We start from the raw sequence: 103,554 nt of genomic DNA on the forward strand, positions 1-103,554 counted from the left end.
TACACGCCTCCCGCAAACCACCTTTCCACAATGATGACTGATGGTGGTGACTAAATGACAGAAGTAGCTAAGATTCAAAAGCTAGATTTTTGTTGCTAAAAGGTAAGATTTGCCCATTTAAGAATTATAATGCTTACATAACATGGGCTTTATGATATATAACCTGTTGTGAACACATTTCTTGAATAAAATGATAAAGAAAACAATTGATAAAAATCGCTGTGACACATATGTCACACCAGGCATATCAACTTAAAATGTTCATGAAAATTCGCTGTGACACATATGTCACAATGCGAACAATTATTATGATCTGCTCAGTTAATTTGTCTGATTCAATGATATTTAGTTAATATATTTTATATTGTTCAATTGTTCAAAGCATATTAAAACAAATAGTCATATTTCAATGTAGTACCCTGTAGTGCCATGTAGTAGTACCCTGTAGTGCCATGTAGTACCCTGTAGTGCCATGTAGTACCATGTAGTACCCTGTAGTGCCATGTAGTACCCTGTAGTGCCATGTAGTAGTACCCTGTAGTACCATGTAGTACCCTGTAGTGCCATGTAGTAGTACCCTGTAGTGCCATGTAGTACCCTGTAGTGCCATGTAGTACCATGTAGTACCCTGTAGTGCCATGTAGTACCATGTAGTACCCTGTAGTGCCATGTAGTACCATGTAGTGCCATGTAGTACCATGTAGTACCATGTAGTACCCTGTAGTGCCATGTAGTACCATGTAGTGCCATGTAGTACCATGTAGTACCATGTAGTACCCTGTAGTGCCATGTAGTACCATGTAGTACCCTGTAGTGCCATGTAGTACCCTGTAGTGCCATGTAGTACCATGTAGTACCCTGTAGTACCATGTAATACCCTGTAGTGCCATGTAGTACCCTGTAGTGCCATGTAGTACCATGTAGTACCCTGTAGTGCCATGTAGTACCATGTAGTACCCTGTAGTGCCATGTAGTACCCTGTAGTGCCATGTAGTACCATGTAGTACCCTGTAGTGCCATATAAAGCAAATCAAATCAAATCAAATTTATTTGTAAGGCCCGACAACACACGTTAATGTCCCCATGGGCCGGACACGTCTTCTTTAAACAAGTCAAGAAGAAACATACCCTGTACCCTGTACCCTGTAGTGCCATGTAGTACCCTGTAGTGCCATGTAGTACCCTGTAGTGCCATGTAGTACCCTATAGTACCATGTAGTACCCTGTAGTGCCATGTAGTTGAAAGATGGCGCCGCTACGACCGGCTGCCTGTCTGTGCGCTCCGTCGAGACTGTGCATACTTTTGTTAATATTTATAGTTTTAAGAGTTTTGTCTGTACCAACAGTAGGTGCATTTAATGTGTATGACCGTCAGTCACTTATAGACATTGGATTACGGGAAACTTACCGACTGGATTACTCTCTGGATCAGCTCTCTGAACCGCAACAATGGCCTGTTGAGATCTTGAGGACATCAGGACCGGATCTCGCCCCCAGGGACAAAGGACCCAGACGGCGAGGAAAGAGAGCTGGAGTCCGTAACAGGCTGAGAACCAGGCGGCACAGGACACCACTACCCAGTATATTGCTAGCCAATGTACAATCAATAGACAATAAACTAGACGACATCCGAGCAAGGATTCAATTCCAGAGAGACGTTAGGGACTGTAACGTTCTCTGCTTCATCGAGACGTGGCTGGCGCCAGAAGTCCCAGACCACGCTATTCAACCGGCCGATCACTTCTTCATTCACCGCAAGGATAGAACAGCAGAATCCGGCAAACAGCGTGGAGGTGGAATAGCCTTCATGTTGAACAACAATTGGAGCGATCCAGGCAACGTGAAGGAACTATCGAGCCACTGCTGCCCAGACCTGGAATATATAACCATCAAGTGTCGTCCTTTCTTCCTCCCGAGGGAGTTAACGGCGATCATCCTGATCGGAGTGTATATTCCACCGCAAGCCAGGAACAACGTCGCGCTCTCCAGACTCCACGACGAGGTAAATAGAATACAAGCGACGAACGTTAACGCCGCCATTTTGGTTCTGGGTGATTTCAATAGCGCCAATCTGAGAAAGGTATTACCTGACTTCTATCAGCATGTGACTTGCAACACCAGAGGCGGTAACATCCTAGATCACTGTTACACGCAATTTAAAGGTGGCTACAAGGCTCATTCTGATAGTGGCTTTGGTAAATCAGATCACGCGTCAATCTTTCTTTCACCAATGTACAAACAGAGAATCAAAAGTACTCCTGTAGTCTCGCGAGAGGTGCAGAAATGGGATTTGACGTCAGAGGAGACGCTCCGGTCTGCGTTTCACTGCAAAGACTGGAATGTGTTCCGCGACACAGATAACATTAATGTCTACACGGAAACAGTGCTGAACTATGTTTGTACTATGGTGGAAGAAACAATCCCCACTACCAAAATGAGAGTTTACCCAAATCAAAAACCCTGGGTAGACAAATCCGTCCGTGAAGCTCTGAGAGAGCGCACCAAAGCATACAACGACGGCCTAGTGGCAGGCAACATGAATGACCACAAGGTGGCGCGATACAACGTAAGGAGGACAGTGTCAGAGGCCAAACGGCGCTACAGGGATAAAATTGAACTCCAGTTTGAACAAGCTGACTCTAGAGCTATGTGGCAGGGGCTCAAAACGATGACAGACTACAAAGGCGCCTCCCTCAAACTGAACAGTGACATCTCCTTAGCAAATGACCTCAATACCTTCTATGCGAGGTTTGATGCTGGTAATAACAACACCAGCTCACAAGCCACGGCAATGGGGGGGGGGGGTCGGCTGCTGATGGAGGCGCAGTGTTCAGGGTAACAGAGCATGAGGTGAGGCGGACCTTTAAAAAAGTGAATATCAGGAAGGCAGCAGGTCCGGACGGCATCCCCGGCCGCGTCCTAAAAGTCTGTGCCGACCAACTGGCCCCAGTATTCACTGACATCTTCAACCTGTCCTTAGAACAGGCTGTCATCCCCACTTGCCTGAAGAAGTCCACTATTATCCCTGTACCCAAAAAATCCAAGCCTGCTTGCCTCAACGACTACCGCCCTGTAGCTCTCACCTCCATAGCCATGAAGTGCTTTGAGAAGCTAGTAAAGGGCCACATCTGCTCCTCCCTCCCCATCAACATGGACCCCCTGCAATTTGCATACCGCCCCAACAGGTCCACGGAGGACGCCATAGCCCATGTGCTGCACACAGCAGCATCACACCTGGACAAGAGGCAGGGGAACTATGTGAGAATGCTATTCATCGACTACAGCTCGGCATTCAATACCATAGTCCCCTCCATACTCATAGCCAAGCTCAGGGACCTGGGCTTGAACTATGACCTCTGCCAGTGGGTCTTGGACTTCCTGACTGGCAGACCCCAGGTGGTGAGAGCAGGCAACTGCACCTCCTCATCCATCACCCTCAACATAGGGGCCCCCCAGGGCTGTGTTCTGAGTCCCCTCCTCTACTCCCTGTACACACACGACTGTGTGGCTCAGCGGAGTAGCAATACAATCATCAAATTAGCTGACGACACAGTGGTGGTGGGCCTGATCTCTGCCAACGACGAGAGGGCCTACCTGGAAGAGGTCAAGGTCCTGGCGGGATGGTGCCAGGAAAACAGCCTCTCCCTGAACGTCAGCAAAACAAAGGAGATGATTGTGGACTTCAGGAGGTCGGGGGTCAAGGACTACAGCCCCCTCAGCATCGACGGGGCACCGGTTGAGAGAGTCAACAGCTTTAAGTACCTCGGAGCCCACATATCCGAGGACTTGACATGGACCACACACATTGACAGTGTTGTGAAGAAGGCACGACAACGCCTCTACTTCCTCAGGCGCCTAAGGAAGTTCCAAGTCAGTCAGAAGATCCTTAAGAACTTCTACTCATGTACAATAGAGAGCATCTTGACCGGCAACATCACCTCCTGGTTTGGGAATAGCACTGCACAAGACCGAAGCAGACTACAAAGAGTGACACGTTCAGCCGAACGCACAATTGGAGGGGGGCTCCCCACCCTCCAGAACATTTACAACAAGCGTTGCAAGGGCAAGGCTAAGAGAATCATTAAAGACTCCAGTCACCCGAACAACTGCCTCTTTGAACTGCTGCGGTCAGGCAAGCGATACCGGAGTCTCAAGGCGAGCACAGAAAGACTCAGAAGAAGCTTCTATCCCCAGGCCATCAGGCTGCTAAACGAACAATGAATGAACACTACACAACAACAACCACCATAGATCCTCCCCTACACAACAACAACCACCAAATGCACATAGCACACACATCCACACGCACACACTCACTTTAAACAAACACACTGTAGCACCCACTCCACACACTTTATAGCACACACCCACTTTAAACAAACACACTGTAGCACCCACTCCCCACACTTTATATTTATTGATGAAGGATTGCACTACAACTCGTACACCTTACTGTAAATTGTACCTCATCCCATTTCTGCTTTGCACTATATAGTACTGTACATTAGTACACTGCATAGTATTGTATATTATATGGTAACTCAGAACATTGTACATATGTCTATACCGAACACTGTGACCTCATTTTCTTCTTCTAAACTACATGTATACTATGTTATTTGATACTATCTTGTCTAGCACAGTCTCTGGAGCGTAACAGTAAGAAGCATTTTGTATGAAAGTATTCTGTACTTCTGTATGACAACTATTAAAGAAACTTGAAACTAGTACCATGTAGTACCATGTACCCTGTAGTACCATGTAGTACCCTTTAGTACCATGTAGTGCCATGTAGTACCATGTAGTATCCTGTAGTACCATGTAGTACCATGTAGTATGTATGTAGTGCCATGTAGTACCATGTAGTATCCTGTAGTACCATGTAGTGCCATGTAGTACCCTGTAGTACCATGTAGTGCCATGTAGTACCATGTAGTATCCTGTAGTACCATGTAGTACCATGTAGTATCCTGTAGTACCATGTAGTACCATGTAGTACCATGTAGTGCCATGTAGTACCATGTAGTATCCTGTAGTACCCTGTAGTGCCATGTAGTACCATGTAGTATCCTGTAGTACCCTGTAGTACCATGTAGTACCATGTAGTATCCTGTAGTACCATGTAGTACCATGTAGTGCCATGTAGTACCATGTAGTATCCTGTAGTACCCTGTAGTACCATGTAGTACCATGTAGTATCCTGTAGTACCATGTAGTACCATGTAGTGCAATACATGGGAATTAGGAATATGTTTAATGCTTAACGCCCAATGTGACATATATGTAACTTTTCAGATCTTTGCCATTAGGGGGCGCAATTTTGAAAATAAATTCAGAAATGTGTTCTTTGTAGTCTATTTAGTCAGTCTTATGCCCCTCATAATTTTCCTTGAAGTAGAAATGGGTGTGGGTTCTAATGGGTTAAAATGAAAGAAAAAAAAGAAGAAAAAAGTCTATCTCAAGGAGTTTTCCATAACTGAAGCGAAACGTCATCAACGACACCAACAGCAGCCAATTCACTTACTCAAGGCTTTGGGAGTAAACAGGTAATTAGACCTGAAGAGACCAGATAGGATCTGTTTTGACGGCATTGAGTATCTGACAGTATCTCTCAGTGTCGCTCAGCCGTGCCGGGCTGCTCAGGAACATGCCCATCAGATAAAAGAGAGCCTGTTGACGGGTGCAGCTGAAGGTTAGAACTATTATTACTCTGCCATTGTCATGCCTGCACTTCCCCGCGCTGAGAGGGACACGGTACATTGATTCACAAACGCAATAGAGAAGAGAGAAAAATAACTCCTCCTTGTTTGTCTGTCTCCTTCTTTCTTCAGGCCTCGAGGAGTGTGTCACCTGGATTAACAGGCTTTTCTGAGTCCTGAGATGTGAATCTGTTAGGAGGATGTTACGACATAGCTGCTGCCGGTGGCGGAGGAGTTGATTGTGATGCCTTATCTCCTCTTAATGGCGGTGATCCAATGGGCAACTTTTGGAGCAACATTGTTGGGCAGCGTTGGACAAGCAGACGTCTCAACTCTCTTGTACTGATTGCATTGCCCATCTCACTTTACTTGATCATGTTATATTACTTCATCATGTTACTACATAATAGAGATGTCCGATATTATCGGCCTACCGATATTGGCATTAAAATGTAATATCGGAAATGGTCGGTATCGCAAAAAGAAAAAAAAATTTATTTACCAAGGCAAGCTAGTAAGAACAAATTCTTATATACAAAAGCAGCCTGAACAAAAATCTAAATCCTTTTGAGGGAAGGGAGGGTGGGAGGCTGCAACAAAAAAAGAGATATGCAATGTTAGTTACCTGAAATTATTTCGTTTTTTGAGGGGGGGAACCCTGCATATATCGGTATCGGTTGATATCGGTATCGGAAATTAAGAGTTGGACAATATCGGTAAAAAAATGCCAATATTGTAGTGACTGTACATAATTCACAAGGAACTCGTTGGGAATGGTAGTTCCCCCCGGACGATTTATAGGGTGGCACTTCCTGCCACCGGCATTCTTATTTACTGTCGACACGACTACGTCGATTTGTTGTTACGCTGATGAATAAAGGAATTAGGTTTAACTTCGAGACACCGCCTCCGACTCCTTCTTCTCAGCGCTACACTGGTGACCCCGACATTAGTCTCGAAGAAGTTTCCGAGACGGAGAATACGACGAACATGGCAAACAACGCTGGTTTTCTCAGACTGCCTGAGTTTTGGGAGCAGTCGGCGGCCGCGTGGTTCGCCCAGGCGGAGGCGCAATTCGCCCTACGGGGAATCGTGGATGACGCCGCTCGATACTTCCACGTCGTCTCGAGTCTGAACAACGCTACGGCGGCGAGAACGGTAGGCTTCATTACCGCTCCGCCGGCCCGAGATAGATATGAGGCGTTTAAGACGCACCTACTCAGGATTTTTGAGTTGTCGCCGTCTGAGCGGGCCCGACGCTTGTTGGATATACGTGGCTTGGGAGACAGCAAGCCGTCGGCGCATATGGAGATGATGCTGAATCTACTGGGCGCCGAGCAGCCGAACTTTTTATTTAAAGAGCTGTTCCTCAGACATATGCCGCCACGGGTACAGACGGCGCTGGCCAATACAAACATTGTGGATCCCCGTGCTCTGGCAGAGGAGGCAGATCGGTTCTACCTGGCCACGCAGCACTTAGCCCCAGAGGTGCTGGCCCCGACACGGGCGCACATGCCCAGAGGGGGAGGGGCGAAGATGGAGAGGGGCGCCGCGGCCGACGGCAATAATGACACAGGCCTGTGTTATTTCCATGCACGCTTCGGCGCGAAAGCAACAAAGTGCCGCCCGCCTTGTACTTTTGTCAGGGCGGGAAACGCCAACACCTGCGCCCAGTAGCGGCCGTGAGCGCAGGTACGTCGAACAGGCTACTCTTCATTAAGGACACACTCTCTGGTCGAGAATTCCTCTGCGACACCGGAGCACAGAGGAGCGTCCTACCGGCGACGGTGGAGGACACCGCCGGCGGGGGGGGGGGTCCGCGACTGACGACCGCCAACGGTAACCCGATCCGCACCTACGGCACGAGGACCGTGGAGTTGTGTTTCGGGGGACAGCGGTTCACGTGGGAGTTTGTCACGGCCGACGTCTCGTTCTCACTACTCGGGGCGGATTTCCTCTGCGCACATGGGCTCCTCGTGGACGTGAGGCACGGCCGCCTGGTAGACGCCCAGACGTACGCTTCCTTGACTTGTGTGCGCAATGAAGTGGTATACAGCGGGCTGGCCAGCTCGCTCGCAGAAGGTGACGTGTACCAACGCCTACTGCGGGAGTTTCCCGGCTTGACACAGCCTACGTTCTCGGCCGCGACCACCAAACACGGGGTCGAGCATCACATAGAGACTCAAGGAGCTCCCGTGTACGCTAGGGCCCGCCGGCTCAACCCTGACAGACTAGCAGTCGCTAGGTCAGAGTTCGCCAACATGGAGAAGTTGGGGATTGTCCGACGCTCGGACAGCCCCTGGGCCTCGCCGCTGCACATCGTGCCCAAACCGGACGGGGGATGGAGACCGTGCGGGGACTACAGACGCCTCAACGATGCTACCAAGCCAGACCGCTACCCGGTCCCCCACATCCAGGACTTCTCAGGGCACCTGGCGGGTAAGCTGTTCTTTTCGAAAGTAGACCTGGTACGCGGTTACCACCAAGTGCCGGTACACCCCTTGGACGTCCCGAAGACGGCGGTGGTAACACCCTTCGGTCTATTTGAGTTCCTACGGATGCCGTTCGGACTGAAGAACGCGGCACAGTCTTTCCAGAGGCTAATGGACTCGACGCTCAGAGACATGCTGTTTATTTTTGTCTACCTGGACGACATCCTCGTCGCCAGCTCCTCGCCCGAAGAGCACCTGGAGCACCTACGATGCCTCTTTACGAGGCTGGGCCAAAACGGCCTAATCATCAACCCGGCTAAGTGTCAGTTCGGGTTGACCTCCATACGGTTCCTCGGACACCTCATCGACAGGAGGGGGGCCGCCCCCCTCCCGTCGAAAGTGGAGGCCGTTTCCGCTTTCCCACGACCCCCGACGGCCCGGGCGCTCAGGGAATTTCTCGGGATGGTGACGTTTTATCACCGGTTCATCCCCCGGGCGGCCCACACCATGCGGCCGCTTTACGAGGCGCTGAAGGACAAGTCCCCCAACCAGCCGGTCGACTGGACGGCCGAGAGGACGACAGCCTTCGCGGCCACCAAGGCGGCCCTGGCGGGTGCAGCCATGTTGGCTCACCCGTCACCGGGGGCCCCGGTCGCCATTACCACCGACGCGTCAGACTACGCGGTGGGCGCAGTGCATGAACAATACGTTGACGGCGCCTGGCAACCGCTGGCGTTTTTCAGCCGTCAACTGACCCCCAGGGAGCGCAAGTACAGCGCATTTGACAGAGAGCTCCTAGGTCTCTGGTTGGCGGTGCGCCATTTTCGTTTCATGCTGGAGGGCCGGGAGTTTACGGCCTTCGTCGACCACAAACCACTCACGTTCTCCATGTCCAAGGTGGCTGAACCGTGGTCCGCGCGACAACAGCGCCAACTCTCGTACATTTCCGAGTACACGACAGACATACGGCATATCGCCGGGAAAGCCAACGTGGTCGCAGACTGCCTATCCAGGGTCGTCATCGGAGCTGTGCAACTGGGCCTCGACTACGTCGCCATGGGCTCGGAACAGGCCTCCGACCACGACATCCAGGCCCTCAGGACAGCGGATACCAGTCTGCGCCTCAGAGACGTCGCGATTGGCGGCTCGGGCGCGTCCCTGCTCTGTGACCTCTCCACCGGGCAACCCCGGCCGCTGGTCCCTATAGGCTGGCGCAGGCGGGCTTTCGAGGCTGTGCACGACCTGTCTCACCCCGGTAGGAAGCCTTCGAGCAGGTTGGTGTCACAGAAGTTTGTGTGGCGAGGGCTCAAGAAAGACGTGATGGCCTGGGTCGACGCGTGTGTGTCCTGCCAACGGGCTAAAGTGCACCGACATACCAAGGCCCCGCTTGTGACATTCGTGGTTCCCGAGAGGAGATTCGACCACGTCAATGTTGACCTCGTGGGCCCGCTTCCTTCCTCTCACGGGTTTACCTACCTGTTCACTATGGTGGACAGGACCACCCGATGGCCGGAAGCCGTTCCCCTCGCCTCGACGTCTTCTTCCGACGTGGCCCGCGCCTTTATCAGCACGTGGATCGCACGTTTCGGGACCCCGTCTGACCTCTCCTCCGACCGGGGCTCGCAGTTCACCTCAGAGCTCTGGAACGCGGTCGCCAGCGGCCTGGGGGTTAAGCTGCACCGTACAACCGCGTACCACCCGCAGGCCAACGGGCTATACGAACGTTTCCACCGGTCCATGAAGGCGGCGCTGCGCGCAGGCCTGACGGACGGCAACTGGGTGGATAAGCTGCCGTGGGTCATGCTCGGACTTAGGAGCGCCCCCAAGGAAGACCTGCAGGCCTCGTCCGCGGAACTGTTATACGGCCAGACATTGCGCGTCCCGGGGGATTTCATTCCGGACGCGACAACCCCTTGGTCCGCGGCCAGCCAGCGTTCCACCCTGCGAGAAGCGGCTCAGACCTTCGCCCCGATTCCCACGTCGCAGCATGGTACCCCCGTTTCCCGGGTGCCGCGCAGCCTGCACACGGCGGAGTATGTTTTTGTTCGCCACGATGCGCACCGTGGGCCCCTACGCCCCCCTTACGATGGCCCGTTTAGGGTCCTGCGACACGGTAACAAGGACCTCATGGTCGACATGGGCGGTAGGACGGAGACCGTGTCAATAGACAGGATCAAGCCCGCTCACGTAGACGTTTCACAGCCTTTGGAGTTGGCCCTTCCCCCCCGCAGGGGTCGTCCGCCGTTGCCCCGGGTGCCACCGCCCACAGAGCCACCGGCGGCCTCACCGATGCCAGCGCCCCCGGGTGTCGGTGAGGGTACGGGCGCTTGCGACGCTTTCCCCTCTCCGCCCCCGGTTTTCCGCGCTCGCAGAGGCCGTTTCGTGCCCCCGGGTGTCGTGGACGGCGCGGGCGCTTATGCCACTCCGCCCTCCCCGCCCCCAGCTTTCCGCACACGCAGAGGCCGGGCAATTGTTCCCCCACGCCGGGGGGATTTTGACTATGGGTGAATTCTGGGGGGGCTTGTGTAGTGACTGTACATAATTCACAAGGAACTCGTTGGGAATGGTAGTTCCCCCCGGACGATTTATAGGGTGGCACTTCCTGCCACCGGCATTCTTATTTACTGTCGACACGACTACGTCGATTTGTTGTTACGCTGATGAATAAAGGAATTAGGTTTAACTTCGAGACACCGCCTCCGACTCCTTCTTCTCAGCGCTACAATATCGAACATCCCTAGTACATAACATTACTTTATCATGTTATATTACTTCATCATGTTACAATAACATACTTTATCATGCCCTTGTGTAAGGCACTGAACCCCAGAAATGGATGAGGACTGTGTGTGTGTGTGTGTGTGTGTGTGTGTGTGTGTGTGTGTGTGTGTGTGTGTGCGTGCGTGCGTGCGTGCGTGCGTGCGTGCGTGCGTGCGTGCGTGCGTGTAACTAGGAGGGATATGAGGACTGTGTACGTGTAAATAGGATGGATATGAGTACTGTGTGTAACAAGGAGGGATATGAGGACTGTGTGTATGTGTAACTAGGAGGGATACTGTATAAAGACTGTAACTAGGAGGGATATGAGGACTGTGTGTATGTGTAACTTGGAAGGATATACGGACGGTATATGTGTAACTAAGAGGGATATGAGGACTGTGTGTATGTGTATTACGTTACCATTGACTGAAGGAGTGCTCGTTGTCTTGTCAATGTAACAATGAGGAGACGGTAGCCAAAGTAACCAACAAAAGATATTTAATTTATATTTACCATGGTTTTGTAAAAAAGGAGTAACATAAAATAATGACAAACAAAACACAGAACTGTACAAACAGGATCAGCATCTCACACAGGGGAGAACAGAACAGTTATACACAAGGGGATGACGAGACAAGACACACCTGGGTTGATTGCAAATGGATACACCTGGGAGGGAAACGATAAGGACTACAAGACCAGGACAGAGAACTACAACTAGACATAACACATCACTGGGAACACCTGATCAGGGTACAAACACACCCCACACGTAACAATGTGTAACTACTAGGAGGGATATGAGGACTGTGTGTATGTGTAACTAGGAGGGATATGAGGACTGTGTATGTGTAACTAGGAGGGATATGAGGACTGTGTGTATGTGTAACTAGGAGGGATATGAGGACTATGTATGTGTAACTAGGAGGGATATGAGGACTGTGTGAATGTATGTATGTAACTAGGAGCGATATGAGGACTGTGTGTACATGTAACTAGGAGGGATATGAGGACTGTGTGTATGTGTAACTGTGGAGAGTCACAGCCACGTGACCCCGCAATCGCCATCTCGTCCCCCAGTACAGACGCTATTAAGACAATGGAAAATAACCGACCAGGATGACAGAGGCGGTGTTGAAGTGCCACAGACAACGAGTGACACTTTTTATAATGACATCCTGTTCTCTCTGTCACTTGTATGATGTAATATATTAAGCATTATAAAGGATTAAATATAACTATGTATTATAAGCTTGATAACAGGACGAGTAGGCCTCTGATATAACGGATGTCTTTTTGTATTCTTATATAACCTGTATAAATATATACACTATAAACTATACTACAGTTAATGGAATATGTACAGTCAGAATGGAAGGGGCCTCTTCGCCTCCTCGCTTACAGTTCTGTGAATGCCAGGAATGTGACCTTGGGAGACGGCTCCGAGCAAGAAGAGCACAGGAGCAGAGGAGAGAATCACTGTCTTACAGTTATGAGGCAGAGAACTTAGTTAGTTTACAAAGTAAACTAACTTAGTTTACTTTAAACTACAAAATACATACATGATGTGTGATCAATCAGTGTTTAAGTATATGAGTATTGAATTGTACATGTATATATATATGCTATATCTGTTTTCTGTAGAAATTGGACCATTGCAGACATGGTGACGTAATGGGGTTTTTCCCAAAAGAAGTGATCCGTTGCTTCCCCGGTTGCTGTGGCAACTAGAAGGGGAGGGGAGTTCATCCTTGCTGAATTGTGTGTTGATTGGCTGGTGGAGTAGACAGGAGCCAATGGCAGAGATACAAGTATGGGAAAGGAGGAGTGTGATTACGTACTATACACGTACTGTACACTGATTGGAACTGTGTACTGACCAAAAGGGTATGATCTTATGACGCGACGGACCTGTGTATAAAACACACAGGCCCAGTCTCAGCAGACAGATTTTCAAGCAGATTTTTCAGTTATTTTAAGCCAGGAAATGTCGAGCGGTAGAAGGGGCATGGCCTGGCAACTTTTGAGTAAACCTCCCTAGGAAGAATACTCTTTAGATTTTCCATTTTTTTTACTTCAGATACCATTCTTATAGCTACAGATACCGTTGAGCGTTGTATCGGAACGGGATCTGTATATTTTTCAGGGTGGCGTCCCCAGGACAAAACTCTGTCTTTTTTAGATGCTCTAAAATCTTTTAAATGACAGAGAGTTTTTGCTATACTAGAGAAGAGATGTTGTTTTGTTTTATAATTATTTTAACTGAATTGGACATTTCCAATACAGTCTCTTTTGTAAACTTGCTTTTTTCTAATTAAAATAACTTTGTTTAAATACTTCGTGGACTGCTTTCTATCCGCAATGGGCCACGATGCTGGCCGCGCCCTGCTTTCATCTGAGGTGACTATGATCTGGTATCCTGAAATACAGATTGAATCAATTGCTGGTTACTGCTTTTCAGCTAAAGTTATATAAAGGATATATATATACATATGGCAATGTTTGTTGTTTGCGGGTTCCGGTATCTCTGTGTTCGACGGGCTCTGTCAAGTTTGTGGGAAATTGATGATCTAGTCACTGCAGGACCGGATGATCGGTACCACGGACGGATGGGCCTTGTCGAATTGATAAGGGGTACTGGGGCATGCAAATAATGATTAATTGTTAGTACGCTAATATTACACTATTGGCAGTAGTAAAGCGTATTAAACGGTGAAGTAATATCACCAGACTTTCAGAGAAGCAGCATTACAGGCATTTCGTAAAATGATGATAATAATGATAATAATAATATTATTGTTATTATAGGCAATAAGAGTTCTCCCAGACATACATTCGGTTTATTACAAACAAAGAAGAGGTTAACAACTCTTCTATGCTTACATGTCATATCAACTGGATATAACTAAACTAGTGACTATAAAGTAAGCTTGACAGAAATAGTAATTGACCCGAGAACTTAGCGAGTTTAGCACCTCGCTGGGGGATATCGGGCGGCCAAAGGGTTATATCTCAAGTAAGTGACATGAGATAACTAGAGACATCCCATCGGCTCTCATCAGTAACTAGGAGGGATATGATGACTGTGTGTATGTGTAACTAGGAGGGATATGAGGACTGTATGTAACTAGGAGGGATATGAGGATGGTGTGTATGTAGGAGGGATATGAGGACTGAGTGTATGTGAAACTAGGAGGGATATGAGGACTGTGTGTATGTGTAACTATGAGGGATATGATGACTGTGTGTATGTGTAACTAGGAGGGATATGAGGACTGTATGTATGTGTAACTAGTATGAGGGATATGAGGACTGTGTGTACAGTATGTGTAACTAGGAGGGATATGAGGACTGCGTGTATGTGTAACTAGGAGGGATATGAGGACTGTGTGTATGTGTAACGAGGAGGGATATGAGGACTGTGTGTATGTGTAACTGGGAGGGGTGTAAAGTACTTGAGTAATTGTACTTCGTTACAATACTTAAGTACTGTTTTTGGGGAGACACATTGTGTACATTGACAATAAAGTAATCTTCTTAAAAGAAAAGCTGTCCTCACCTAAACACATGCCGGTGCGTGAACACACGTTGTGCCGTATCTCCATGCGGCCACAGCCTACGTGGTTGACAGCATACCACGTGTCATTTCAACACGTCCTCTGCTCCGGTGTTTACCTTCATCATCATCTCATTCTCAGGAGATCTGATTGAGATGTTTGGTGAACACCGTGGTCTCGGGGCCATCATGCCGCTCTCCAGGGTGCCCCACCGACGCTCTGGAGAACAAACAGATCTCCTCGACAGATGTGGGTGGGAAAACCAAACTTGACTACAAAGACGGCCTTTGTAAGTGCTCCAATATGCCGTGACTGCCTAACAAATTTGCCGGAGTTGATAAGGTGGGTTTTTAAGAGAGCCCTGATCTTTTGGACAACAAGGGGAAGATTCATAAACTTCCCCCGGGTAGACGGTGTAACTGGAGGCCTCATGTTATTCTCCCATCAGCAGATACTGTATGTGCCTTCATCGCATCCGACTTCACTGCTGATGGTTAACATTGATTGAGTTGCGTGCAGGTGAACGGTATGTGTGCTGGAGGTGCATACAACTGAGAGAGAGAGAGAGAGAGAGAGAGAGAGAGAGAGAGAGAGAGAGAGAGAGAGAGAGAGAGAGAGAGAGAAAATTGTGAAGGGAAATGTAAAGAATAAAAATAAAGAGAAAGAAATGAGAGAGCAAAATGTTATGGACATTTTAAGAAAAGAAAGGAAATTACAGGAAAGGAAATGACAGGAAAGGAAATTACAGGAAAGGAAACAAGAGAAAGGAAAGAAAGGAAGGAAAGGAAATTAAATTAAAGAAAGGAAGGAAAGGAAATGAAAGAAAGGAAGGAAGGAAAGAAAAAAAAGGAAAGAAAGGAAATTAAAGAAAGGAAAGGAAACAAAGGAAGAGAAACGGGAAGAAAGAGTGAGAGATAAAGATAGGTGGGAGGGAGGGGGAGAAAGAAAGAGAGAGAGAGAAAGAAAGGGCCATGATCTTTGCCCAAATTAAACAGATTGACCACCACCCAAAATCAAATTACACAAAACATTGGAAAACTGAAATTGAATCACAAACCAAAACTGAATGCTATAAGCAACTAAACAGAGACATCAAATTGGCAAATTACCTTGAACTCCCGGCATTAAAAGAAAGAAAAACACTTTCTAAATATAGTGTGTGTGATCATAAATTTTAAATAGAGAAAGGGAGACACTGTAAATCTTGGAAGCCAAGAGAACAAAAACTGTAATCATTGTGATATGCAGAAGGTAGAGACGGAGGCACATTTCCTATTATCCTGTAAAAATATCAGATTATTGAATGAAATAAGCCCTTGAAATAAATAAATAAACTATCTTTTGTTCTTGGAGAGCATGAACAATCCTTGCCTCCAGTGGCAAAGTTTGTGTTAGAATGCCACGATCTCAGAGAGAAGAACCTAGGAAAGGAATTCCTATTTCTTCCTATTTCATGCCAATAAAGCAACTTTGAATTTGAAAGAGAGAAAGACAGAGAGAGAGGTAAGGAGGGTGGAAGAGAGAAGGAGAGAGATAGAAGATAAGGAAAGAGAAGGAGAGAGAGAGAAAGAGAGAAAAGAGAGCGAGGGAGAAGAAAGAGAAAGTGAGAGAAAAAGAGGCGAGAGAGAGAAAAGAGGAGAGAGAGGAGAGAAAGAGAAAAGAGAAGAGAGAAAGTGAGCAAAAAAGAGTGAGAAAAAAAGAGAGGTGAGAGTGAGAGAGAGAAAAAGAGAGGGAGCGAGAGAGAAAGAGAGTAGGAGAGAAAGAGAGTAGGAGAGAAAGAGAGAGAGAGCAATCTGTGGTGATCTTCCAGCAGTCTTATCTCCAGGACAGAGACACAAAGTGGTGGGACAGTTTACTGCAGATACAGTGATTAGAGAAAAGGATAGACAGGGATATAGACTGGAGGACATGAGCGATGGGGCTTTTCATTGTACGCTTCAGATAAACAGCCGACTCGCGGAGCAGGGCAAAAACTAAACAAATTAGGGACACACAGTGGTACCACACAGAGCGTACGTGCCCAGGAGCACGTCAGACTTAAATAAAGACCCACACCGTGTTTATCTGATAGGAGAGTTTCTGATAGGAAAATAATTATGATCTTGTGTGATTCACATAAAGTACGTCCTTTAATTTAACTCTTTCAAATATTTGTATTTTATTGTTTTAAAATATTGTATGTAGAAATGTATTTTATATTTACTTTACCGATTTCCTCTCTGTGCATTCAGTAGAAAGCTATCCTGCTGCAAGCTAGCCTAGCTTATCACAAATAAATGGAAGCGGATACAGACCAGCTAGCCACTCCTGGAGTTTAAATCTAGGCTAGTGGTCCGTATCTGCTTCCATTCATTTGTGCTAAGCTAAGCTAGGCTAGCTTGCAGCCAAATAGCTTTCCACTGAACGCACAGAGAGGAAATTACTTGTCTGACTCTGGGGATGACGGTAAGTGCATTTCCCATAATGTTTGCATGCCCCTTTAAACAGAGCAAACAATCGCAATTGTGTTTTTGTGTGTGCGAGTGTGTGTGCGAGTGTGTGTGTGTGTGTGTGTGTGTGTGTGTGTGTGTGTGTGTGTGTGTGTGTGTGTGTGTGCGTGCGAGCTTCAGTCAAACAAATCACTCTTCAACAACATTTATTTGACTGGTAAAGAGCATAGATGTGTCATAACAACCCTCTCATTATTCACATACAGTGAGGAGAATAGAGGGTAGATGATGTAACTGGATGCCTCATGTTACAGCAGCCTCCTGTATTCTCCATCAACACAGACACCTTCATCACATCCCTCCTATTATGGTATGTGTGATAGGCATAGACATGTCCCCCTCGATATTGAGAAGAGGTACATTTATCCCCCTCAGAAAATATAGCTAATATGAAAGACAATCCCCTCCACAAGAGGTAAAAAAATTTAAAAAAAATTATTTAAAATAAGGATGTTAAAACATTTATATATCCTTCTTACCTGTAACTAGAATAGATATTTCAAAGCTATACAGAATGTCTGAGAGCCTTACTGCATTATATTATTATGAGGAAATGCAAGAAGGATTATTATACCAATTATTAGATACAAATAAAAAGGAATGTTAAAGGAATATGGGACATATTAAATAGTATTATTAGAAATAAACAAACCAACATATAGCTTACCCTGATTATTTTACAGAAAAGGACAGAGCAATTACTCTTAAAAATGAGGTAGTGGATGGAACCTTTTTGTTGATGTGGGACCAAAAAGCCAATGAAATAGGCAATACTGGAAAGAGTTTTGCGGTGGAAGATTGTGGAGAAAAAAACTCTGCTTCAATATCTTTGGGATCTGTAGAGAAAGAGGACATTATATGGTAAACAAATGCATGAATAAAACCTCCACAGATGGGGATGACATTGATATGTCTCTGGTAAAAAACAGTATTCAGGGAATTGTGGAGCCACTATCTCATATATTCAAGTTGTCATTCAAAATGGGAGCATTCCCTCAAAAAATTTAAATGGCAAAAGTTATACCATTATTTAAAGCTGGAGACAAGCATTTATTTACCGGTATCCCTGCTATCACAGTTCTCAAAGATACTCGAAAAACGATATGTTGCAAGATTAGACACTTCATTGAAAAACATAATCTCCTAATGGACAGCCAGTATGGTTTTAGAACAGCTAGATCTACCTCCATGGCATTAATGGAGCTTGTAGAGGAAATAACGGACTGTATAGAAAAAATATATATATGTATTAGGAATATTCATTGACCTAAAAAAAAGCTTTTTGATACAATAGATTGTGGCAGATATCCCCCCCCCCCTCTCATGGATATGTAAAGGACATGAGATATTATTGCCACGGAAGGAGTGGAAACAATTAGGTAGCTGATTAGTACTGATAGAACACACCTGTGCATCATTAGTTCACCCACATCTCACGAGCTCTTGAGTGGCTGAAAAGCTATACATTAGTAACAGGCAGCTATTTGTTCTGATGGGTCAGCATAAGTCACAATGCTTAAACATTACCTGTGGTGTCCCACAGGGGTCAGTATTGAGACCAGAATTGTTAATTTTATACATTGATATGTAAAATATCTGACATACTGAAACTTGTTGTCTTTGAGACGACACAAACATTTTATGTTCGGGGGATGACCTACAGCAGGTTTTAGAAGTGGCAAAGAAAGAAATGGACAAATTAAAAGGTTTGTTCAACACAAATAAATTATCACTCAATTAAATTTCTTTTTTAAAACGTCATAATATTTGGAAATTGTAAAATAAACACTGATCCTCAACTGGAAATTGATCATGTAAAAATTGAGAGTATATACAAACAAGGTTCTAGGGGTTTTAATAGACCACAAACAGCTGGAAACCCCATATAAAATATTTGTGTTGGTATACTGGGCAAGACTAGATATATCCTGAATCAGAAAACTCTATATACATTGTATTACACACTCATTGTACCATATCTATCATATTGTGTTGAAACTTGGGGAAATACTTACAAAAGAACTTACAAAAGATATACACACTGCAAAAAAGAGCTACGGATAGTACATCTCATGGTAGATATTTAGATCACACAAATAGTCTGTTTGTAAAGAGTCAAACATTGAAATTCATGGACTTAATCAAATAAAAAACTGCACAAATTATGTTTCTGGTAATAAAAAACAAATTACCAAGCAACATTAAAATAAAATTGCTTTAAAACAACATACAACTCTTAAAACCATGTGCATTGCAGTTTGTGGAGTATCACTCTGGAATGGTCTGGACGTGAGTACTAACCTGTGAGGGCTGGAGGAATCCTGCATGCAGCCCAACGAGGGGGCGTGCCATTTTTCTCCTTCACGCACCTGATGGGAGTTTGCGATCAGCTCGGGAGAGTACTAGTATTGCAGACTCCCCTCCACTCCTGGTCGGGTCGTTCTTGTTACTACCATCTACTGCCGCGTCTCCGGCGTGAGACGTCGTGCCACCCCTGTACATCACCACCTGTCGCCGTTTCCTGGAGTGGGACACCGTCTTCGCTCTCTATTACTCCACGGGAGGATCCCAGTGTTCCCACTCCAGATGTCCTGCCGGCTACTTCCCAACTCCCTCTACATGGACCCGTTCCTGGGGTGAGGCTCGCCATCGCTCTCTATTACTCCACGGGAGGATGCCCGTGTTCTCACCCCATTCCCCTTGGACCCCCTGGTTGCTGCGCTGCCCGTCGGCAGCATTCTGGTCGGGAGGATGCCCCGTGTTCAAGAAGAGTCCTGTGTACTTTTGCCCGTGTTTCTGGAAGATTTCCCGTGTACCTCTTTGCCTGTGTGCTAGAGGATTCCTGCCTGTGCACCCCTTAAAGGCACAGTGCCGCGTTTTTTGTGTTCATGGACTTTGGTGTTTTTTCCCCCTTTTAAAGGCTGAGTGCCGCTTTTTTGTATATAATAAATCATGCCCTTGTTTTGGCTAACTCTGATTACCTGTCTGTGTCGTGCTATTGGGGTCGCATTACAAACCATAACACAACCAATTTAAAGGCAGCTATAAACAAGCACTTGTGGACACATAAGAGAGAGGAGCTTGAGCAGTAATGTGACTGCCTAATATATATTTTTCTCATTTGTATATATTTTCTTATTATATTATAATGTAAAATATTGTAAGGAAGGGGCAGGGCTTGAGACTTCTTTTTATTTCTTTTATTTTACTTCCCCTTGTCCCTTCTCGAACACTTATGAACTTGAACTGTATGGAAATAGTCTTTGACTATTTACCTTTTTTGTTTTTTTAAACTTGTTTTATGTTTCTATGTTCGAGACAAATAAAAATCAAATCAAATATTTGTGTCAACTGGTGTTGTCTTTTCCTTGATTGATTGATTGAAAATTGTATTAACAGATTGCAGAATGGGTACAATACACACAATTGATGCAGACCAGAGAGACTTTTGTCTTGTTTACATCAGGGTCCCCCATTTTCAATTCATCATAACATATGACATACATGACATACCAGATTTACAAATACAGTACCGTTTGTGATCCAAAAAGAGTTTAAGAAAAAGAGTATATACATTTGACGAAGAAACTGTACATTGGAGGTGGGTGGGTAGGCGGGGTGGGGGTAACTGTACATTGGATTATCGACAACCTTACTTGGTTCCAAGAAGAGGGTCTCGTGTATTACTGGGTTAGGACATTTACTGTACATTGGAGGGGGTTGGGTTAGGACATTTACAAGGGCCAGTTTCGAATTGCAGTCTCCTGTAGGTGCTCCTTGAGAGTGGTTTTAAAAGTGGGTAGTGATTCACATTCCTTTACAGCTGTGGGTAGGGCGTTCCACATTGATGTGGCATAATTGCGATACGTGTTTAGTCCCTTATTTGAGCCGAATCTGGGTTTAACATGATTTGTGGAGCTCCCTCTGGTGTTGTGGTCGTGGTATTCACTGGCCTTTTGGAAGTATTTTGACATGTACATGGGTACCTTAGTCGTGTAGTGTATCTTGTAGACCAGGCCCATTGCAAGTTGCTGTACTCTGACAACCTAGGATGGCTTAGAGTAGACGACAAAGTGGGCAGGGGTGAGGTGGGTTCTAGGAGTAAGGTCAAGCAGTAGTCTGACCAGTTTGTTTTGTGATGTTTGTAATTTTGTTTTTAGCGCCTTTGAGGTGCTTTGGTACCATGAGGCGCAAGCATAGTCGTAGTACCCTTGAATGAGTGCTCCTGCCAGGGTATTCTTGTTTACCAGAGAGGAGATCCAGTACAAGAATCTAGTTCGTTGGTTGACTTTTTTTATTACATTGGATGCCATTTTGTCACAGGAAAGATTTGCCTCTAGGATGGAACCTAGGTATGTAATTTCATCTTTCCTTGTGACAATATTGTCACCCACTGCAACTGAGAAGCTGTCGGCCTTGCTGAGTTTGTTATTTGAACCGAAGAGAATGGACTCTATTTTACCCAGGTGTAATGATAGTTTGTTGTCAGCGAGCCAGGTGCAGATTTTGCCTAGTTCCGAGCTGAGGGTTTTTTCAACCTGTAACTTGTTCTTGTCAGAGACCAGCAGGGCTGAGTCGTCTGCAAACAGGAACAAGTTGCAGTCACAAGCTGACGACATGTCATTTGCATAAATTAGGAACAGTAGCAGTCCTAGTATGCTTCCTTGTGGAACACCACAGCTCACTGGGAGGGGGGAGGATAGGGTACCGTTTACCTCCACCATCTGTTCTCTCCCCTCCAGGTAGGATTCCATCCAGCTCACTGATAGACTATCAAAACCAATTGCTTTTAGCTTGTCAATCAGAATGGAGTGATTGACAGTGTCGAAGGCCTTTTGTATATGTCCAGCATGACCATGCCGCAGTATTTGCCAGCGTCCACCTCTTGTTTGATGTGGTCGTTCAAATAGAGAAGGCATGTGTCAGTGGAGTGGGATGTTCTGAAGTTCCGCGAGGTACTTTTTGACCTGTTCGTATACTATTTTTTCCATGACTTTCGAGATGGAGGTAAAAATAGAAACAGGGCGGTCTAATTGCCTGGGTCTAATTTGCTGCCATTTTTGTGCAGGGGGGTTACTCTCGCAATTTTGAAGACTTTGGGTACGTGTGACTGTTTTATGGAGAGGTTTATTATGTGTGCGATGATTGATTGATTGATTGATTGATTGATTGAAATGTTTATTAACAGATTGCAGAATGGGTACAGTACAGTACAGCTCAATACATACAATTGTTAAGGGGATGCAGACCAGAGAAAGACTTTCGTCTTGTTTACATCAGGGTCCCCCATTTTCAATTCATCATAACATATATGACACACACGACATACAGATAGACAGTACTGCTACATCTATACATTTATGACATACCAGATTTGCAAATACAGTACTGTTTGTGATACAAAAAGTGTCCAGAAAAAGAGTGTATATACATTTGACGTAGAAACTGTACATTGGAGGAGGTTGGGTAGGTGGGGTGGGGTTGGGTGGGTGGGGGGGCTGTACATTGGAGGTGGGGGGGGGGGGGGGGGTTGGGTAGGGGGGGGGGGGGACACACTGTACACTGTACATTGGAATACTGACAAAGCCATACTTGGTAATTTACTGTACAACTGTACGACTGATGACTGGGGTGATGGCGGCTGCTGAGTCTCTGAGGAATTTGGAGGGGATATTGTCATGGCCAGTGGCCTTGTTAGGTTGGAGGGCGCTCAGTTTTTTGAGTACCTCAGCTGTTGTTACCATTTCTAGTTTGAAATCGTCTTTGCAGACCCCTAGGTTATAGTAGTAGGCTATTAAAGCATTACATCACGCGCAGGAGTGGGTTGTGAGAATTAGACCATGCCTAGGGGTGGTCGTTAGACCCACGACTGCACGTGGTGTAATGGCTTTTATACAACTGGCGCATTCATCCAACCTTATTGCTATACAATAAACACACATTAATTGAAGATTTATTGAAAAAACCATCCTCAGAAAAAGTAGTTCCCAAAAAAAATAAAAGGGGAAGTTGCCTCCATGTGGAAGCAGCTCGGAAGTGCATCCAACTGTTCTCACTGTCTCTCAACTAAGACATCCAACAAACTAACACATCCAACTGTCTTTCAACTAGACATCCAACAAACTAACACACCAACTTTTGTTTTGTTTTGAACCTACTTTCTATAGAACTTCATTCTTAGATGCTTCTATAGAAAGTAGGTAAAACAAATTAAAAAAGTTTTCTTTGCCCTATATAGGGGGGGGGGGGACTTTTCTTTGGCCTATAAGAGGGGATTTTTTTTAAACCTGCGCTGTTTTAAGTGAGCGTGGATTATTGAATTGATTGATTGATTGATTGCTAATTTTATTACTGTCCGCCTTGTTTCCAACTGGTTAAGTTTAGGCACTCTTTCGAAGTCGCTCTCTTTCGAAGTTGGTTATGGTTAGAGTTTGGAATCAGGGCTGGTGGTCTATCGCCCTGCTCTAAAGACAAACTCTAACCTTAACAAACTTCGAAAGAGAGCGCCTTCGAAAGAGTGCCTAAACTTAACCAGTTGGAAACAAGGCGGACAGTAATAAAATTAGCAATCAATCAATCAGCTAATTTTATTACTGTCCGCCTTGTTTCCAACTGGTTAAGTTTAGGCACTCTTTCGAAGTCGCTCTCTTTCGAAGTTGGTTAAGGTTAGAGTTTGGAATCAGGGCTGGTGGTCTATCGCCCTGCTCTAAAGACAAACTCTAACCATAACCAACTTCGAAAGAGAGCGACTTCGAAAGAGTGCCTAAACTTAACCAGTTGGAAACAAGGCGGACAGTAATAAAATTTATTCAATAATCCACGCTCACTTAAAACAGCGCACCTCCCAGCTGCTTCTATAGAAAGATTATAATAATAATAATTTGCAATTAACCCATTCTCTGCCGGAGCTTATATTCATCCTTGTAGCCTCTCTGCCAGCACTATTTGTCTATGGAGATGTTCACCTTCTTTGCAGGGCTATAACTTTTTTAATTGTATTGCTAAATTGACATTACTATGGCCCATTCAACATCAATTATCTATCGTTCAGGATGTAGGAACGTTTAACTTTTTCATTCACACATTCATACTAAAATACCGTCCAGAGTATAAATGTTTTTATCGTTTTCTGCTGTATTTCATAGAACGTGAGATATAGCCATAAATGCATATATTAGATGATCAAATGCAGTTTGATACCGATCAACGTTATATTAAAAATTTCACATGTACATGATCCTAAACGTCATGACTGGTCATCTGCTGGTGACCGGAGGGGGGGGGGGGGGGGGGGGGGGGGTCGTTTATAATGCAATGACCGACGTTAAATGATTTATGTAGTATGGGTGATATATAGATCAGAGCAGTTTGTATGGTTAATAATAATCAAAAACGCTGAAACTCACGGCAGCTTCCTCGTAGCGATGGGGGATGATACTGGAGCAAAAAGATCGCTATTATGGGATGTTGATCTAGGTGATCCAGTTCCGGTTTGTATAATACTAATATACGTCCAATCATGTTGTTTATTGAGTTATGGCAACGGATCGATATGCACGGTGTCTGGATAGAGTCCCGCGAGCGACAGCGAGTGGCCGGACGGAATAGCGGACGGACTAAGCACTTCCGGCCACTTCCGGTTTTGGCAACTCGCCGATCGGCCACCAGGTGGCGGTATTGAAGCGTTGGAGAGTTGAGCGGAGATCTACAGCACCAGTCAAGACTCCGTGGGTGAAATGTGAATACCATGACAGAAATTTGAAATATTGATCTCAAAGACACTGTAAGACGTCATTGGCAGATTACGCATGGCGAGGAATGACGTGGTAACACGTCATTGGCGGGAGATGGGTTAATCAATCAATCAATTCGCGCGATTTTTATTTTGTTCCACAATGACTCATGACCCATCAATTACATCATCCAACATTGTTTGAGAAACTAACACATTCGCCGTGACAATCGTTTTTCATTTAGTCTTTATGACCCTATCACCATATCCTTTCGTAACATTTACTGTCCGGCGTGTCCGCCATCTTGCTTTCACTTCTAAAAACTTGCATGGCGGAGTGATAGTAATGCGGTTGTGGGCGGGTCCTGGGACCAAGAGCGTGGGGTTATTACAAATACCCTGTTTCAGCCAATCAGAATCGAGAAAAATGCATGCCGTTGTATAAAAGCCATTCTACCCCAAAATACCCTGAGTGGGAGGGTAGTTTATTTACCAGTGTTGTGGCTCTGTTTGTGAAGAACATTTTTAAGTAATTGGCCACATCCAGCTTGTCTGTGATGAGCGTGTTGCCCGTCTTTATGTTTATGTTTGAAAATCTGGTTTTAAGTTTTTTACTGCAGCCTAGTTGATTATTGAGTAATTTCCAAAGTTCACAGGGTTTATTTTTGTTTTCCTCAGTTTTGTCATTGATGAAATTCTTTTTTGCAGTTTTGATCATGGAGTTTACTTCATTTTCTTTACATAAATAAACACATGTCTACCATAAATTGATGCAAAAAAGTCACAAATTGGAGCAAATAAACACCAGAATGCAGGAAATGAAGTGTTTGACGCTCAAAATCCCCCCGCCCAAATGTGGAAACCAAACCTACACCCTGATCTCCCATATAAATTGAAAAAAAAAAGAAGCATGAAGCGGACGATGACTGCCACCTGCTGTGGGGGACGTTCCCATTTCTTCTGTTGGGTTTCTTTGCTTTGGGTCTACTGGGACCGGAAGTGCCGTACAATTTCAGTTGTAAGATGGACTTTGCCTAATAACACTGGTGAAGTATTAAAGAGATGGATGACTCTATAACTCATTCATTGTCCAAGACCTCAGTTAGTGTACTAGCAAAAAATAAATACACTGCAATTCCTCCCCATTTTGCTGATACTCAGTAACTTCAGCAGGCAAATCTTCTTAAGTCCAGTGGAAATATATATTGCTTTTGGTCTCTTAAAAAGGAGGAGGCACATATAGTTTCATTTCAAATCCGTTGTGGTGTGTAGAGCCGAAATGATGAAAATTTTATTGATGTCCAAATATGTATGGCCCTGACTGCATACAGCTTGGAACGTGCAAGACTTGGACAGTGGTTGTGGGAAGGCGATGGGTCTTGGCCGGTGCATGTATTTAACACTAAAACACTAGTAGAGCCGATACTTAACTAGTAAATCCACTGAGATGCTCTACGATTTAAGGATTGTCAGAATAGGAAGTATGACCGACTTATGACTTTTAGACGCCTTGATGTTAGTTCATCTCAATACTTAGCTCTTAGCTCAGCTATAAATAAAAATTAAATGTAGCTGACAAGTCTTGTTTTATATTGCTATTTTGATTAAAAAAAATGCAAAACCCACACAGAAAATAATAATCCTTTCAAATAAACAGATCAAATATATATATATAAATTTTTTCCCATCTAATGCTTCTTGTGGTTGTATTTTGTTTATATAGCTGTCAAATTGAGATTACAATTGTCTTCCTTTATATGAATAGTCATGTTATATTGTTGTTTTTATACATGAAGAGAAACAACATAACAAAAAAATATATATATATATTCTGAAAGTAAATAAATTTTTACAAAAAAAAATTGGTAAAGCTATATTGAAATCAGGAAGAAAACAGCATTGATCACTTGCATTTTTATTTCAGCTCCAGTGTTACATACTGTAGCAGCGATACCACAATTATTTAACATTTTGCATGGTCTTCATTCCAAACATCCTCATACTGTAGATGGCACTCATTATTCATTAATCATCCCAGTTCCCAGTCATTTATTTGTATGCAAGAGTCATAAAACATATTTACATAGTCAACATCAATAAGATGTACATTTTTCAATCTCCGTTAAAATATAAGCTTTTCATTTATCCATCGGGTTCACTCGACATTATATACAATGAAATGATCAATTAAGAGACAAAGTGTTGTAATTCGTCGTTATGAATCAAGTACAAATAAGGCCTCGGAATGTGATTGTGGATGGGATGAGGGGTACGGATAGCAGAAATAAATCACAATATGATTAACTGAAACAAACACATTTCTAAGATGACTTTTGAATAAAGGAATTTGAATGATCTAATGAAATAATTTCAGGCCGCAAAAGTCATAGAACATTAACTCAAATTGGCAAATCAAATAACTTCTAACCCTAATCAAATAACAGTATTCGTGTAAAGAAAACTGCCCTAGCACAACTTGGAAATACACTAAGTGAAGTGTAACAGATTATAAATGGAATCAAATACCCTTACTCTTTACTGGGTTTAGGAAAATCTTTGAGTCTGTTCCTGGGGTTCTCAAACTATTTTAGTCACTGTCAATTAGCCTACTGTAGTAGAGCCATTAGTGAATTCCAGGGAGTGGACCCAGGAATAGATTCTGTTGAACTGGGGTTTTGCATAGATATATTTTCAAAAAAACTTTAGCTTGTTATCAAGCATCTAAAAATGATGAGGGTTGTATTCTGTATTCCGCGATTCCAAATGTTATTTCATTTGAATGTATTTTTATCATTTAACACACATGAATTGTCGTCATTTTAAATGACAACCTGTTAGATTGCATTTCAAGCTTTTTCTCTCTCTCCAAAAATATGTCTTATGGTAAAACCCCATTCAACTGTTCCTGGGTCAGCTTCCGCATGTTCAGTCCATTACTACGACCAAGCTGCCAAAACCTGAGGCCTGCTCTTCCTGGAGTGATGTCACCTGGCAGAGTTCCACAGGGATAAGGCCGAGCTCTCAAGACAAAGAACACGTTGATAAGGTCCATGTCCCATTATCACAACAACCGCATTCAGGTTAAGAATTTGACAAATGCCCCTTTAACCACATGACGCCATGTTGCATGTTTTCCTGTATTTATCACAGGGCTGACCCAAATGCTTCAAAGATATTTAATCACTGCCATGGAAATTGATGCTTAAATCAAGGTTTGAATGCTTTTTTTGTTGTTGTGATTTTCTGACCACTCCTAAATAATGTGCCTACCTAAGAAATAGCTTCTAGTAATAATAATAACCCAACATTAACTTTGAAAATCAGTTCTCAACCTTCAGAAAGCCCATCTACCCCATAGCTTTCACCTACACCCCACATTGAACCTTGATGCGTACGAAGACTGAAGATTAGCTGATAATTGCTACTAAAGCTGTGAAGCCCCCAAAAAATGGTTATGGAGTTATGGGGTCAGCCCTAATGGATAGTAGACACATTCTGAGACAGGAAGGAGTAAGATGGAAGCTTGCAGGTTAATCTTATGTCTCTATTATTACTGGGTATAAAAACATAACATGCTTGTTGCGACCACGAATCACATACTACATGCACTTTTAAAAACCTTGGCTCAAATTATCAAAACATTTTTAGAGGAGAAAATGTACTCACAATTGACCTCTCTCAAGCCCTGCCCTCTTTCCTTGATCCTCCAATCACAACGGTTTAGGCAGGTCAATTGAGTACTAGCACGCAGCACATTCCAATTCTAAAACTGTAGAGAAGTCCGGGCAGAATCTCAAGCAAATTGAAGCGATTGTCTACATCAGACCGGCATTGTGTCATCGACGCTACACTGAGACTCGCCACGCCTCTTTGTTGGGGGGAAAACAACGTGTGTTTGTTCACAATCTACAAATTCAGGACAAAACAAACGCATGTCATGCCGAAGACAATCAAGTCCCAGGAATGGTAATTACGTCTTTAGTGTCAAGTCACCCGGAGATTCATGATCATATTATTAAAATGTTCAGGAGGGGAAATGGGTTGATCTGCTGCAGCTGAACGAGGAAACACAATAGAGAAAGACTGAAGACGGATCAAACCTCACTTTTAACAATAGCAGGAACGGTCGGTGGCGGTCAGTGTTCGACAAGCAAGCAAGCAACTTGAGATAACTTGATGCACTAGCAAAGTTACCGTCTCAAACATTGTAAACCTCCCGCCGACAGTTCCTATACAGGCCAAATACAATAGTGATCTACAGGAATGGCATCTTTGTGTCCAGCTAAAGTACCTGGATGAGCCGGTCTGATGTCTGCACCCATAAGATATAATGTATCAATGCTTCTTTAATGCACAGCAGCAGGCTAGAAGCCAATGCGTCACACGTATTGAAACATAATGCAGAGATAATCAGTTTATTCTCAGAAGCAAATGGGCCCATTACCTTTCGTATAAAATAAGGGGTGGGACTTCACCATAAAGACTTTCCAAATAGAAGACTATTATTAAAAAGAACGGATCTTGTGAATGTAAAGAAAAAAAGATATATATATATTTAAAGTATTTTGACTGGAAACTGGAAACATTATGGGACTAGAAGTACAGAGAGTTTTCACATTTCATAGCAGGTAGGCACCACCTACCCCTGGTCTTCAAAAACGACAGGTTAAAATAAAAACAAAAATAATAATAATTAAGCATAGAGTAAAATACATATCTTTGGGATTTTAACAATTAACCTACCTTACAATAACAATGAATCTATCTCTGAAGGGTCGAGTGAGTGTGCGACTGTTGCAATCGGACAAAACTATTTGGGCGTCAGTAGTAAAAGAAATGGGGGGGGGGGTGGAGAGAGTAAGCATTTAATTAAAGGCAAACAAACAAATATTGGAGCTCGGTGGTTTATAGCAATATCTGGAGGAATGTCTTGACTACTGAGTGGAAAATAGAGCGAAGAGGATGGGAAGAGAGAGAGAACACCGGAAATATTAAATTAAAACGAGACAGGAGAGGAAAAAAACAGACTAAAACCACAGGCTGCCAACCAGCTGATCTGATGGGCCGTCTACTGGTCCCATGGTCACACAGCGAAGCCCAGGTTCATTGGTCAACTGAAGGCGGAAGCCAATAACAGCACCGAGGAGGAGTCCGGCAACACACAAGCAAGATTCTTACACTTGGAACACACACTAGACAGCCTTCAGCGCAGGGAGCGAAATTAACTTTGACTCACCGGCCAGTGGCGGGTAGATGGGAAGAATCTACCCGCCAAGCATATTTCTTACCTGCCAAATTTTGTTTGATTAAAAAAATATATACATATATATTTTATATAAAAAAAAATTTAAATAAAATATATATTATATAATCATACTTGTAGTTGTATTATCTGCGAGACATCGCCACCACGCAATAAGTCAAAATGCTCGCTATCTGCAAACAGCTCCACTGTCTGTGTGTATACTTGAGTAGCCTCCAGCTCCAGCAAGGATTCTCCGGCCCTGCAGCTAGACCCTATATTCAGCTAGACCCTACATTCAGCATGCAAGGATTCTCCGGCGATGCAGCTGGACCCTATTGGTATAAGTTATAACGTTACGGTTCTTTTGTCAAATCACATTCAACATGCCCTCAGCTAGAATACGCATTCAATCAATGTTATAAGACATTGATATCAGGAGCTATCTGTAGCTACTGCTAGCCCGGTAGATAACGTTAAGACAATTTAGTTTACTGGGACAGATAGATCTAACGGGAGCTAGCTAACGGGAGCTAGCTAACGAGGGAACGGAGGTATTATGCACTCGAGTCGACTATTGCTGGAGCATTTGTTGATATCAGCAGCTAGCCAGCTAGATACCGTTAGACAATGCCTCGTCATGTATTAAACTAAAAGTGAATAGTTGACTGGGTCATTGTTTAAACAGTAACGGTAGCTCATGGAGGTCCGATCTCGGATCTAGACTAGAGCAGACTGCCCGCATATCGCAATGGTGGCGTTTCAGGAAGTAAACAAGCCAAATGAGAGCTTCCGATTGGTCATTTGCTTTCTTTCTCATAACACCAGTCACTTCACTCTACTGTGATTGGACCGTTGACTTGAGTGCAATGTGGGACTTGTAGTTTTTTAACAATCTCGCGGCGGAGAAAAAAAAAGACGAGAGAGGCTATAATCTGTACTCGCACAATCAAAATAAGAGTATCGTTATGAACTACATGTCTACACGCCACACGGCGGGCAGCCCTCTAAGTGTCAAGCGCCAAAGGTAAAAACTGAGCGCCCCTGGCGGGCGGCGGGCTTTAGTTTCGGTCCCTCAGCGGAACCCGTGCCTTTTAAAACGTTACGAGTAAAATCCACAACCTTTGAATGAATGCATAAAACAAGCAAAACAGTTCACTCGAAAAGCTAAATATTAAACAACAACCACAAATGCATCTGAATGCCGAGACAAGGCCACCCACCGCCTGAGGCCTTTAATGTTTGATCCATACTGTGACCTGCATAATAAGGCCCTTGGAACAAGACACTCAATATATATTTATGTATATAATGTATATAAAAGCTGCCTTTTCTTAGCAACATATTAGATTCTTTATATTACACTATCATTGTGCGTGATTCGAGAGCACTTTAGTACTGTGCTTAAACAAGGCAAATATTTAGACCGCTACGGTCTACACACTGAGAGAGGGTCTGCCAATCTCGCAGGAGACGACAAAAGAAAACGAGGAAATATGACTGTGTACTGTTGAGTAAAAAATTAAATCATAAAAACTGATATTGACCACAGGTTTGATGTTCAAGCGATTAAAAAAAAAAAAAAAGGAGAGACATCCAGTGGCATTGTGTCAGCCGCGTGGACATCTTGTAACACCACCACCCGACATGACAAAGAGGAAACGCAACAGGATCAAGTCATACATGCCGGTAAGTGATGTAGCCCATGGTTTCCCTTTGAGGAGACACTGTGACACGTCCTCCGTCAATGGGAATGTTAGGCCCTTTTTCTCAACATTCAACTGGAACCAATAATGGTTGGAGATTCCTTTCCTTTTCCTTTTCCATCAAGAACCACAGAAAAAAAAAAGAAAAAAAAAAGAAAAAATGTTGATGCAACCTTCCAACTTTTAAGAAGCACTTTGAAAGCGCAATCGTTCTGCGTTTACCGTGCAGCGAAACTGAGGAATGTTCAAACAGTTCTTTATAAATACGCCTAGGAAATAAAACAAGCAAACAGCCACGTCTTCCGCATCCATAAAATTCAAGCCTAGGAAAGCCAATAAAATAAATAAAATGTTCCCATATCAGAACTATAAACATATAAATGAAGCCAAACAATAACCATACATACAGTCACCACACAAAGAGCTTGGAGGAAAAAAATTAAAAGATGCCGAACAAAGATGGCATTTTCCTATTGTTCCTCTGGTTTAAGAATAGCGACCTCTGTTACATTTCCTGTTTGTGCAACACACACCACTCCCGTAAAGAGCCATGTGCTGTAGGTTGGTGAAATACATACATTGAATAGGTGAGAAGACGGTACAGAGAGCCACGCCCCCCGATCACAGTGACTTCCCTTTGAGACGATGAACGCCGCGAGGGTGTTGCTCAACAGCAGACAGACAGACGTGGCGATGATGAATGGAGTGAGAATGTTACTCAACAGCAGACACACACAAAGCCTCTGCCTCGGAGGCTCGTTGCATTGATTTCACAGGGGGTGGGGGGGGGGGGGGACTTGAGCTTCCAGTCCAGGTGTGGTCGGGTTCCCTTCCGACACTCCTCCCTCCCTTAAGAAGGGCCAGTTCGAGACTGTTGCTCCATCTGCCGCTTGGTCAGAAAGTACTTGAAGAACTCGTACACCGACCAGGCGATGGCGGTGGAGGGCATCTGGTATATAACCCGCGCCTGGACCCCCTTAAAGAAGGCTGCCGCGCCGCCGAGCCGGTACACCGTCCTGAAGGAGTTGGCCATCCCCGTGAGGTGGCCGCTGACGTGCACGGAGTTGAGCGCCACGTTCTCCTGCGTGTTCAGCAGGGTCTTGCAGACGTCCAGCGGGGTGGTGATGGCGGCAGACACGGCCCCGGCCACGGCCCCGGACACGATGTGGCTGCCCGGGTGGTAGTGTTTGTGGGGGTTCAGGCGCTCCTGCAGCAGCTCGTAGGTGATGAAGTGGACCGCCTGGAAGGGGATGTTCATGGTGAGCTGCGTGGTGTAGCTGCGGTAGAAGGCCCCGACGCCCTCGGCACGCGTCACCCTCTGCAGGCAGTCCCACAGGCCCTTGTACGGGGAGTTGTACATCTGCATCCTCTGCTTCACCACTGGGGCACGGCACAGAACAAAGGGCACAGTGTTACAAACAAACCCCTGATAAGAGATTCCTTTATGGAGGGGGGAGGGGAGGTACAGGTATGGGCAGGGTAATAGAAAGACAATAAATATAGGCAATACAATCTGAGAAAAGTAAACAGTATACACAAAGATACACTTACAAACCTGGTTCACACATACCAACTGATTGAGAAGATGGGTATGTGTGATTGGTGAACTTAGATTTTTTATATATTTGTATGTTGTATTGAGATGTATTGTTGTACTTTAAGTGAACATATATGCCTTGAAACATGATTGAGTAGATGGGTATGTGTGATTGGTGAACTTAGATATTTTATTATATAATATTTGTTTGTGTTATTGAGGTGTATTGTATTGTTTTATTGTATTGTATTGATTTTATTGTATTGTATTGATTGTGTGGACACCAGTAATAGTAGCCTATGCCTGTGGCAATGGCTAATGGAGATCCGAATAAACTAAACTAAACCAATACACACATCCACCTACAAACCAATACACACATCCACCTACAAACCAATACACACATCCACCTACAAACCAGTACACACATCCACCTACAAACCAATACACACATCCACCTACAAACCTGGTACACACATCCACCTACAAACCTGGGCCCTATTCCCCGTACCTGGTTCAACTAAGTCGATCAAAAGTCCCATTATCCAGATTCAATTAACCCGATGTTTGAATCCGGGCTTTCCCTGTTCCTCGAACGCTGATTCAGTCTCGTTAATTAGAACCAGACTTGATACTCAGGATAATTGCGCGCTGCCGCCTCACCTGAAAAGACAGCAGGTGTCGATCGCAGAAATCCTGATTTTCTAACGGCATTGATTGATTTAAAACTTTATTAACAGATTGCAGAATGGGTACAATACAGTACGGCTCAATAGCCTCGCAGACAAGTTAAATGCATATCTATAGGCATATTTTAAGTCCCTCATTACCCCAATCAATCAGATTATATTTATTTAAATGTGCCTGCTGGCAATAGGCTTAATGGAATGAATAATCGAATGAGATCTTGCTAGCGAAAATAATTATTTCAACTCTTTCAGAATAAGTATACAAAAACAAGCCCAAAGAGTATATCTAATTGATATGAATTAATAGATACTTATGATATCTGTACTGTATGCGCTTAGGTATCATGTAATATAATAAATACATCGTTCCTAAAGTCTTCAGGCCGCGACACCCTGAAATAACGGTGTCAGAGAGCCGCGACCCCCACTATTATAGAGGTGGTTGAAACATGCAAACGTTCACACGCACACATATGCATTGGAGGCTTTTAACACGCACAATAACTACACAAAATAACACAATAATCAAACAACCATAAAATGAATACATATAGCGTGTTTCATTTAGAAGGCTATAATGTTCAACTCACCTAATGAGATGGATGGGCATATGTCCAGTCTGGGTTTAATTTTGGAGACAGCAACTCGGAGATCATCCTCCACATTCATTCAGACGTGATCTGTACTTATTTTTTATATAAGTCAGTGGAGATAATGTTTTTTCGAATAGGTAGGTATAGCTGTGTGTATTCCCCCTCAATTGATATCTAGTCGGCATCGGAGGTGGGCAGCGAGCTGGGACGCATTCTCCATCAGAAACAAGCGCGCCTCATCCCGCAGCTCAAACAGCTGTCGTGCAGTATGTAGGAAATCCATAGTAGTTGGGGGCCTTAGGGCTATATGAGGCTAAGTTCGTGCAAATTTGTGCAAAAGCACCAAATTTGGCCCAGATGTAGCTCAGAGTATGTTCTAATGATTCAGCCAGGGCGCCCGAGCCAGCGACCACCGGGATCGCCCTGGTGGCCAAATCAATATGGCCGCCCTCCGAAAAAGGTTTCGGCTAAAACTTTTGAACCAAATGAGCTTCAAATAAAAACTTGGTGTCTATATTATGTTTCTTGGCCATTAGAAACACATTGGAATGCTTATATTTATAATTGGGTGTGTCTGGACCCCTAATTTGCATATTTCCAAGATGGCAGTTCCCAGAAAATGAGTTTTACCTTAACTTTTACGTTTCCGTTTCAATATTGACCCATTTCGCATTTGTGTCTTGATTATGAACCCCACACAACAAGATTCAAGCAACAGCTCCTCAAATATCTGCCTGAATGGAGTGAACACAAGAAAGGGAGGGACACATACATCACAAACAAGGAACAAGTGGCTAAGAGAGTAGCTAGAGGTCATGATTCCAAACAGATTGATCAGGATGAGGCGATTATGTTGATGAGGGCCGCCTTGGTTTTACACAAGTATTGCTTACAACCAGGCCACACATTTGACGGCTCCTTCCCATCGACGCTCTCCAGGTGGCTAAGCTGGTCACCAAGGCCATGGCCTCCACCTGCTCCCTTGAACCCTTACCCAGAGTCCTGGTCAAAGCTGGCCTACCTGACGTGTGCCCTACCATCGTGGGAATAATTAATTCCTCCCTGGAATCGGGCAGGGTACCCTCTAGCTTCAAGACAGCCTCAGTCAGGCCCATCCTGAAGAAGCCTGGTCTGGACCCAGGCTTGCAGCGCTCGTATCACTCGGTATCACGCTGTGATACCTCACTCACTGAGGCTGAAGTACGCGCAATCGCGCACGGAAATGTTCCCGCGTGTACGCGCAGTCACGCACACAAAAATCCGCTGTTCCCATTCGTTGTAACTAAGTACCGGCTCGGCGCGGCCACCGTTTTTTCCATAACAAAAGCACAGGTAGAGTAGGCTGACCAAACGTCCTCTTTTGCCCGGACATGTCCTCTTTTCACGCCCTGTCCGGGGCGTCCGGGGGGGGTTTATTAATTCATCGAAATGTCTGGGGTTTCACTGTTTTTCAGTTTCAGTTTCACGGCCCTTTGCGAGCATCTGAAGGCTCGGGGCTGCATTTTTCGCCGAACATATAAATTACCGAATAAAGCGCTATTCGTTGCCGTTCGAATGCCATCTGGATCGCCAAAATCCGTGCCTCGGTTCTCGAGTTACATGCCGATATGTCAGGCATGCGACTTTTTACATGGCATTATCCAACCGGACTCCCGGAGAAGCATGCAGCTGCAGAGCCGCAGAGCCAGCGGCGCTCTCTGGGCCGCGCGCTGACGGCCGCGCTGTGAGGCAATAGTATCCAGCTGCAGGACGAGAGCACCAACACTCTCAGGACCGCAACACTTTAAGACATAGATATAGGCATAGATATATATAGAACACTAGATAGCTTGCCCGCGCTGCCGGCCAATGGAGAGCGACGTCACTGAACCGCCGCCATCTTGCTCCAGTTAGCCTTGAGTGAGAGTGAGTGAGCTGCACAGACAAAAATACTCATAACTCGCTGAAATATTGACGGATTTACAAACGGTTTGGTTTATTACAAGCATTATTAACGTGGCTATGATTCAAGCGGTTTGTAAAAAAAAAACATCTTTTAAAAAAAAAATATATATAAGTATGCAGCAAAAAAAAATTAAAAAAAATATCTGTGCCAAAAAAACTGTGCATGCGCGCGCACGCGCGTGGAGCGTTTGACCTACTGTCAATTTGCCACTGCACCACTGTCTGGACCCATCTGACCTTGGGAATTACCGGCCGATCTCCAACCTTCCTCTCCTAAGCAAGATCCTGGAAGGAGCCGTGGCTGCCCAACCTGTCCAACCATGAGCTCTATGAACCCTTTCAATCCGGCTTCAGGAAACACCACAGCACCGAGACTGCCCTCACCAAGTTACCAACGACCTTCTCATTGCCACAGACTCCGGTCACATCAGCCTCCTCATCCTCCTGGATCTATCTGCAGCCTTTGACACGGTCTCCCATTCCATTCTCCTCAACCGCCTCTCTGACCACCTGGGTGTTACTGGGACTGCTCTCACCTGGTTCGAGTCCTACCTCACTGACCGAAAACAGTTCATCTCCATCTGCAACTCCACCTCCACCCCTGCCCCAGTCAACCAAGGTGTGCCGCAGGGCTCCGTTCTTGGTCCACTCCTCTTCACAATCTACATGCTCCCCCTTGGTCACATCATCTGGAAACATGGTCTCAATTTCTACTCCTACGCTGATGACACTCAGCTCTACATCAGCACCTCACCCTCCACTCCTCTCCCCCCACAGCACCTCGTCAACTGCCTCCTTGACATCAATGGCTGGATGTCATCCAATTTCCTGAAGTTAAATAGCAAGAAGACTGAGCTCATGGTTGTGGCCAAGCAGTCACTGCTTCGGAAGCAGGGCACGAAAATAAAATTTTTTACTCACCGGCCAGTGGCGGGTAGATGGGAAGAATCTACACGCCAAGCATATTTCTTACCTGCCAACTTTTTTTTGATTGAAAAAATTATTATTATTCTTTTATATAATTTTTTTTATAATAAAATATATATATTATAATCATACTTGTAGTTGTATTATCTGCGAGACATCGCCACCTCGCTGTCTGCAAACAGCTCCACTGTCTGTGTGTATACTCAAGTGGCCTCCAGCTCCAGCAAGGATTCTCCGACGCTGCAGCTGGTCCCCTAAACTCTACATTCAGCATGAAAGGATTCTCCTGCGCTGCAGCTGGACCCTATTCAGCAGCCCTCATGCGATGTAAGCCAGGGGCTCGAATACGCATGTTGTAGGACATTGATGTCAGGAGCCATCTGTAGCTACAGCTGGATGGCGTTGGGACAAGGCCTCTGAACTATTTAGTTTACTGGGACATTTCGTAGTGACTAGTGAGCTAACGTGGGCTAACATGAGCTACCTAGCCAACGGAGGTATTATGCACTGGACACTTGCTGGAGCAGTTGTTGATGTCGGGAGCTATCAGTAGCTAGCCGGCTGGATAACGTTACACAATGCCTCATGTATTAAACTAAAAGTGAATAGTTGACTGGGTCATTTTGTAACAGTAGCTAACATTAGCTCACGGAGGTCCCTCTGACTAGACTAACGTCAGTCACGGTGACTGTCCGAGGCTCTGTTTACATGCAGCAGCATACGGAAACAGGTGCGGGAGGGGTAGGAGCAGCAATGCACTGCGTGTCTGTGCTGAGACAGCAAGTGAGAAGTCCGCTCAGAATTGGATCATGATTTTCGGTTTTCACATGACTATTTGATTGCCCGCCACACGGCGGGCAGACCTCTCAGTGGGAGTCGCCAAACGTAAAAACGTATCACCAATGGCGCTTGGCGGGCTCTAGTTTCGCCCCCTGTTCGGAAGGTTGGAGATCTCCTCCTTGAAGTGGATGGCTGCCTAATCCACCCTTCCCCAGAAGTTCGCAACCTGGGCGTCATACTGGACTCCACCCTCTCCTTTCATTCCCACATAAAAACAATAACTTTTTTTCATCTCAGGAACATTTCTAGACTCTGGCCATCTCTCCCGACTCTGTAGCAGAGACTCTCATTCACGCTTTCGTCACCTCCCGTCTTGACTATGCAAACTCTGTCCTAATAGGGCTACCCAGCAATGCCCTTAACAGGTTACAATATGTGCAAAATTCTGCTGCCAGGGTTCTCACCGTCACCAAGTCCTGGCACCACTGGCTTTCAGTCAAGGCCTGCATCATTTTCAAGATCCTCCTCATCACCTACAAAGCCCTTCACTCCCTTGCCCCCCGGTACCTAGCCGACTTCCTACATCCCGCCCCGGAGGCTGCGGTCCTCTGACTCCGGTCTCCTCTCCATCCCCACCACCAACATGCGGACTGTTGGTCCCAGAGCCTTCTCTGTGGCCGCACCCACCCTCTGGAACTCTGAAACATCTGTAATGCTACATCCCTGCACTCCTTCAAATCCCAACTCAAATCTCACCTCTTCACCAAATTTGTAAATTACTCTGCCTGATTTCCCCTTTTTTCATTTTCTTTCTTTCCTTTTGATTATTATTTTGTTGTTACGTTGTTTCCTGTTCCCTCCCTTAGCTGCCCACTCCTGTTAAGCGCCTTGGGTCTCCTGAAAGGCGCTATATAAATTTAAGATATTATTATTATTATTAACTGTCTCACAACATCCGTTGCCGAACTCTTACGAGTGTTCAATGATATCGTCCTCCAGGGTCCAGCACTCCTCAAATTCTGTGCAGCTAATACAGAAGATGCCAACCTGAAACCGAGAACGAAAATAGCAAGTCTCATCACCCAATGTCAGAAGTACAATGCATATGGCGGCAAGACTGACGCAATACGTCACAGCAAGGACAGAGAAATGCCCTTAATTAACTTGAGTGTCTCACCGTGCAGACTGCAGAGCACCTCAGAACCTGCTGGAGCTCCCTGGCTTCTCTCCCTGAAGGCCTCACACAGGTTCTTCAAAGCCAAGTTACGAGGAGGATTTAACATTGAAGAGATTTCCCTACAAAGTGACAGCTCTTGTCTTCTCCGTCTGTCCAGTATTGTTGCAGACAGGCTTTACAGAAGCTGTGGCCACACGACAAGACAACAGGATCTGTATAGATGTGACGGCACACGGGACAAGACAGATCCACTTCACAATGAGACACCGCCATTTTGGAATTTAAAGGAACTAATCAATCAGCAATGAAATAATTTGAGCACCTGGTCCTAGACTACCTAAAAACCGTCATATCATCTCAACTAGATCCATATCAATTCGCATACCGTGCCAACAGGTCAGTAGAGGATGCCATTAGCCTAGTACTCCACCACACACTCCTACACCTAGAAACCCCCAACACATACGCACGCATCCTGTTTATCGATTTTAGTTCAGCCTTTAACACCATCTCACCCAACAAACTATTCTCCAAACTTCAGGACATGAACATCAACCCGGCCATAAACTACTGGATCCTTGACTTCCTCAACAAGAGAACCCAAAAAGTCAAGGTGAACAACCTCACATCCCACTCCCTGACACTCAGCACTGGTGCCCCACAGGGCTGCGTCCTTTCCCCCTGGCTCTTCTCCATCTACACCAACCAACTCATCTCCCTGGACAGCTCATTAAAAAAATTTAAATATGCAGACGACACCACCATCCTCGGCCTGATCACAGACAACGACGAGACCTCATACCGGCGAGAGGTGGACAGAGCAGCGAGATGGTGCTCCATCAACAACATCCTGCTCAACACCTCCAAAACTACAGTTCTGCACAAAAACTCCCCATTCAAAAACTTCAGCGCATCATTAACAAGGCCTCCAAAATCATAGGATGCGACCTTCCCTCCCTTGACTCCATCTTCACCTCCCGCACAACCACCCGCACCAGAAAATTGCTAAGGACCCCTCACACCCAGCACCCCCCCCCCCCCCCCCCCCCCGCTTCAAGTCCATCTTTTCAAAAACCACCCGCTTCAAGGACAGCTTCTTCCCTACCGCCATTCGGACCCTGAACTCCCTTGGCCCCCCTCTCCCCCTTCCGCCCCCACACTAACCAAGCTCCTGACCTGATGGACTAGATTCTTCCATGTGTTTATATTGTGCTGTGTCGTGCTGTGCTGTATTTATGTATTTATTGTGTCATGTTGTACTGTATTATGTATCCATTTGTATCTATGTTCCAGTTTCATGTATTGTAGAGCTATTACACTCTGTACCGATCAAGAATACCACCAACCTGGTTGTGTGGCAATAAAGGAATCTTGTATCAAATGAACAAACCAACATCAAAAGGCACAGGAGACGATGACACAGAACCAGAGGCAGGACTATTTCTGCTTCGACAAACAGATTGCTCTCACTGGTCTGTGGGCTCCTCCTTCATCTCAAAGGAAGTATCCTTGGGTGGCTCTAGCGCGTCCTGATCTTTTTTAATAATCAGTATGTCTCTGGGTAGATTGTCTCCTGGTAGTATAATTAAAGATTGAATAAATGAATACAATAATGATTTTGCCATACCTTGTGATCCTCCAAAGCTTCATCTATGGGGCAGCTGTTGTGGCTCTTGTGTTTTCTGGAGGACTGACACACCACACAGATGAGCTGGCGGTCATCCAGACAGAAGAGTTGGGAACCTTACTGGACTCATCTAGTAAAGCCTGCAGCATTCTCCTCCACTGCGGCTGCAAAAAGTCATGTAGAGGGCGCTGCAAATGCTTTAAAGCTGGAGTCCATTGCACCTCAATATGTTGCTGTGAGGGTGCCTGTACCAACAATGAGGGTTGAGACTACAGTGAGACAACAATAAGTAATCTGGTTGTGTGATTATGATATAAAAATCGTCACTTCTATCCACAATCACTCACACTGGTAAATAAAAAGGACTGAGCACATCCATCCCCATATACTTATATATATTTTTGTATCCACTTTTTCTCCTTATTCTTCTATTTTTCTCCCATCGCAATTTCGAGTTTCCAATTCTCCCATCCCCTGTCTTGAACGTTGCTCGACTATGCCCCCCACTGGTCGGTTGTAGGGAGGATAGAAGCCTTGCATCACGTGTCCCCTCCGGTACACGAGGAGGCAGCCTGTCACATCTTTTCACCTGCCAGCGCGGACTCTGTGGCGAGGTGTAACGCATGGGAGGCTCACACTACCCCCGCTATTTCCTGTCTCTGCTGTGCAGGCATCCCCCAACCGACCTGTAGGAGTCGCTGTCCACAACGTCCAATCCCCACCCATCGACCTCCACCCTCTAACTCTGCCAATGAGTTAGTATGACGGCTGGCCCAAGCCGGAGGCAATGCTGACATCCGGATTCGAGACCGGAGTCTCTTGCATTGGTGACGAGCGCAATCTCCGCTGCACCACCCAGCCGCACCTCCATAAACTTATATCTATAGACTGAGCACCTTGATGTGGTACAGTATGTGGATTGTCATTTTGGGCTAATGTGGGGTATGATTCTGTATTGTGTGGTATTTATTGTTGTTCTGTCATGTTTTCGCCTTTGTTGTTGTTGTTAACCCTGACAACCAATTGTTGTTTAGGTTTATTTGACATTATAAATATTGCCTGACAATAAACGTGTCTGATTCTGATTCTAATATAATTATATGTTATATAGAATTTCACTTTTATAGACAGAAAAAACAAAAGTTCTGGTAAAACTCACTTTCGGGTACTCGCCATCTTGGAAATGTGCAAATTAGGGGTCCAGACACACCCAATTGTAAAGATAAGCATTCCAATGTGTTTCTAATAGTCAAAAAACATAAAATAGACACCAAGTTTGTATTTCTAGTTAATTTGGTTCAAAAGATATAGCCAAGACCTTTTTCGGACAGCAGCCATATTGATTTGGCCACCAGGATGGCCCCGGGGGTCGCCGGCTCGGGCACCCTGGCTGAATCAATTGAGCATACTCTGGGCTACATCTGGGCCAAATTTGGTGCTTTTGCACAAATTTGCACGAAAATATTCCTAAGGCCCCCAACTATAGGCTGAATATAATTTATTATCAGCATTTTAGGTCTATTATTTTACATTTCAAAAGCATTTCTTTTACCAGTTTAATGTATTTTAATTAGGGATGCTCGATATTGGCTTTTTTACCGATACCGATATACCGATATTGTCCAACTCTTAATTTCCGATACCGATATCAACCGATACCGATATATGCAGGGTTTCCCCCCCCCCCCCCCCCCCCAAAAACGGAATAATTTCAGGTAATTAACATTACATATCTCTTGTCATGGAATTAACACAACATTATGCATACTTTTGACAATAAATAAAATCTGAATCTGTTCTTACTTGCTTGCCTGGGTAAATAAAGGTTAAATAAATGTAAAAAAAATAAATAAAAAATTATTTAAAACCGATACCGATATTTTCCGATTGAATGCCAATATCGGCCGATAATATCGGACATCCCTAATTTTAATTGTTTTTAATTATAGGCCTATTTCACACATTCTATGAAACCAATACATTCATCTCGCGAAAACATTATTCAGAATGGTATAATGGGATCACCTACGGGAGGCTGCAATTCAAAACTGGCCCCCGTAAAAATGTCCAAACACCCCCTCCCACTGTACAGTTTCCTCCCCCTCGTATATATATTTTCTGTTAGGATCTCTGTTTAACAGTACTGTATATTTGCATATCTTGTATGTCACAAATGTAACAGTACTGTATATCATGCATGTCATAAATGTCATGATATATATCTGTATGTTGTGTATGTCATAAATGTCATTATGAATTGAAAATGGGGGACCCTGATGTAAACAAGACGAAAGTCTTTCTCTGGGTCTGCATCCCCTTAACAATTGTGTGTATTGAGCCGTACTGTATTGTACCCCATTCTGCAATCTGTTAATAAAGTTTCCAATCAATCAATCAATCTCTGAGGAAGGGAGCTGCAATTTTTTTCCGAGGGAGTGGCCAGCTTATATCCAGCTAACTCAACTAAACCTGCTCTGGATCTGTTGCCATAGTGATTTAGACAATCACGCGTCGGGAACCGAAAGATTTGGCTTAAGTCAAGTTATCCTGAAAATTATCCGGCTAACTCAGTTAGGCAGGTACCCTAACCCTGGTACACACATCCACCTACAAACCAATACACACATCCACCTACAAACCGGTACACACCTCCACCTACAAACCAATACACACATCCACCTACAAACCAATACACATAAACCTACAAACCAATACACGCATCAACCTACAAAGAGATGTTGTTGCAGCTTCTGAACTGTCCCATTTCACTACATTACGTGACAACAGTATGTAAACAGAACACATATTGCTGGTGCCTGGAAGTGGGATAAATGCTAGTTAAGACTAGATGAGCAGTGTTGAAAATTGCCCCATTTAACCATTCGGTCCCCATTTCAGATGCAGTGAAGGTAGAGCTTCCCACGGTGAGGCTGTGACACCACACCACCGCAGAGTCCAGCTGATCACACATCACCGCTGATCACTATAGGTTGGGTTTGATACCGGTACCTGTGAATCGATATTGGTAGCCAACGGTACCTTTTTTCAGCACTTTAGTCTCTAAAAATGTAATCTACCTACCTCGGTTGTAAAAATAAATAAAAATTATTCAAACATCGAATTATTTATTATCATTATTTATTTAGAACAATATGTTAATATATATATAATATTGCAGCAAACGTTGTTACATAGTGTCATTTTATTTGGTTGTTTGTTTGATGTGTGTTTTAATTATTTCCCTTACCTCTGTGATGTATGCATCATCGGTCTCTTTTCTATATACCGTACTATTCGGACTATAAGCCGCGGCTTTTTCCCGCATTTTTCGACCCTGCGGCTTATATAACGGTGCGGCTTATATGTGGACAAAACCCGAAAATCGAAATATTGCTTTTTTTTACTGCATTGAAATGTTATTTATCTGTTCCCTTATTTACTTAATACAATTTGTAAATGAGTTAATTCTTGTTATTTGTCCGACAGTATTGTGTCCCAATGGGAGTCATTCTCTGTAGAGGTGGGAACTTAAAGCTCAATATAAGAACGGCCATGCACCACCACCCACAGAATCGAGAGAGCAATCAATCTGTCAATCCTTTCCGTGTCCGGGCCGGGTGAGGTTTCCCGTGTTGAGTCAAATTAAGCCGCAGGCTCCACTCCTTACATATGGTAATTAAACATTAAAACACATGCGGCTTATAGTCCATGGTACGAGCTCGGCAAGACGTCATGTAGGAGTCTCCGAGGCACCTTGTGCACACGTGTACAGATATTTTAGAAAAGGTACTATTATGTCTGTGTTGTGGTACGTTAACACATTGACGGCCACGAGTAATAGACGGACCCACTCTATACGGCCACCTTATCATAACAAATATTCATTGTGTGTGAGGCTGTTTGTAGAGCTAAATCTATACTTCAGTGGTCACCAACCCGTCGATCGCGATCGACTGGTCGATCTTTGAGACTGTCCCTGTAGATCTTTCCTGAAAATTTAAAATATATATTTTTTTTTAGATCTTACCCTGAGAGTCCACATTACAGTTCTACTTTTGTTTTGATGTGAAAAGTGATGCTGCACTTAGCACTGACTGAGAAAGTACACATACAGTTCTACTTTTGTTTTGATGTGAAAATGATGCTGCACTTAGCACTGACTGCACTTAGCACTGACTGAGAAAGTACACATTACAGTTCTACTTTTGTTTTGATGTGAAAAGTGATGCTGCACTTAGCACTGACTGAGAAAGTACACATTACAGTTCTACTTTATAAAATGCTAATTGTAAATATGTTTGTCAATGTTAATAATATGAGAAAGTCCACATTACAGTTCTACTTTTGTTCTGGTGTTAAAAGTGATGCTGCACTTAGCACTGACTGCACTTAGCACTGACTGAGAAAGTACACATTACAGTTCTACTTTATAAAATGCTAATTGTAAATATGTTTGTCAATGTTAATAATAGTAATTAGAATACAGGCAAATAAAAGTCATTTAGTTTAAAGTACAATCTTGGCTGTCTTTTTCTCTCAACGCTTCAATAGGTAGATCTTGCCTTCACCAAAAGAAACAAGTGATCTTGGGCTTAAAAAGGTTGGTGACCACTGCTTTATAGTATTGCCATCTGTCCATTCTCATTGTCAACTGACACCATAAACGTCCCTTCAAAATGGCTTAAAGAAATAATTTTTTCATCAATACGTTCCCATTTTATAGCGTCTTGAATATAAACATTATATGGGATTGGTCTGGTATATTTCCTGGAACGCTAGTTATAAGGCTAATAGCTAATAACGTTAAATCGAATGGCGTTTCGGCACTACAGAAGCTAGAGCTAAAAATCAAAATGCATATTGTCGGTATTCATGGTCCACCATGAATACATGAAAGGGGGGGTCGGGGGACGTTGTTTCTGATTATTGATTACCAATAACGGCGTTAGCCTCAGTAGCCACATTCGCTGATCGCCTGGTTGAGTATGAGAGCAAGGCCTGATTGGCCTGTAATTTACGTGAAAAAGATCTTACCGTGGGCCGGTTGGACTGCAAAAAGAATCTCCCAGTTATCGATCGCCATCTGGTAGATCGATATGTCCATTGGCTGATGATATATTCCTTTACTGCATAGTGAATTCGGCGTCGCAAAAGGTATTCCATGCTACATGCTACACGTATAGATTCAGCCTAGCAGGAAAGTCCATTCAAAGTCAAGAAAAATAAAAGACTGTTCTGCCACAGGGAACACTGCATTATCGAGACAGCGCCCCTACGAGGATCTGGCCGGTAATGCACTTTTCCGAATTCCAAGAGTAGGGTAAATCTGCAGTGCCGCTCGGTGACATTGAGTAGGTTATTAAAATGGAATAAAAGCCAAAACAACCTTGCCACGGACATGTCCGTGGTTGGCCCTCTACCGTTGGATCCGAAACACGGACATGTCCGTGGTTGGCCCCGAAACGGTTAACATCATGACCGATGCCCCTGTCCACACATATACGGATGTTTGAAAACAAAGTATATTCTCTGCTATCAGGACCATGGAGAGATCCCTGCAGCCTGCCATAAGGTCAGTTCATGTGTGCGTTTTTGGATTGAGGGGGTGAAAAATGCCCTTCCAGACCAGCTATGCTTCAGGGATAAAGAGGTATGTGGGACTAGGATTTTATGGCATTCGCCGTGAATTGCTTCACTAATTTGCGCGGTAAGTGAAAGTGACATAATCTCTTTAACTTTACACATAGCCAGTGTTATGGCTACAAACCGCAAGATCACCATTAATTTTGACTTGAATTGAAACAGCTTCCTAGATGATCTTACCTTCAGCTGGGTTCATGACAGCATCATGTAGAACAGTGGCCACGCTGCCTGCAATACCTGTTGGTAAACAGAACTCGTAAAGCAAGACGTGCACGAAAACATTGACTATGAGCAATAATCACGTAATGAGTAATAACTGGCTTGCAGATAAAAGATAAAAATACCAAAGCCAATATACGTACAGAACAATAATGATTAAATTCCCAGGTTATATACCCAGGGCTGTACACTGCGATGATATCGTCGCGAATTGCCCCTTTAATTGGCCGTTGCGATTGGTAAATATTATCTGGGGGCGGGCTTGCGAGTAGTGCTTTCAAGCCTTGGATTCGCATTTCACTCCTAAATTATCCAAGGCGTGTGATGACGCGATGACGTCACTCACGCGAGCTGAGCAGTGAGCACTCAGCAGGTATGATCAGCGGGAACAATCGACTGAGCACTCACTCTGATAGACTGGCTGACTGTCTGATTTAGCTATGAAGAAAAGTAAAGTTAGTATTGCTTCATATTTTCGACGCGTTCGACCTCCTATAGTGAGCTGAACTGAACTGAACTCAGACACACGGAGAGAGCTGCGGCGTCTGCTCCTCCTCCAGCCCTCTCGCAACCGTGGCTGTTGTAAACACTGGGACCTCGGTGAGCCTGCCAGCCGGCTAGCTACTGATAGCTATCAACAAATGCTCCAGTAAGTCTAGTAGTGCATGATAGCTTGCGTTAGCTTACTGTTCAAAACGAAACGTCCCATTAAACTAAATAGTTCAGATAGCTCCGTCCTGATATCAATGTCTTATAACACTGAGTCGATGCGTATTCGAGCTGAGGGCACGCTGAATATAGTCAATAGGGACCAGCTGCAGCGCCGGAGAATCCTCGCCGTAGCTGGAGGCTACAGTATAGGGCCCAGCTGCAGCTCCGGAGAATCCTGGCCGTAGCTGGAGGCTACTCAGTACGACTGGTTGCATATAGCGAGCATTTAGACTTGTTGCGTGGTGGCGATGTCTCGCAGATAATACAACTACAAGTATGATTATATAATATATATATTTTATTAAAAAATATATATATAAAATAATTTTTTTTTTTTTTTATAAATCAAAAACAATCGATATAAATAATGGTAAAATTGTTATTTAAAAATTTGCCCCTAAAAAATTTTTTTTGCCCCTAAATTTCTCATTTAGGGGCAAGTGTGCCCCTAGTGAAAAAGCTTAGCGTACAGCCCTGATACACCCCCCCCCCCTTAGCCTGACATCCAAGGAGTCACTTTGAGAATGAATGAACTGAATTGTGTTTGAAAGCTGGAAGGGAGACTGAATGCTACCGTTGGCTAAATGGCTGTTGCCTCCGTTGTGAATGACATTGCTGAGGGTGCGTTTGATGCGTTCATAGCAGGCGAAGTAGAGTGCATGGGCGGGTCCGGCCCCCACCATGGTTATGTTGAGGCCCCTCAGCGGTCTGAAGAACCCCTCCGTACGCATGATCCTCTTCAGGGCCTCGTACACACCGCTGTACTGGGCTTTAGGGTCAGGCTGGAGGCTCTGCATCCTCGTCTGGAAAGAAAAATAAAAGGGATTTGATCACACACAACATTTCTTCTGATTTTGTTAAGAAGATTATTTCACTTTTCATGTTGTCAGAAATCCTTTTTTTTTTAATGTCAATTCTCTGCTCATTTTATGCCCGTCTATAATTATGCCAATTTTATGCAAATTTTATGCCTATGTCTATTTTGTCTGTACATCACTGGTGTGAAGCACTTTGGGCTGAAATGCATATATGAAAGGTGCTATACAAATAAAGTTTATTCATATTATTGTTGTCAATGTACACAAATGTTGAAATCTTTAAAACATTTCTCTCCTAGTTACATACACAGTCCCCCACACATATCTCATCAGATAGGTCAGAGCGCAGGGTCGCTCGCAGTGCAGTGCGGGTTCAGTGCCTTGCACTTGGGCAGGATGGTGGGCACTGTGGATGTAATACCAGCCACCCTTCAGTCACCAGCTGGAATACCACCCACCCAACCACCTCCAATGTACGACTGACCAAGCCGGAGGTACCGCTGACAGTTGGATTCAATCCCAGAGTCTCTGCGGTGGCACCTTTATTTTTATTTTTTAAATACTTTTATTTCATTAATCCTTTATTTAGCCAGGAAGGTCCCATTGAGAGAAGAAGTCACAGTTCTCTGTCATTAAGTGCTCTTGGCAGCACTCTTGGTCCTCTCAGAGAAATGTCCCTCCCAGGCCTTGGGCAGCTTTTTGTTATACTCTACTATGCCAAGTTAACTGGCGCACAAAGCATGTTGTTAATGGAGCGGCTCGGGAGGTACAGCAGGCCAAGCCTATCTCCCTCAGCATCTTGCCATACGTTTCCTTCTGTTCAACAATAAAATATCCATTTAATTTCCGTCAAATACAGATTTAGGAGCTTGAGGGCTACAAAACCCACCAGTGCAGTCTATGTGCAGATTTCTTCCTGACATAAGTAGGCCTGATTGAGAGAATCTTGTAATCAGCCTAATGTCCCAACAGTTTAATCCTCTTTTACTCCTCTAGGAACCTCGTTATCCAAGTAGTTCTGCCTACTTAACTACTCAACGCTTTTCTCTCTTGATGAACGGCAACTTATCTCGATAATGTAGCAAGCAAAACAGAACAGGCAATTAACCAGAGGTGGAAAGTGACTAATTAGTTAGTTACGTCACTTTGATTTAAAAGTTATTTTTTAATAGCATCTTTTTTTTTAAGTAATTTTCTAGACATTACTCCAACTTGTGTTCAATTTCAGACAAGTACTTACATTCTAGTCATATCTGTACTTTTTAGACCTCCACAATTTACAAATGAATAAACTAAATAAAAAACTAGGACTGAACAATTAATCAATCGATTATTCTAAATCACAATACAGCCCTGGCTAGTGCAATATCCAAATCGCAGAAGGCTGCGTTATTTAACAGCAACATGTGTCAAAATACCATTCTAATATGTGTTATAAGGCTGTCACATTTCCCCCAATTTCAAGTTCGAACAAATACAAAGTAAAAGATAATTAGTTTGAACCAATTTTGAAAGTATAGCTCACGAAGGGAAGGGTCAGTCAATTTGAATAGAATACATTAAAAAAGAAAGAACCCAATCTACCAAAATACTGTACATTGTGTTCCATCTTGCTAGGGATTTTACCATTTGGGATTGGCAGAAGCTGTATGCGACAGATTACTAATCAGCACTAGGAGGAAACTAATTCACACACACCCTTTTGCGGCATGAGGCTGATTAGCAGAAGTGTGCGCAACGCTGATGAGAACCTCCCAGCTGTAGCACAAGTTACCAGCGATTGCCTTTAACAAAAAGATGACCCTCCCAAATGACCTAGTATAATTCACACACAATTCAAACATCAAGTCGTTATCTCAAGTGTTGGTGGTACCATCTGCTGCCATCGTGCCACTTCATGAAGGTATCACTATGTTCCTTGTACCAGCTGCTGGTCTGTGATGCTGTGTTAATGAGTGGGCAGGCATTTAACTCCAAGACTAAAATGACACCCCAGAATATCAATACGTGTGTGTGTATACCTGATGGATACTGAGGAGATAAATATTACTTCAAACCTCTCTGGTTTTATTTCAATTTTTAAGTCCAATTGAAAGGTTCTTAGAACGGCCTCTATACTCTGATCCAGTTTCACCTCTTCAGGCCTAAATCATGGTTTTGATCTGACCTGTCGGCAGCTGTTCCCTCGGAATGTCAAGGCTATAGGTAAGAGGACTCTAGCCCGTAGCAGAGCTCCATTTTATCACCTATATAACGGTATCGATTAGGGGTGGGAATCACCAGTTTCATCACGATACGATACGATATCGATTCTTTGGACAACGATACGATATTTTCCGATATCACAAAGTCTGCCACGATACGATTCGATTCAGGTGCCTGCGATCGATATGAGACGATATTATATGCCCATTTAATACAATCGGTAACATTTAAATCAACAAAAGAAAAGGCAATGGAAATATCATTTGACATTTTTATTTTTGAGCTCTTCCAGACATTTAAATGAAAAACAATCTATTGTTTTTAATACAAATAGACCTCCTGTTCACTGTTTTTGGTTCGTTTTTCGATATTAATATCCTATTCACTGTCACAGAGCTGTATTTTGGCTGGAAAAGGCATATTGGGAGTCCGAAGGTGCAGTACCGGCCAGATCCTGGTAGTGGCGCTGTCTCGAGAATGCAGTAACCCCCCTCCTTCCCAGTCCCCACTTCTCTCTCTGGGTTAGCTTGTTGTTAGCTTACGCTAACGTAACGTTAATTTAGATCTTTAACGCGACGTGGGCATAATGGAATGGCGAGGATTGCGGAATAAAAGAGCAGGGACATGTTTTGGGTCGCAGAATAGGCACACTAGCCTTGCTCTAGTGACGCTCTAGACGCTACTGCTGTGTGCTGTTGATCCGAGCCGAGCGGATACGACACTCCATGGGATTTTCAAAATAAGAGTATCGCAATATGAATCGATCTTTTTACGTTGCATCGATCCTATTTGATTATTGATAATAGATCGATATATCAATCTGGATCGATGTATCGTCCCACCCCTAGTATCGATGTGTGTTACCAATATTATTACCCGTTGATTAGCTCTCTTTTATGGGCTCTAACGGAATAATTTTCTAAGCTAGCACGAAGATGGCATCATATGAAACTAGAGATCTCCAAGAATCCATAGATATCAGCGATGTCATGCTAGCTCAGCCCCGATAATACAGTATCGGTCGGGCTCTACCCTATATAGTCAATACAGAATTGTTCTTGGGCCTAGAATTATGTGAAGACAAGTGCAGGAATTATAATTTTTTTGTTCTCAAAAGAGCAACTAGGTTATCATCTCTCTATTTAGGCCAATACATTGGTTGGAATTTTTAAGTAAATTCTGGGCGTTGATGCAAAACGCTTTAGAGTAATACTGGCCTGTCAGATCATCTGGACAAGGGTAGGCCTAATAACCATCATGACTTCTTTCTTAACCCGACTTCTCTGAAATGTCTTTATATACCCCGGCCAAAACACTGAAGTGAATTTAACACCATATACAACAGAAGTAGACCAAGTTTGTTTGTTTACTTCTTTTTTTACCCAGGGACAGTGCACATTAATGAACATCTTCAGTTTACACATCAATGTAAATGTGCTAGATTTTAGCTAATTAGCTAGTTTCCATCTGTAGTCCCTGCCTACCATGCATGTCTTTATGGTGTGGGAGGAAACTGGAGTAGGAGTACTTGGAGGAAACCCACGCGAACACAGGGAGAACATGTAAACCCCACACAGAAAGGCCCCCTGCTGGGGTTCGAACCCAGGACCTTCTTGCTGTGAGGCAGCAGTGCTAACCACTGTGCCACCCTACTAGCAGTCTACATGTTGTACATTTGCTTATGAAAGCTTCAGGAGGAAATGGCGACAGTGACTTGTGTAACACTACAGTAGAGATGTAGGGCTAATTGACCCATCTCAAAACACGCCCTCTTTTCTTGATCCTCCAATCGCAAAGGTCGCTTCCTGGAAAGATTATCTCAATAGAGCATGGAGGAGAACATCCTGACTATTGTTCGTATAGTCGTATACAGTAGGTTAATGATTTGCGTGCGCCACATTAACATTGTTGTCCGGGTTATCCGGCAAGCTAAATAATCAAAACACTAGCTTGTTGGGAAACAACAGCTGAGCAAAAGCAGAGAGAGGATTCCAGGGGGCAAAGTTCAGTCCAGCCGATGCTTTGCACTTTTCTATACAGCCCCACTTTAGACTAACTAAAAACCTATCCAGCAAACCTCTCTGACTGTGAATTTAACTAGAGAATTATGACTTCAAGACGGCACTAAATTGGAAAGATGTTAAACTCAAATCATATGACCGTATCAGGGTTTCCGTTAGAAAAAATTGTTGCCGGTCTCCGTGACCTGCAAGATTTCAATCTACCGGACAAATGAGATTAATTCCGGTCATAGTTTATTGAGCTTTAAAACAATTGATAGGCAGGCAATATAAAGAATGTCATCCTCAAGGCATGTAGATTTATAATATTATTACTTAAAACTAGGCTACTTTTGCGTATACAGTCATTAATTAATATATTCCAAATAAAATAAGTCCCTCGATACTCCGTGCTGCTGCTGACTTGAACTAAAATAGACCGCGTATGTGGGCAGTCGGTCCGACACTAAACAGCAGTCTGTTATAATCACATTTTTATGAGCTAACGAATTCCGTTATATTGGACATTTGTATTAATTATATCAAGCGAAGAACTGAGAAAGCAGAGAGACGGCAACATTATCGTGGTTTGCGTGACGACTCTCTCCACCTCGCAACGACTTATTTGCAAAGAGTATGGCGCTGCAGAGAAGCTGATTTAGCTGTTATTGGCTCTTTTCTGGGAACCGCACAGCAGCGCCCCCCACCCAACATTGGCTGAAAATGGCCAAATTGGAGTACTGCTGGAATACTGCATTGTGCCGTTGCCTCTCTGGCTCTGCAGCTTCACACAAAAGTCCGCACACCAGCACTAAGCTCTCGCCGACAACGTCGTTGTCATTATTAGAAGCAACGAGGAAACAAATGTAATGATCGTTTCGTTCATCGCATAGGCTATTTAATTTTAGCCTATTTTAATACAATTCAAATAATCAAATTGTGCTTAGACTCAGGGAATTATTTTCACCGGACATTAAGACCGGAGATATTAAATAAGTCGGACTTCAACAGATTTTGCCGGTCAAAAACCGGTAATTACCGGCTAACGGAAACGCTGGACCGTATACAACATCTATATCCAACTGTGCATTGTGATTGGACAAGATACACGATTGCTTATAGACCAGAGATATTTATTTTATAATTTAACCCTTGCACTGAAAAACCATATAAGTCCCGTCTTTTTGGACAGCCCATGTAATTTGTACTCATATGGCGTTATAGCTTCAAAATTAAGTCAAGTCAAGTCAAGTCAAGAGTTTTATTTGTCACGGCATACGAGTATACAATGAAATGCGGGTGGTCTTGCCCGCAACGATGTGCAATACAGTGGTACAACATATAATAGAATCCAATACAAAAACATTGTGCAATAACAGGTAACATGGTGTGACATCTCGATATTTGTACATAGTTATTTACAGAGCATAGGACATGCTAGGTAGCTTTGGTAGTGCAATACACTGTTACTGTTGCTAATACTAATTTAAAGTGGCCTTTCCTTTTGGAAATAAGTGTGGGTGTGTGCGGCATGAGTGTGTGCCCGCTCATGTTAAAGTGTTAAAGTGGCTGCCTGCTGGTGTGTGAGCGTGCACAGTGTGCGTGTCGTGTGTGTGCTCATGTGTGCATAGTTAAGTGTTCTGTGGTACTCAATGTGCATTGTTCAAGACTCTGATGGCCTGGGGGAAGAAGCTGAGCCTAAGCCTCTCTGTCCTAGTAGCTGGGGTTCGCAGGCGTCTGCCTGACCTCAGCAGCTGAAACAGGCTGTTATTGGGGTGGTGGTGGGGGTCTTTCATTATTCTGCAGGCTCTGGATTTGCACCTCTTGTTGTATAGAACCTGCAGGGGAGGTAGTGCAATACCCGTGGTACGCTCGGCTGAGCGCACCACTCTCTGTAGGGCCTTCTTGTCCTGTGCCGTGCTGTTTCCATACCAGGCAGTGATGTTTCCGGTAAGAAAGATATGGTGATATGACAAGTTGTGGAAAAAAAAGTCAGCACACCGTCTGCAGTGTTCCCAAGTTTAATATAATTTAACACAACGTTTCGGCCTGTGGCCTTTTTCAAGTGTGAACTTGAGGCCGAAACGTTGTTGGATGCAATCCTACCTTGAGGGGAGGGAACAGATGGTGGAGGTAAACGGTACCCTACCCCCCCCCCTCACAGTGAGCTGTGGTGTTCCACAAGGAAGCATACTAGGACCGCTACTGTTCCTAATTTATGCAAATTACATGTCGTCAGCTTGTGACTGCAACTTGTTCCTGTTTGCGGACGACTCAGCCCTGCTGGTCTCTGACAAGAACAAGTTATTACAGGTTGAAAAAACCTTCAGCTCGGAACTAGGCAGAATCTGCATATGGCTCGCTGATAACAAACTATCATTACACATGGGCAAAACAGAGTCCATTCTCTTCGGTTCAAATAACAAACTCAGCAAGACCGACGGCTTCTCAGTTACAGTGGGTGACAATATTGTCACAAGGAAAGATGAAATTACCTACCTGGGTTCCATCCTAGAGGCTAATCTCTCCTGTGACAAAATGGCATCCAATGTAATAAAAAAAAGTCAACCAACGAACTCGATTCTTGTACCGGATCTCCTCTCTGGTAAACAAGAATACCCTGAAGACTCTGGCAGGAGCACTCATTCAGGGGTACTACGACTATGCTTGCACCTCATGGTACCAAAGCACCTCAAAGGCGCTAAAAACAAAATTACAAACATCTCAAAACAAACTGGTCAGACTACTGCTTGACCTTACTCCTAGAACCCACCTCACCCCTGCCCACTTTGACAACCTAGGATGGCTTAGAGTAGACGACAGAGTACAGCAACTTGCAATGGGCCTGGTCTACAAGATACACTACACGACCAAGGTACCCATGTACATGTCAAAATACTTCCCAAAGGTCAGTGAATACCACGATCACAACACCAGAGGGAGCTCCACAAATCATGTTAAACCCAGATTCGGCTCAAATAAGGGACTAAACACGTTTCGCAATTATGCCACATCAATGTGGAACGCCCTACCCAAAGCTGTAAAGGAATGTGGATCACTACCCACTTTCAAAACCTCTCTCAAGGGACACCTACGGGAGACTGCAATTCAACACTGGCCCCTGTAAATATCCTAACCCAACCCCCTCCAATGTACAGTCATTTACCTAGTATGGTTGTCAATAGTCCAATGTACAATTTTGTTTGTTTGTACAGTGTCTCCCACCCCCCCCCCCTCAATGTACAGTTTTACTTGTTTATACAGTGTGCCCCCCCCCCCCCCCCCAACCACCTCCAATGTAAATTACCCAGTATGGTTGTCAATATCCCAATGTACCCAACCCCCCCCCCCCCCAACCTCCTCCAATGTACAGTTTCTACATCAAATGTATATACTCCCTTTTCTTGACTCCTTCTGTATCACAAACAGTACTGTATTTGCAAATCTGGTATGTCATAAATGTATAGATGTAGCAGTACTGACTATCTGTATGTCATGTATGTCATATATGTCCTGATGAATTGAAAATGGGGGACCCTGATGTAAACAAGACGAAAGTCTTTCTCTGGTCTGCATCCCCTTAACAATTGTGTGTATTGAGCTGTACTGTATTGTACCCATTCTGCAATCTGTTAATAAAGTTTTCAATCAATCAATCAATCAATCAATTCAATCAATCAATCAAGTGTTAAATTATATTAAACTTGGGAACACTGCAGACGGTGTGCTGACTTTTTTTCCACAACTTTACATATCTATTTGAGCCAAGCACCCGTGACTATACTTTGGATGTGCGTGAGTCTTTTCTACTAGATATGACAAGTTGGCCATATCACCCAGCCCTAAGCGCTGTCGGGAATCACTGGATTGTCAAACAATTTTTTTTATTTTCTTCTTTATATAATAGATACTTGGCATCACTGTATGGATATAATATCAGCACACAAAATATTGCGATCCCCTCCCCCACCCCTACTATTCTGTATGCAACACTGGTTCATACCGTTACATCTCTGGTAGAGATGTAACGGTATGAAAAATTCATATCACGATTATAGTGACCAAAATGATCATGGTTATCAGTATTATGGACGGTTTTGTTCAAATGTGCTGAAGATTTCAGATACAAACTGAAATCAATTCACTAAATTTTATCTTGAAAACTCTAAATAAAATCTACTTTTAGCTCATTCTGTTGTGCTGTGGCCTGGCCATTTTGTCAGGGGCTGGAGTCCATAGATCAAGCAGACTGGACTACGGCTGTGTGTCTCTGGGCAGGCTATTGTCATGAGCTCCTACTTTCAGTAGCATGTCCTATGAATGCGCCTGTTCCCAGCAATAACCATAACCCCGCCCCCCTAATCTTAATCTTAACCATAACCTCATGAGAACACGCTGCTCCGGGAGATGTGCAAACTGCAAAGTAACAGGTTTTTTGGTTTTATCCGTAGATTTAAATGCGATTATCAATATCATCAAGCTTCGTTTCGATGGCACAAGCTTCGAACATTCAAAAAAAAATCGAAGTTTACATTTTTTTTTTCGTGTGTGTGCGTGCGCGGTGTGTGTGTGTGTGGCCATTGGGTGGGGCCGGAGGACAAATACACTGGAGGAAAGTAACCCAGCTCAGCACTGCCCAAATTATATCATCACTATTGCCTGTTTGAAGGATATCATCCTCAAACACATATACACCTACATGCCTTGTAGAATAGAATTCCACACATAAGAAAGAAAGATACTGGGATGAATAAACAAAATAGGAAATAAAATGTAGAAATGCATGCAATACATAAATAAATATGAATCTCCATATATGAAATAGAACATTTAGATAAGGTGCTACTGAGATGTTTTGGTGAGTTCTTTGTTTTTTTGTGGAAGTAGCCCTTCTTAAAAATGCATGAACATTCACTGATAATTGGTCTGTAGTGGAGTCTACAAGGTCTACATTGCCGGACCATGTAGAATCCGGACCTTGTAGACTGACATAATTCTGTGCATAGTTTAGTCTACACAGGCCATATTTCAAATAATCAAAATCTTACTTCATTCATATTAACCATTCTTGATTTGGGGGATTGGTAGTTCCCATGAAATCTGAAGTTGTTCAAACGACAACAGCGATCCACCTTGAATTAAATCACACAGCTGAGTGAAACCTTGTTGGCTGCGTCACAGTCACGAAAGGGGCTACTTAATTAATTAATCCAATCCACTTTATTTATAGAGCACATTTAAAAGAAAAAGAAAAAAAACGTTTACGAAAGTGCTGTACAAGCCCCACAACATAAGATAAAAAAAATAATAATTATAATTATAAATTATTTAATTCGAAGCTTCGAATTAAAATCGAAGCTCGGCCCCGAAGCTTCGATTGCCAAAAAAAGCTTCGAAGGTCAGCCCTAGTGTGTGTGTGTGTATGTCTGTGTGTGTGTGTGTGTCTTTGTGTGTGTGTTACAGAGACACTAGAGCTCAGCTAACGTCTACGTCTACATACAATGTCCTGAGGATCCACGCTCTCTGTGTGATGCAGTTACACATTGGAACAATTGTTTAAAACAATGTCGGTATAGAGCTCCAGGGCACTGGTTAGGGAGGAATATGACAAAAATAATACTGATACTGTATGTGATGGGTGTTAGTAGGGGTGGACGGTATGGTCTAAAATTTATATCACGGTATAATTTGAAGCATAGACGGTAACGGTATATATCACGGTATCATCGTTTTTGATAAATTTTTTTTTTATTTTATATAATTTTTTTTTTTTTTTTATAAAATATATATATTATATAATTAGACTTGTACTTGTATTATCTGCGAGACATCGCCACCACGCAACAAGCTCCACTGTCTGTGTGTACTCTAGTAGCCTCCAGCTACGGCCAGGATTCCCCGGAGCTGCACCTGGACCTATACTCGAGTAGCCTCGAGCAGAGCTACGGCCAGGATTCTCCGGCGCTGCACCTGGACCCTATTATATTGGAATAACGTTAGCAAGCCCTCAGCTCGAATACGCATCGAATCAGTGTTATAAGACATTGATATCAGGAGCTATCCGGCTAAGCCGGATATATAACGTTAATACAACGCAATTTTGTAAGCCAACGTTAGCTCAGGGAGACGCCGCCGACAGCTGAGCTCCCGTGTCCCGTCCCACTAGACTACTAGATCCGTGTTTACATGCGTGCGGTAGGGGCTGGCACGCCCACTGCGCGAAGCCTCCTAAATAACTTTTTCCAGTTCGCACAAACGTGTGCAACAAACTGCTGCAGTCTTTTTACCAGTCTGTTGTGGCCAGCATCCTCTTCTATGCTGTGGCATGCTGGGGAGGCTACATCAACTCAAGGGACACCAACAAGCTCAACAAGCTGGTGAGGAAGGCTAGCTCCGTGGTGGGAGTCGAGCTACCTAGACTTGAGGTGATGGTAGAGAGGGGGATGATAAGGAAGCTGGATGCCATCATGGAGAACCCCTACCACCCCCTCTACGACGAGCTAGTCAAGATGAGAAGCTCGTTCAGCCACAGACTCATCCCCCCCCGACACTCAACTAACCGCCTCGGACAGTCCTTCATACCAGCGGCCATCAGGCTCCACAACAGTGGGCAGCGACTAGCAGCCTCCAGGCCCCACAACAGGGGGCAGCGACAGCGACTGCTACCAGACATTGACCTGGGACTTATAGGAACCCAAGGGGGACAAAGTAGACTACCCTGGTACTTTGATTAATGTATACTCAGTAGATAGTAAATTATAACACTACCTCATGCATACTGCACCTTATGTGACACTGTGAATAATGTGAATATTCCTCAGCTAGTCAGATAGTAAATTATATTGACCATATTGATCAAATTGTTTACACTGCCTGTGTTGTCTTTTACTACCTGTATACTGTGTTGTTTTACTACCTGTACCCCTCCCCCCCTCCCCCCCATGCTGCTATGATGCCTGAATTTCCCCAAGGGGATCAATAAAGGAATATCTTATCTTATCTTACATATCCATTATCTATATACATAATTCTATCTATTTTTAGGGGCAAATGCGAGTGAAATAGTCGCGCTGTGGTTACATGACGTCATTGGTATTTTAGAGCTGCACTACCGGTTTAGACGGTATAGTCAAAATCCATACCGTAGAGCAAATTCATACCGTTTATACCGTATACCGTTTATACCGTCCACCCCTAGGTGTTAGCCTGTGTACTTCAACCACACAGCCCTCTGCCTGCACCATTCATCTGATGTAGCCTGTGTTGTGAAGGATCAGATTAAACCGAATATGTATATTTATTTATATATATATATTTAATTGTATTTGTATATCGTTTGATATCCCCTGTATATTCCTTGTACAATATGCATTGAATATCCCTTTAGTCTACTAAACAGCCCATAATAGTTTCATTCTACCATTGGACGAGAACCTGGCGCCAGGTTGCCATACCCCTAGGTCCAAGTTCAATCGTGCCGCCTAACATGTCGTGGCAAACCCCGGTTCCGCGCAGTAATATGTCGGGCGAAATACGAATGGTACTATTTGTTCATAGCGCATATATATATGGCGCAAGTAAAGTAGAACTTTCTTTTAGTCCAGTTCTTTACCCTCCAACAGAGTGACAGACGCAAAGCCTCCCCACGACGCACGTGCGGTGTAGTAAGGCCTACTTGGCCCAGAATAGGCATTGAGATATCGTGTAGATTAATAGTTGAATAGTCATAGTTTGGCACTATACCGTCGAGTTGGACGTATTCTATTAAGCTAATAATAGTCTATTTATGTATGGTGCATCGTTCGGTTAGAGTTCTAAAGTTATCAGTACCCCCATCGTTCCTGACGTTATCTGGACGCTTAACCAGGCTGGTCAGACCCCTAGTGGTGATTGCATCCGAGGAGCTCCGGGCCAAGAGCGACTGGACCTGTATATTGGATTACTCTACCCGGACGACGGCGAGCCTTCCACGGCTTGGATTATGCTTTGTGTGCTTTGATTATTCCATGGATAAAGGCCAACACTGCGGAGTGTTGGAATTACCCCCCGGAGAGGACTCCAGGTGAGACGGCGCTCTACACGTGAGGTCGCCTCACGTCTCTCCGTTGTGGACCGGCAGATACCGTTCCACAGAGGGTCCAGCTGTATTCGTCTGCGGTCCGAGGTTCTGTGGGCACCGTGTCCAAGACTTTGGATTCTCCCAAGACACCGTCGGCCAGATGGGATACCGCCAGCGGCTTCTCTAACCCCCCCCTCCTACTGTCTTACAACCAGCGGGACCCCCCCCCCCCCTTAGTGTATCCAGCTATAATCATTTAAGTACCATCGCTATCGTTTCCTAAATATTCCAGGTTGTATACTTACTCCCTGCGCAACCAGAGATTGGACATTCAATGTTGATTTACCTACGAATACTCATTTGCCATAAAAGTGCATATTCCATATTTCAAATCATAAATGTAATTAAGTGATCGTTGTATACACCCTTTGCTGTATTAAACCTTCGATTTGGTACATTTGTGTGGATTCGTTTCATCAGGTGGGAAAGTGTTCATCATACTTATATCTTGTACTGGGTGGCCAGAAGTTAAAGTACATGAGGTAGTGGTATTAAATATCATATCTAACAATACAGTCAGGGAATTGTACCCCTCAGTTACAGCCTGTGTACTCCAACCACACAGCCCTCAATACAACATGTTAGCCCACACTGTACCTACAGTATACCATGAGTTGTGTGTTGTTAGCGTTAGCATGAAACAGGAAGTGAGTGACGAGAGGTGCGGGAAGAATCGCTCTTACCATCTAGCGTTAACATGCCAATAACTATAATTGGAGTGTTTGTCTGTGTCATAGGTATATCAATGACTACAGGTTCACTATGGCATGTTGTAAACAGGTGCCCGAGAGCAAATTAGGACCCGTGTAGTATCGCCCTCTTGCGTTCAAAAAGTGTAACTTCATACTGAATTAAGAAGTATCTCAATGGACAATGATGGAAATGAATTCAATTAACCCATTCTCCGCCACCACTTTGATTCGTCCTAAACCGTCCTCTGCCAGCTCTATTTGTCTATATGGAGATGTTGACCTTCTTTGCAGGGCTATAACTTTTTAAATTGTATTGCTAAATTGACTTTCCTATGGCCCATTCAACATCCATTATCTATCGTTCAGGATGTAGGAATGTTTTACTTTTTCATTCACACATTCATACTAAAATACTGTCTAGAGTATAAATATGTTTTTATCGTTTTCTGCTGTATTTCATAGAACGTGAGATATAGCCATTTATGCATATATTAGATCGTCAAATGCAGTTTGATAGCGATTGACGCCAGATTGAAAATTTCAACTGTACATGATCCTAGACATTATGACTTATCATCTGATGTTGACCGGGGGGGGGGGGGGGGGGGGGGGGGGGCGTTTATAATGCAATGACCGACGTTAAATGATTCATGCTGTATGGGTGATATATAGATTAGAGCAGTTTGTATGGTTAATAATCAAAAACGCTGAAACTCACCGCAGCTTCCTCTTACCGTTGGGTGATCAGCGTGGAGCAAAAAGATAGCTATTATGGGATGTTGATCTAGATTAACCATTTCCGGGTTGTATAATACTATATACGTCCAAATAACGTTGTTTATTGAGTTATGGCAACGGATCGATTATCCAGTGTGTCGAGATGGAGTCCCGGGAGCGATCGCGAGTGGCAGACGGAATAGGGGGGACACCAAGCACTTCCGGTTTGGCACCTCGCTGATCGGCCACCAGGTGGCGGTATTGAAGCGCTGGAGAGTTGAGCGGAGTCCTACAGCACCAGTCATGGCTCCGTGGGTGAAATATGAATACCATGACAGAAATTTGAAATATTGATCTTGATGACGGCGTAATCCGTCATTGGCAGATTAAGCATGTCGATGACGGCGTAATCCGTCATTGGCAGATTAAGCATGGCGAGGAATGACATCTGTATCCGTCATTGGCGAAAGATGGGTTAAAATACTTTGCGTTGACCAATCTGAAAAATATTCCAGAATTCAGGTCCTTGGCCCGCTGTCGGCTTATGTGTAATGTTTAATCCAATTCAACCCGCTGCCTGCACCATTCATCCGATGTAGCCTGTGTACTCCAGCCAGCCCTCTGCCTGCACCGTTCATCTGATGTAGCCTGTGTACTCCAGCCAGCCCTCTGCCTGCACCGTTCATCTGATGTAGCCTGTGTACTCCAAGCAGCCCTCTGCCTGCACCATTCATCTGATGTAGCCTGTGTACTCCAAGCAGCCCTCTGCCTGCACCATTCATCTGATGTAGCCTGTGTACTCCAAGCAGCCCTCTGCCTGCACCATTCATCTGATGTAGCCTGTGTACTCCAAGCAGCCCTCTGTCTGCACCATTCACACTTTCCAGAGAGTAGCTAAGCTCACAAAACCAATGGCTACAAGAAATGACCAAACTGTAAGTTATACCTGTCCTAGTTTACAAGCGTTTCCTCTTCCAGAAAATGATATGCTGCATGTTATTGAATCAGTATTTTAAGTTTCAATTTCACTTTCATTCCATGCTCCATTAATTTCCTCGTTAAACTCCCGTCTTTGTTTGTTTGTTTTTTTAAATAGGGATGCACAATATATTTGCCCATTTCACTTCTAATTTTCATACATCAGACTGACATTTTTTTAAATTTAGCCTGTAGTTCATAATTAAAGATAATTCATTCTCTTGTTCGGTTGTTTTAGCATAAAGGGGCACATAATCTCATACACATCCAAAAACTCTAAACAGTTTTGCACACATTCATTTAGACAGTTATTGAGAGTAAATTTGTTTGAATATGGCCACCAGTGATGTCATCTGGGACATTGAATCCTTGTATTGTGTTAATTACAGCTCAATTAAATGATAAGGTAGAAGTCCCTAGAAGACACGGTATTGCTCTTTTTTCATCTACATAATTTCATGGTGCTGTAATTAACACAAGGATTCAATACTAAAAGGTAATGTCCGTGTAATAGCATGTAACAACCATTAGCATGCAACAATTCTCACACTGAATATAACTGCAGGCACCAGTCCATGGGTTCCATCTTATATGGAAATAATATGGAAATGTCAGTGAAAGAATAGTTTGTCCAGATTGAGATTCCAAGACAATCAATTGTTAGCTATTTGTAGCACACAACCAGAACCTATTGGTCTGGTCTCAGATATTTGAGTGGTAATTTGGATTAAGTTTAACGACACCTTTTTAAATAAAGACATGCATGCTTCTGTGTTAAAACGTTGAGCTGCGTAAAACGTATACGATTTGAAACTATTCTAAAAATAAATAGTTTAAAACAAACAATAAGAGGGGTCCCTCCCTTGAAGAATTCTCACCCAAATGTATGGCTGTAATCATATCTGATGTCAGTGTGAAACACTACTGTTATATTGTGATTATGTGACCTGACAGTTTTCATACATTTTGAATTCTAGGATGACAGGAATGTTCTGACCTAAATGGGGTCACCTGCTAAGAAAGATTTGGGGGGGGGGGCTCATATTGTCAATACATGGACAACCTGCCCAATACAATGGCTATGGACTTGACAGCATCTAGGCATCTATTCCAGGTTCCAATGTCAAGTTTTAGACACTAGACTAGCCATGCATTTGACCTCTGCCAACGGTAGGAATTCGGCAGAAACACGCTGCAATATATCATAGCAATGCATGAAAATCTTAGAGAGAAAATGAGAGAGAACACCTATGGTGCAATGTTGCTAGAAGTAACGTTTTAAAATCGTTTAACGATAGAACGTGGCTTAAATTGGCTGGTAAAGTAGTTTTAAGTAACGTTAAATAACACGAGTAGCGTATCAAGTGAGTTTGATTACGTTAAAAACAAGAAAGATGAACCGTAGGAAGGAATTGATAACAACTAACGCCAACGTCACCACCACCAAAAAAATAAAGTCATAATTCCAGGCTAGCAGTAAAACGTTAGCAGCTATACCGTTATTTGCTCACGTTGAAGTTAGCTAGCTAGCTAGCTACACGGCTAGCACGTTAAGTTGTATTGGTTTTTATTTATATCTAACTGAATTGGCGAGCTAGCTAGCCGTGTTGCGTTATCCGACAACAAGTGAAGTAGTAGTGTGTTGTGGAAGTTTGAATTGCGAGGAGCCGATACCTTGACAGAGTCCACGGGGTACATCACGGTGTGCTCCAGGATCCCAGCCACGGCGCCCGCTGTCATGTGGGTCGACATTGAGACATGAGGTGGCAAACTCTCATACTTGTCGTTGTCATCACCGTCGGAAGGTTCGCCGTCTTTACTGTTGATCGACTCCGACATCTCCACTGTTACCACTGCATTCAACTCCATGCGCGGTAGACAGCGTTAAAGGGGTCTCTCTACTAGTAAGATAACGCTCTAGCTCATCATACTCGACGGCATGGACAGACCACAACATCATCATCACTGTGGAGTTCCAGCAGCGCCCGCGTGACGTCACCAGCAGGAGCTATTTTTGACCAATCAAATTCGAGACCAGCTAACAATGAGGCGGGCATTCGGCCTCCTCCTGGGCCAATGAAAAGTTACCCTGGTAACCAACATTGACAGTTGCAGAGAAATATTTTATCCTCTGCTACTACTACTAAAAGGCCATCTCTCTCTCTTTCTTTCTTTCTTTCTTTCTTTCTTTCTTTCTTTCTTTCTTTCTTTCTTTCTTTCTTTCTTTCTTTCTTTCTTTCTTTCTTTCTTTCTTTCTTTCTCTCTCTTTCTCTCTCTTTCTCTCTCTCTCTCTCTCTCTCTCTCTCTCTCCACACACATGACTTGACCACATACTGACAGCACACAGTCATAGATAGGTCGGTTATGTGTTGGTCTTATGCAATGTCTGTCTGTGCATTAGTATGAAAAGTCCATCCACCCCTTTTTGGTGTACATATTTCAAACCTGCTTGTTGTACCCTGGTAGGACGTCTGCTCACCAAAATTGACAGTTGAAGAGAAATATTTTATCCTCCGCTACTACTAAAAGGCCATCTCTCTCTTTCTCTCCCCCTCTCTCCACACACACATGGCTTGACCACACACTGACAGCACACAGTCATAGATAGGTCGGATTAAGTGTTGGTCTTATGCAATGTCTGTCTGTCCATTAGTATGAAAAGTCCATCCACCCCTTTTTGTTGTACATATTTCAAACCTGCCTGTGAGGTAAGGTTTTTACATAAGGAAACCATCCAAAGAATGTGATTTATCACAGAGATACCATGTGGTTTTGTCTTGACAAATACACCATAAGATGTGATGTTTTAGGCATTGTATGGCTGTGTCTCAGCTTCTTTGTGGTTTTCAGTGGTTCTCTCATAGTAATTAATACTTCCATTTACCACTTAAGAACCACTTTTGAACTATTGAACCACTGAAGCACCAGGCGCTATTACGCAGTGTGTGAAGCCACCAAATGTTTCAAGTGCCAAATTCAGCCCATGAAGAACTTCTGGAGAATAACATATTTTTTTATGTGTTTTGCGAACCATTGTTAGTTAGACTCCCAGTCGTGTTGTTTTGCACAGTTTTTTTTACAATACGAAGCGTAAATATATTACATATGGCTATTGTACATATGTATATTATGTACCTTTTTTCTGGCGGTCAAGATTAGTACTTAATTTACGTTTTCTGATGAGACTGTGTTGCTTGAAAGGTGCCGTCTGCAGCACAAGGGGGTGTCAACACAAAATAAGTAACTGTTTACCATTGAATTTAGGGGGAATCACAGACTGACGTACACACACACTCACCCTGGTGCCGGTCATGTGAATGATGGTCATATGAATTATCCTAGTGGATATACAAGCCTTTCATTGAGGAGGAACACCGGATACATCCTTTAGTTTCAGCTGTTCGTCAAGAGACATAGATGTTTTCTTGTTTGTTTGTCAAGCTTTGAATCGTGTAGCTAGATTCAATATCTATTACTGACATATTACATTTACTTTTTTTTTTTTTTTTTTTTAAACACACATATAAACAAACATGACAACACACGATAAGATACACAAGCATTAATATACAGTGTATATCCAACGAAATTACCATTTATACCAATGTCTTATACAGGATATACCCCTAATACCTGTTATTTAAAAACCTACACACATATGCTCCAGCTCGAACCCGCCCCTCCCGGACCCCTCTTTGGATAGTACCTCCATTATCCCTCGCTCCTAACCAGACACTACCATTATAAGCTAGCTTTTATTCTCTCCACCACTTCTAACCACATTGACATTTTGGATTCATTGAGACCCAGAATTCTTGCTGTAGATATTTCTTGATAAATCACATCGAGATATGTAAGAAACCAAACTTTCCGGCACATTTTTTCTGGTTGAAACCAGCGTGATGCGATCAGCTTTTTAGCTACTGTGATACCCGATAAAACCAATCTCTTTAGCTGTGGATTTACTGCAAACTCAAAAACATCATTCAATAGTAATACAGAGGGGTGTACAGGTATATTCCAAGATACGAGTTTTGATAATTGTTGGGTCACATCTTTCCAGAATGTCTTAACTGGTGGGCAGTCCATACATGTGCATAAATGTCCCTTCGTCCCCGTTTGTACATTGGGAGCATTTGGAGTCTTGTTTAAGACCCATTCTGTTCAGTCTTATAGGAGTCAAGTATGTCCTGTGAATAGAGTTAAGATTGATTTGTTGATGGTCCGGGTTCCTTGATGTAAGTCGGACATTTGCCCAGGCTCCTTGCCAATCAAAGTCACTTTCCAGGTCTGGTATATCCCTCCTCCAGACAGAGTCAGTTGGAGGGTTTCATACGAGGACGTTAGTAATTGATGATAAAAATCTGAAACAAAACCTCTCAATGTCTCTCTTTCATAGAAGAATTTGTGGTATCTGTGGTGTTCAATTGGTATGTCTAATGGAACACCGTGAGACTTCAAACATAGCCGTAACTGTATGTAAAAAAGCCATGTGGACATGGTGAGATTAAATTTGTTGCATATTTCTCCATAACTACAAAAACCCTGTTTGTTAAAAACATCCCCTAATGAGTGTATGCCTTGCTCTTCCCCTATAGGGAATCTTATAGGTCGTTTTTCAATTAAGAGTGCATTGTTATTGAATAAGGGAGTATGATTGTGCCATTTTTGTGGGTTAGGATATTTTTTTTGTGTTTCACGCCATATCCGGATCGCATGGGTAATTATGGGGCCAAATTTCCGTTCACAGTGCTTGATTGGTAGTTTAGTGTATGCTATGTCCTTCAGTCTATGTGGGGCTACTATGTTTTCTTCTAATTTTCTCCAGGATACTAATGCTTGGGGGTCAAACCATGTTGTCAATGGTCTTAATGTGTACGCCTTAAAATAGTGGAAAAAATCTGGAAATGCCATGCCACCGTCTGCTTTATTTCTCTGTGCGGTGGATCTTTTTATACGTGGTGGTTTGTTATTCCAAATAAATTTGTATGTGGAGGAGTGTAATCTTTTCCAGTAACCCTCTGGAGGGGGTAACGGTAGCATTGAACTGAAGAAGTTGATTCTAGGTAGTACATCCATCTTAACTATTGATATCCGTGCCTAAAATCCGTAAACTAATTTTATGTTGTGTGCCCTTGATTACGATTGGTTCTATGGATTGGGATTGTCTTATATATTGTGCTAAAGGCTCTAATGATAGATCGAATAGTCCGGGACTAAGAGGGCAACCCTGTCTGGCTGAGCGTGATACCGGAAAGATTTTGGAGATGATTGTACCTGTTGTAATCATGGCCGATGGGTCTTTGTATAGTACTTTAATCATATCAATGAATCCTTTTCCTAACCCCATCCTTTCTAATACTGCCCATAGATACGACCATTCCAGCCTGTCAAAGGCTTTCATAGCATCCAGGGACAGCATCGCCTTAGGTATGGTGTCGTCCTTGTCGGCATCTAGTACGTGCAGTATTCGTCTTATGTTATCAGTGATCAGGCGGCCTCTTATGAAGCCAGTTTGGTCCAGATGAACTAAAGACGTCATATGCTTTTTTAATCTGATGGCTAATACCTTAGAGTACAGTTTGATATCGGTTCCGAGGAGGCTTAAGGGTCTGTAACTACCGCACTCGGTGGGGTCTTTGTCTTTTTTGAGAAGGACTGTTATGAGTGCAATATTGTCGTTTTTATGGAAGTTCCCCTCCTTGACTGAGTATAAGATCATATTTAGTAATAAGGGTCCAATTATGTCCCAACAAGAAAGGTACATTTCTGGTGGGATACCGTCTCTTCCAGGAGCCTTACCACTTTGCATTTCGGATATGGCCTTCTTGAGTTCCTCTAGTGTGATCGGTGTTTCTAACTGTTTAGCGTCATCCTCTGAAAGTTTAGGGAGAATAATTTGATTAAGATATGTGTCCATTTTGTTTTGATCGAAGGTCGTTTCTGATTTATATAAGTCGGAGTAGAATTCTTTGAATGTATCGTTTATTTTTTCAGGGTCTGTTTCAAGTACTTGTTGTGCTCTAATGGTAGTTATATCTGCAAATTTTGCATTAATTCTTAATCGCATGGCTAATAGGTGACTAGGTTTAGAACCTTGGGAGTACTGCTGTTGTCTTGTGCTGCGTATTTGTATTTCCGATTGTTGTCTGTATATGGCATTGATCTCTATTTTAAGTACGTTAACTTGATTTTCTAGTCGAGTTGAGTTGTTGTATTTTAGAGAATTAAATAACGTTGAGTAAAGCGTTTCCAGTTCAGACAGTTTTGTGCATTGATTCTTGCGCATTTTACATTTACTTTTATAGTCATTTAGCTGACTATTGACATACATCTTTTAATCTAACGATTATTCAGTGAAATCATGATTCCAAGGAGTTAAGAAAGTAAAACACTGCAAACACTGAAGTGAAACAGACCTTTATTTTGCTGTGTGAGAAAGATTCCATATACAACACAAACTTAGTTTAGATCAGGGGTAGGCAACCCTAGGCACGCGTGCTTGCATAGGCACGCGGGGGCATTTGCATAGGCACAGGGGGCAGTATTAAAAAAAAATAAAAAATAAAAATGATTTTTTTTTTTTTTTTTTTTTTGCTTTGAAATATTATAGTGAAATATTTTGCACTGTTGTCGCATTTATCTTGTTGAAATCCTCCCACAGGTTCTTTTTACTACCACATATTTAATTGAGACCCTTTATTTGTTTATTATTTCAATTTAGCTGGAAATACATTGCTACATCATTCAGTAACATTTGCAGAGCCTTATAACAAAAACATTATTACGGTCTCCATTGTGACCAGTGGGATTAATCAACAAATTGTATTATTTATCTTTCTATTTCATTGAACATTGCACATGTTAAAAGCCATTTTTTTTACTCAAAATGTGAGTATTACCAAGTCAACTTGTGTTCTTAAAACAATGACAATAAACATAGTTTTATTAGGTTGAAATAATGTGGTTGTGTACTTATTTTTCTATTAACTTATTATGGATTGAAAACTGAAAACCTTAATGCACAGTAACTGAACTCAATATTTTTAAGTTCTGGTAACTTATTATTATATATTTTTTTACAGTGTAGTCTTGTGATCAATCAAAACTTATTTACACGATATACCTCACATTCACCCTCCATTCACATCCTGGTGTTCTCCATTAGGCCTGTAGGTGGAGCTATGACAGCACGTCGTACAGTACACACACCAATGGTGTGTGATGTGTCCAAAAATGAATGGGCAAATGTGAGTGAAATGGTCGCACTGTATGCAGCTGTTTGTCTGCATTGCATCCCCCCCCCCCCCCCCCCCCAACTCAGATTTAGGGTTGATACAACCATCATAATAATATTGTTAATAATAACAATAACAATAATGATGTAATAATGTAAAAATTATCATTAAAAAGACCTGATTATGAGGAAAAAAAAATTACGATGCATGGAATATTGTTGAGGCACACTAGTTACAACTATATTTCAAACAGGCACTCCATGTCAAAAAGGTTGCTGACCCCTGGTTTAGATGGTCAAATTAATCATGGGCCATGCATGCCTTTGAATAAGTCATTCTTAATAGTTTTAGTTTAGATGGTCAAATGAATCATGGACTGTGCCTTTGAATAAGTAATTCTTAATAGTTTTAGTTTAGATGGTCAAATTAATCATGGATCGTGCCTTTGAATAAGTCATTCTTAGTAGTTTTAGTTTAGATGGTCAAATTAATCATGGATCGTGCCTTTGAATAAGTCATTTAGTAGTTTTAGTTTAGATGGCCAAATGAATCGTGGATCGTGCCTTTGAATAAGTCATTCTTAGTAGTTTTAGTTTAGATGGTCAAATTAATTAGGGATCGTGCCTTTAAATAAGTCATTCTTAGTAGTTTTAGTTTAGATGGTCAAATGAATCGTGGATCATGCCTTTGAATAAGTCATTCTTAGTAGTTTTAGTTTAGATGGTCAAATGAATTAGGGATTGTGCCTTTGAATAAGTCATTCTTAGTAGTTTTAGTTTAGATGGTCAAATGAATCGTGGATCATGCCTTTGAATAAGTCATTCTTAATAGTTTCTTCTCCCTCCAGTGTCATTACCTGATTCTCGCTGTCGCCCAGAAGTTTACATTTCACCTTGAGATTGAATTGTGCCCCGCGTGCCAACTTTTGTCTTGGCTACAGGACAACATATCACCCTCAGTCACATTCTGTTACCTGTATCCATTTACACATTTATATTCAGCCTTCTGTTAAAAATATATATCTTTAAGAATATACTGTATTACCTCGCCTTTTCCAGCGAACAAAATAATTCATCTAAAGCATTAAAGGATTGGTCGAAGATTACAGGTGTAAATGACTTATGGCGATCACTTAATCCCACGACCCGAAAGTACTCTTGTCGATCTGCGAGACATAACACATTATCCAGAATAGATTATGTCTTTGCATCCCCGAGACTATTTGATAAATATGAAGTGGAAATGATACCCAATGCACTATCAGATCACTGTTATTTACTCCTAAAAGGAACATTTGGTATAATATCTTCCCGAGCCCCAAGATGGCGATTTAAATCGATGCTGCTTAATAACAAGGAATTCATTACACAACTCAAAGAAGCTCTTATAGTATTCCTACGGGAGAATACAAACTCGGTGCAAGACCCCAGAATAATATGGATGTCGGTAAAGGGAATGATCAAGGATTTCACTGATAGCTTTTCCTCCAAAATGCGCAAGAATCAATGCACAAAACTGTCTGAACTGGAAACGCTTTACTCAACGTTATTTAATTCTTTAAAATACAACAACTCAACTCGACTAGAAAATCAAGTTAACGTACTAAAAATAGAGATTAATGCCATATACAGACAACAATCGGAAATACAAATACGCAGCACAAGACAACAGCAGTACTCCCAAGGTTCTAAACCTAGTCACCTATTAGCCATGCGATTAAGAATGAATGCAAAATTTGCAGATATAACTACCATTAGAGCACAACAAGTACTTGAAACAGACCCTGAAAAAATAAACGATACATTCAAAGAATTCTACTCCGACTTATATAAATCAGAAACGACCTTCGATCAAAACAAAATGGACACATATCTTAATCAAATTATTCTCCCTAAACTTTCAGAGGATGACGCTAAACAGTTAGAAACACCGATCACACTAGAGGAACTCAAGAAGGCCATATCCGAAATGCAAAGTGGTAAGGCTCCTGGAAGAGACGGTATCCCACCTGAAATGTACCTTTCTTGTTGGGACATAATTGGACCCTTATTACTAAATATGATCTTATACTCAGTCAAGGAGGGGAACTTCCATAAAAACGACAATATTGCACTCATAACAGTCCTTCTCAAAAAAGACAAAGACCCCACCGAGTGCGGTAGTTACAGACCATTAAGCCTCCTCGGAACCGATATCAAACTGTACTCTAAGGTATTAGCCATCAGATTACAAAAGCATATGACGTCTTTAGTTCATCCGGACCAAACTGGCTTCATAAGAGGCCGCCTGATCACTGATAACATAAGACGAATACTGCACGTACTAGATGCCGACAAGGACAACACCATACCTAAGGCGATGCTGTCCCTGGATGCTATGAAAGCCTTCGACAGGCTGGAATGGTCGTATCTATGGGCAGTATTAGAAAGGATGGGGTTAGGACAGTTTGTTTGTACAGGTGTACAGTGTCCCCCACCCACCCCTCCTACCCAACACCCCCCCCCCACTCCTACCCAACCCCCCCCCCCCCCCCCCCACCCATCCACCTCCAATGTACAGTCCCCCCCCACCCCCACCTACCCAATCCAATGTACAGTTTCTACGTCTAATGTATATACTTTTTTCTTTCTGGACTCTTTTTGTATCACAAACAGTACTGTAATTGCAAATCTGGTATGTAAGTAAGTAAGTAAGTAAGTATTTATAAAGCACCTTTCATACATGTCATGTAGCTCAAAGTGCTGTACACAATTATAGGCATATATAACGATAAAAGCAATAAAGTCATAGTGATCAGTTAAGTTCAATGTTTAAAAAAAAAATAATAATAATAATAGTAACGTAAAAATGAAAATAACGTAAAAACAGTCATTTGCTTACCAGTTTGGGAGAACAGGTCCGCACAAACATTTCCGCTCAGTGGCAACCGGAAGTGCACTAAACCAATGCACTTGTATGGTAGGTAGCAATGTTTAGGTCTTATAATGCTAGTGTAGTTACGTTTTTATCAGTGGTCATAGTTGGGTCCATAGTGCTTTACCAAGTCCCATGGATCCATCAGTGGCCGTGTATTGTGTGCGTATGTACCCGTTCGCTCATGTGGTCAGTGGCCAGAGTTGGGTCCACAGGACTTATCCAAGTCCCATGGACCCATCAGTGGCCGCGTCTTGTGGTAGAAAGAAAGAAAAAGAAAAACGTATAAAGAAAACAGTCTAAAGTTTGAAAGTTTGGGAGGTCCGCAAAAACACGCCTTCAGCTCAGAAGCTGAGGCGTGTCAAAAACTTTTGAAAAACTGGAGGCGTGTCTCCTATTGTACCCATTCCTTCATCTAAAAAGTTTGAAAGTTTGGGAGGTCCGCAAAAACACGCCTTCAGCTCAGAAGCTGAGGCGTGTCAAAAACGTTTGAAAAACTGGAGGCGTGTCTCCTATTGTACCCATTCCTTCATCTAAAAAGTTTGAAAGTTTGGGAGGTCCGCAAAAACACGCCTTCAGCTCAGAAGCTGAGGCGTGTCAAAAACTTTTGAAAAACTGGAGGCGTGTCTCCTATGTACCCGTTCCTTCATCTAAAAAGTTGGGTCCACAAGGCTTATCCTAGCCTCATGGATCCATCAGGTTTTTCCAAGCCATAAGCCATCTATGTCATAAATGTATAGATGTAGCAGTACTGTCTATCGGTATGTCATGTATGTCACATATGTTACGATGAATTGAAAATGGGGGACCCTGATGTAAACAAGACGAAAGTCTTTCTCTGGTCTGCATCCCCTTAACAATTGTATGTATTGAGCTGTACTGTACTGTACCCATTCTGCAATCTGTTAATAAAGTTTTCAATCAATCAATCAATCAATCAATCAATCAATCAATCAATCAATCAATCAATCAATCAAAGGATTAATTGATATGATTAAAGTATTATACAAAGACCCATCGGCCATGATTACAACAGGTACAATCATCTCCAAAATCTTTCCGGTATCACGCTCAGCCAGACAGGGTTGCCCTCTTAGTCCCGGACTATTCGATCTATCATTAGAGCCTTTAGCACAATATATAAGACAATCCCAATCCATAGAACCAATCGTAATCAAGGGCACACAACATAAAATTTGTTTATATGCGGACGACGTAATATTGTTCATGCAAAACCCCAACACCACATTGCCTCATCTGCTCAAGTTGATTGAGAACTTTGGTGATTTATCGGGATTTAAGATAAATTGGCCGAAGTCGGCTTTCCTTCCACTTAACACCCCTGCAAAAAAAGATATAACCCTCCCAGGAGAGATACCTATGGTAAAACATTTTAGATGCTTGGGAGTGGAAATATTCCCCACCATAAGACAAACGGTGAAGCACAATTACACAAAAATCCAAAACAAAATCAAAGACGACCTTGATAGGTGGGCAAAACTTAAAAACTCAGTACAGGCACGGATATCAATAGTTAAGATGGATGTACTACCTAGAATCAACTTCTTCAGTTCAATGCTACCGTTACCCCCTCCAGAGGGTTACTGGAAAAGATTACACTCCTCCACATACAAATTTATTTGGAATAACAAACCACCACGTATAAAAAGATCCACCGCACAGAGAAATAAAGCAGACGGTGGCATGGCATTTCCAGATTTTTTCCACTATTTTAAGGCGTACACATTAAGACCATTGACAACATGGTTTGATCCCCAAGCATTAGTATCCTGGAGAAAATTAGAAGAAAACATAGTAGCCCCACATAGACTGAAGGACATAGCATACACTAAACTACCAATCAAACACTGTGAACGGAAATTTGGCCCCATAATTACCCATGCGATCCGGATATGGCGTGAAACACAAAAAAAATATCCTAACCCACATAAATGGCACAATCATACTCCCTTATTCAATAACAATGCACTCTTAATTGAAAAACGACCTATAAGATTCCCTATATGGGAAGAGCAAGGCATACACTCATTAGGGGACGTTTTTAACAAACAGGGTTTTTGTAGTTATGGAGAAATATGCAAAAAATGTAATCTCACCAAGTCCACATGGCTTTTTTACATACAGTTACGGCTATGTTTGAAGTCTCACGGTGTTCCATTAGACATACCAATTGAACACCACAGATACCACAAATTCTTCTATGAAAGAGAGACATCGAGAGGTTTTGTTTCAGATTTTTATCATCAATTACTAACGTCCTCGTATGAAACCCTCCAACTAGACTCTGTCTGGAGGAGGGATATACCAGACCTGGAAAGTGACTTTGATTGGCAAGGAGCCTGGGCAAATGTCCGACTTACATCAAGGAACCCGGACCATCAACAAATCAATCTTAACTATATTCACAGGACATACTTGACTCCTATAAGACTGAACAGAATGGGTCTTAAACAAGACTCCAAATGCTCCCAGTGTACAAATGGGGACGAAGGGACATTTATGCACATGTATTGGGACTGCCCACCAGTTAAGACATTCTGGAAAGATGTGACCCAACAATTATCAAAACTCGTATCTTGGAATATACCTGTACACCCCTCTGTATTACTATTGAATGATGTTTTTGAGTTTGCAGTAAATCCACAGCTAAAGAGATTGGTTTTATCGGGTATCACAGTAGCTAAAAAGCTGATTGCATCACGCTGGTTTCAACCGGAAAAAATGTGCCGGAAAGTTTGGTTTCTTACATATCTCGATGTGATTTATCAAGAAATATCTACAGCAAGAATTCTGGGTCTCAATGAATCCAAAATGTCAATGTGGTTAGAAGTGGTGGAGAGAATAAAAGCTAGCTTATAATGGTAGTGTCTGGTTAGGAGCGGGGGATAATGGAGGTACTATCCAAAGAGGGGTCCGGGAGGGGGGGGGGTTCGAGCTGGAGCATAATTGTGTAGGTTTTTAGATAACAGGTATTAGAGGTATATCCTGTATAAGACATTGGTATAAATGGTAATTTCGTTGGATATACACTGTATATTAATGCTTGTGTATCTTATCGTGTGTTGTCATGTTTGTTTATATGTGTTTAAAAAAAAATATATATATATATATATATATACTGTATGATAAATGCAACGTGAAGTTCACTATGACGCAAAATAAAAGAAAGTTAAAAAAATATATATATATCTTCATCAATACAAGGTGTATAGTGTAGTTGATTATTTTATTGTTTATCTATTTTAACGATGAACGAGAGGGACATGAATGGTATCCAGTGTCACTCACGGTTGGTTGAAAGAAACCTAAGCTCCCTGAACATCCCTCCCCAGCAGACTGCAGTGTCACTGTGTAGAGGTGTGACTGAAACGCCCTGTGACTTAGCAAAAACAATGTCTTACAGCACCAGACGTACACATCGCTACTGCTCATATTAAAAAAGTAAACTGCCCCCACTCCACGGTCGCTGGTCTAAAACATATGGAAGAAACATGTAGTAGTGCAGCAGTAGCCTTATATCATCAGCATACGCATAGATCTGTGGCAACCACTTGGCCATGATTCATTTGGTAGAATTAATTTGAACCTGTTGCAGCTGTGTGCCCTTTTAAGGTCACCGGGCGGTCTGAGGCATTTGAAAACGGTTCGTCATGTGTTCCGACCAGATTCTGATGTAGAGCAGGAGAAAAGTGGGTTACTGATCAAACTCATCACATTAGAACATTATAAACCTGTGATAAAACTATTTTTAAATCCAAGTAATAGACAAGAGATGCCGTAAGTACAGTACAACATCCAGATTTTAATTGACAAGCTTATTCTGCTTTGTCGGTGATGATCAAAAGTAATTAGAACTTGGAAATGGAATACAATTATGGATATTGTTCTATTTCTATGGTTGTTGCATAATGCCACCTACTGGAGACCTGCTCGGGATCTAATGAAGCAGGGGAATGCGTCGTGTCCCAGACAGTGTGCCAAGGCACCGTCTCGTCTTCCTGGTTCTTAGCAATACTGACTTTAATCACTCAAATGCAATTTAATGTCAAAATGACACTTGTCACAACAGCTTTGGCAAAATAACACAAACACCTGGATGAGCGTTCACCATCTATTCCCACAACACTTTAGTAGCCTACGTTGTCTTGACTGAATCGTCTAATTGAAATGGTTCAACTCACCTGGGTAAACCATTTCTTTTCAAGAGTCATCCATTACCAGATGCTATGGGGGCAGACCTGAAACTCTAAACAGCGCTGAGAGGGAGTAACCTGATGCGCCGGACGGATTTTCGAGTGGTCTCACAAATCCTGCTGCATGGCAAGGTAAGGAGTGGAACACCCCCCCCCCCCCCCCCCCGCTCATCTCTAGTGCCACCCAAAGTGTCTGCTCCGAGACAGGGCGGTGACCTGCAACCTGCTCCGAGTCAAGGTGGTCATTAGGTGTGGCCTGTAGCTTACTGTGACTACGCTTGTACTTGTATCCCCTTTAATCAGGGCAGTAGAGAATATGAAGAACAAAGCTTGGAAAGAATGCCATCAACAATATAGCCCCATTCAGGAGAATCCTGAAATCCACAGGAAATAAACAGTCAAAGAAAACAGTACCATAAAACTTTTATTATTCAATTGCAATAGGGCCGTCGATGCCTATTCTCTATTCTGTGCAAACAGTACAGTACACCCTTCTCCATACAAATAATAGGATATGTGCATTCATGTACTATCCCCTTACAGCAGTGACCTGGTGGCTTCTGAAAATGAAGCCCAGTGAGTCTGAAAATACATACAAGTATTATCCAAATTAACCGCTGGGTGAACCTTGCTCCTGGACAAGGTTTGCGACAGGGCTCGACACCCCTGGCGCATTGAACTGATGTCATTCGGGAGAACTTCTCTACAGTGATGAGACTAACTAATATTGCACTAAGTGTAGCTCTCTGGCTACTCGTCCTGCGACATGATGGGCAGAACGATGCAGAAGGAGACATGATAAATAGACCATTCGTGCATGGCAGTACTGTCCAATCTGATTATCTACCCCTTACCAAGTACTCTTGCTATTACGAATGATATGACTGTATTGCATATGTGCAACAGAGACAATGAGAGAGGGACATTCCAGCTCTTCTTTTGAAAACACTGAAAAGATCCAATAAATCATCTGTGAGCGGAAGTCTTTGGGGAACCGGTAGTCGCTTATAATTAGTCTATAATAATAATAATAAAAAAACGGAAAAATAAATACAAAATACCCTAACGGCTAACGCAGTAACTGAAGGTGCGTTAGTCGTCCGAAATCATTACATGATCACGCACCTAAAAAAGGCAAAGAGAAAGGCAAGTGTAGAGAGTAAAAAAAGAAAACAATTAAGACAATAAAGCGCCTCCGGATGATGGTTTGAATGTTTCAATGAAGCACAAATAATCCACTGACGTCATCTGATGGAGAATAATGTACCTGTCTAGCAATTTACCAGTAAGCATGCCCTTGACATCGCCTTTACCACTAGGGAGCTGCCGTCTGAACTTCTGGAGCACATGTCGGGACAAGAACCTGTTCTAGGGACGCACCTACTTGTGGTATTCGCATCATGACGTTTCAAATCATGCAATAAACACACCGCTCATTGGCCACGGTTGTCATACTGACAAATCACCCAGCGCCTGATGATGATGTAATGGAACACAATGAAGCCAATTCTGAGTTCCTAAACGTAATGTATTGTATGTTACCGAGTACCAATTACTTGTACTAACAGTATAGACGATACGGAGTACCAATTACTTGTACTAACAGTATATAGACGATACTGAGTACCAATTACTTGTACTAACAGTATATAGACGATACCGAGTACCAATTACTTGTACTAACAGTATAGATGTTACTGAGACTTATATATATATATATATATATATAGACTTAAGAGCATTAGTTTGGAGTCACTGGACAAAAATGATATAATATAAAAAAAAAGTCTCCATCAAGAGAGATCTGATCTCACTTTTGACTTTGCCCATGATGCCGAAAATCAAATTCACTTTTATTTCTGACATGTTACACAACAGCTCCTGGTACTGCATTTTAATATCAGGGATAACTCCTCTGATACGGTCTATACCCTCTTTTAGCCTGGTGTGTCCACCCGATATCACATCACCAGCACTGGTATCAGTGCATCTCTACATACCTCAATGACATTCGTGGTAAATACAAGGCAGACATTTCGATATTAAACAAAATAAATTAACATGAGCACACACACACGCACGCACACAAAACTCTCTGACTGAATCCAGTCTGCAAACTCATCATGCAAGATCTTCCACATCAGCTTCGCCCCCAAGGTTCCAGTACCACAGTTTCTCTGTTCGCTGGACTATCAAAGTCCAGTCTTAGAAGGCAGCCGTCTTCGTTTTTCAGGGTAGCGGTCCACAAAACGAAGGCCGGCTCGGGGGAGAGAGAGAGCGAGCAAGCAGATGCCGTAGAAGAGGGGAGGAGAGTGGAGACATGCCGGTGGGGCCTTCAGAGGGTGATGGGAATGGTGGGGGAGCCCAGACCCTCCTCCAGCCACTGGGCCGAAGAGGGGGTGCAGCGCTGGGCCGCGCGGCGGTGGATGCGGCGCAGGCGCAGCAGGTACAGCAGGATGGACAGCACCACCACCAGGAAGCAGGCCAGGAACAGGTAGTGGTTGTTGAAGAAGGAGAAGCTGTGTCTCCAGTGGGAGTGGACTCCCTTCAGACTCTCCTGCTGGATGTCCCTGGAGGAGCAGATCAGACCCGCGTGTTCAGACCCCACATGCAACTACTGCACTATTTTACTCTGTCCATTTTACTCTTTCCATTTTACACTATTTTACTCTGTCCATTTTACACTATTTTACTCTGTCCATTTTACTCTTTACACTGTCCATTTTACAGTATTTTACTGTCCATTTTACACTATTTTACTCCACTGCTCTTATTCGGTCTGCCACTAGTCTATAAATAGATTTTAGTGTTTTTTTCTCTCTCTCTACTTATGTAAATCTTTATTATATATTTGTAATTATTATTTATTTTTTCGTTTTCCTTTTCAGAAAAGTGAATGTAATCTTGCTGCAATAAAAAAAAAAGGGGAAAAAAATGCAACTTACCTTAAAGGCAGAAACCGTGTTCTGTAAAGGATGGCTCCAAGAGTCCACTGCACCTCCTTGTCATAGACGAGAAGGGCAGTCTTTAAATTTGTATAATTGGTAGGAAAGGAGAAGCCGGAGTGGAACACCTCGTGCATCCATGCTGATTTAAAGCACTGGTACCTGCAGACACAGAGAACACAACGGCAATGACACACAATATTATTATTAATAATAATAAACTTTATTTGTATACCACCTTTCATACAAGAATTGCAGCCCAAAGTGCTTCACAGCAGTAATGTAGACATAAAATAGACATAGGCATAAAATTAGCATACAATTGGCATAATTATAGACCGGCATACAATTAACAGAGAATTGACATTAACACTTTGAGTGCCAGCCACAAGAAATCTCATTAGTTCATGCCATGCGTTGAGTGCCAAGAACGAGAAATCTCTGGGGTTTTTTATTATCGATTTCCATACATTTTTCATCAATCTAGCCTCACGTTACCAGTGGGGATCGGTCTGAGCTCGAACAGGGAAAATACCGCCCCCCATCGTCTCTCCGGATGGTATTGCACCCATTGGATTGGACTGAATGAAATGGATGGGGGGGGAAAAGAGTCCGGAATCCACATTTTACTTGTCAGGCATGTAACCGGAGACGATCCCAGTCATTGCCCACCCTCAGAACAGCGTGGAATATATGTTTCCAGTACCCAGCATTGGATCAATAAACGCGATCGATATTTGGAATGGCGATCAGGAATTGGAATAATCTTTTTGGAGAACATCTGATCTGAGGTAAGGAATCTAGTCTTGGGATAGGAGTTTTTTTCACCTATATCTCAGCGTGTCCCATATGCGTGTGTGTGGCTGTGAGTGTGTGTGTGCTGATCAGGAAATAAGATAATCGATTTTTCAGCCCGCTTCTCTAGCGTGCATAAGTACACATATACTATCGATAATCTAGCGTTTATTTGAAAACGATTCATAAATAGGCCAAAAAATTACAACGTGTTTTGTGTATTCCAGTAAATCGCGATTCCTGCAGAATATTTTTTTTTCTGGAAGTTTCAAAAAACGAGCGTTTTTCAAAATGGTATAAAACAGAAATTAACAGATTAAAAAAAATCCGTTTCGACAATGTTGACTGCAAACAAGTCATTGATAAGCGACGGGCGTATTAGACACATAATTTAAGATATAGTTTATGCGTTTGCAAATGTGATCGCCCTCCCATTGACTACAGCGCTGGCACTCAAGCGCTATTTCTGGCGCCCCCTGCTGGCACTCAGTGTTAAAAAAACTCCCCAAAAACTCTCATTGATTTCTGTCATAAAAATCTATATTAAAAAAAACTAAAAAGGTTATTTATTTTATTACTTTTTTTTTATAGTATTTTGACAACATGAAAAGAGCACTTTCGTCCTTTGCACGCTTATTGATTATAGTAGATTTATGACATAAAAAAATCTATAAAAGACTTAGCAGGTTAAGACAAAGTAGGAGTGGTCTTTGCCCAGGTGTTATTGGTTAACACTATGGCGTCCGTTCACGAGTATATACGTGTTTCGATTCCATGCGTTGTGGTCCAGTCACGAGTATACTCGTGACGAGTTGTTATTGTTTTATTCCATATTTATAACGCTTATTAGGTACCCGATCCACTAGCAGGATCTTTCCACATATTTGATTTTCGAAACATGCAGTACCGGCCAGATCCGCTTAGGGGCGCCATCGCACCACTGCAGTATCATTGATGGGATTTAAAAAAAAAATGCTTTTACAGTCCTGTGGGCGGATCATAGAGCCTTGATTCCAAACGAAGCCCCTCCATCTTTGATCAGCTTGCCGAAAGTTTTTTTCAGCGTGGAATAATGGGATTTATGATTAGCCAATGTGCATATCGATCTACCAGAATCTGATGACTGGTGAGGAAATGCTGCCGGCGATCACATGGCCTGACGGTAGGATAATATTACCCCAAATTACAGCTGGATTGGACATTGTTTTATAACCTAACGTAATAAGACTACTGACATTGGCTACCGGAACGCACACTCTATTGCTAATCAATAATACTGATCGGCGTTGCCCGCCGCCCCCATTTCATCCATAGATGCTCTGTAATAGTCCGGATGCTACGCAGTTTATTTTATTTCATTCGTATATATACAGCAGAAATGGCGTTTGATATAACGGCGCCAACGTTTAGCCTTTTTTGCAGCCTCCTGCAGAAAAGCCTAGACGAAAAGCGCAATATACCTTATATTCACGACGCTATAAAATGACAACCAACCAATGGATTTCTATTTTCTTTAAGCCATTATGAAGGCACGGTTTATGCACTCAAGTGACAATGAGAATGGACAGATAGCAATACTATAAATTATATATAAAGCTCTTAGAAAGTACATCGGTTTGTTTACAATCCTCTGTCCTCTGAGGCCTAAATCGCCGCGGGGCTCCGGTCGTCATAGTGTTAAAGTGGTCTAGAGGCCCACATGGAGTTCCATCTGCTGGTGTTGTTGGTTAAAGTGGTCTAAAGAGGCCCACATGGAGTTCCATCTGCTGGTGTTGTTGGTTAAAGTGGTCTAAAGAGGCCCACATGGAGTTCCATCTGCTGGTGTTGTTGGTTAAAGTGGTCTAAAGAGGCCCACATGGAGTTCCATCTGCTGGTGTTGTTGGTTAAAGTGGTCTAAAAGGCCCACATGGAGTTCCATCTGCTGGTGTTGTTGGTTAAAGTGGTCTAAAGAGTTCCATCTGCTGGTGTGACTCAGGCCCCGTCCACACGAACGCTGGGTTTAATGTAACCGTGATTGTATGTGCGCAGTTGCACTGTTCGGCCACACACAACCGGGGATTTGCTACACTGCAACCGCGGTCTTTTGAAACCGGTGGCCAGGGTGGAGTTGTGCGGTTTTGCAGTTGCGTGTGGGCATAGCAACCGAGGTTATTCCCAGTGTTTACAGCAGAGCTGTCGCAATTATTCCCCATGTTCACGGCAGACCGCGGGGTAGAGAGATTAGAGCAGAGCCAACTACACCAGTGTTTACAGCAGAGCTGTCCCAAGTAGCGTTATATGAAAATGATTGTAACAAACTTTTGTTCAAAACGTATCGTCTGTGTTGAAGAGTGTTGTGATCGACTGATGTCTGTTGACGCTCAGAGTAAACATGTAGCTGCAGCTAAACTAAACTCATGTGTTGTCAAGTTATTGTTATAACTTATAAGGAACCCAGTCCAGACTGCATCCCCTTAACAATTGTTTGTATTGAGCCGTATTGTATTGTACCCATTCTGCAATCTGTTAAATAACGTTTACATCCATTTCATATCGGTAACGTTACTTCTTCTTCTTCAGTTAATTAATGGCAGATCGCGACCCAACAGGAAGTTTAGTGAGCGTTCAGTCTTTTCTGATTGGTTGAAATGGCCTTCATGTCTGAACAACATCGCCGCCTACTGCTTTGGCATTGTATTACATTGTACTAAATGTATCGGTTGCTGGGTTCCAGCTCTGCCCGTGAGTACGCAGTTATACACGGTTGTCCACCTGTGTTCACCGTGTGGACGGAGTTTTATTTTTTCAAACTTCGGTCATATTAAATCCAAACTCTCGTGTGGACAGGGCCTCACTTCAGTCTGTGGAGATCAGCATGGGAGGCGTACAGGCCAGAGTTGAAGCGCTCCTTCAGAGTCCTCCACTGGGTGGCGCAGTAGCTCTGCAGAGGAAGCAATGCATTGAAAACGGTTATGTGAAATTCTCTAGTGACAAGACTAACAAATACTGCACTTATATAATAATAATAATAGAACCGTCCTGCAAAAACAGAATGGCATGGGGGGGGGTATCTGGATTTACTCTGACAATTGTTGCTTCCGGTATTGTATTTCTGTCAGGAATCACTTGTTAGTTTAACCATGTATTAATTTACATGCTAAATAAATTACAATGACAATACAGTTAGTCTTGGCGGTATCCTGCTGCAAGAGAGACGAAGCGTAACAACTTACACAGAAGATAAAGCACAACAGCATACTGAACCTGAACAGCAGGGAGCACAGCAAACAAATCCCCATGTAGTTATTTTTTTTAACTTACAGAGTACAACACTTGAATAGTTGCATACAATACAGAGTAGAACCCAAGCAGATGGAGGCGGGGGAGGTGGGTGAAAACCTTACTTGCCGGTATAGAAGCAGCAACACTTGACACCACATCAGCGAGTGTGTGTGAATGGAGAGGTCTTTAGATGGGAGCGTCAGCCAAACAGTCAAACACACACACAAACAAACACAGGTCCATGCATGGGCCGAGCTGCCGCGATATCGCTGTTGCATCACGCCCACCGCAGAGTTGGGCTGAATACCGCATCACCGCTGTTTTTTTTAATAATAATAAAGTAGCGCCCAGACGTTGGACTTGCGGCTCTGCAGATATACCCTACTCGGTTCCAAGCGACCCTATTGGGTAGAAGTGGTACCAGAAAAGTCATGTGAAACATTGCAGAACACTGATTGGTCAGAAGAGAGACGCGTCACACGTTGGAATCTCTGAACAAAAAACAGAAAGCCGCCATCTTTACTGCCTCGCTAAGGATGTATTTCATTCAGGATTTGTTTGCGACAGCACCAAGTGTAATAAACAGAAAAGGATGGATTCACTGTGTATTCTGCCTCATTTATTGATGAAACAAACCCGACATCAACCCAATTTACCACCGAGCGGAGAGTTTAGTGTCACAACAAGATCGCTGATGTGTTAAGTTTGTTGTTGTTATTAGCCTAATACTAACGTCAGCAGATATACACGAGAGGTAACGTTAAACCCGGGTTGCTTGGTAGAATAGACACAATGAGGTAACGTTAGCTTTAGCACAATAGACACGAGAGTCTGGTTAATGTTGTTATTGATTGATTGAAACTGTGTTAAACTCTGGCTAGCTGCAAGCCCTCGGACATGGCTATGCCCACGGAGCTTTCAGTGTACACAAGCGGCCCCGCCTGCATCCCCACACGGAGACAAACGGAGTAGTACCTGGCTGCAGTGGAAAAGGAACGAAGTACCAGGTACCTAAAGCAGGTCGAGTCGAGTAGGTACTATGCAGTGGAAAAGCGCCATTAGACTAGAGGCAGGCTATATGCTATAAAGAGTAGACCACTAAAAAAAAAAATGCATTCAATTTTTTTTTCGCACGGTGCGGTAATAACCGCGGCGGTAGGAAATATTTCGCAAATTTGTGCGGTAAGGAAAATATCAATACCGCGGCAGCTCTATGGCTTGCCTTATTAGAGTGTCCTGCCAGAACCCACTTATCCCATTTGTTTAACAGAGCTTATCTGACTTACAGGTTAAACAAATATGTACAGTTTGCAATCTAGCCTCAAATACTTTGCCCTCTAGTGAGGGCTCGATCAAACATGCTTCATGGGAGTAACTGCTACAATAAGGAAGCTGCCGTGGCGCCTACCTTCGCTGCCCTGGCGTATTTGGAGGAGATGAAGTCGCCGCCCATGCGCAGCACGTCCTCCGTGCAGTAGTAGAACTCCGAGAAGCCGTAGAACTGGCTGTTGTTGTAGTCGATGGACGGCTGGTAGATGCCGTTCAGCGACGTGTAGGTTTCGTTGGTGCGGTTGAGGAAGGGCTGGAGGATCCGCCGGCACTGGTCAAAGTCCCCCGTGCCTCGGAGGTAGAGCTTGGGCGGGGCGGCTCCCACCTCGTCCTGCAGGTCAGAGGGCAGACAGGGGTCCAGGAGGGGAGACTCTGCCGTCTTGCCGACATGCTGGTCTAAGAGTCTGGAGAGAGACAAGATGGTCTAAGAGTCTGGAGAGAGACAACATGGTCTAATAATCTGGAGAGAGACAACATGGTCTAAGAGTCTGGAGAGACAACAGTATAGTCTAAGAGTCTGGAGGAGAGAGACAACAGTATGGTCTAAGAGTCTGGAGAGAGACAACAGCATGGTCTAAGAGTCTGGAGGAGAGAGACAACAGTATGGTCTAAGAGTCTGGAGAGAGACAACAGTATAGTCTAAGAGTCTGGAGGAGAGAGACAACAGTATGGTCTAAGAGTCTGGAGAGACAACAGTATAGTCTAAGGCTACGTTTAGACGAGCGTTTTGTGAACAGAAACCGCAAAAGTCATCTTGCGGTTTCACTTTTAATTTTACGTTTAGACAAGCGTTTTGGGGTGGAATTCTCTGTGCAGACGACGCTGTAACGACGGAGCCCCGCTGTCACACGATTGGCGCATATGTCACATGACGTGCTGTGAAGACCCGCCCTACTCTGCCTCTGATTCGCAGACTGTGGATGGGGAATGTGATTGGACCAAAGCAGAGTCACTCAGACAGTGGGTCCACTCACGCCGCGGGACAGATTCTTGTGTATTTAACCCTTTCACTGCCACACGACAGCCGGTTGTGTGATAGTAAAGGGTTAACCTTCTGTCGTGTGGCAGTGAAAGGGTTAAAAGTACTGCCAATGTAGCCTTCAGGTGATCTCCGTTCAGACATACTTGCTTTGTTTACGTCTCGGCTACTGGCGCATACCTGCTACCTGTGACGTAAGCAGTACGCGCGACCAGAGCCGTGACAACCCTTTCGTCATCGTTTTATCAGATTTATACGTTTTAACAGTTTAGACGAGAGCGCAAAGCTTTTGCGTTTCTAGGAATTCCACCCTGGAAGGTAGTCTCACTTTTTTGCGGTTTCACCCCGTAAAAACGCCGTTTCCGTATAAACGAAAGGCACATCCGAAAAAATATTTTTGCGGATTCACCTGCTAGCGTTTCCGTCTAAACGGGGCCTAAGAGTCTGGAGGAGAGAGACAACAGTATGGTCTAAGAGTCTGGAGGAGAGAGACAACAGTATGGTCTAAGAGTCTGGAGAGAGACAACAGCATGGTCTAAGAGTCTGGAGGAGAGAGACAACAGTATGGTCTAAGAGTCTGGAGAGAGACAACAGTATGGTCTAAGAGTCTGGAGGAGAGAGACAACAGTATGGTCTAAGAGTCTGGAGAGAGACAACAGTATAGAGTCTGGAGAGAGACAACAGTATAGAGTCTGGAGAGAGACAACCGTATATAGAGTCTTGAGAGCAGTGGCGTCGCGTGGTTAAAATAACAGGGGAAGCCAAAAAAATTTTATTAAAAAAAAAAAAGTATTAAATATTTTTATTAACACTTTAATCGCCATGGGTTAAATTCATAATTTACCATCCCTCGCCAGCTCTATTTGTCTATGGAGAAGTTCCCCTTCTTTGCAGGGCTATAACTTTTTAAATTCTATTGCTAAATTGCCATTATTATGGCCCATTCAATGTCCTATTATGTATTGTTCAGGGTGTAGCAACGTTAAACTTTTTCATTCACATATTCATACTAAAATATGGTCTAAAGTATAAGTATGTTTTTATCGTTTTCTGCAGCTTTCTTCAGAACGTGATTTATAGCCCTAAATGCATTATATTGATGATCAAATACAGTTTGGTAGGAATCTGTGCGAGATAAAAAATGTCAACTGGACGTGGTTCTAGAAGTTTCTACGCATCACCTGAGTTTATATGGAACACGTTAGAATATAACGCTGAATCTTACCGTGGCTTCCTTGCACCGCTGGCAGATGAGCGTGGAACAGAATTTTTTCTATTATGGGATGGAGAAATGCCCGATCCATTTCCAGGTTGTATAATAGTATATACGTCCAAATCATGTTGTTTTTTCGAGTTATTTGCACCGATCGATGTTCACTGTGTCAATACGGAGTCTCTAACGATAGCGAGTGCCCGGACCACATATGGATGAGCACTACCGGTTCAAAGGTTAATTTCCGGTTGGCGATCTGCCGATCGGCCACCAGATGGCGCTCTTGAACCGCTAGAGAGTTGAGTGGAGCTTTGCAGTGTGTCTCAGGGCTCCGGAAAGGAAATATGATTTCGATGACAGATTTTTGAAATATTGACATCAAAGACGAGTTACGGCGTCTTCGGCAGAATGAGCATGGCTAGGAATGACGTGTGAACTCGTCCACGGCGATCATAGTGTTAATATATATATATATATATTATTATTTTAAGTCAAGCAGTCACCATGTACACTACATTATACAACGGCATGCAAATTTCTCGATTCTGATTGGCTGAAACAGTCATTTTACACGTGTTTATTCTTCACAATTCCACGCTGCTGGCCCAGGACCCGCCCACAACCGAATCACATCACATCACTCCGCCGGATCACAAGATGGCGGACAATAATCTTTACAAATGGATATGTTGATAGCGACTAAACGACTAAATATCAAGCGATTCTGTCACAGCGAATGTCTTAGTCCTTTAAACAATGTTGGATGATGTAATTGATGGGTCTTGAATCATTGTGTAACAAAAGAAAAATCGCGGATTGATTGATTGATTAATTTGCAATTTTTTTTTCGTTTCTTTTTCCTTCTCTCTGACTGCAGCCCTCACTCTCACACTGTCCGACGCTGGCTCAGTCTCCACCCAACCCCCGCCCCCCCCACACACACACACACACACTCCTGTCTGCAACGCGGGGGATAGTCAGACTGAGAGAGAGCTGGGTGCTGCGCTGTTCTAAGTGAGCATGGCCTATTGAGTTGATTGATTGATTGCTAATTTTATTACTGTACGCTTGGTTTCCAACTGGTTAAGTTTAGGCCCTCTACAGTAGGTTTTAAAAAAATAAATAAAAAAATAGGGCGAAGAAAACTCGAGACACATATTCGGTTGCAAAAAGGTGTCCCACGGTCTCCTCTATGGCCGTGAATATTTTCACGCGGATCGGAATCACGGCGCGCCTGTGGGACACTTTTCCGTTTCGGCGAGTTTATTCCACGCTTTCGGCTTTCCTTTTATAAGCATTTTCGGGGCTACATGTGAATAAGTAAAAGTTGCGGGACGCCCAGATGTTTCCACGATAGAAAGCTCGCATGGATCCCATAATAGGCTCACTTAATACAGTGTTTTTTAAATCACGCGACATTTTCAGGGTCGCGAGCCGACCTTTTCCCCTTGTTTTCGATGATGGAAGTGATTTAGGAAAAGCTTCGGCACGCTGAGAGGTACCCGGGGATTTAATCTCGCGAGGATCGGGGCAATATTCGGCCTGTGGGAGCAGACACGTTTTCACGTTTTCACGTTTCACGAATTTCCCCAAGGGGATTAATAAAGGAATATCTTATCTTATCTTATCTTATCTTAGAGTGCAGAGGGGAGGTGTGCAGAGGGGATGCCAGACTAATTATTCTGCTCACAGCCCCGTTTTAAACTTTTAAGGTGTGGCAGTCAGCTCGAATCTGATTGGCTAGTATCGGTTTTGGACTCTACATACATGAATCACATGGTTGAGGCTGGAGAAAGACACCTACCCCCTGCCTCTCCTCTAGCTGCAGTGAGCATAGTGAGTCTGACAGTGTGTTAGAGTGAGAAGAGGGAGACATTTATATATAAAAAAAAAAAATTATAACAGGAATAATTCAGATGAAAAAGAATGTAAACTATATTAAAAAAAAATTATATATATATATATTTTTTTTCTTTTTTTCTTCATATTTCATATTAATTCATATTTTGATCGGGAGGCCTGGCTTCCGTTGGCTTCCATAAGGATTCGCCACTGCTTGAGAGAGACAACAGTATGGTCTAAGAGTCTGGAGAGAGACAACAGCATGGTCTAAGAGTCTGGAGAGAGACAACAGTATAGAGTCTGGAGAGAGACAACAGTATAGAGTCTGGAGAGAGACAACAGCAGGGCTGTACGTTAACTTTTTTTGCACATAGCACTGGTGCTACAGAGGTTGATAGTTTTGTAGCACAGGCCAAAATCTTGTAGCACAAGTATAAAACGTGTTATATTTGTAACAGTCACAAATGTGCCTATTGTATTTGTGTTATTTAGTTGCAGTGCCATGTTTGGCTGTCATTTAGTATATCGCCATGTGTTATTATTACTATGATACTCTCATATGCTATTTTCAATTAATATCATAAACAACATAAGGAATATTAGCATAATTTTGAGTGGACTGAAGGAATGAGTCAGCGTTAATAGTTTTAAATGCAAATAATTTATTGAAACATAGAAGTGGGGTCGGTTGGGACACACACACACACACACAATGGGGGACCCTGATGTAAACAAGACAAACGTCTTTCTCTGGTCTGCATCCCCTTAACCCCTGTGTGTATTGAGCCGTACTGTACTGTACCCATTCTGCAATCTGTTAAATAAAGTTTTCATTCATTCATTCACACACACACACTGTTTCAACTCACCACCCCCGCATCATATTGTAGTCTAGTCTGTCTTCAAACTTCCACTCCTCTCGAAACTTGTTTATATTTGAATATCAACATTATCTGTCCATCCTCAGTTTACTATAATATACTCCTGTGAGTCCTGTCCTGAGTCCTGACTAGTGACTTCATAGTCTTTCCAAACGCACGCACGCACACACACAGGGAAGGGGAGAGAGTGCCCCCCCATTTCCCTTTCCCCAGTCCACACTGTGTCTGCGCCTCTGCCTCTGATCAGGATTAGCTCGTTAACGTTGTAGTGATTGTAATGGTACATAAACGTTAATTTCGGGCGATGTGCGCATAAAGGAATGGCGACGGTGCAAAGCATGTAGATGCATTTGACCCGTTGCGAGAAAAAAAAAAAACCACAGACTTATTTCGGGACGTGTAGGCGCACTGCTGTGTTAAGGCAGCAGTGCGCACCAACCGACCAACGCGCTGCTCTGCTTGCAGAAGCACGGATAGGGCGGATATGACTCGTCGAGTTGTCACAAGAGTTTTTTCAAAATAAGAGTATCATATGCACCTGAACGTTGCTAGCTTTCGGAGCCTAGCTGGAGCTGCGCGTGGGCAGAAATGAGACCCGCTACAGGATTTTCAAAATAAGAGTATCTATATGAACCGAATCCCTATCGCACCAGTGCTATTGAAGTAAATCCATCCATCGCACAGACCGCTGTTGCTGTAGCACGTGCGATATATATGTCGCACTGTACAGCCCTGGACAACAGTATGGTCTAAGAGTCTGGAGAGAGACAACAACATGGTCTAAGAGTCTGGAGAGAGACAACAGTATAGAGTCTGGAGAGAGACAACAGTATAGTCTAAGAGTCTGGAGAGAGACAACAACATGGTCTAAGAGTCTGGAGAGAGACAACAGTATAGAGTCTGGAGAGAGACAACAGTATAGTCTGGAGAGAGACAACAGTATAGAGTCTGGAGAGAGACAACAGTATAGAGTCTGGAGAGAGACAACAGTATAGAGTCTGGAGAGAGACAACAGTATAGAGTCTGGAGAGAGACAACAGTATAGAGTCTGGAGAGAGACAACAGTATAGAGTCTGGAGAGAGACAACAGTATAGTCTGGAGAGAGACAACAGTATAGTCTGGAGAGAGACAACAGTATAGAGTCTGGAGAGAGACAACAGTATGGTCTAAGAGTCTGGAGAGAGACAACAACATGGTCTAAGAGTCTGGAGAGAGACAACAGTATAGAGTCTGGAGAGAGACAACAGTATAGTCTGGAGAGAGACAACAGTATAGAGTCTGGAGAGAGACAACAGTATAGAGTCTGGAGAGAGACAACAGTATAGAGTCTGGAGAGAGACAACAGTATAGAGTCTGGAGAGAGACAACAGTATAGAGTCTGGAGAGAGACAACAGTATAGTCTGGAGAGAGACAACAGTATAGAGTCTGGAGAGAGACAACAGTATAGTCTGGAGAGAGACAACAGTATAGAGTCTGGAGAGAGACAACAGTATAGTCTGGAGAGAGACAACAGTATAGAGTCTGGAGAGAGACAACAGTATAGTCTGGAGAGAGACAACAGTATAGAGTCTGGAGAGAGACAACAGTATAGAGTCTGGAGAGAGACAACAGTATAGAGTCTGGAGAGAGACAACAGTATAGAGTCTGGAGAGAGACAACAGTATAGAGTCTGGAGAGAGACAACAGTATAGAGTCTGGAGAGAGACAACAGTATAGAGTCTGGAGAGAGACAACAGTATAGAGTCTGGAGAGAGACAACATTGTCTAAGAGTCTGGACAGAAACAACAGTATGACCTTCAGTGAAGCCTTCACATGTTTCAGTCTTTCAAATCACAGCCTTCAGCCAAGCCTTCACAGGTTTCAGTCTTTCAAATCACAGCCTTCCCAGGTTTCAATCTTTCAAATCACAGCCTAAAATCACCATAACAGAGTGTATTTCTGATCTGTAGCAAAAACTTCAAAAGGCCCAGATGGTGTTTGGTTCAGTATGGCACCATCACAATGTCCAACCATCACTGGCTCCGTTTACGTAGTATTTATTAAACCTGAAATGTATTGTCTGAGCCTTTGATGGAAGGGTTGGCAGTATGCGACGACTGCGTCCTGGAGGAGGTTCTTACTTGTTTCTGGTGACAGTATTTCGGACAAGGTTCTCTTCATATCTCTGTCTCGCTGCATTTCCTCCGAACCCCAGGAAGGTGGACACGTACACGCGGTACACATGCTCCGTGCGATGTGCGTCGCAACCCAGGTTGAACTCAGCCAGCAAGTTCTTGGCAACCTCCTCCTACGAGACAAACAAAATCAGCTGGGAAATGACGGTGTACAGACCTACGTATAAGTCTTTCACCTCCACCACATCTACTGATAATCACAGTCACTTTAAGTTTTCTTCTGTAAACTATACTGCTCTGCAGAAGCTAACCGTTAGCTTTAAAAGTGAAATTGAACTTCTCAATATCGGTTTTATCTTGTGACAAGGTTTCAGAGTTCAATCTTGCTCTGTTTTTAGAGAAAATTGGTATAGAGGATTGCAGTAACTACAAAATCATTGGATAATCAAAGAACTTTAAAGAAAATGTTCTCAGTTTCACTGTTTGCGTAGTTACTGTGGTTAGCTTCTGCAGGGCAGTATAACACCCAACTAAGTAGAGAAGCCAACTGGAGCCGAGTACAGTGTGGCGTGAGAGCGAAAACAACAACATCAAGTGAGGCCATGCAAGGCGAGTGCCACCAAGGTGATTATAAATGAAGAACAGGGAAAAATAATGAGCAGGACTAGAAATTCCAACCAAAAACAACGTCATGGATAATATATTGAGTTACGTTTAATCTTTATCAACTCAATGTTAGCGTAATTCTCCGGCTGTGTGGAGTCATGCGGCAGGCTTACAGTGATGGAGGGAACGTCCTCCCCAACAGGACAAACATGGTGTGAACAGAGTTAACCAGGAAATGACAAGGAAGGAGGGAAAAGGGAGAAAGAAAAAGAAAAAAACGAAAAGGGAAAGGAAAAAAGGGTGAGCGATGAAATCAAAGAGGAGTCATACAAAACAGAATTGGTTGTGGATAATAACCTGTTGTGGAGAAGCAAAGCTTACAGTTTTGGGCACTTCGTAGGCGATCTGGGTGGAGACCCCGCCCATGTCCAGGACCCCCATGGTCCTTTTCCTCACCAGTGCCTCCTGCTGATCGCCGCCCGGTACCTGCACCTCCACGACGGCCTCCCGGGCTGTGGGACGGAGAGGAGAGAGAGAGGGGGCAAGGAGACCGGGAAGGACGCAGCTCGTTAAGGTGCGTTGACGGGAGAGGCTTCTGGAGAAGCATTTATCAATTCCTTTTTTTTTTTTTTTTTTTTTGTCTTTTTCCCCCTCCATTTTCCTCCGATTTTCTCCCATCCCAATGTTAGTCGTATGCCAATTCCCAGTCCCTTCCTGGTCGCTGCGCTTTACCCCCCACAGTCAGATCATTTGGGAGAGTGGAGGCTACCACGTGCTTCCTCCGACACACGTCCAGCCAATCACCGCTTCTTTTCACCTGGCAGCGCGGATTCTCATTGAGAGGGCGTAGCGTGTGGGAGGACCACACTATCCCCCTCACGTCCAATCCGCGCTTAGCAAGCGCCCCGACCGAACTGTAGGAGTCGCTGTTTACAACGACCCGGACCCACCCCGCCAGCTTCTCCCACCCTCTGATACAGCCAATTGTATCAGTGCAGACGGCCAGCCAAGCTGGTGACAACCCCGGAGCTGTGAGCTGGATTCGAACAGGCGAACCAAGCTCACAGCTCCGGGGCTGGTGACGAACGCAATCTCCGCTCGACCACCTAACCGCCTTAGCATTTATCAATTCTAATGTAGAGACGACATGACACGAAATCCTTCCACTGAACTCATTACAATAGAAAAGATGTGAGGTTGAGGTTTTATCTCAAAGGCAGAACTGCATCATAGTTGACGAGCACCACATGTCAATCAATAGCACAGAAATGGGAACACAATTAAATAAGAACAAATCAAATATATTCCTCACACATCCCCATTACTATTATACTTCTAGTCTTCTACTGTTTATTAACTATTAGGGTTGTCCTGAACTAAAGAAATTCTTAGTCGACTAATAGTCATAGATTTAGTCGACTAAGCGATCAGTTGATTCAATTGACAAATCTGTAAAATTGCGTTCCCCACTTGGGATCTTGTGCACTGTGTCACTTACAGCCTGAGGAAACACATCTATGCACTACAACAAGGCATCTTAGCTCTTACTAATTAACGTGTCTATACTCTACAAGGAAGCTTAGCTCTTACTCATTAATTCTTTGTCAGGAGTCATAGTACTCCGCTAGACACTCATGTGACTTTTCAAGACGGCAATCATTCATGTAAATAAGTGACATTGTATTGAATGTCACACGTCGAGTGACGTGTTGTGATAATAGGTCCGACTGTCTTTGAACCATTTGATATCGTTAACATACCGACACATCTACTAGGTGACAACGGGTATCTACATGGTTGCAGTGTGTACCTTTTCAGTGGTAGGGTAACAGGCACAAATTATTTGTAAGAAAAGAGAGTTAAAGGGTTAAGTTATAGAATACCCATAGCCCCATTTCCTACCCACTAATGATGCCGTTGGAAAGGTAGAGTCCTCTCTCCACACAATCCATGCTGCGTTTCACACTGGATAAGCAGATTCTGCATAATTAGCCACAAAACCAACGTAAAGTTAACAAGGCCACTGTAAAAATCACTTACAGGCTAAAAAAACTAATTATTTTGCTCTGGAAGCACTGGGGTAGGTTAGGTTAGAGGTCGGTTTCGTCGTTCATTAGGCTTGCAGTACAGAGTAAAGTGTGGCCCAATTATGTCACATTCGTTTTGGGAAGCATCATTGGCAAGTAGGAAATATGGCTAGGGGGTCAGGAATTCTTAACTTACCCTTTAATTCACAAAATACTATTATTTTTGGTACTCACCATTGTCTACATGGTTAAACCTTCCAAGGACAAAATTTATTCCAATCCATGCATACACACCTAGAACAAAAAGATGTGGTTGGAAATTATTAATTAGATTATCAAATGAACTGCTGCAGTTTATCAGTTTACAGCACCTGTAAAACTCAATTTACAATTATATATCCCTTGTGATTAAGTGGCAACTGCACTGTCATAATGATTCCACTTTGTTAAATGTGACTGAGCCCAGCACTTTGTGGAACACAGATTATGAATAAAATGGCAAAAAGACAAAAGGTATAATAATGTTCAACAAGCATTGGAACTTGCATGTTATTCTAATTAGACATAAAACATGTAGCCTATTATACCATGTGTGCGGGTTGGTGGTGCTCCGTATCCCGCTATGGAATGTCCCTAACACACAGAAGCCGGGATGTTACAACAGCCATATCTTCTATCAACTGATAGTTGATAACGTTGAATAGCCTGGTGCATAGTTGCAATTTCAACACAAAAGCCATTTTTATGGGCGTCAACAGAAACTCAAGAACAAAAGCCGTGGCTGATGATTAGCCAACGCAACCACTCATGTTATTCTAATGTAATGTGGCTCTGCCCCCAAACTCAGACTTAAAAACAACCCTTTTTATACAAAGGTGTTTTACTATTTAGAGATACTATAACTGATTTTATTTTTATTTAGTACATACAATTTATACAAAAGTATAAAAACAAGGGGTACAAGGATAACATGTGAAAGTCTGTCGACTTGTTTCCAACATGGTCCCAAGAATACAATAAATCACAAAGAAAGAGTTAAGAAGATAAGATAGATACAACAAGTAGATAAAATAGATAACACAATTTTCTGAAAGAGCCTCATTACAGCATGTCATGTTCCTGTTCTTCAAGAGTGGTGGTCAAGCACCCACTGCAACCTATTGTTGCAGATGTCGCTTCACACCCCTCTTGAAGACAGCAATAGTGGGGGAGTTTTGGATGGCCCTGGGCAGAGATTTCCACAGCCGGCAGGCTGTCGACAGAAAGCCATTCTGTGAATGGGAACCCTTTCTAGGCTCATAAACTGAGAGCTGTCCAGACCGTAACCGTCGTCCGTGGACCTGGCCACACAGGACAATGCTAGAGCATAAATATCTGGGGGCAGATCCATTAAAAAATGTATACATATGTCCCAGTTTCAGAAAGGAGACCCTCTGCTCCACAGGGAGCCATCCCACCTCATTGAAGTGACATGGCTCAATATGGGTTTGAGGTGGCAGATTTAGGACCAATCGTATGGTCTTATTTTGGCTGGTTTGTAGCCTGTGTTTACTTTCCACTCTAACACCACTATACCAGTACGTACATGTATAATCATATTGGCTGAGGATCATGCAGTTGGCAAGCAATTTCATAGTTTCCAGTGATAAGAACCTCTTTTTTCTGTGCAAAAATGTCACCCTTGTGTTAACTTTTTTGATCACCTTCAGGGCCATTGTTTTCCCTGAGAGTGTTTGGTCGAGGTCTGCACCTAGGTATTTAACACAGTCTCTAGACTGGACACTGAAGCCATTACAGCTGATCTCAAGTCGGGAACATTCCTTTAATTTATGTTTTGAGCTGAATAGAATTTACTCCGTTTTTCCAAGGTGAATCGATAATCTGTTGTCAACTAACCATTTGTGAAGGCTTTCCAGCTCCCTACTGAGACCGGCTTTGCTTTGTCGTCTCCAGACACCAGAAGTGCTGAGTCGTCAGCATACAGTAGGAGTCTGCAGGATACTGCAGACACCATGTCATTAACATATAGTGAAAAGAGCAATGGAGCAAGGATGCTGCCTTGCGGCACCCCACATGTTATTTCATTATATGAAGATGCGACACCATTTATGTTCACAACCTGGGTCCTCCCAGTCAAGTACGACCTGAACCATCTCACCGACCCATCCCACAGGCTTTGAGCTTCTCAAGCAGGATCTGATGGTCAACAGTATCAAACGCTTTCTGCAGGTCAATCAGAACCATGCCAGTTTGTTTGCCACAGTCCATCTGGGTTCGAATATGGTCAGTGAGATCAATCAGGCAAGCATCCGTAGAATACCCAGGGCGAAAGCCAGACTGGAATTGATAAAGGAGATCGGCCTGTTTAAGAAAATCTGATATTTGATTATATATGACCTTCTCAAGAACTTTGGAGATGACGCTGAGAATAGAAACTGGACGATAGTTTCCCTCGTTTGTCCCATCTCCTTTTTTGTGTAGTGGAACCACTCTGGCACATTTTAAGTCGTCAGGTACGATACCCTGTTTCAGTGATAGGTTGATGATATCTGTTAGAGGTTCACTGTTTTACAGGGTTACTGTTACAGTAAATAATGTTCTTAAACATTCCAACTGTGATAATATGGGGGAAAAAAACATTTTATAAATTTTCTCGCGATCTGATTTTCCAACATGAGGCCCCTACTGCTGGGCCGAGTCACAAATAGGCCAAGTGTTATTGTGTATCTCTTACCTTCCTGCTTGCCAGAAATGACTTCCACGTGGGAATCAGAGAAGAGGAAGTTGAAGTGGACTGGGATGTCGGTCCGTAGATCCTCTAGGAGTGCTTCTTGTTGACTGAGAAAATAAACAAGCCAATCTGAGCAGAACGTTCATGTTGTGATAAAATGTCAGTCAACAGAATGTCTCTCAAGACTGGCAGTCTGGGCATTTCCTAAGGGCTATTTACAGTATATCTGACATTTCTGCAAGATGTGTGTGTGTGTGTTCATGAGGCTTAACTGTACCTGTCAGGTAGGACCCTCATTCCGGCTGTGCAGAGGATGTACAGGGGTGTTTCTTGGTGCTTGTTTTTGGGGATGTGTTGAGCTGCAAAGCTCAGCAGTGGGTAGATGTAATCACTGGCTTTATCAGGTGTTGTGGCTAATTCAGAAATGCCTATAAAAAATTTAATAAAAAAAAACATAGGAATGAGATATTACACCTACTGTACCCTACAATGCTGGCTTTCATAATTCCAGCTCAGAGACTTGGTTTGTGCCTGCCTGGAATGCACACCAATCACCGAATTACTCCTGACACCCCATCAAAGAGCACAATACTATTTCTCACCAATCAAATCACACAAGGGCATCCATGGTGTTTTGACAGTCTTATCCAGCAGGAATTGTTTTAAAACCGGTGCCGATATCTCGTAGGTCCTTCGAAATCGAAACAAGACTATTGTAAAAACAAATTGACTAGTGCCGTTCGTCTCACCTGGCTTGATCTTCATGACCACCGGCTTGCGGTGCTGATCCCTCATTTGCCGGATGTCTAGCAGCTCGTGAGGGTTACCATTGTGCTGAGGCCAACAGTACACAAACACCCTGGAGCCACTGCTGCCGCAGTCCACCACCAGGCCGTAGTTCAGGTCGGGGTTGCTAGTGTCTGTCGCTTCCACATCAGTCACCCTCGCCAAGTGTCTAGTGACCATTGATCAAAAAAAAGGGGGGAGGGGTTCAAATTAGAAAATCCTGCATGCACTCAGGAAAAAAACAAACCGATTGTAGACCCAACAGACAACTTGTGCCTATACTACAGTAATGTCAAGGTAGGGAATCAGTCACAAGCCAAATGCTGGTAATTTCTGTTGTTGTGGCTGGGAGGTTTGTCTACTCTTACCAGACACTTCAGGGTTCTCTTCTATACCTATACTACTACCTACAATGCTAAAATGTCTATACTACTATGCATACAAGAGTGTAGCACTCAAGCTCGACACTGCTAGGCGAACAACGCCATGGTATAAAGGAGGTGTACCCCTCCTGCTGACTTGTACACAATTTGAAAGTCGCTTTGGACAAAAGCGTCAGCTAATTGACTAAATGTAAACATATTCCATCAAATCAAGCTTGGGTAGTAAAAGAGTGAATGCAGCCAATTCACCTGTGGAAGGGACTGTCCTGTCTGATCCAGCTGTCGTGCCCCTTTCCAGTGACCAGAAACAGGTAGAGCAGCCCCACCAGGACCACTACCAGGCCAATGAAGAGCAGCTGCCTGAAAGAAGGAAGTAGGAGTCTTGGGAGAATCTGGGGTGATAAACTGAAGTGCCAGGAGGCTGGAAAAAGGCACGAGAAGCTGATCCTGTCGAGACAAAATGGCAGAAAGGGTAGATGATGAGCAGATAAAAAGGTCTATAACTATAAGTTGAGGAATCAAAACAGTTGAATGATCACTCACCTCCCCATGGTGTAGAGATTGTCTTTAGTTCAGTATCTGAGATTCATACAGCAGCTGCCTGGAGGTGAGGGAGATTGCTGGCTCTAGACAGAGCATCTTTCCAGTCATGTCTTTACGCTTCCCTCTACTCATGACCTTGGACTAAAAATACAATTTGTAATCAATGTAACATTTGTCAATAGTAGGATTTAGTAAGATGGTTTGATTGATTGAAAACTTTTAGGTTGCAGAATGGGTACAATACAGTACAGCTCAATACACACAATTGTTAAGGGGATGCAGACCAGAGAAATACTTTAGTCTTGTTTACATCAGGGTCCCCCATGGTGTTAGAACAAGGCCAAGCAGGGGATACGGACTAATCATTGCGGGAAATACATGAAATAACGTAGCCTTTTCATTTGCTTTAGTTAAGACGCGATACAGTAGAAGAAAACAATTATACGCCAACCAGCATTTTGGCAACTGCACTCGCCTTGAGTGGGCTTGCCCCTTGCCTACAGCGGTAGCTAGCTAAAATGTCAACAAAACACGCTTGTATATAACGTTACGTGGTCTTCAAACCCATGTTCATACTTACAACGGAGTAACGAAATGCCCCATCTTTGAAAAAAAACGAATTAATATTATTATTAGCAGCCAGTAACGTTTGGTAACTAGCCAGCTAGCTAAAGGTTAGCTATCTGGCTAATTGTCTCCTCCTCGGCAGTCGGCAGCAACACAGTCGCAGGTCTCTTGTGAGTGACGTGGCAGACGCAGAAAGGTATCTTTTGGTTTTGCTCTCTGCGTTTTCCGGCTGATATTGTATCCGCCCACCACACTACCCACAGTCCTTTTTATCTCGAAGACACTCTGATGTCAGGAGACCGCCGCCATCTTGGTATGGTGGAAAACAAACGGATTTCTACGATCAAATGTATGCGTTGAGCTCCGTTTTATTACATATTTTATCACATTCTTGTTCATTTCATAACCTTTTCATATAATTTGTTTTGAAAATATTGAGGCCAACATGGCATTTCACTATTTCGAAAGCCTTTCTGGTGATTCTAAGGCGAAAAAAAGGCATGGATGTAGGCTACTTGAAGAGAATGGACTAACGTTATATAACGTGAAGTAGCTAGCAGCTAACATTTCTCTGCTGTTTACAGCCTCACAGCCAATAAAACTTAATTTACGATATACATATTTGTTCCTTATTCTCACCTGCAGTATTATGAAATGGGTAGAGCAGACATACGTATGATTTGACTTGGGGGCCAGGGTCTGCTTTGATCGACTCTCCCGTCTGAGTCTACATGTGCCCTTGATAGCCGCCAGCTATCCGTGATGCCTCAACTGGTATTATATAAAACGTTCTATTTGGATTTTTGATTATCTTATTACTAGTACAAAGCGTAACACTCAGCTCTTTGGCATTGTGATGCACTGAAGAAAATTTATTGATTGATTGTGTTTAATTTGCCGCTTTTTCGATCCGTTTCTGCACTAAATGAACCGTACACAATGTACCCGGGGTGCATGTTTCCCCCACGCCGCAGTTGCCTAGCAACAACAGACAGGAAGTTTACTTCGAGAATAGCCAGAGAGCCATTATAGCTATCCTCATTCTACATACCTCCATATAACTGCATATTTCCTTGGTGTAAAAAAACGAAACACTACAAAGGGGGTAGAACACATAGTTTGATTGAAAACTTTATTAACAGATTGCAGAATGGGTACAGTACAGCTCAATACATACAATTGTTAAAGGTGCAGACCAGAGAAAGACTTTCTTCTTGTTTACATCAGAGTCCCCCATTTTCAATTCATCATAACATATATGCCACACACGGCATACAGATAGACAGTAGGCTACTGCTACATCTATACATTTATGACATACCAGATTTGCAAATACAGTACTGTTTGTGATACAAAGAGTCCAGAAAAGAGAGTATATACATTTTGACGTAGAAACTGTACATTGGAGGAGGTTGGGTAGGTGGGGTGGGGTTGGGTGGGTGGGGGGGAACTGTACATTGGAGGTGGGGGGGGGGGGGGGGGGGGGGGGGTTGGTGGGGGACACTGTACATTGGAATATTGACAAAGCCATACTTGGTCATTTACTGTACATTGGAGGGGGTTGGGTTAGGACATTTGCAGGGGCCAGTTTCGAATTGCAGTCTCCCGTAGGTGTTCTTTGAGTGTTTTTGAAAGTGGGTAGTGATTCACATTCCTTTACAGCTTTGGGTAGGGCGTTCCACATTGATGTGGCATAATTGCAAAACGTGTTTAGTCCCTTGTTTGAGCCGAAATCTGGGTTTAACATGATTTGTGGAGCTCCCTCTGGTGTTGTGATCGTGGTATTCACTGACCTTTGGGAAGTATTTTGACATGTACATGGGTACCTTGGTCGTGTAGTGTATCTTGTAGACCAGGCCCATTGCAAGTTGCTGTACTCTGTCGTAGTAGCATACTACAAGAACCTAGGGGTCCACAAAGACGACTTCAAACTGGAAATGGTAACAACAGATGAAAAAAAAAAACTCAAAAAACTGAGCGCCCTCCAACCGAACAAGGCCACTGGCCATGAAAACATCCCCTCCAAATTCCTCAGAGACTCAGCAGCCGCCATCACCCCAGTCATCACACACATAATAAACCTCTCCATAAAACAGGGACATGTCCCCAAGGACTTCAAAATTGCGAGAGTAACACCCCTGCACAAAAAGGGCAGCAAATTAGACCCAGGCAACTACCGCCCTGTTTCTATCCTTACCTCCATCTCGAAAGTCATGGAAAAAATAGTATACGAACAGGTCGAAAAGTACCTTGCGGAAAAAAATCGAATCTACGAATTCCAATCTGGCTTCAGAACATCCCACTCCACTGACACATGCCTTCTCGGACCTACTGGACACATGCTGGACCTACAAAAGGCCTTCAACACTGTCAATCACAGCATTCTGATTGACAAGCTAAAAGCAATTGGTTTTGATAGTCTATCAGTGAGCTGGATGCAATCATACCTGGAGGGGAGAGAACAGATGGTAGAGGTAAACGGTACCCTATCCCCCCCCCCTCACAGTGAGCTGTGGTGTTCCACAAGGAAGCATACTAGGACTGCTACTGTTCCTAATTTATGCAAATGAGATGTCGTCAGCTTGTGACTGAATGAATGAATGAATGAAAACTTTATTTAACAGATTGCAGAATGGGTACAATACAGTACGGCTCAATACATACAATTGTTAAGGGGATGCAGACCTGAGAAAGACGTTTGTCTTGTTTCCATCAGGGTCCCCCATTTTCAATTCATATAGACATATATGACATACATGACATACAGATAGTCAGTACTGCTACATCTATACATTTATGACATACCAGATTTGCAAATACAGTACTGTTTGTGATACAGAAGGAGTCAAGAAAAGGGAGTATATACATTTGACGTAGAAACTGTACATTGGAGGAGGTTGGGTGGGGGGGGTTGGGTACATTGGGATATTGACAACCATACTGGGTAATTTACATTGGAGGTGGTTGGGGGGGGGGGGGGGCCGGGGGGCACACTGTATAAACAAGTAACACTGTACATTGAGGGGGGGGGGGAGGAGACACTGTACAAACAAACACAATTGTACATTGAACTATTGACAAAACCATACTAGGTAAATTACTGTACATTGGAGGGGGTTGGGTTAGGATATTTACAGGGGCCAGTGTTCAAGTTTCAAGTTTCTTTAATAGTTGTCATACAGAAGTACAGA

At 43.3% G+C, this 103,554-nt stretch overlaps 2 protein-coding genes across 4 annotated transcripts; both read right to left on the minus strand.

Moving 5' to 3' along the window:
• Positions 1 to 26,574: 26,574 nt before the first annotated feature.
• slc25a37 (solute carrier family 25 member 37) lies at positions 26,575 to 77,444 on the minus strand. Of its 2 annotated transcripts, none has more exons than XM_084323736.1 (4): positions 77,347 to 77,444; positions 48,039 to 48,267; positions 46,715 to 46,771; positions 26,575 to 32,997 (listed from the first exon to the last, which is right to left on the minus strand). In XM_084323736.1, exons 1-4 carry the CDS (start codon positions 77,374 to 77,376, stop codon positions 32,468 to 32,470), a joined length of 846 nt encoding a protein of 281 aa, XP_084179862.1. In that variant the 5' UTR covers positions 77,377 to 77,444; the 3' UTR covers positions 26,575 to 32,467. The 2 variants fall into 2 exon arrangements, with proteins under 2 accessions (XP_084179862.1, XP_084179861.1); XM_084323735.1 differs by lacking the exon at positions 77,347 to 77,444 and adding an exon at positions 64,668 to 64,909.
• Positions 77,445 to 77,770: 326 nt separating this feature from the next.
• entpd4 (ectonucleoside triphosphate diphosphohydrolase 4) lies at positions 77,771 to 100,519 on the minus strand. 2 transcript variants are annotated; one of them, XM_084323218.1, is made up of 13 exons: positions 100,377 to 100,519; positions 99,797 to 99,937; positions 99,503 to 99,700; positions 98,834 to 99,039; positions 98,362 to 98,512; positions 98,088 to 98,191; positions 95,588 to 95,647; positions 93,708 to 93,838; positions 92,727 to 92,893; positions 85,768 to 86,092; positions 83,933 to 84,018; positions 80,304 to 80,465; positions 77,771 to 79,928 (listed from the first exon to the last, which is right to left on the minus strand). In XM_084323218.1, the coding sequence occupies exons 2-13, from the start codon at positions 99,802 to 99,804 to the stop codon at positions 79,694 to 79,696; spliced, it is 1,833 nt and encodes a 610-aa protein (XP_084179344.1). In that variant the 5' UTR covers positions 99,805 to 99,937; positions 100,377 to 100,519; the 3' UTR covers positions 77,771 to 79,693. The 2 variants fall into 2 exon arrangements, with proteins under 2 accessions (XP_084179344.1, XP_084179343.1); XM_084323217.1 differs by having other exon boundaries at positions 93,684 to 93,838.
• Positions 100,520 to 103,554: the final 3,035 nt, after the last annotated feature.

The sequence above is a fragment of the Notolepis coatsorum genome (genome assembly GCF_963971535.1).
Source record: "Notolepis coatsorum genome assembly, chromosome: 10".
In the NCBI taxonomy this organism is placed as follows: domain Eukaryota; kingdom Metazoa; phylum Chordata; class Actinopteri; order Aulopiformes; family Paralepididae; genus Notolepis; species Notolepis coatsorum.

Bases quoted from the DNA above. Each gene is read 5' to 3' on its own strand.
- slc25a37 (XM_084323735.1), bottom strand. From the start codon at position 64,862: ATGGAGTTGAATGCAGTGGTAACAGTGGAGATGTCGGAGTCGATCAAC. The intron at 48,268-64,667 runs GTATCGGCTCCT...TTTTCTTTCCAG, and splicing joins ACCCCGTGGACTCTGTCAAG to ACGAGGATGCAGAGCCTCCA. The intron at 46,772-48,038 runs GTAGCATTCAGT...GTTTACCAACAG, and splicing joins CAACAGCCATTTAGCCAACG to GTATTGCAGGCAGCGTGGCC.
- entpd4 (XM_084323217.1), bottom strand. The intron at 98,513-98,833 runs GTGAGACGAACG...AATTTTTTATAG, and splicing joins GGTCATGAAGATCAAGCCAG to GCATTTCTGAATTAGCCACA. The intron at 79,929-80,303 runs GTAAGTTGCATT...CTGCTCCTCCAG, and splicing joins ACACGGTTTCTGCCTTTAAG to GGACATCCAGCAGGAGAGTC.